Below are 144179 nucleotides of genomic sequence, written 5' to 3' on the forward strand. Positions count from 1 at the left end.
GGGAGTGTCCGGGAAGAGGCAGCAGCTGTTTGCAATCTTCACGCTGCAAGCGCCTCGCAGTCCCTCACACCCAGTACAAGCGCCCAGCGATGACCTGGTATACGATGAGTTCACAAATCCTGGCACGAGCGGCTCCCGCGGAGCGGGGGCCGCGAGTCAGCTTTTGAAGACAGGTAGGCGGGCAAACAAGCGAGGGGGGAGTGTCCGGGAAGAGGCAGCAGCTGTTTGCAATCTTCACGCTGCAAGCGCCTCGCAGTCCCTCACACCCAGTACAAGCGCCCAGCGATGACCTGGTATACGATGAGTTCACAAATCCTGGCACGAGCGGCTCCCGCGGAGCGGGGGCCGCGAGTCAGCTTTTGAAGACAGGAAGGCGGGCAAACAAGTGAGGGGGGAGTGTCCGGGAAGAGGCAGCAGCTGTTTGCAATCTTCACGCTGCAAGCGCCTCGCAGTCCCTCACACCCAGTACAAGCGCCCAGCGATGACCTGGTATACGATGAGTTCACAAATCCTGGCACGAGCGGCACCCAGTTGTTGGTCACCTGTGGGACAGAGGGAAATTGGTCATTGACGTACACCCCTAAAACTTTGTGGTCCATGTATCTTATTTACTGGTTATGCAACACCCAGTTAACTATTTCACACATTGTATCGCTGCACAGTGATGTGCATCATGACATGATTTGGAGGTACATACATTAAATTTCCATGGTGTGACATGTCGAGGGATACCATGCCCCACGTGTAGATTCTGTGATTACGAGGACATGTTGTCATCTGACAACTGGCTGCAATACAACTTGATGTGAGGCATCTTTGCTGATTACTCTGCCTGGCAGGCGTTACATTTGCGCATGTACTAAGCATTGTCATCTCATGCATACCTTTGTCATGTCCTGGGCTTAGATTTATTGGTTCGACAGACCATGCTTGGTTTGTTTTCATATGATCCTTCAAGCTCAGCCCCCATGCAACTTACAGATAGCATTTAGTGCTGTGCATGTTTGTGCCCTGATTTGCTTTGAGATGGGATTTGGTGAGTCACACTTCGGTTTCTGTGACAGCTACAAAGGCTTAGCTGTCTGCACACTGTAAGTGGCAATTGTATGTGTGTAAATTTTGGTGGGATGTGAGCGCTGGTTTTGTCATTTGGCGCCATGCTTTTTGAGAGGAATAGCTGGGTGCATGCACTGTCTACTTGCCTGTTCTGTTGACACATTTGGGTGGAATTTGTGACACATCTCGCTGGGTGTGTGGTTGAGTGTTCCATCCTGCTCAGGGGTGGGACAAGGGTGCATAAGTCGGCTACCTACCTGTTAGTTTGAAGTGAACATGCAATGGCTGCCACATGCCTCTGGGTGGGAGGGAGTGCTCCATCCTGCTCAGGGGTAGGACAAGGGGGATAGTTGGGAGTTGTAGTGCTGACCTCCCACATACACACAACCCTCCCTGGGAAGATGGCTACCTACCTGTTAGGTGAAGGCGAACAGTACAATGGCTACCACATGCTTCTGGGTGGGTGGGGAGTTCTCCATCTTGCTAAGCTGAGGAACAAGGGGGCATGGTGGGATAGTATTGCAGGCCCACCACCCCCAAACAGCACAACCTGGGAAGAAGGCTACCTTTCGTTAGATGAGTGTAAACAATGCAATGGCTGCCACATGCTTCTGGGTGGGAGCGACTGCTCCATCCTGCTCAGGGGTGGGACAAGGGGGACTGTTGGGAATTATAGTGCTGGCCTCTCACACACACACCCCCCTCCCTGGGGAGATGACTACCTACCTGTTAGGTGAAGGTGAACAGTACATTTGCTGCCACATGCTTCTGGGTAGGTGGGGAGTGCTCCATCTTGCTGAGCTGGGGAATAAGGGTGCCTGGTGGAAGTAGTAGTACAGGCCTCCCACCCCTAGACAGCCCTCCCTGTGAAGATGGCTACCAACCTGTAAATGTGGTTGGTGTACTACAATCGCTGCCACATGCTTCTTGGGTGGGGGGAGTGCCACATCCTGTTCAGGGGTGGGACAGGGGTGCCTGGTGGTAGTAGTAGTGCAGGTCTCCCACCCCCAGACAGCCCTCCCTGTGAAGATGGCTACCTACCTGTAAGTTTGGTTGGTGTACTACAATGGCTGCCACATGCTTCTGGGTGGGGGGGAGGGCCACATCCTGTTCAAGGATGGGACAGGGGTGCCTGGTGGGGGTAGTAGTGCAGGCCTCCCAACCCCAGACAGCCCTCCCTGTGAAGTTGGCTACCTACCTGTAAGTTTGGTTGGTGTACTACAATGGCTGCCACATGCTTCTGGCTGGGGGAGATTGTTCCATGTTGCTGAACTGTGGGACATGTGGGCCTGTTGGGAGTTGTAGGTCTGGCCTCCCACCCACAGACACCCCTCCCTGTATAGATGACTAACTACCTGTTAGTTTGATGAGGGCAATGTAATGACTGCCAATATGCTTCTGGGTGGGAGGGAGTGCTCCCTCCTGTTTAGGGGTGGGACAGGGGTCCTGGTGGGAGTTGCAGTGCTGGCTGCCTGTACACATACAACCTTGGAAATGTAGCTGGCTACCGTTGGGGTGAATCAGATGTGGTGAATGTTACATCTGTGAGACCTGTGTTGAGTATGGTGGTGCAGATGAATTGGATTGGGCCTAGGAGGTGTAGCTTTGGAGTTGTGTAAGACAGTACATGGCAGTGTAATGGTATACATTTGTTTGTCCTTACCAGCCTGCACTCCCCCAGCTATTCCTATGAGACTCTCTGGATGCAGTATGGCAAAGCACCTTCTCCTCCCATGCAGTGAATGTTTTTGGTGGGATGGGAGGGCCACCGCCAGTCCTCTGAGCCAGCTCACGGTTCTTGTTCCTCTTTTGTTTCACAACCATGCCATGCTTCATGATTTAATTTCTGGAGCGCGGGGTGTTCCCTACTGCATTGACCTTGTCGACTACACTTGCCCACATTTGGCATCTTGTGGCTAATGGTGTCTGTTGGACCAGGTGACCAAACACTTTTGGTTCTACTCCGATTATCTCATCTTCTATGACTGACAACTCAGTCTCTGTGAATTTGGGCATTTTTTGTGGTGCTATGGTGTGTGATGTGCTAATGTGTTGAGGTGCAGTTGTGGGGGTGGTGGGGGTGGTGTAGGTGGGGGGTGTGTGTGTGTTGTTGTGCAGGTGAGATGTGTGGTGTTTTGCCTATCCAATGTGCTGCAGGGTTTGGTTCCTTCAGTGCTGGAGTAGTGCAAAGGATTCTAGTCAGGGAAGGGGCTGGTTTTATACTGAGCTATGTGGGTGCGTCAAAATGGAGTATTGCTGTCAGCTGTGTTGTGTGGGTTGTCCTGGGATTTGTATTTTTGAAGTTGCCTTGAGGGTGTGTCATTGGGATGTGTTAGGTGTTTTGGGGGGCAGGGCTAGTTTGCTGTGTGCACTTGGTGGCCTTGTGTTTTTTTTTGGACGACCGCCATATTTCTCACGGAGCGTCCGCGGCGGTTGCTATGCAACAGCACTTTCCACCGGCTCTCCCATTCATCACTGTTTGCGACCGCGGTGGTCGGAAAAAGCGTAACGTCACGCTGTTACAGCGGGGGAATCCTAATTTTCCGTGCGGTCTCTCCGCTGGCCTGGCGGCGGTTGGGTGTGTTTCTGCCGTGAATCCGAATGCCACGGATGGATTTCCACCTGCTCTGCCCGCTACAGGCAGTCTTTGGTGGCCTAGTTGTGCCGCGGTCTGAGTTTTTGGGCGATTAATCATAATCGGACTGCCGGTTTTGCCACAGGACCTGCAGGGCGGTTGATTCCCGCTACCATGGCTGTTGGGGTGGTTTTCCGACTGCCATCCTAATAGACCCCTTAGTTCCCAAAAATAAATAATCTAGAAAGGAATACCACAAAAATGTAAAAGTACATATTTTTAAAAGTTTGAAAAAATCCACATAGATATGGTTCCTTTTTAATCCAACATTTCTTTTTGAAACTTATTAAATGTAATAAAAATGCAGATTCATTTAAAAAAATGCAAAAAGGAAAAGGGACACAGATTTCAAAAAAGAAGGTCTTTAAGGATGCTTTTTTCAAAACTGTAAAGGCAAAGAATAAACAGTCTCACACCGACCCTAGAAAATAGCAAGTCTGCTAATACATTTAATATTACGTAGATAAATGCCACACTACATACTACATATTAACAACTAGCAGCCAAACACTATACCCAAACTATAAGACATTAACATACATGTATTTAAATAAGTTACAATGACATAACCAAAACAATCAACAGTGAAGTAAAACAACACTAAACTCTAAAAATACAATCAACCCAACCTATTGGCTAGATATGAGCTAAAATGAATATTACTCTTACCTATGAGAGTAATGGGATCCTGGAGTGATTGTCCTCAACGTCACCACAAAAAGAAATGGAAGAAAGAGCTTACAATTCTGGTACTGGAAAACAATGGTCGCCAGATTAAAACTAAAAAAAGACTACAGTTTAATTAGAGTCAAAGAAAATATAGTTATTGTTTTTTTAATGTTAATTATAAAGTGAATGTAAAACATCTAAAACAGTATGGTTATAAAAAGGTTTATCAACTAAAACTTAAAAGATTATTTAAATTACACATTCATCAATTTGATATTTTCTAGTTTGCATGAATGCATAAAGATATATAATATACATACATATTTGTGTATATTCTTATCTATACATTATGTGAAGAAACAATATATATTTAATAAATTACATACACACCTATATATATCTTTGTTTTCTTACTAAAAGTTGAAAATGCTAAATATTGTTTATTGATGAAAAAAATTGCTTACAGGTTACTAGAATATGTTTTTTGTAGAAATATGTTATAGTTTTAAAATACCTTATTAAATTATGAGTGTATTCATGTTGCTAACAAATATCATTTCATAATATCTACATTTATTCAGTATTTCTAAAATATATGTATTATGATGTTATAATGATGCAATATTTAAGATATTACTTTAAAATGTTTGAAACATATTATTTCATTTTATTAAACTGAATCCAGAATATGGAATTTATTGTATTTTTTAAATTAATGTTGAAACTCAAACCCTACACAATTAACCCCTTCAGCGCTGCGCGGATTCCCCCGCGGTGCTGAAGGGTTCGAGCGCGGGCGGGGCCATGACGGAACGGTTCCGTCATGAGCACAGCTCAACCGATGCTCATGACGGAACCGTTCCGTCATGAGCATGGAAGGGGTTAAGTGGAAAAAGCATATACCTTGGATGGTCAGACTTATGTTTGTTATGTCAGTCTCACAAACATTGGGAAAAGGGTATTAATAGGGGTTAATAATCAGTATTGTGACTCAAGTTCCACAAACATTATTGAAAGTATACATATATGGGGGGGGGGTCAAGTGTACTGTTCTAACTCCATTCCCAATTTCATTTGGGAAAGTGCTTATACTGGTGTGGGTTATTGGGTGGTTAGATTTACTATTCTAACTCCAGTCCAACTGACATTGTGAAAGCAGCATATATTGTAGGGGATTAGATGTGTTATTCTAACTCAAGCCCAACTTACAGTGGGAAAAGTGCATAGTTTGAGATGGGGGGGTCGAAGTTAGATTTACTCTACTAACTCTAGCTCACCAAACACTGAAGGAATTGCATATATTGGGAGGTCAGATTTACTATTCTAATTCCAGTGCCACATGCAGGGGAAAACTGTATATATGGGGGGGGGGGGGGGGGGAATTTACTGAAAAATCAAATATTGGGGAAATCGCTCATATTTGGGGAGTGTAAATTGACAATTTTATAATAGCAAAAAATAATAAAATATATGACCACTAATTATCTTTTTCATTACTAAATACACTGAACCCCAATCCTTTACTTAATACACAAATCTTCACAATTCCAATATTAAAATGAACATGAATTATGATCACATAAACCAAAATGTATTTACATTATTGCTTCTAAAATAATTTATCACACGATCAGCGACCCCAGAAATTAGGAAGCCCATTTGTGGATTTTCAGTTACTTAAATATAAATTAATGAAGCCCAATATTTTGTTGATGAATCTTATTTTTTTGTAATTTATTTAAAAAGGAAAATATCAATTTAACTAAACAAATTATTTTACATTATCCATATAATGTTAATTACATATGAATACAATAAAACACTACCGACCCAACGCTCAATAAACCCCAAAACCCACAAAATATAAATTGGGAAATAAAGTAATAACAATGAAAGTAAGTAATGCAACAAAATACAAACTAAATGCACATTTTTAAATACACAGTTTGTATAATGTAAACACTTGTCATCCAAAACTCCTTGGATCCACATTAAAAGGAAAGAAATATAAATTAAATAACAATACTTGATCAAATATTTATCAATAGAATTTAAACAATACACACGTAACAAAATACATACAAAATATTATATACCAAAATAATTTTAGTATAGTATATTCTAAACATTGATATTATTAATAAAAATAATGAAAATCTCTACACCTACCTTCAATACTATGTCCCACAATATTATGGCACCAATAATATTTTGACCATGATAATATGGTCAAACTAAGGGGCTGATTAAGATGGCGGACGGATTTCAGTCAGTCTGCCATCGATTCGTATTTGAGACTGCCCGCCTACAAAGCGGCAGTCCCACAGTACGAATTATGATGTAACCACACCCGAGGCAGTCGCATTGCCTATGTTTTGCATAGTGGCAGGTGCTGCTGGCAATGCAAAAAAGGGACAATTTACACGGTGCAGGGATATTTTGGGGGCACCATAGGTTCCCCCTGGGTCCCGTGTCTGGGGGCCATGGGGTTAGGGGGGGCCGCTATGGGCCCCAAAAGTCAATTTCTGCCTGCCTGTTCATCGCGGGTTAACCGCCATGAACAGGCAGGCAGAAAGGGACTTCGTAATCCCTACAGCGGTGCCTGGTAGGCACCTCCACCATTGTAGGGACTACAAGCCCCTCCGCCGCACCGGGGAGCCCAAGGGGCCTGTCAGATGCGTGGCATTCGGTCTTTACGACTGCCACCCATTCTGCCTGTCATTATAATATGGTGGGCGGTAAAGTTGGTTATGAAGGAGGTGTAGAATCTGGAGTAGGTGCTTTCCCGCTTTCCCACGGTTTGCAGTTTGTGGTTTGCAGCTGAGCGGAGTGGTGCGGAACTGTGGAGCTGCGGTTTGGACCGGGGACCAGACCAGACTGGACCTGGACCCGAACAAGTGCTAGCGGCCCTGACAAATGCTAGCGGCCAGAGGAGCTGGGGCAGAGCGAAGATAAGTCTGATCAAGCGGGAGTGACGGATGTTAAATCTCCTGTCCCCGCTCCCCGCTCCCGCGGATTTCTTTAAGTCGGGTTGAGCAGACTAGTAGTGGTGGCCGATAATTCCCTTGTCCTTGCTCCCCGCACCCGCGGCTTCCTACGGTTCCGACTCCGGTTCCGGTTCGCGGTTTGTGAGCTGTTGGAGCAGTTTGGAGCCGAAAGGCCGAGCCGCGTTGAATCGCATTGAGAGTCAGAGCTGCGTTGGAGTTCCTAGTCGCCTGCTTGCCTGCCTGCCCCCAACCGCCAACCACCTATTGCTGCATTGCTGCTGTGCGGTTTGAACGGGGGATCTCGGGGGGCTGAAGCCGTAGCAGGTAGCGGGGAGTAGGTGGCGGCAGTCTCAGCAATCTTGGGCCAGTCTTGGGCCGTGGTGAAGGGAGAGGTGAAATGTGGAGGTGTGGAGATGTGTGGAGATGTGAGGTGCAGTGAGGAGGGGAAACGAGCCAGGCGGCCCCCGCACCTGGCGCTTTGAAGTCCTGTGACCGAGTAGGTGAGAAGCGGGCATGCCGAGCGGGTGAGTAACAGCCTTGAAGTGTACTTGAAGCCCAGCCTAGCTCTGCCTGCCGTGAACTTGTGCCTCTGTGCCCTAGTGCCTCTGTGCCTCTGTGACTTTGTGCCTCTGTGCCTCTGTGACTTTGTGCCTCTGTGACTTTGTGCCTAAAAGCAGCCTCTAAGCAGTGTCACTTTGAGTGAGTGGGTAAGAAATGGGAGCCCCTCACGGTCTGAGCAATTGAGCAATCAGGGCATGAACTCAGGTCTGGAGGACAGAGAAGGATTGGAGCGTGTGGAGGAAGCGCTTGCCTGCACCAGTGCCTGTACCAGTGCCACTGCACCTGTACCTGTGCTTGTACCTGTACGAGACCTCCGCCTCAGGAATTGCTCCGGGTCCCATGCCCTGGGCTGGTGGCATAGAACGTACATTTTAAAGGACCCTTAAGTAAAGATTGGTGAAGGCATTAAAGGACAGAAAAGTCAACGGAGAACCAAGAGCATTTAATTCTTCACCTCCAATCCCTCAAGCTGCCCCATTCCTTAAAGCATTACCTAAAACAGCCTAGTAAGCAGTAAGAGAATTTAACTCCGAGGTATATACAGTATATTGACACAGATAAACAATATATAAGTCAGAAATTGGTCTTTTCTTCTTGTCAGTAGTTCTTTAATTGTATATACTTCTCCTTAGTCTGTCTGTCACCAGCCAACACGTGTTTCGTTGCATGAGGGAATAGTTGTCCCGCAACTTTGTCAAGGCTGTTTTGTGAGAAACAAAGTAATATACACTTGTAATGTTCAGCGTTAAATAATTAAAATAAATTAAAGTAAATTGGTTCACATTAGCCCAAATGATGCAAGTGCAACCTTCAAACCAGATGCAAAAGTAAGTCTTAAAACTTCTAGTTACACAAAGTGTTCATAGAAAGGATTAGTGAAGTCAACACATCTTAAGGGTCATGTACATAACATAACGGTCTATGATCCTAATAAAGATGGAGAGAAATGGTGGTAACGGCTGTGCAGTGAGATATAAGTCCTAAGCGTCAGAGTCAAGTGGTAGATAGTGAAATACTAGCGGTAACGCTTACGGGTGAGGTGCCACCCCTCGTGAATGTGTATATCCCAAAGTGATATATCCCATATATAAGTAGTCCAATAAGACTATCTTTATCCTTATTTGTGCAAAATGACAATGAAGAAATATCTACCTATATTCAGACTGAATACAAAATCTGAAAGTCTAAGAGGAGAACATGGACATATTGTAAACAAGCGATTCCTGTGAATATCCACTGTTTTAGTGTTTAACCATAAGGGATATATAAAAAAATGTCATACTTAGTCGGCGGTGATATTTCCAAACCGCAGATGGTTTCAGTGTTCTAGGCGTTTCTTATGTAAATTATTCGTCGTCTTCCATTTGTGCTGAAATAGTCATAAAGAACCGCCCATATGTAAAAACTGTAATAATGTTAATATTATGCATTTCAATTCGAGCCTCTATGTATAATTCAAAGAAACGGAAAAAACTTCGCTGTCATTATTGATGGTACGGTTGGTATTCCAACAATGGTAGATTGCTAAGCAGTGTACCATTCTGTATATAAATTGTATTTGTCGGCTTGTAATTGTATGATACCGATAGTGAAACGTCCAAATCTCCCTTTGAAGTCTATTGTGTAAGCTCTTGTAGTTAGTAGAGCTAATTGTGAATCTACCAGGTAAACTCTATCCGTATCGGCTAAGTCAATCTCAAACTACGTAAAGTTAAAAGAGTGGAGTCGGGAGGAAGCTTAATCACGGGTTCAAATGCGTGATCACGGTTATAACTCACAAACTCGGATACGGCCGAACTCACACCAGCGTACTCGACTGGGGCGACCACCGCGGACACTAGATTCACCGTCACACTACGGAGAAATAGGTAAGCTTCCTCCCGACTCCACTCTTTTAACTTTACGTAGTTTGAGATTGACTTAGCCGATACGGATAGAGTTTACCTGGTAGATTCACAATTAGCTCTACTAACTACAAGAGCTTACACGTTAGACTTCAAAGGGAGATTTGGACGTTTCACTATCGGTATCATACAATTACAAGCCGACAAATACAATTTATATACAGAATGGTACACTGCTTAGCAATCTACCATTGTTGGAATACCAACCGTACCATCAATAATGACAGCGAAGTTTTTTCCGTTTCTTTGAATTATACATAGAGGCTCGAATTGAAATGCATAATATTAACATTATTACAGTTTTTACATATGGGCGGTTCTTTATGACTATTTCAGCACAAATGGAAGACGACAAATAATTTACATAAGAAACGCCTAGAACACTGAAACCATCTGCGGTTTGGAAATATCACCGCCGACTAAGTATGACATTTTTTTATATATCCCTTATGGTTAAACACTAAAACAGTGGATATTCACAGGAATCGCTTGTTTACAATATGTCCATGTTCTCCTCTTATACTTTCAGATTTTGTATTCAGTCTGAATATAGGTAGATATTTCTTCATTGTCATTTTGCACAAATAACGATAAAGATAGTCTTATTGGACTACTTATATATGGGATATATCACTTTGGGATATACACATTCACGAGGGGTGGCACCTCACCCGTAAGCGTTACCGCTAGTATTTCACTATCTACCACTTGACTCTGACGCTTAGGACTTATATCTCACTGCACAGCCGTTACCACCATTTCTCTCCATCTTTATTAGGATCATAGACCGTTATGTTATGTACATGACCCTTAAGATGTGTTGACTTCACTAATCCTTTCTATGAACACTTTGTGTAACTAGAAGTTTTAAGACTTACTTTTGCATCTGGTTTGAAGGTTGCACTTGCATCATTTGGGCTAATGTGAACCAATTTACTTTAATTTATTTTAATTATTTAACGCTGAACATTACAAGTGTATATTACTTTGTTTCTCACAAAACAGCCTTGACAAAGTTGCGGGACAACTATTCCCTCATGCAACGAAACACGTGTTGTCTGGTGACAGACAGACTAAGGAGAAGTATATACAATTAAAGAACTACTGACAAGAAGAAAAGACCAATTTCTGACTTATATATTGTTTATCTGTGTCAATATACTGTATATACCTGTTGTTTATAATCAAAAACGTGTGCTAAGGATTGATCTTACTGGTTAGGGTTTTACCCACAATTCTAGGAAGTCTAGGTGGTTCTTCCTACCTTGTAGCACCGTTCGGATAAAATACACCAATTACTACAAATGTGAACTTTCTCTTGGCGCCAGATACCTAAACTTAATCCACCGAACAGGTTTTGAATTTAACTCCGAGAGTTGTTTCCCGAGCCAGCGGAGTCCCCTTAAGCTTCAGAAAACCATTCGGCGCAGGAGAAATAGGGATCACCTTTCTCATCTGAAAACGTACCCATCGGTGATGTCAATGTTTACAAAAGGTGTAAGGAGCTCCAAGCAGGGGAAGGGGCTAAAGGGGGAAAGAAAGGAGGTCCAGGAAGACGAGGTGATGGACACGTATGTAACATCAGAGAATGAGTAGGGTATCCAGCTTACTAATTCAGAAGTTAAGGCAGCTCTTTACCCTGCTGTAATCATCCAACAGAACAATAATGGTGGAAAATCTGTACAGCCATCAGGTGAAATTGCTTCTTTACAATTAGGAGCGGTGGGTAGTAAAATGGAAATGGAAATGGATTTGACGGTGGGCAAAGTAGAAGGCCCCCCGAATAAGAATGTGACAAGAAAGGGACTCACCCCATTATCACCATTGGCAGGATTGGTATCCCTCTTTGACAATTCTCAAGTTTGTTCAAGAAGTATGAACAAATTTGAGCCTGGTTTTTTGCTGACCAAACTGAGAGATCTGTCATTAAAAATGCCACAACATATAGAACGTAGCGTTGGCTCTGGGCAGGTGAAAATGGAGGATTACACTCTACTGGATATTGCTAAGCAAATGGAAAAGAATAAAGAACTAATGGCACAGCTGAAAAAGACAGGCGCCTTGGAGATGGATCCAGAACTGTCTCCGGTTTTAATAGCCGGTCAACCACATATGCCTGCTCTGTATAGTAGTACACCTACTAGTTCATCCCATGCTGCTGCTTTATTAGAACTTTCTGTTGAAAGGATATCAGGATTATCAATGGATAAGGGGGTAGATAACATCATGAATTCATTTGAGAATGTGTGGATGGGGGGAACCTTGGAGATTTTTTACGCTTTAGAGAGAATTCTCTCTGCAATTTTATCTTTGCTAGAAAAAAGCACAGTAAATACTGATCATATATTGGAAGTCCTCTCGCCCATACTAACAGGGGTTCAAGAACTTAATCAGATCAAGCAAGCCATAAAGAATTTGGAAAAGGTTCCTGAAGTACCCAGTCATTTATGTCAAATATGTAACAGGATGCCAAAAAGTGGTACTAAATTTGTGGACGGGGAAACAAAATAAATGAATGTGGGATCTAAAAGTGTCTCACTTAGAGGTAGTCCAATTGTAAGCTTACGCTCAGTTAAACCCCATGAGAGTGCACAGTATCCCCAGTAACACCCCATTACGAGTTTACTCTATTTTTAAAAAAAGTAATCCAAATAACCCAAGCCTACAGTTAACTGAAGAATTAGCAAATACCCTAGATAGTGTACCCTTAGGGGAGGTCCCAGTATTGAGTGAAGGCAACGTCAGAATTGGTCGAAGGGGTAAGAAGAAGACTAGGAATCGATGTATCCCTAAACAAAAACAGAAAAAATTACAGTTCCTTCCAGTCAGTGAGGAAGTAAATATGACAAAATCTCCTCCAAGTAGAAAGGACACAGGGACTTGGGGGAATTTCATATTGAATACGGGTCAAAAGACTGGGCAAGAAAATGATAATCAGGCGATCTGTTCGAACCGGGTGCTGATTGCCCCACAGTCTCAAGAGGGCCAGGAAGAAAGTGGGATTAACTATGAGATAAGTAGAGACCCCATATTAGGAAATGTAACAGAACATTTTTGTGAGCCGCTAACAGACTAATATGTAGCTTTATGAGCTGACTTACTCCATCCAAGTGGGCAGGATACTTTCCCAGCAAGGTTTGATTCCAGCCAGGGGACAGTTGGGGTGGGGGACCGGTTCACAGTTCTTAACAGCAAAGGGGGTAAGTTAGAGAGAGGCTCACTGTTAGGGCAGCCTGGTATTAGACCAATAAGGAATACTGGACCAGGAGTCGGGCAAGTGAGCAGGACCTTAATTTTTGTCTCTCTGTTTGAAACAGAACCAATGTTACTGAATAGAAGTGCCCTCCTACAGATGTTAACATAAATAAAGGATTTGGGATTAATAACCAGTAAAGATATTGAGAAGGTCTACTTAGACTGGAGGAGCACTCCCCCAAGCTCTAGAGCTACATTCTCATCAGGGATAGTGTCAGCACTGGTTATAGCTAATGCGGACTGCGAAGAGGTATAGATGTGATCCCTACTGTATCACCTTGCCGAGTTCCATCAGAAGCTTAGGGACGATTCATCAGATGCAAGGGTATGGGTTCTCTAATAACAGGGGTGTAAATATCCCCATGAACCTAAAAGATACCGAAATAACAGTAGGGAGAAACCTAGCAGATAGAGAAATTAACACTTTAGCACCTGAAGTCCGATGGCCCACTAGTCCCAATGGGGAGGATGAGGTAGCAAAGTGGAGTTGGGTTGCAGGTACCCTGAACAGGTCAAAAACATCTACCATAAAGCCCATAGTGCGGGAGTAGCCAATTGGGAAATATCCTATCCTGGAATGTGGCTGGGGTAGGAAAATCGAGTTATAAGCTTAAACCACTATTAGAATTAGACCCCAAAATAATTTGCCTCCAGGAAACGTGGATGGGGGAGGAGTTTCAGTTTGAGAATTTTTATGTGTTCTGTAGTAGAGCAAAAAAATCTGTAAAAGGGCATGCAAGTGGAGGTTTAGCTATTTTTCTTAGCTGTGACATAGTATGGGATCCTTTGATTTATAAGAGTCCATCAAAATGTTGTATTGTAGCAAAGCTGAGGATAGGTGAAGATAACCTGGGGCAAGCAATTTTTCTTTTACTGGTGAATGTGTATATTCCCCCAGGGAGAGCGTCAAACGTATTGGTCAATTCTGTCTGTACTTTTTTGCAAGGGTTAAGTAACAAAGAAGAATAGTGGGTGATTTTAATGCCAAATTATCCAATAGTGCAGTTATGTCTTTTTCTAACCCGGAACTGGAGGATGTATGGGCTATCCCAGATTCTGTACTGCCGGTCCATCTAAGGTCAGATAAACGAGGCCTGTTACTTTTGCAAAATTTTAGAAGCTTTGATCTTGTAACATGAAACGGTAAATTCCCGGAGAACACACCCGCAGCCTATACCTTCCGGGGGTCACATGGTCACTTTTTAATTGATTATATGGCAGTTTCTCTTCAACTATTTAATGTATGTACATAATTTAAGGTATCTGCCACAAATATGAGTGACCATAATATTTTAGCTGTAAAAATGGACATAGAAATCGAGAAGCCCGAACTTTGGAATCAAAGGGAGGAAAAGGTCTCTTATAATTGTAACAATGGGCGTACTTGCTGGTCAAATAATTTGCTTCCAAATTTTAAGAGGGTCTTTGAAAATATTGCCTTTATTCTCAGCCAAGAAACACTGGTTCAGAGGTTCGAGAGAGTCTTGGCTGCAATTAGAACTTTCGGAAAAAAGAAGCACGTTTTTAGTTCCACTCCATTAGTAATAATACCATGGGAAATTAAAAAACTGAATCTGGAAATTAATGGTTTAATTAGAGACCAATTTAAGGTTCCCACGACACAAAGGCAGAGAGAAATAAGTAGGCTGAAACAGGTACGGAAAAGGAAAATAACTTCTGCCCGAAGGAGGGCTGAAGACGAAAAATGGGTTAGACTCCAAAAGGTGGCTCTTTCTGGGGACACTAGGAAGTATTGGGCACTGATAGCAACATTTTGTGATGGGAGAGAGAAGTCAAAACCTATTTTAATCCCAGAAGCAGAATGGCCTATGTATATTTCCCAGGTCTATGCTTTAAATCTCATTGTTGGACAGAACCAAGAGGTTAGTACCACTCTAACTACGGGGGTCGACTATGGTGCACCATCATGCATGGAGTTTGAGGGTTACATTAAAGGGGCAAGATATTCCAGCGCAATGGGCCCAGATGATGTACCAGTAGCCATAATAAAACAGGATTGTGAAGCATGGGCAACATTTTTACATCCGTTGTTTGTCAATTGTTATACCTATGGTGATATTCCACAATCCTGGAAGGAAAGTATACTAGTTCCGCTATATAAAAAGGGTCCAAATAATTCCCCGGCCAGTTTTAGACAGATTTCACTCCTGGATGCAACCGGCAAACTATTTGCAAAGAGTATTCTCACTCATCTTCAAGAGTGGGCATTAGGAAATAATTTTATCCCTTTGGAACAAACAGGATTTCGTAAGAATAGTGGCACAATGGATAATATCTCCATTCTGCAAACTTTAACTGAAAAATATCCAATAACTCAGGGTTTGCCGTTATATTCGGCTTTTATAGATTTCTCCAGAGCATTCGTTAGGGTAGACCGGGGGAAGCTGTGGAGGAAATTGGTCACGATGGGGATACCAGGGAATAATTGCTCTCCACTCTTCTACCTGGACTCAAGTATTATTGGGGGGAACACAAGGTCTTTCAAAGATAATAGTAACCAAATAGTAACCAACAATGGATTGAAGCAGGGGTGCCTTCTGGCCCCTTTACTCTTTTCCATCTATACTAATGATTTGCCAAGAAGAGTGAGGCTTAGTATAGGGGATCCCCCTAAATTAGGAAACTTAGAGTTGAGCTGTCTGCTATATGCTGATGGATTTAAACCCAATTGGACAGCAAAGACGACTTGCTGAGCTTATTAGGTACACAGAGGAGTATAATCTAAAAATAAATATTTTAAAAGCAAAGTCATGATTTTTAGTTATTTGAATTGGTTCCTGGGAAAAGAGAAATTGGAAGTAGTAAAATGTTATCCATATTTAGGAAAAATATTTACAAATAGGTGCTCAGCTAATAGACATATGGACCATTGCAAAGGCAAAGCAATTTCACAAGCCTTTGCAATTAATCATCTGTACACACACTGTGGGAAAAGACATTTCCCACACATTATTTCGGTTTATAAAATAAAGATCCTATCAAACCTGAGCTACGCCAGTGAAACAATAGATGCACAAGAGTGGGCCAGATTCGAGAAAGTGGAAGGACAAATCTGGCACCAAATACGTAATCTGAATTGTGCTGCACCGATTGCAGCGCTTAGGCTCGAATTTGGTCTTCTCTCTACATATGTGCTATCAATGGCGGCGTGCTTAAGATGGTGTAATGCACTGATAAATAGCTCTGAGAATTTGCTACGGGTTGCACTGTACAGAGAAATATTTGTAAATATGAAGGAAAAAAGTGCTATTTTTAGAAATAATTCAAAAGCATTATCAATGTTTGGTTTAGATATGGATGGGGTAGTGGTTCTTCCTAAAAGGGCTTTGAAAATTATAATTAAGAAAACAATCTACGGGGTTTCTCGTGAAAGAGATATTAAAATGTGTTCAAAGAATAGAAACATTGATTGTATTGTGGGGAGCAGTATTGTCAAAAATCTTCAACCATACGTTTTATGGAATCTTAAACATTGAGTGCGCAGGGTGATTTTGCTACTGAGATTGAATGTACTCCCCCCTAAGAATTGTAACAGGAACTTGGGAGGGTATTCCTAGACATGAAAGGTATTGTCATTTATGTAATTCCTGTATACAAGACTTGAATTATGTTTTATTTGTTTGTCCTGCATTACAGTCAATACATCGTAGATATTTAAGGAATTGTTTTTTAAAGTATAACATCGTAACAGCAGAAGAGGCCCGAAATTGTCTGATGTCCCCCCCATCTGAACGGGTGTGTTTTAAAATTTTTAGCTTTTTTAAACAATTTTTAAACATATATTAAGGGAGTAAAGATCTTCTTAATACTAAGGGTGGGCGTAGTGGGCGTAGTGGGGCTACGTGAAGCAGCACGTAGTGTGCCCAAATCTACGCACACTACGCGCTTCGCGTAGCCCCACTACGTGCCACCCACCTCCCGCCCGCCCTTCTTTTAAATAATATAAGCATTGAAAAATAAATTAAAATAAGTCGACTTACCCGTAAGCGCGGCGTCTCCGGGGCTCCCTCTTTCTGTTTCTAATTTCTTCTGGCAAATGCGCATGCGCGGACGCCCGCGCATGCGCATTTCTCGCGAGAAATGCGCATGCGCGGGTGTCCGCGCATGCGCATTTGCCAGAAGAAATTAGAAACAGAAAGAAGGAGCCCCGGAGACGCCGCGCTTACGGGTAAGTCGACTTATTTTAATTTATTTTTCAATGCTTATATTATTTAAAAGAAGGGCGGGCGGGAGGTGGGTGGCGGGTGGCAAGCAGCTACGCTTCGCCCTCGGCGTGTGCGTAGCGCTGCCCTGCTTCGCCTACTTCGGAAAGTGCGAAGCAGGCAGCGCTACGTACACTACGTGGGCGAAGCGTAGTGCTACGCCCGGGGTTACTTAATACGTATGTACAGAGCACTTGCACTTTTCCTTGACCTTCCGGTCTTTTTGGCCGATTTATTATGTTTACAATTAAGCATGTGCACTTTTACAAACCCTTTTTGCTGCTAGTTACTCATCTTTGGATCTCAAGCACTTTACTAAATTTGTTCTGCTGCTAAATTATAATGCATTAGATGATTTTTGCCCGATTTACTAGGTTTGGAATTAAGCATGAGCACTATTATAAACTATTTCCTCTTCTAATTTCCTATCCTCTAGGATCCCAAGCACCTTACTAAATCCTTGTTTTGCTGCTAAACTATTGTATATTTCATACTTATGGTATTGAACTACTTTGCACTGTTATTATACTGCTGGTTATACAGTACATTTTAGTGAATAGATAAATTATCTTTTTACATGGTTATTGCGTCCATGATCTAGTACTGTATAGCGAATTTTAAATCTTTGTATTTTACAATAAGTTTTAATACTGAATGTTTTAGGATATTTTTTGATTATAAATCTGTATAAATCCGTAAGAATTCATGTATGATAATATGATTACTCAAGGTTCACCCCCTGTTGCACTGGAAAACCACAAGACCGACTGCTACTGTTATGTTTATCCGGGTTTTTAGATGTAAGGACAATATGAATTTACATTGGTAATTTTTGTGGAATGAAATGTGTTTTTAAGATGTATTTTCATGTGGAATTCTGCGGAATTCCAAATCATAATGAATAAAAATTGAAATTGAAATTGGTTATGATGGCGGGGAGACCGCCACCAACAGCCTGTCGGTGGCAATTTCCCCACCATCATAATCGGGGCCTTCGTTTTTATATTTGATATTAGGATAGCACATCATTAAATTATGCCCAGCTATCCTCTAGGACTCATACTGTGCAGAGTCACTGCTCTTGATATGCTGCTGTTGATATAACCAGGCTCATGATTTTCCTGATACTGTCTAGATTTGCTCTGCTATTGCTATTGATTTTGCTCAAGCTTAGCCAACCCATAATAAAGTCTTGAACCAGGGAACACTTGACACACCCCAGAATATCTATGCACTTGATAATGTATGGTTTCACCAAGCTCCTAGTAAATCCCTCCAACAGCAGATATGATCATGAGGTGTAGCAATGGACAACGGTGGCAGAGTAAGCAATAAAACAAGACATAGAGCCATAATGAATATTAATATAATATGAGGATTCTCTTTTGGAGGAATTGTACCTACAAGTGACCTCGTGATAAAGGATGCACAGCTATCAGGTAACTCAGACTAAAGTCCTGGTGCATAATTTGTATTTGTGGCGATGTCCAGTGTACTGAAATGTTTTTGATTAGCTGGAAGATGAGAGTAGATCTCAACTACTGATTTGTTAAATATGGTGTACATTACAGAAATAGTGTTCAGTTTGATATAATGAGAAAAAGGTGCTCTTGGTTATATCACATCAGAGTTAACAAATGCATATTTATTACATTTATTATTTAAACTTCAAAAATGGTTATTTCGTAAAACAGTGCATTATTAGACATTCATTACCAACCAGTGTGAACAAATAGATGTACTTAAAATGCAATGTCCAATGGTTAATAAAATGGGTGCTCCCTCACGTTATAGCAATAGGCAAAACTAGATGGAAATATGTAAGATGGTATGTAAAATACTATTTTGTTATTTTATGGAGTGCAGCAATATTCCTGAGTAGTTATCAGTTTATTAATCTGTGGGTACTTTAGTCTTAGGTACTGATTACGAGTTTGGCGCTGAGACTGCCAGACTGCTGCCAAGCAGTCAGCCTCACTGTCTGCAGTATTAGGAACTTTCCTTAGGGCTGGCGTTTTCATGGCAACAGTGACATGACGGCAGTACATTTCGCCACTGTGTTGGTTCACTGAAAGGACATGCACGCCCCAGAACGTGAATGGAGCTAGTTGGGCGTATTTTTTTTCTTCGATATGTAGTTATTTGATATAGCGTCAACCCAACCCGAAGGCAACATGATCAACAGTGACTGTATACAAGGGCAAAATCCCCATTAGCTCAATATTTGACCTCATTGCTGGTATTCCGCCGGCTCATGCATGATAGTGTCCCTGCCTGGAAAAGGTCGGCAGAAAGGCAGGTCATGATTAGCCTGCGAGAAGCTTGCCGGGAATAACCCAGGGCGTAGTTCGCGAAGTAGCACTACGCGAAGCTACGCAAAGTGCACTTCGCACTACGCGAGCTACGCGTAGCACTTCGCGAACTGCGTAGTACCCTGTTCGCACTGTGCAAGATGCCGTTTTCAATGATTGCACAGTACGGACAAGCATCCGGCACTGTGCAATCATTGAAAATGGCATCTTGCACAGTGCGAGCTGTAGTTTTCTGCTGCTCGAGTAGATTTTTACTCGAGCAGCAGCTTTCTCAACGCGGACTGGTAGTTTCTCATCGCGAGCGGTCACGAGCATACGCGACCACTCACAATGAGAAACTTGACCTCCTCGCATTGAGAATCTCGCCGGGATGTTTATTTTCCACGCTCGCGATCGGCAACTTGATGTTGCGGATCGCGAACAAGGAAAAAGTCTCGCCGGGATGTCATTTTGCTTGCTCTCGGTCGCCAACTTGATGTTGAGGACCGCGAGCAAACAAAAAATGACCGCTGCACTACGCAACGCTACGCTACGCATGTTTGCACTGTGCTACGTGCAATTCGCGTAGTGTGAAGTAGCGCAAACTTCCCAAACTACGTGAGCGTAGCGTAGTGCTTTGCCCAGGCGTAGCCGGGAAGCCCTCCATGAGCAGACTCTGCAGCCGCGGGAGCAGAAGTATCGGCAGTGGCAGCGGTCTAATGACCGTGTCTCTCCACAGATTGTAATCGGGTGATAGGACTGCTGAGGAGGCAGTGGTCGGACTACTCAAAACTCGATGGCGTGATGTCATCGTAATCAGGCCTTTAGAAACGTTTATGGGAACTGTCTATATTCTGACCACAACATAAGTAGTTGATACTTCGACACCAAGATTGCATTAGGTGTAAAAGAAGGATCCTAATAATGAGAAAGCCTTTTGCAATCATTAAGTTTTAGATTTGTTTTAAACAACCTTTCGCAAATTGCCTTTGGTGCATCAGACATGCAAAATAACACCGTAAGTTTAAGACAAACCTTTTACAAAACAGGAAGACAAAGAAACAGTATATGCTCTTGAAGAAAATATTGGAGGTTGAGAGCTAGGAATAGGGTTATGTTGTGTATAACAAGAATGATACACAAATTGAGGGTTTTGCTTCATATTAGTGGCACATTTAATACATTGACTGAATTGTCTCATTTGCACCTGTTACGTCATAAATTCAGTTACCATTTGATATGACACAGTCACCAGTTGTGTCACATTCCTCGATCTCCTCAACACATTCAGTTACTTTTGAAGTTTGCACCAATAGCCATCATCTTCTTGAGTTGAAATTAAATCCTGTTTTGCAGCGCTACTCATGGTTCATGGTGCCAGTTTTTGTAATGTTTCTGCACTCGATTACTAATCACCATAATCATTTTGTACGTAAGCCATTGTTATGACTTGTGAGTGCTTGGAGAGTTGGAAGACTAGATGCAGATGAACATGTATCGGAAATAAGAAAGACCTGTACCATTGGGAGTCCAGTAAAAGAGTGACATTCTTTGGAGCCTTGGTGAAGGGGAATCTGTGAATTTCAAGGATCTCCTCTTTGATGAGGATTGTATCAATACTGTATTGGTTGTGGCGTTACCTTGGCACCTCTCTGTGGATAATGGTTTGACATATAAGCTTTTCTAAAAAAAAGCCTTGTCCATTCCCCCTGAACAGACTTTATTGCTCTTTTGGAGAATCTTTTGCACGTGTCCTCCCTGCAAGTTTTGATTTTATCTCTTGAGGAAGAGTTTTGTCTAGATCCTATGAGACGAATTTGATAGCCAGTGAAAAAAAGGGTTTCTTTTGATGAATGTATGGATTGGCCTGAGCTTAACTGTGCTGTTTGAAGTAATATCAATCCAGAACCCATAGTGTCAGAAGCAGTGTGACTCTAGAGGGCATTATTCTTAAAACAAGCCTTTCTTCCAGCTCCCTAAAACTTTGATACAGAAGGAACTGAATGTTGTGTTTGCTCTTTAAAAAAAAAAAATCGAGAAAGAAGCCCCTTGTTCTTTGGAAACAAATTCCTTTCTCACTGGAAAACCTGCTATCACTCTTGACGCTAGCAATTGCCCTTTTCAAGCTTGAGGCAATGGGCCTGTGCAATACAGTTTCGCTTCCGTCCCAAAACCAGGGTATCTGAGAGCGAGTTTCAATGCAGACATCCCCAAGTTTGCAGCGCAACCCGTTTGCAACTTTTAGTTATCAAATTGGTGACGGGAATTTTTGAGAACTGGTATCCATTGTTGTCCAATGAAGTAGGTATAATTGTGTTTCTTTCCTGGCTAGCATCTCTCTAATATTCCTTAGTACTGGATCAGGTCAGCAGATATTGTACACTAGCAAACAGATATGTGGACAGGGTTGTGGCACTGCCCAACATTTTGAGACATTGTATATTTCAGCCTTGAATCACTGGAATGCTTGCACCTGATCTGGGCCCTACAATCAGTTCCAACATCATAGGTGCTTACCCATTGCGTCAATATTAGTGTATATCACATCTAAGGGAATACAAATATGGGACTTGCTGACTGATAATCAGTAGTAGCAGGTAGTTAGCATTATTTTAGACCACTGATTTAGTCCAACAGCCTCCAGTGGCTACTCACTTTCCATCACCCTCCCATATACACTCTCAGTAGAACGACAAAGAAGGAAAATACCAGGAGGCGCATAGAAGAGATCCGTACTGGGCAAAACGTGAGTGACAGGTGAAAACTCAATCACAAGACTGTCAATGTTACAGCATTCAATGCCCTCCAGATCTTCATATTACCTCCCTAGAAGCACTCACAGAGGCTTTAGACTCTGACTAAGTTGCTGAAGTAAGCTGCTTGATAGATGCTAAGCTCCCACACAGTGCCAGACTGGGAACCCAAAGGAGCCCTGGCAAATTTCATCAGACCAGCCTCTGAATGTTAGGGAGCGGAATGAGCGAGGCTTGCCCACTATAAAGGGGGTTTGTTGCTACTCCCTCCAAGAAAATGTGGAGACAAATGGCAAAAATGGTGCATTCTACAACACAGTATTCTTTATGCATGAAATTGTATTAGCTTTTAAAGCATAATAAAATATGACCTTAGAGTGTGCCAGGATATGACAATCTTTGTTGGGGCCATTCAATGATTCCCCTACTATCACCCTCCAACAGTGCCCCTCATCTCTCCATAGACCCTCTCTCACAAGTATTTCAGTGGTTTTATAGCGCCTCTTATGCCAGTGTAGGTTGTTGGAGCACTTTACATCTCACACACATACAGAGACAATGAATCATACTAGTGTAAATCAGTGTACAGAAAATGTTACATAAGACAAGGGGACTGCAAGGTGTAGGGTTCACGTCATTCATACTGGTAGGCATTTTTAAGAGTGCTTGATCTGGAGAAGCACAAACTCAGGAGCAAAAACATAACATAGTGGTTAGGGTTGGCTTTACGACTAGGAATTTATTTCTACTCAAAGAAACCCATTTAAAGCAACATTAGGATAATATAAGATAAGCTAAAAGTTTCTAACCTGTACTGTACAGTTTGCATGCAGCTATTTCATATCACACTGAGCTAGATTACAATTGCAATTTATAAACTGCACAATGCAAAAGGATCTCGGGGACAAAAGCAGTAACCCTCTGAGCTTTGCACATAAAATACAGTTCTGTGATCTGCGTGATATGCGTGTTTTGCAGTAGGCATGTTAACCCTATAGGCTACCTTAGAGGAGTCAAAACTGCCACTAGACAGAACTCGATCCCTCTCCAGCAGGAATATTATTCACCAGAGATATCTTGATGGAAATTGCTGGATATACAGGAACTCTGCGGTTTTAAAACCATAACTTATTTCAGAACACAGGGTAGCGGGAACCGAAAGTGAATGCTGAGTAGATTATGCTGACCTGCTTATTTTGTTAGTGGGGGGGTCGAAATTGCAGCACTGCTGCAAAACTGGCCGCCCAACCTACCTACCTACCTACCTACCTACCTACCTACCTACCTACCTACCTACCTTTCTTTCTTCCTTCCTTCCTTCCGTCCTTCCTTCCTTCCTTTCTTCCTTCCTTCTCCTCCCTCCCTCCACAGCTGATATTCTTAAAATAAATTAAAATTGAAATTAAATTAGTATCATCCAACACTTAAATCTTTAGACGAATGATGTCAGCAGAACCTAAATTCATACACGAATATAACCAGCTCACAGTAGAATAGGCCATGTGGTGTTCTAGTGTTACAAATAACTGTTGGCACTCATGAAGTGATTCCCGTTTGATGCACATAAACACCTATCAGGTCAATTGCAAAGCCTTTGGAGAACGTTGCACATTATAATTGCAACTATTGTAAGTGAGATTTGCGGGAGACTTTAGAAACGAACTATCAACAACTAAACAAATGATGGTGGATGCCGTCGGAAGCAATAATGTAGGGAAACAAACATATTCACATTTGCAAAATATAAAATGAATACATTGTCCAGTCAGAACAACTCACGGTCTTTTAGGGGTAAATCCTGTTTGGGAATGTTAAGCTACTTACACCCAGTTAGTGTGACCAGAGGTGGTCACTCACCACGGATTAAAGGTTTAGAACAATTATTTTTCTTGTTACAGGAAAAAGCACAAAGGGCTATTCTCATGGGAGCACAAAATCTCCCTTTTTACGTTTTCTCCTGACATGCTCACTGTCACACTGTGGTGAGAGCACAAAGGGCCGATTGCTGCGAATTGTTTGTCTATGTAAATGAAGGAGGAATGTTGGGTCTGATTATTATGCAATTTAAAAGCTTAAGCCACCAGAGCGGGCTGATTGGCTCGCTTAGGGGAGCGCGTGCAAGAGTTCTGACAAATCGTCGACAATGCCTTCCACTTTCTGTCTGTTGGTCTGTTCTGTCCTCCTTTGCAAACCTTTGGCTGAACACTACTGACGTCTGGAAGTTTAAGGGCAGGAATTCGGGCTGGACATCCTTAGCTGTACTTCTCACTAACATATCGCACGGTTTCCGTGGACATTTTAGTTGCAGCAATCCTGACAGACCAATTAAAATCATGACAGAGGAAGCCAGCCTTGCACCCAGTACCCTTGAGTGCAACGGTACGACACCACCCGAAAACGTCCCCACACAGGTCGTGGATGTTATTGCTGGTCTCTCAAAACCTGCAGGGGAGGTTCCAGTGGAAGAAGTAACATGTGCCCTCCCGGAAGAAACAAGTAAGTGATTGACAGATACATTACAAATGAGACATGTCAACTTATCACCGTGATAAGGAGATCAAAACCAGATTGCATGATGGAAGGTTCTGGAGAAAGGAATCTAAATATGTTTCTACGCTCTGAGGGGCTAATTCACAAGAATGGCTTTGTGAATAGGCCCCGAAGTGTCCCAAACCCTATCTGCATCCCTATCATTTTGTACTCATTGCATATGGGTATTATCTGCATATTACCAAGTCATTCCCATTTTGGAAGTTTTGTGTCCAATTCACATAGTCATGTAACAGTATATAAAAATAGTACTGCTGGAGTACCCCAAACTACTTTTGTGAATAGACCCCCTAATATTTATCAGACAACAAACGTTTAGTTCTTTTACTCTTACCAAATTTAGTATTGCTTTTTACAAACAAAGGCTTTGACAGCTTACGGAAGAGGATATTTAGAAAGGGGAACTAAAAACATGCTGGAACCTAGTAGGCAGACAGACAAACGGTGCCCCGTCTACTCCCGACCTTAAACAGCCAGAAGATGTCATGGGTATGGTACTTTTCTTGTTTATAGGGCATGGATAGTGATGTTAATGCTAATCCACTAGACTATACGACTTACAGTGCCTTGATACATCAAATCACGTGGGGAAAATAATTTACAAAGTAAAAGTAATGAATAAAAGAAGTGTGCGTGAGTCTGATGATCTGCACATGGCAATTATGAACTCTAATGGGGATAGAAAGTGCTTGCATGTCTTTTTAGGAAGGTAATTGAGACTGGAATAGGGCCTGCTACTCAGCAGGGCTCAATAATAAAGTCTGTTTATAGGAGATGTTGTTTAGAAGGCTCTGATCACCTTTGACCAGCTGGACAAATAGATCCTGTGGGACAAACTCTAAGGAATAAACATTTCCCCTTGTCTGCTGTACATTTTGAAAATGTTGTATATAACTACTGAACAGAGATTCAGATAAGGGTGATTGTCAGTGTTCATTTCAGTGCCAAATGGGCTAAAGCAAAGTAGGTGCTTCCTGGTTCCCTACTTTTTCCTGATCTCCTTTATGCTTATGGAAGTGGTCGCTGTTTTCCACCGATATTCAAGAATAGACACATAAGCACACTAATGTATGCAGATTACTTTTTTTTTATCAGAACCTCGATAGGCCCTCAAAGGCATGTATGCTTGACTCTTTGTTCAAAGGATAAACAAATACTTAAGAAACATAAAACTTAGGTCCTGGTCTTTTTGTCAAATAAAATCTGTGGGGCATGGGAGTCGAATATAGTTATTAATACTTATACCTGGGTCTAGTACCAACTCAAAACACTTTCTTTGATCAAATACATCGACCTCAGTGTACACCAAGCATGGTGTGCTATAAAAGGACTTTAGCACATCAACCAAACCTATGGTGGCCTGCACGAGGTCTCACTCAAAAGGTAAATGAGGGGAAATGTAGTTCCATAGTTCTTATGGATGCCCTTAATTTCTCTTCTTCCAAGGTCATCTTTCCAGTCAACAGCCGCGGTCCGTGCAGGTAACAGCGGTGGGACGGTGGGGCCGGGTAAGGGAGGATTTCGAGGGATGATGCAGAGGGAAATCCTCCCTTACCACGCCCCACTGCTGTTACCTGCACGGACCGCGGCTGCCAGACAAAACACTTTGGCTACTTGGTCTGTGGTCTCCAGAGATTCAAGTTGATTCCATAACACCACTTTTTTTTATGTTAGACTTAAATCTAACAGTGCTAGTTATATAGAAAGCCAGAAAGTCATTTTCAAATATATTCTCAATGGAACAAATGTGGCATTGCCTCCATAGGTGTAAAGTGGATGCCCTTTCAACTAAATTCACATGATGATTTTGCTGGGAAAAACTTGAGTCTGTTGGTGGGCCTCAAACCTTTTTGAAAATGTCCATTTAGATGGTTTCCTTTAATTCTGATCAAGGTTACATAGCAGTCAAAAATGTTGCAACTTCAGCTCAAAGATGGCCACAGCAAGATCACTTTTATAGGCATTTTTTCTGTTAGTTCCTTACTAAGAGACTTAATCCAGATACATTTGGGTCATCATCATGCTAAATATTTATGAGTCCTGTTTTTAGAACAGCACATTCTTAGATTGAGTGTGAAATTTCCGCTTTTGCATAGAATAGAATCACTGGAGATGTCCGTTCCACTTTTTCATTCTCTGAGAGCTATACATACGATTATGGGGAGTCTTTATGAACGAGCAAGGAGACATTGAAGGGATTATAAACTACCAATCTGCCATGATTTTGGATTGCAGTTGAAAAGAAACTATAGTGTACACGGAGAGTATCATGTAAAGTATATTTTTATTTTTGTATGTGATATTTTTAGTAATGAGAATGTTTCACCTTGCTAAATATTTGGTTTAAAAATGATTAATTGTAATTTCAATTTGTTGGAACATCTTGGCTGCGGAGGGTTTTCCCACCCCAGTGCTAAGCCTTTTTTGATGTTTGGAGTATTTTGCTCTTAAGCCTTAGTAACTAGGGGGGGCGCTAGAGGGCGCACAGCAAGATGGCCACTCTGTAGAGCAGCTCCGCCGGCCGAGCCCATAATCCGCCCATTATCCTTGCCATCCTGCCCTGATTATTGCCCTTCCTGCAGGCGCTGCACTGTGGAGTGTTGCGGAGCACTCTGGCCGGGAATTGCAGACCACAGAGGCGTCTTCTGAGCAGATAAGAGGCGGGTGAAGCTCTGGGCCTGCGACGGCAGCATGGCGAACCGGGACATGCTTTGAGTGCATGGCCGAGGTAAGCGGCGGGTGGCGACGGCTGCAGTCTGTGGGCACTGTGGGGACGCTGTGCTGCTCTGCCTGTGTCTAGTGGGCTGTACGATTTAGGCTGGGGTGCGGGCTCCCTGCTGCTCAATTGGTAGTGGCTGGGGAGCAGGCCTTCCTTGAGTCTTTACCTCTGAGGTCTGCCGGCTGCGGGCTTACGGGAGGCGGGGTGGATAACCCTCTGCTCGGGGCTGACGGTCGGGCCTGCTGTGGAGCTGGTTTGGGCCATTTCTGGGGTCTGGGCCGCGGTCCTGGGTGTATGCTCCGTGCGCCTACCTTCCCGCTGTGACACTCCTTAAGTGGCATGCTGCTGCCCTGTTCTCACTTGCCCTGTGGGCCCCCCCCCCCCGCTGCCATATTCATCGCGGCCTGGTTGGAGGTCGTCCAGCGGAGCACTGGTTGCGGATGGCGGTGGACTGGGGACGTCTCTGCTCTTGCGTAGGTGATTTCTGTTTGATGGTGGCTGACAGACAGGCAGTGGGCTCTCTTCCTCGGCAGCTTATGGAGCTCCTCATGGCTGATGCAGTGTGGCTCCTCTAGTGATTGCGCCCGGCGGTTCCCGTCAGCATTGATCGGCTTTGCCTCGTGGAGAGGTGCGGCGGAGTGTGGCCTTGGTATGGGCCTGCTCTGTTATCTCCCCCTCAACTCTGGGGTGCTGTTAATGTGCCAGCTCATTGACTCCAAGTCATACTATCCCGGTGCCAGAAACATAGTTGCCTTGCCTTACTCTGTGGCCCCCCAACTGACTGAGGCTGTGCTTGCTGTCATCCCTGCCTCGGTTCTTCATTGAGGGGGACGCGGCGGATTGTGACTCTGCTGGAACCCATTCTGCATTACTCTCTCCCCTTTGCGGCGGAGCCGCTGTACCGGAGACACAGGGTGTACACGTCCTCTTCCTCTAGCCCGGATCCTGTTTGGGACTTGCTGAGCAACCACTCCTTTATCTGGGCTCACACGGAATTGGTGACACTGGTGGTGGGCTTCGGCTATGCTGGGGATTGGGGGGCATTGCTGGTTATTCTACAACCCCTGCCCTCGGCTGCGCTGCTCCTTACCTGCATGGCCACAGTTTCATTCCGCTCTACATTACATCCTTGTGTTCCTGTGCGGTGCTGCCAAGTGGGGCTCTCTGTTTTTTCTCTGGGCTGAGATCCGCTATCTACAGTTTGTGCCAGCATCATGGGAAAATCCGAGCGCGGCCAGCCGCGTCTCACATTTGAACCACGTAAGACCAGCAGGGCCTCGCAGCATGCTGCCTCTGACTCCAAGGCTGACACTCCCACTGATCACCTAACCAACATCGACAAAACCCTTCTCGCGGTTCAGGCCAGTTTGCAATCCATAGATGGAAAGATTGACCACCTGAACTTGCGCGTGGATCATATGTCCACAAAATGGGACGAGCACGCGCTGCGCCTAGGGGAAGCGGAGACATGTATTTCTGATGCTGAAGACGGCCTGCAATAGGTGACCGCCAAGGCGACGTCCATGGAAAAGGTACTAGCAGTCATACAGGCCCGTAATGAAGATTTGGAAGCCAGATCACGTCGCAACAACGTTCGCATTACGGGACTGCCAGAGTCCACGAACACGGGCTGACTTGAGACATATGTGGAAAATCTCGTTCCTGCGTTTTTTGGGGCGGAACAGTTGTCTCAGTTCCTGATTGTAGAACATGCACATCGCTCTCTGGCTGCCCATCCTCCCCCGGGCACCCCGCCGCATCCCATCATTGCCCGTCTTTTGAATTATAGAGACTGGTACGCTGTTCTTCGTATGGCTAGCGAGAAGAGTACCATCACCCATGAGGGAAAAACCCTTGCCTTCTATCCCGACTTTAACATGGCGGTTCAGGAGGCTCGGAGAGAGTATCAGATGTCAAGAAACTTCTCATTGCGGCACAGGTAGCTTACGCCATGCTGTATCCTGCGAGGTTGCGCATAGAGGACAATGGAAAGTAGAAGATCTTCACCTGCCCGAAGTCAGCGATGGATTTTGCCAAAACTCACTCGTCGTAGCCTGTCCCGAAAAATTGTGACGGGGTGATGGCGGGGGTACTGGCGAACTGGAAGATGAGCAGTGACACCTGCGGGATACATGTGATGAAGCTGGGATATGCCTTTGCTTTGTTCCATAGCTAGGATGGCGTCAATCAATCAGGTTGCCGCACTGAACTCTGGCGTGGGTGCTGTCGACATTCGTCATGCTCTGGTCTAATGATGACAATATTTTCTTCACTATTTAAATTTGCAAAGTTTATCACTGGGGAAGCCCTTATGGTGTTCTGTGATGTAACATTAAAATGGTTGGGAAGGGAACTCATGCTGGCTCGGCCACCTCCTATCTCATCGGTAGGGATACTGTGCTCTAACACCCCTCTTATGGGTATTCCTCACAACTGGTTACTCCCTCGGCATTGCACTTGGGAATTGTTCCTGGGGGTTCGGGATGGCTTTAGCAAGTTGGGGCCGCTGAAGTGGTAGGGGGGTGATGGTGGGTGGGAGGGTGGTACAGGGGTTATTCATGTGCTGGTTACTTTATCAATCTCTTGGGCAATGCACGTGCACTATATAAGGCTGACTTGTTTTTCACACGCTTCAATGTTGAAGTGAGACTGTTTGGGGCTCAGGATAAATTCTGTCTCAGGTATATTTTGCTAGATCTGTGCATAATAATGTAATGTCAATCTCTTTTTTAACATGGAATGTGCGGGGGCTCAACATGCCAAAAAAGATTCGGCAGGTAACAGCGCATTTGGATTGCCATGGGATCAGCATTGCCTTTCTACAAGAAATGCATCTGACGCAGGCTACCGATAAACTGGTGGTGATTCACTGGGCTGGCTACCGTCTGGCCTCTTCCTATTCCTCCTATCGCTGTGGGGTTCTCACACTTGTCAAAAAAGGCCCTCCCTTCACAGCAATCCAGACCTGTGCTGACACTGTTGGTCATTATGCCGTGGTACACGGGAAACTGGCGAGCAAACTAGTTACCATTGTCAATACCTATGGTCCCAACATAGACGACCCTGCTCTGTATGAGCGTCTTCTCGCTGTTCTGCGAAGTCTGCCAGACACTGTGGTCCTCTGGGGGGGAGACCTCAACACACATCTGAACCCCAGCAAGGATAAATCCAGTGGCAGGGAGAGACATTCTCCCGGGGCGTCACGTGTAATCTATGATGGAATGGCTGAATTAGGACTATTGGACATATGGTGACATAGACATGAGGAGACACTCAAGGGCACACATATCTCCACGGCGCATGGCAACCGGTCTCACGTCGATTACTGGCTGATGAGTGAGGGGGCGGCTGGGTGTCAGATGTGGAGGGATTGCCACGCACACTTTCCGATCACTGTCCTGTCCGTCTCACCCTCTGTATACAGCAAACTGTTCCCAGGTCCTTTACCTGGCATTTCCGGACCGAAGCACTGCTGGACCCTCTCTATCTGGAGACAATTCATGAGGCCATCACACAATATTTTGTGTACAATAAAGGCTTTGTAGATAGTGCTGGGGTACTCTGGGAAGGGTTCAAATCTACTATTCGGGGCACCTGCATAGGTACCTCAGCTGGCATTTTAAAAAATCTGTGAGGCCAATTGACTAAGGTGGAGGCTACTCTGACAAAGCTGGAGCAGCACTACAAGATTGCGCCCTGTGAGTCAACACTTGCATCCATTAAGGACGCTATACTCGAGCACGAGAATCTGGCAGAGAAGGAGATGCGATACATCTCTAAAAGTCATGTAGCTGGCGCCTATGGGGAGGGTGAGAGGCCAGGACATCATCTGGCCTCTAAGATAAAAAAATGTATATGCCAGGACACCATCACTAAGATTACAGATGACATAGGTCAAGACCATTATAGTGCCCCAGACATTACAGACCAATTCCGGCAATCATATGCGAAGTTGTATATCTCGCAAGGCGAGACAGACACTGTTGAACTTGATACTTACCTGTCCCAGGTGACCATTGCAAGGTTGTCAGATGTCCAGAGAGAATATCTCGGCCAGCCGATTACAGCGGAAGATATTCGAACAGCAATAAACGCCCTTCCCAACAAGAAAGCGCTGGGTCCTGACAGGTTCTCCTGCAAATTTACAAGACCTATGCAGAGGAACTCACCCCCCACTTGTTAGAAATGTATGCTGAGGCTTATGATCTGGGTGTGCTACCACCATCGCTTCGCAAGACGCTAATCATCACACTACTTAAGAAGGATAAACCGCCCACTAGTTGTGATTCATACTGGCCGCTGTCGCTCATTAACACGGACGCAAAAACCCTGGCGAAGATTTTGGCCACTCGTCTCCAGCCGCTCATGCAGAATCTTGTGCTGCCAGATCAGTCTGGCTTCATTCGCACGCGGTCCACCTCCCATACCTTGCGCGCACTGTTTGCTATGTTTCACACCCTAGATCCCGAACTACCCGCGGCGGCTGTCATGCTTGACGCCGCCAAGGCGTTTGACTCAATAGAGTGGGGTTATCTTTTTTATGTGTCACAGCGGATGAGTTTTTTCCCTCTCTTTGTTAATTGGGTGCGGCTCCTGTATGCAGAACCCAAGGCGCGAGTTTGGGTGGAGGGCTACACTTCAGACCCTACACAAATCACCAGAGGGACCTGACAGGGGTGCCCCCCTTTTGAAGCTTTTGTTTGCCCTGACGCTGGAATTGCTGGCTTGCCTTATTAGGCAATGTCACAATTATGCGGCTCTCAATTTTGTACATCGGCCAGTTATCATCTCTCTATATGCGGATGATATGCTGATTTTCATCCGCGAGCCCCACAACTACCTGGCGCCTGTTCTGCGTGAATATATTGGCTTTGCTCGGTTCTCTGGGCTACATTTAATTGGACTAAATCTGTGGTGATGCCACTGATGGTGTGTACGCTTCCGCAAGAACCTGAATTCCCTCTTGTATGGGCAGCAGAGTTGGTTAAATAATTAGGGGTCTGGGTCCACCGGGATCCAGATATAGTTATCCAAGAGAACTATGGAGCTGCTACTACGGTGTTGGAACAGCAGGTGGACAGATGGGTGAAACTCACGCTCTTGCAGACCGCATTGCACTGATAAAAATGGTAGTACTTCCTAAGTTTTAATATCTCTTCAGTAACATATCGATTCCACTCACCCAACATTTTTTTTAAATTGTACGCTCCCTACTTCTATGGCTGATCTGGGGTGGACGGCAGGCTCGGTGGGCTGGAGAACTCTTACTCTTGACTGCAAGCACGGGGGCTTCAGTGTGCCCAATATTTATCTATAATATCTTTGTGAGCACACACAATATGCACACTTTTGGTTCACGTCTCACAATTTTATCCCGAATGTAGTGGTAGAACACTGGGACACACATCCCATCCCGTTGAGCTCCATATTAACACACTAACATAGGACTACGCTCAGAGATGCAATCAACACTACTAACTTGACCATTGCAGCCTGGCAGACGTTGGGCCATGAGGCCGCAAAGTTACCACTATACTCCCCGCTGGTGCCGTTTGCTTACCACTCGGACATATCGTTAACACACGAGGAGGGAGCTATGCACACAATGGCACTGGTGGGAATTGATAAGTTACAAGACCTCTATCCCAATGGCACATTTTTGGCCGCTGACAACACTGATTATATACAAAACAAGGCACCACTCTTCATTTTTTTATTTCACAGGCTAAAAAAAGCGCTGCAAGCCTGTTACCCACATTTCCTGCGGAACCGCCAATGACGCTGGAATTACACACACTACTTGTAAGCCCTACCTGACACAAGCTTGTCACTAAACTCCACCATGCCGCTAGAGAGTATAGGATCCCCCCATGCAATAGGAGTCTGGACAAATAGTATGAATATCTGGACCCACAGCCCTCACCTCTAATTGGAATCTGTGTATCATACATTTTAAATACCTTCATCAGGTTTATTATATGCCGCACAAACTTTTTAAATATGGGCTCCGGGACACTGACGCTTGTAAACGGTGTGGGGCCTTGGGGGCAGATTTTTGGCATCTAGCTTGGGCCTGCAAGCGAGTGTTGGGATACTGGGTGGATGTGGTTGCGAAATTGTCTAAGATAATTGGGATTGACTTGCAGTGTTCCCCGCAGATATGCTAATTATGCGTAGTCCCTTTCCTGAAGGGTGTCACAGGCAGACTGGCGAGGGTGGCACTACTTATTGGAAAAAGACGAGTGGCGATGGTGTGAGTTAGCACGCAGAGTCCTTCAGCAGAGCAGTGGCTCAGGGACTTGGTGTACTGCAGAGAAAATCTAGTGTTGTATACGGAGGAGCTGCCGTCGTCCTCCAGGCCCAATGACATCTGGGAGCCCCTATTGATATATTTGCGTTCTGTTGCACAGCCAGATGCCCCCGACAATGCTTTCCTGTGAACATAACTTTTTGTAATTGCAGGCACTGAATGCTATATGTAACTTTACCAATGTGATTAGAATCTATCCCGTCTATGAATGCATTGCAGCCACGAGATGTTGATGGTTGTTTTTTTTCATATAGTTGTACTCTTTGATACTTTTCTTGTACACTGTATGAGACTTTATGAAAATCAATTTAAAAAAAAAAAGTCGTAGTGACTATTTTAAGCAGGAAAGCTACCCAGGACAAATTTTGCATCCTTTTTTCCCACATCATGAAGGTACCTGGATATTGCATATTCTCTTGGTGGGAATGGAAAAAAAAAGCAAGATTTAACATTTTTTTTAAAAAGAAAGAGAAAAAAATCAGGTGTAAGAAAGAGTATGTTTTTCTTTTACTAACAATGCTAGGATCACCATCTTTCCAGGTTTCAGGAACAAGCAGAGTTGTAAAAAAACCCAACAATTGTTTTACTACAGTTTTAGCATTTTTTTAAGTGTAAGTCCATTTTGCTTGATTTTTATGTGGTTTCAACCTACTTGCAGTTTATGTTGGAAACAGATGTGAAACCCATGGGTGAACCCGGAAGGCTACACATTTCTGAAACAAAACTAGAAATTGAGCAAGGGATCATTTATGTAGATTGCTCATGGTTTATCAATTGGTGACAACGTTTTCATCTTGAATATTTTGCTTTGATGGCAAATTTAGAAAAGTGATATACAGTTACCTCAGTCATACAGTTCTGGTCACAAGGATATGTAGTGTTTGTTGATTGTCTAAAAACATTTAATACCCAGAGCCCACAACTGAGCTGCAGCTTATAATGATTGTTTTCTGACCATGCACCATTTTATGTTGTACCATCTAATTAATGAAAATGGTTATGTAGGATTCCTATAGATTTTTGTTATGTGCAAAAGATACTGAGTTTGGGAATAGTGTTTATTCGTACAATTTTTAAATTTGGGTAACCCACACTATTATGTGATTCAGAGGGCATTTTGCAAAATATGTTCTTTATTGCATGGTGGCTTATATATGAAAGCCACAAATGCAGAAAAATCTAATATCTATTAATGTTAGCACAGTTCTCCTGATAAAAATGGTACCCTGCTTGTGTGGCAGGACTAGCACTCAGTACAGGAAAAGCACCAAAAAGTGGCACAGGGACATCCCATTTTTGATAATGTGGGTAGAAGCGGAATGTGGCCAGGGCTCAACTGCTATCTAGATGTACCTACCAAACCAAGATATTTCTGAAAACTAGACACCAAGGAAAGTCCAGGGTGGTGTCACTTGCATGGGTTACATTATGCTTTCTTACATTCAATGCTCTGCAAATCTCAAACTTTGAGTAAACATTTTCTCACTTTTCTGTCAGAGAACGTCCTGGAATCTGTTAGCATCCACAACATTTCTACCACACAGCATTCCCCCACTTCACTCCATAAAAATGGTACCCCACTTCTGTGTCTGGGCCTTGTGCCCACAAGAGAAACAAATCAAACAAGGGACCATGTGAAGACCATATTCGCTTTCCATGGCCCCAGGTTTGATACCACACGAGTGGGATACCGGTTTTATTGGTAGGAGTGTGGGGATGCTAGGTGTAAGTTATTTTGGGGAGCCCCAGAGATTCCATAAGTTTACCTAATTGAAAAGTGTAGAAAATACATAATTTTATCCAGAAATGTCGTGGTTTTGTAGGTTTTCCCGTGTTGTGGCCAAGCATGGGCCGAAATACTGCATCTAGCCAAATGGTAATAGTGGTTTGCTTTTGATGGCAAGAATTTTATATCTTTATGTAATATTTGGGTCCTTTCCTGTCATGGGTGCTCTGCCCAGCCACACAAGAGAGAGACCATATTTATCAGTGGAAGTGTGAGATTGCTAGGTGGTAGGCCTTTCGTGGATCCTTTCAGCTACCAAACGTTTCCCTCACAGAAAAGTGAGATCAATTTGTGATTTGTGTCAATGTTTGAGGTTAGCAGGGCATTGTGTGCAAATAAACATAGTGAGACCCATTCAAGACATGCTGCCTTGGACTCCCCTGGGTGTGTAAGATTCAGAAATATTTGGGTTTAGTAGGGTTTCCTGGTTGCAGGCTGATCTAGAACATAAATAATGTGTTCAGCATGGCAAGTGAGAGAAAATTGAAATTTCCTTCACGGTCACCCCACCTGTCAACACAAAACAATCCAAATTTCCTCTTACTTTTTATGGGGATGTGGATGCTCAAGTCATAGGACAGAAAACATGTTGTGGCTTTTGGAGTGGAGAACAGACTGCCCCATCCCCTAATACCCATCCCCTACTACTTTTCTGAAATAATTAAATATTGTCTTGGTGTCTTGGTGCCTTGGTGTCTGGTAGGCCTTCTGTCCCAAAGAGCAAATTGCTGATAAACTCTCAATCTGCCACCCTGGGAGGCTTAAAAACTGTGGGATCTCACCGGTGGGCCGCCATCATCCCATTTTTTACCTCGGTTTCTGCTGCATCTAGTGAATGTTTTAAAGCATCCCCTTTGGGGGGAAGGAAGTCTGTTGTACCCGTTCAGTGGTAGGAGCCCGGCTATGTGCTTGGTTGGGCCACGTCCATATCTTCTTTTTTGTTAGCCCATTTTTCATTGTGTCTGCTAGGCTTTCTGTCCTCTGAGGGAAGTAAGGCTTGTGACCTGGGGGATCCCTGGGCCATACCCAGGGGCAGTGCTCTTCCCAAAAGAGTTTTCCCTGATGTAAAGTGGGTGGATCTATCTTTGGGGCTACACATTCCAAGGGAGATCTCCTAGCAGGGAACCACTATAGAGTGAGAGATCAAGTGCTTGAGATGCAGAGTCATGCCCTAGGGAACCAATAAAAGTGAAATCAGGCCGCTTTTGGTGTGATATCACTGCACTGTGCGTGCTCCACATCACATCAAAACAAAAATAAGTAAACGTGGGAAGTGAGGGAAGTGAGGGAAGATCCTTCACATCCTGACTTTATGTTTAAAAAGTAAATGCTTCAGGTGCTTGCAGCGCTAGCATATTCTTTTGTAATGCAGTGGGCGACCTGTTGATGTTCATTGCATTATGATGTAAAGCACTGAGGGCCCGGTTCAAAAAGGGCCTCCATACTTGTGGCGGAGGCCTCACAGTTATGATAGGGGGCCTGAATTTGTGGTGGGACATCCGCTATAAGAAACTGCAGTGCAGAGGTCCCATGACAATTGCAGGCCCCCTGCCCCAACTGCGTGGTCTCAGCCACGAGTGCGGAGGCCCTTTGTGAATTAGGCCCTGTGTGTCAGTGGGTCATCCACTGTATTCAACCGGTTAAAGGGTGACTTTTGTGACCTTTGTTTGTATGTACATATGCATGGTTAAGTCTTGGCCTACTTTTGTTAAGGACCTATTGTCTACAACGCAATAAAAAGAGATGGCTTTGGAGCAACCCCCTGCTCATGATTGGAAGTTTTTCCTATTTGCTTGAATCCTTACTCCTTATTTGATGGCTTACCTCCCTATTATTTTGTTTGTGCCTCCATGGAGCATAGCTTCTTTACATTAATTCCGATTAGAAGACTTTTATCCCTTAACCGCTGATTTGAAGGGGTCTACTTTTTAAATTGTGTTTCACCACTCCATATGAATGCATTCTTTCTCTCTCCCCTTCTCTCTCTTTCGCACTCTCTCTCCTTACAAAACCAGCCAACCTCCACGTCAATCCATTGCAACCCCTCTCTCTCTCAGCTTCATTATTTTTTTAGAATTTATTTATGTTATTTGTGTGAGGTCCTGGACCCTGCACACTGCTGCCAGGCAGCTTGTTTCCCTGTTCATTGATCCCTACGTTTTTCCCTTGACTGGTAGTTGTGCACAGGGTCCTTCCTCTCTTTGAAAACATGCCTATTGAGTCCCACTGCTACACGCTGCTGTGTGTTTCATTACTTTTGCTAAAGTCCTGACTGCTGCATAATGCGATTGAACCATTTGCTCTCCCCCAATGTGTGCATACTTAATTCCATCCATCATGTTGAAATGATAAGTTAAAAATAAAGTAAAGAGATGGCACCTGCAAATTCATGTGCATTGCAGCCATCTTTGAATGATTTATGCTATCTTTAGAAAGAAATCGTTCAAAGATGGCAATCTTGTACCAAATTCAGCCTATAGAATTCAAGGATTTTTGAAACAGCTGCTTGCCAGGTATATATATATATATATATATATATATATATATATATATATATATATATATATATATATTACCTACTGGCGGTCGCCAGTAGGTAGTTATAGTTAGGACCACGTTTCCATAGGAAAACCTCAACATTCTATTTTGAATAACTTTGGCGCCGGTCGACGAATCCTCGCGAATTTCTCAAAATAGGTGGGGCGCTACGCTCCGCTCCTACCCTGAAAGTCTCGGGGGGATTCGTCAAGCGGGGGCTGAGATAAAAGGGGGGTCCCAAAACGCGTTTTTCCCATGCATTTTTCCATAGGACCTTTAGAACGAGCTACAGCCCGAACGGCTGAACAGAATTACTAGAAATTTGGCAGAGAGGTAGTCCCTAGGTCAAGGAAGTGCCTTTTGTAGGTTTGGTGTAAATCTGTTCAGTAGATTCTGAGAAAATAGCCTTTAAATCAATATATATATCTGAGCCCGCTTACGGTACGCTTACCGTACGCTTACCGTACGCTTACCGTAAGCTTACGGTGGCGTGCGCGAGCGCGATTCTGATTGGCTCTTAGATCTTAGTAAACATTCGAATCGGCCGAAACCAGGAAGCGGCGTCCGCCATTTTGTCTCTCGCACTGAGTGTTGTTTATCAAACATGATGGCCAAAAACATGTTACGGGGCTGTTTTGACAACTCCCTCCCACATAGTCATGTTGAGGGAGTCCCCAAACATCCCCCAAGAGCAAAAGCGTTTTTTTTTTTTTTTCGGCAATTTCGCGGGGTACGCTTACCGTACGCTTACCGTACGCTTACCGTAAGCTTACCGTACGCTTACGGTAAAAAAATAAAAATAAAAAAAACACTATCCACACTTACCCCACCCCCTGTGCTTTTGGTGGCCGCAGGCCACCAAATGTGCAGGGCTTATTAATAGAGAAAAAAAACGTAATTTTGGCAACATGAAATTATAAAATCGAAATAAAAAAAACACTATCCACATTGACCTCACCCCCTGTGCTTTTGGTGGCCGAAGGCCACCAAATGTACAGGGCTTATTAAAGTTGATAAAAACCGTGCACGGAACGAACTGCTTTAAGTGGGCGCGCACGCCACAAATGGCGTAAAGTAACTTAGCATTTAAAAAACCGTACAAATTCACTGAAAAAACCATAGGTTTCACACACGTTATAGTTAGCTGGACATTTTACTGATAAAAAACCAATGAAATTCCCCCGTTATAGTTACTGTAGGCAACTATAACTCACGCGACCGTAATCCTCTGCTGATGACATATGTGTCTTTATGAAAAAAAAATATTTGTAATATATGTATAGCTAAAATTTAATGGAAGAAGACATGGGCAAATAAGTGTCTAAATACAGTATTAGCATCAGCAGAGGATTGCGGTCGCGTGAGTTATAGTTGCCTACAGTAACTATAACGGGGGAATTTCATTGGTTTTTTATCAGTAAAATGTCCAGCTAACTATAACATGTGTGAAACCTATGGTTTTTTCAGTGAATATATACATATACATATATATATATATATATATATATATATATATATATATATATATATATATATATAAAGAGCCACATCCTTGGAAATCGCCGGGACACTAGCATCTCGGTGCAATCACAGGGTCCAAGACTCCCTGTTACTTTAATGTCGTTCCACAGCGCACCATCGCACTCCATGCACTCCTTCCAAAAAGGCACAAATCCGCGGTTCAAATTTCAAATTGATTTATTCAGCATCGACAGCCAAATTACCCTAATAAATTTGAAATTTGAACCGCGGATTTGTGCCTTTTTGGAAGGAGTGCATGGAGTGCGATGGTGCGCTGTGGAACGACATATATATATATATATATATATATATATATATATATATATCAACGATTGCTCGCTCTATAACTCCATGCCGCTCCGCTGGAACAAAGCGAGATAGGACCCAGATAGGTGCTTGATAGATTTTATTTACAAGCCACTCTCCACCATGACGCGTTTCGGCAGCTTCTCTGCCTTGATCACATGACAACAGCGCTTACACGGGAGACATTCATTTTTAAAGTGCTAGTGCAAGGTCACATGGTACAATCAATACAATCAACATAGAAAACATACTATAAGATTACAAGTGTGTAATTTAAAAGAAAGGCATCAGGCATTGCTATTTTATTGCTGAATGCCTCTCATTGTAACAAGACCTGATTGTCATGACTGCTGTTGATATGATATTTCAATATTTTATACCCAACATGTCACTTCAAAGGTTAGAATAATGGCCTAAATGCCAAAAGCCTTTGTGTTTTTCCGTTTGTTGACTGATTGTTTTGCATAGAACCGATGTGATAAAAAATGATTATACCCGTGTATCCATTAAATATTTAAAAAAGAAATTTTATAAAAATTAGCAAGAGAACCGGTGTTGAAATTTCCATAAAGTGTAAGTGCTTAAAAAATAATAAAACAGTGTGCGAGGGGATTGGTTGCTGATATATAACCTCCCCGTATGTGCAAATATAATAACTACAAGGATGCTATCTAGTGTCACAGACTGTAATGTCTGAGCTATAAGTTCTAAAGAAATATATATCGCCGACCGAAGTCACCTATATGCCATATGCTCAATTATAATGTCAACTTTTACCTCATATATATTTCCAAACAGCCTCAGAGCAAAGGAGCATTACACCCTACAGGGCGGCCTCAGAACACCGGGCACGGAGCAGCCCAACCATTTAACACACCACATGAGGCCCAATACCGGATTGAAGGCATTTATTCACAGGCTCAGCAACGCAAAATATCTCCTGTTCTTTACGCGTTTCGGCATCTGCCTTGGTCACAGGGGGAGAAAGTAATTTGCACAATGCTTCATGCACGCTTTTTAAACTTCAAAAGTCACGTGACAGGCATACAAAATACAAGCCCCATGATGCATTGCACTGGTAGTTAAAGTTCACACAACATCGTAATAGATTATATTTATTATTATATTATATATATACATATATATATGTATATATACATATATATATTCACTTAAAAAACCATAGGTTTCACACATGTTATAGTTAGCTGGACATTTCACTCGTAAAAAACCAATGAAATTCCCCCGTTATAGTTACTGCAGGCAACTATAACTCACGCGACCGCAATCCTCTGCTGATGACGTCAGATATTACATCACTGTATTTAGACACTTATTTACCCATGTCTTCTTCCATTAATCTTTAGCTATACATATATTACAAATATTTATTTTTCAGAAAGACACATATGTCATCAGTGATGTAATATCTGACGTCATCAGCAGAGGATTGCGGTCGCGTGAGTTATAGTTGCCTGCAGTAACTATAACGGGGGAATTTCATTGGTTTTTTACGAGTGAAATGTCCAGCTAACTATAACATGTGTGAAACCTATGGTTTTTTAAGTGAATATATATATATATATATTCACTTAAAAAACCATAGGTTTCACACACATTATAGTTAGGAATTAGCATTTAAAAAACCTTGCAAATGTATCTTAAACCGCATGGACATACCACACTGATGGGATTCAAGTTGAAAATTTACTAAAGAGGTATTGAGGAATATCCAATTATGACTCTGATGATAAATGCTCTATAATTTCTCTGAAGAGTGCTTAATTAATTAATTATTCAATTAATTGATTAATTTTTAATTTAATTCTTATGAGGTTTCATTTTTTTGTCATTTTTTTGTCATTTTCTTGTCATTTCTGTCATCATGAAAGAGATTATGATTTAAGTGATGGTGTTGATTATCCTAAAATCTAGGAGGACTACATGTAATTATAGCGCTTGGGCCCATTCAGGGCTGAAGGGGTACGAAACATATTGCTTTGATAATCCCATGTATGTATATGTAGGTACAATGGCCCATCGAGGGCGTGATACAGTGTATGTATGTTTGGAAATATGAATTATATGAGTACAAACATTTATGCTATTATCGGGGAATTTACCTGAAGCATTTAACTACAATCGATAAAACGATGTATATACCATTCCAATATGGCGCTGATGAACAACATGTATGAATTAGTCCTTTGTTGATGTTGTTAAACAGGAAATGTGGAAATGTGGTCAGATGCAAATATATAAAAAATGGCAGTTTCTGGCGCGCCCTTATACCACCGAGGAAGGCGTTGCCGAAACGCGTCTGGTTGGAGCGTTGTGAGTCAAAATAAATCTATTGACTCTCCCCCGTGAGTGCTGTGTCTTTTCTGGAGTGAGAGGAGGCGTGCAGCGTTAATATTGGCGGGAGCACCCCCCGCCGAACAGCACCCGTTCGTGAGTGCGAGAAATTGGTGCAAGTGGAGCGGTTATATATATATATATATTCACTTAAAAAACCATAGGTTTCACACATGTTATAGTTAGCTGGACATTTCCCTCGTAAAAAACCAATGAAATTCCCCCGTTATAGTTAGTGCAGGCAACTATAACTCACGCGACCGCAATCCTCTGATTATGACGTCAGATATTACATCACTGTATTTAGACACCTATTTACCCATGTCTTCTTCCATTAATCTTTAGCTATACATATATTACAAATATTTATTTTTCAGAAAGACACATATGTAATCAGTGATGTAATATCTCACGTCATCAGCAGAGGATTGCGGTCGCGTGAGTTATAGTTGCCTGCACTAACTATAACGGGGGAATTTCATTGGTTTTTTACGAGGGAAATGTCCAGCTAACTATAACATGTGTGAAACCTATGGTTTTTTAAGTGAATTTGCAAGGTTTTTTAAATGCTAATTCCTAACTATAACGTGTGTGAAACCTATGGTTTTTTAAGTGAAGTTGTACGGTTTTTTAAATGCTAAATTATGTATTTATTAATATTTATTTTTTTCAGGTTTTTCACCGAGCGCCCACGAAGCGTTGTGCGTGCCGTGCGCGCACCGTGCGCACTCCGTGCACGCACCCTGCGCATTTTTGACAAAAATATAAATGTTTTTTTCACCCTTGGGGATCCTTCAGTGACCCCCTGACAAAGGCTAGGGGGTCAGGAACTGTCCACCCTGCCCCCTTTTCACGTTCTCCACCTTTGTTTTTCACTGCCTCAGACTGCGAGAGACAAAATGGTGGCCGCCACTTCCTGATTTTGACCGATTCGAATGTTTACTGACATCTAACAAACAATCAGAATTGCGCTCGCGCACGGCAGGGTGCGCGCACAGTGCGCACACGGTGCGCGCGTATAGATATTGATATGGTTTTAAATGCTATTTTCTCAGGAAATACTGAACAGATTTACACGAGACCTTCAAAAGGCACTTCCTTGACCTTATGGCTATCTCTCTGCCAAATTTCACGTAATTCTGTTCAGCCGTTCGGGCTGTACCTTCGACTAAAGGTCCTATGGAAAAATGCATGGGGAAAATGCGTTTTGGGACCCCCCTTTTTTCTCGGCCCCCGCTTGACTAATCACCCCGAGACTTTCAGGGTAGGAGCGGAGCGGAGCGCCCCACCTATTTTGAAAAATTCACAAGGATTCGTCAACCGGCGCTAAAGTTATTCAAAATAGAATTTTCAGATTTCCTATGGAAACACGGTCCTAACTATAACTATCTACTGGCGACCGCCAGTAGATAATATATATATATATCTATATATATCTATCTATATATATATTCACTGAAAAAACCATAGGTTTCAGGGGTGTTATAGTTAGCTGGACTTTTCACTTGTACAAAACCATTGAAATTCCCCCGTTATAGTTAGTTCAGCTAACTATAACTCGCGCGCCCGCAATGCACTGCTGATGACGTCACATATTACATCACTCATGACATGGTCAGTGACATCACTCATGACATCAATGATGACATCTCAAATGACATCACTGATGACATCACTGATGACATCATCCAGTGAATGTGTGTTTTTCTGAAAATTAAATATGTTTTATAGATGTATATCTCAAGGTCGATGGAAGAATAAATGGGTATATAAGTGTCTAAATGGATGATTTGTTTTTGAAAAATTGATTGTGTAACTGACTGATTAAGTGTATCATAGTGAATACATGGCTTAGTGAGTAATGTTTAAATATGTAAATATCTGTATCAGTCTCTCACTTTGTGTATAAGTGGCTGCATGGGTTGGTGAGTAGCTACATGGGTGTCTATATAGGTTATTAGTTGGTTTTTTGAGTATCAGTCTGAGTGTCTGCATGGTTCGGTGGGGGGTATTACGTAGTGCATAGGTGCATGAATGAGTGACTCACTGTTTGTATGTGTTGAACACAGCATGTGTGCAGGACTGTATGGGTGGATGAGTGTGTGTATGGGTGTGTTAGTGAGTGAATGACTGTCTCAATAGTGTCTTTATGAGTAACTACATATGTTTTAAACTAGTATATGTGACTATTGGTGTATATATGTGAGTATATGTGAGAGTGAGAGATTGAAAGAGTTCCTGTATGAATAAGTATGTGTTTCTATAAGTGATTGTTTAAAAGACTAAGTATGTGTAAGTTTCCGTAGAAGTAAGTATGGTGGTGTGTGTATAACTGTATATGCAAGTAAATGTATGTTTGATTCTTTATTAGCATGAGTGACTATGTGTGTGAGTAACTCTATGGATGAGTGGCATTGTGTAACAGGATGTATAGGTGTATGAGTACATATGATGAGTGAGTACATGTATGAGTGACTGTATAGGACTGTTGGTGAATGAGTGGATGTGTATGTGGATCTTAGAATTACTGAAGAGGTTGTTGTAACTGGTATTGGTATGTCCATTGTTTTGAAAATTTTAGTCTCTATTTTTGAATGTGTGTATCAAAGGTTATATTAGGGTGAGAGGAGGTCTGCCACTCTATCACAAGGATGATGTCATCAGTGATGTCATCAGTGATGTCATTTGAGATGTCATCAGTGATGTCATGAGTGATGTCACTGACCATGTCATGAGTGATGTAATATGTGACGTCATCAGCAGTGCATTGCGGGCGCGCGAGTTATAGTTAGCTGAACTAACTATAACGGGGGAATTTCAATGGTTTTGTACAAGTGAAAAGTCCAGCTAACTATAACACCCCTGAAACCTATGGTTTTTTCAGTGAATTTCTGAGGTTTTTTAAATGCTAATTCCTAACTATAACGTGCCTGAAACCTATGGTTTTTTCTGTGAATTTCAAAGGTTTTTTAAATGCTAATTTCTAACTATGCCTACAGAGATAGGACATGTGAAGAAAGAAGAAAAAATGCACAGAAAGAAACAAAAGAAGTGCAGAAAGAAGCAACAGAAGTCCTCAAATACGAAGATAAGTGCAGGAAGAAGGATAACGTGCAGAAAGAACAAAAAGAAGAGCAGAAAGAAGCCTTGTTGCAAAATCATCCTGTACCCTCAACTTTTTCAGACGGATACTGGTGGTAACTGAGTCTGACTAACCAGTCCTAGAGCCAGTGCTATGTTAAAAGACACTTAGAATACAGTGAAAACACCTACATACACTAGGGAACATTATGCGTTGGGGTCCCCCTGTGATTAGCATGACCTCCTCTGTAAGCCCGTAGTGTATAATAGGGCATGGGGATTAAAACTACCTCTTAAAACAGGCCACAGGGCGTTTTTGCACACATTAACTCAGGCCCCGTCCCCTCCCTTCACCACTGTGTAAACACGCCCTGTGTCCATTTTTAGTTGGGAGATTAAGTTCATTTGAATCCTGAGGGTCCCTAGGGTCCAACTAGCCCACTAGGTACCTCCAGTAAGTGCCACAGAGCTGCGTTGCAGAGAGGTGTAAAAAGTGGCACGGCCTGGACCACCTCTCTGCAATGCAGCTCAGTGGCGCTTACTGGAAGCACTTGGTGGGCTAGTTAGCCCCCAGGGGCCCTCAGTATTGAAGGGAAATTATATCCCCAATTTAAAACATGCCATAGTGCGTGTTTGCACACGTCACCTCAGGCCCCGTCCCCTCCCTTCACCACTGTGTAAACGCGCCCTGTGGCTGTTCTAAGTTGAGAGATTAAGTCCCCCTGAATCCTAAGGGTCCCTAGGGTCAAACTAGACCACTAGGTACCTCCAGTAAGCGCCACAGAGCTGCGTTGCAGAGAGGTGTAAAAAGGGGCTTGGCCTCAGAACACCTGGCTGCAGCGCAGCTCCCTGGCGCATACTGGAGATGCCTGTTGGGGGCGCGTTTGCAGAGTGCTGCACGGAGGGGGCATGGCCTCCGGCACGATGCCAGTCTTTTATTTATTTTAGTTTTTTAGGAAGGGGGGCTGTTTGGTTCCCCTTCTTATTTTAATTTATTGGCCCTGATGACCCCATCCCCCAGGGCCAGTCTCCTAATTATATTTTTTTGACCCCAATCCCCAGGGCCGGCCACTGTTTTTTATTATTTTTAAAAAATATATATTTATAGACACACCTAGGACATGCTGGACAAACCGTACGTACCTATCACCATGACGATTTGCGTGATATTCATTAAAAGGCGACTATGCATGCAATGAATCCACGTGGAATGTATTTACACCACTAGTGAAGCTCTGACATGTCTGATGCCCTACCGTGCCTAATCCTGGTAGACACCCTTGTCGTTTATTTATACAAACATGGGTAGCTATTGACGGGCACATTTAATACACATGCACACCAAGCCATTCAAAGGGGATTCGACAAAAATTCGACCAAAACTATGCAAGAAACCCCCCTCACGGTTAATAAAACACACATCCACTGCCGGATGTGTAATACTTTTTATTTTACTCTCTGGAAAGGGGACGAACATCACTTGAGAGTCACAGCGTGCTCCTGACAGAGCCCAATGCTGTGTTACACCCACCATTGCCTGCCGAGTGCCACACACCTCTGTGTTGTATTCCACTAGCTAGTGCATATGCTATGACACTCTCTAGCCCATGTGCACTGTAACACCACCCCGTGAATATGTCATGCCACACTTGTCTTCGCACGGGTTATATTGCCCCATCTAACGTGCCTTTCTCGATGCCTATGTTATAACGCACAGTGCTATGCCATACATATTACAATCTGGGATCCATATATTTGTCACAGTGCATATGCAACGTTACACTCCCCAGCACATATTTTATATTACAACTTTAGAGACTAGTTAGGTTACACAACACTGCCCTGTGCATATTACACTCCAAGGCGCATATCGCATAGCACGCGCTAGTGCCTGTGCTATCTCGCGCTCTCCAATGAATCTGTCATTGCGCACAATGTATTGCAAATTATATTTCACGCCCGGTTCATCTTATATCACACTTTTTGGTGCATAGTTTATACCATACACTATATCTAGTTTTCATTTTCAATCGTGCTCTCAGGACTATGTTCTATATAACACTGTGTTCACCTACCCTTTTCACGGGCATTACATTTTGCGATAGGGGCTGGAGGGTCAGGGGGTGTTTCTGCCAAGTGAGCCCGGAGTCACAGTCACAAACGTCCTCTTCTTCCTGAATAAAAGTGAGATTATGCTGCATACTTGTTCATATTTTAAGTAGTTCGCACAGACACAATGTTTTAAAAACAATAAAGTTCCTAATACCCACCTTCTCTGAACAGTTAGCTTGCTGCCCCATCCCCTTCCTCCCTATCCTCTGTTGTGTGAATCCATGGACTAGCCTCCTCCCTCCTGCCATGCATGGTCTGATGTGCTGCCACTGCCCTCAATTTAGTATGATGTACCAGTCCAGTCCTCCTGCCCTCCATTGCCCAATTCTATGCCCCATCATTGACCTCCTGCTTAAACTCTGTGCTTAGCTTGCTGCCCCTATTCTCCTTCCCCCTGCCCTCCGATGTCTTTGTGCATGCCCCTGCTCCATCCGTTTTGCCCACCATGTCCCATGGACCTGCCACTCCTATCTACTCTGAGTGTTCTGTTGAGCTGCCACTCCCCTCCCACCTGCCTAGCATTGTCAGATGACTGTAACCTGTCCCTGCCACCTCCACCCTGCCTGTCCACATGCCATGCCCCTATCCTCTTCCTCCTGTCCTACATGGTCCATTGTACTGCCACACCCTTCTGCCCTCCCTGGTCTGTTGTGCTGCAACTGCTCCTCCTGCCTGCCCCGTGTGGTCTGTTGTGAGGTCCCTTCCCCTGAACTTTCTTGTCTGTGCACAGGTCCTGACCCTCCCTTCTATCCTCCATTGTCCTTTGTGCATGCCCCTCCACCCTCCTTCTTGCCCATCATAGCCATTGTGCTGCCACTAACCCTCCCACTTGCTATGCATGGTCTTCTGTGCTGCCATGGCCCCTCCCACCTTCCCTGTGTGGTCAGTTAGCTGCCCCTGACCCCCTCCCACCTTCCCTCCATGGTCTGTGTGTATGCCATCACAGTCTCACTGTTGCTCTTCATGGTGTGTCTTGCTTCTAGTGCCCATCCTGCCTGACCTCCATGGCTATCTTGCTGCTCCTGCCCTGCCCCCTTGCCCCCAGCCCTACTCCCTCCCTCCTGGCTTGTCTGTTCCATTGTAATGCCCCTGATCCGTCCCTCCTGCCCTTTATGGTCTGTTATGCTGCAGCTTTCTCTCCTGTCTGTCCATTATGGTCAGCTAGCTACCATTGCCTCTTGCCCCTCTGTTCTCTGTTGTCCATGTGCATGGTCCTGTCCCCTCCCTCTTGCTTTCTATGGATTGTTGTGCTGCACTCCCGTCCTGCATGCCCTGTGTGGTGTATTGTGCTGCTGCAAACCCTGATGCCTGCCCTGCAGGGTCAGTTTGGTGCACCTCTCCATGTCCCTCCTGTCCTCTGTTATCCAAGTCCATGTCCCTATCCCATTTCCTTCCATGATCCAATGTACCATACTTGCGAACATTTTGAACTTGGTAAGAGGGAGATTTTGAAAAAAAACTGGGGTATTGATTTTCCCCTTTGAGTTACATTGAAAAAGAGGATATTGTAGACAGGAGACAGATCAAATAAAGCCCATTTGAGCTTAAAAACATTGGACGTTTCCTGGCTGAATCGGGTCTGTTGGCATGTATGGTTGTACTACCATTGCCTCTTCCTTCTGCCCACAATGGTCTATTACATTGCCACAGCCTTGAAGGAGGGTAGATTTTGTATCACAGGGGGCCCCTGGCCCGTTCTGTCCACACCTGAAGTATGAGACCCTTGTCCTTGCCCTGCCAGCTGCATTTGTAGGCCGTATTAAATTGACCAGCGGGTCCTGTATTGCTATATAATTATCCTGAGACATCCTTACCACTCAGCCAGCATAAAACCCCTGTGTAGGCCCTTCTGTTCAATATGTAGGCCTCTTTGTTAAATTGACCATAGCTCTGCAATTTTAGTGTATAGCAGTCTGAAGGCAGGTCTGCGAGGCCTTCTGATCCAAACTAGTAGCCCCCACCCTACCCGAGTGCTCCGTGCTCGGTATCAAAGTTCAACATCCCCCTGAAGCTGTCGACATACAGTAGGCTGCATCCTGGACTGGTACTTGCTTCCTGGGCAGGTTTCCCGCTTTTAAGGAAGTGGCAACCGCAGAGCGTCAAGTTAGGAGAACTGAGGAGATTTTTACATGAATATATTGAATTCCCGTACAATACCCATTATTTTCTGCTTGCTCTATGGAACTTACGATAAGCGATTGGCCTGAGAGACTGACCTTTTCACCCAGTCCATTGTCAGCATTAAGTGGGTAAATGACGAAATGTCTGGTAAAATCTGCAGTCGAAGCTTTTGGGTAGCATACGTAGGTAGATGTAGCGTGCAAAGGAGCCCACAAAATGATATAAAAAGGGAGCACCCACAGATATCGACGGACTACCTCGCCGTCTGTATGTAGGTTAACAGGCAGTGCAGGTTTTCCCCAAGAGCTGGGAGCTCTTGTCTTCCTTTGCTTAAAATGTCTTGCTCTGCTTTGCTTGAAGTATCTTATTCTATTTTACCTATATGAAATGTCATGTTATGTTTAACCATTGTTCTCTTTACTTTTGCATTTAAAAGATTTTGTATTGTAATTGCAGGAATGCTTGCTCTAAGAGTAAACGTGAGTGTTCCTAGGTAACATTTTCCTTGGTGTAACTTGTTTCTCATGATGCATTTATAGATGTGTTTTCTCTCTCTCGCTGTCAGTACATTAATTGAGATACAGAGAATATTATGACAGCTGTATGATTATCTGGATTCTGTTTTTTGTACTTTATGTCTCTATTCTGCGGTTTCTTTGAAGTTGCATCTTCTCATTAAACTGCCATTGTATTCTGCCTCCAATTCCATGTCTCATATGTCTGTTTTCTTCATTTTTTGGAGCAAGCGTTCCTAGGCACCCCGGCTCAAATTAAGGTGCCCCTTTTGTCCCTGACTCACTCCCCTGCTCAGTTCTGTGGTGGCTCCCGGGGATCTGGGGACCGCTCCTAGCTTCCTTGACCCGTAATAGATCTTCCCTCCAACAGCCTCTCTTGCAAGTCCTGTATTGTTGGTTTGTTGCCCCTGCCCCCCTTTCCACTGCCTCCATAGTCTGTTGTGCTTCCACGGCCCTTCCTGCCTGCTCAGTGTGGTTAAATTGTTGCCTTTGCACCCTCCTACCTGCCTTCAATTTTCAGAGTCCGTGCCCCTGGCCTCTGCCTCTCAACAGTATCCTAATGAACAACTAGATTGCTAACATTCTATATTTATTACAAAAGTGTGGAACGCCTGACATCATCTTGATGTAATCAAAACTGTAATACCTAGAGCATTTCCTTTAGAAATTACATATATGAGAGGGTCTTATTGGCATCAAAATTATGGTTAGTGCTCTAAAAGACTAAAATAAGGACATATTTTCTGAGTTTTCAAATAGCGACAAAGCACTTTTAAATTATTTGTTATCTTTATGTTTTTTTATCCAGTTGACCACTTGATTAAATGTTGCACTTAGGGGAGAGGATGTGGTGTTACTTCCAGAACTGCAGACTTTGCAACTGGGGAACCAGGTTGAAGTTTCTGCTTCAGCTCGACATTCTGTGATTCTGGTCAAATCACTTAGTCTCCCCATGTCTACAACCAAAATGAATTTGTTCTTGTGTGATGTAACCAATGCTCATGTAAAGCACTCCAATACCTGACAAGTCTGCACTATATAACACTGCAAAAACACAAAATAATAAGTGTTTTGCACACTTCTGTCATTGGGCTATATTTGGGCTACATCTGGTTGATTTTGGGCTACATTTGGGCTCTTTTGTCTCCGGTGGCCATCTTGGGAGATTTATTTGTTATGAAGTTTCCTAATTTCCTCATGTACTGCAGTCTCCTCAGTAGGAAATGCTTTCAGTTTTTTACTTTGATTCCATCATGAAGGTATTCAGATATGTCACACATTTGCCATAAATTCTGAATGTTAGCACTCTAGTTGCTCATTAGATCACTGTAGTAAAACTACTCCACCATGGAAGTCTGCTCCTGGTATTAAAAGTGCATGTTTCAGTCTGCATGTCAGAATTTTTAATGAAATAGAAGAGCATTTGAGAAGTCACTCAAAATGTGCCCTCATTTTCTTTCTTCAGTATTAATCATAATTTCTATGGCAAAATGAACCTCCTCATTGTGTTCCTTTTTAAATTAAATGTTTTAAGTGTTACCAGTTTATTCCAATCAAGATGGCTTCAGGTGTGCCATACTTTTGTCATAATGAAGACAGTAAGCGCTCTAGTTGTTTTTAAGAACATTCTGGGGCATTCTGTCATTGGGCTATACTTGGGCTACATCTGGGTGATATTTGGGCTACATTTGGGCTCTTTTGTCTCTGGTGGCCATCTTGGGAGACTTATTTGTTATGAAGTTTCCTAATTTCCTCATTTACTGCAGTCTCCTCAGTAGGAAATACTTTCAGTTTTTTACTTTGATTCCATCAAGAAGGCATTCAGATGTGTCACACATTTGCCATAAATTCAGAATGTTAGCACTCTTTTTGCTTATTAGATCACTGTAGTAAAGCTACTGCTCACCAGGGAAAACTGCTGCTGGTATTGAAAGTGCATGTTTCAGTCTGCATGTCAGAATTTTTTAATGAAATAGAAGAGGATTTGAGAAGTCACTCAAAATGTGCCCTAATTTTTCTTTCTGCAGCACTAATCATACTTTTTATGGAAAAATGAACCCCCTCATTTTGTTCCTTTTTAAATTAAATGTTTTAAGAGTTACCACTTTAATCCAAGCAAGATGGCTTCAGGTGTGCCATACGTTTATCATAAGTAGGACTGTTAGCGCTCTAGTAGTTCTTTGGAACACTCTGGGAAGCTGCAGTAGAACACAAAGGAATCAACTGACAGTCTCTGCCCTTGTTGGATGTACATGTTTTACTGAGAATATCAGACTTCATTCTCACATGACTGAGAAAGATAATGTGAATTTACAGAAAATAAGCTCTCAGTTTAGCCTATAGATCACCTTCCAAACCTCTGTGGTAAAAGCATGAGAAAATATTTTTCTCTCAATCATGATATCCCAGCAGAAGGCTTTTTCACATGGTGAAATCACCTTAGAACATACCACAATTCCTAAAATGAGTATGGTACCATCAACAAATGATTTATAATGTAACTAAAGTCTTAAAACCTTCTATTAACTGCAATGCTTTTTAATGAGGTGCTATCATGTATATTTGTCCCAAGATGGCTGCCAACACTTCTTGGATGAAGTGCTGACAGCCAATCAGATCTCAGGATGAGATGTGTGGTTAGGCTCCGCCCACATATATATATGCTTTTAAATGCTATTTACTCAGGAAATACTGAACAGATTTACACCAGACCTGCAAAAGGCACTTCCTTGACCTTATGGCTACCTCTCTGCCAAATTTCAAGTAATTCTGTTCAGCCGTTCGGGCTGTAGCTGTGTCTAAAGGTCCTATGGAAAAATGCATGGGGAAAACGTGTTTTGGGACCCCCCTTTTTTCTCGGCCCCTGCTTGACGAATCCCCCCGAGACTTTCAGGGTAGGAGCGGAGCGTAGCGCCCCACCTATTTTGAAAATTTCGTGAGGATTCGTCAACCGGCGCCAAAGTTATTCCAAATAGAATGTTGCGGATTTCCTATGGAAACAGGGTCCTAACTATAACTACCTACTGGCGACCGCCAGTAGGTAATATATATATATATATATATATATATATATATATATATATATATGTATTTATTTTTATTCCAGTATTGATATCTAACATGGGATAAACATTGTAGACAACAATTGTATAACTCACTGACATAAATGTACAGATTTTCAAAGGAAAGCTGCATCAATTTGTTTCAATCAAATATATACAATGTCTGATACAATAATGTGTACTTTCTGTATTTTCTAAAGCAGCATGTACAGAGATCTGCTCAACACATGAGGAAGAAACAGATGAGATATCACAGGGAACCAAAAATGGTGAAGTTTCATCAGGTACAGGTCAAAATATATTGTTCCTTTTCGTGTTAAATATTGAGAATTGAGCAGCATCAAGACAAACCCACTTATATATTTCAAGAGAATCTAGTAAACCTAATCAGTGCTACTAATATTTCTAGCAAAAATCCAAATACCAAAATAATGATTAATTTATATAATTATTGAATTACCAAGAAATGCTCAATGACACTTCATGATAATTTATATAGAGTGTAATAAGCAACAAACATTGGCAAATCGAATAGGCCTCACTTTTACAAGACAACGGCTGACTTATTGGCTTTGTCAATGGTTTGTCATTGGTGCTCCAGCACGCAAAACATAGGTGATAATGTGACGTACAAGTGGGCATCTTCATCATAACACCAATTTAGAGTCGTCTTAATCAGTGGTTAAAGCCCACTGAGCCACATTAGCCAATGGCTGAAAGGGACGGTGCAAAAGACCCTCTATCTGTGTATATATATGTATGCATTTGTATGTTGTCTGATGCGTAGTGTTGTGCAAGATGGCAATAGACTGAGAGACCTATGACGGCCAAAATGGCACCACTTACACCAATAGTTTTCAAAATGTATGCTTTGTGTGGTAAGGGGATAGACTTTGTATGAGAATGAGCGAATGTTGGACCAGGGGTGTTTCCTTAGCTATGGGGAGCCTTTGCTGCACTCTTTGGGATGCAAGAATATCCTTGTGTGGTGATGAGGTACTCATATGCATGGAAGACTATGCCAACATCATTGGTAGGCTCTTAGAATTATTTTACTTTGTGTTAAATTCACAAAATCAATAATGATCCTACCAAATGCCTGTACTCTGGTGCTTGTCTGTTGAAGCCATTGAAAGAAATTAGGTTTTTGATTGAGGGTACTGAAAACCCTACGCAGGCAAAACAACCACAATCCTTGTCAGGGTGAACCGCTAAAGTCACTAAATTTACCTGTACTTAACCTTCTGGTAGCTTGTCTTGGATTTTAGTCAAGTCTAGCACTTAAAAGATCAATGTGCCAACAGCGGGTATGTGGTCATGTAAGAGCGGGCCAAAAATAAAGGCCAACCGTGCTGGAGAAGGGGTCAGATACAAGGGATGGATTGGGTATGGTCTCTGGTTACCATTCAGACTTAGAAAATGTATTGAAAAAAAGTCAATGATAAGGAAGAGTTTAGCAGGGCAAGTCCACATGCTTGTCCAAGGAGGCGTTGTTTCATCGGAGAGTTTCTGGATTAAGTCTTGATGAAGCCATTGATGATAGTGGGACAAAGCTCAGAGCAGGGAAATCTGGATTTCCAGGTCAAGGAAGTCATTGATCGGGAGCCAGTCGAGGTTGAGCCCAATGAAGATTTTTATCTTTAGACTTAGACAATGTTTTGAAAGTTGAAAACCTCCAGGTGGACGAAGCTGCACGGTGTAGTAGAGGAGGGCTCCACAAGGCCGGATATCTTCGCTGAGAGGTCCTGCAGAACAGGACTGCCTACTAAACACGATATTCCTACATGTTCCCACTCAAAAAGTAGCAATTAAGGAATGTAACAAGGTAACCCAATATTATTTAATGGGAGTGATAGGCCTTACAATAGTAAAAAACTAATTCAAGAGTTTCATTACCAGGACGTGTAAAAATTAAGAACACGTCCTACTTTTTTAATACAATGCACCCTGCTCCATGGACCTTTTGGGCTTACCTCAGCCCAGGTGACATATGTATTAAAAAGGAAGGTTAAAGCCTGGCAAAAGTTTTTTTTAGCAAAAACTAGAAAATCGATTGTTGAGTCGAGCCAGAGCACACAACAATAAGCCCATGCGCAAACAATATTTATCAAATTTTCATCAAATTATGCTGAATTTATGCAAGAATTATACTTAGGATTGAAAGAACAAATTCACTCAAGATTTATCAATATTGAATAAGTGCTGCCATACATTGTTTATTGGAAACAAAACATATTGTTGTGATTAAGTTGACATCCAAATGTTTCTCCACATTCAGAGTACGAACATACTGTAAAAATATACAAGAGATGTTGGACAGCACAATCTTGTTTGTAAAACCCAATGCATTTTGGATGAACTCACCCTTTATCAGGGGTAACTGTGGATAAATTGAAAGAACATAATATAGTACGTAAAGTATATTATGCAAATAAAACATCTCATGAAATTCAGAAGAGATAAAGGAAGCAGTTGACATTGATACATCTGGTATTCCAGAAGAGCAACCACTACAAATGTTAGAAAAGAATCTCCAACCAATGGACCTGTACCGGAATTCTCCTCTATAGATCCCCTGGACCCATCGGGTCCTTTTTCGAGGACCTACAGTCGGCCTTATCAGTACCTTGCATGCGTTCTGCGCACTGCTTGTTATTAGGCGACTTAAATTTGCACATGGACTGTCTAACCGATGCTGAAGCTACCAAACTCCGTGATATCACGGCGATGTTAGGGCTAGCCCCTTTTATCCACAGCCCCACTCACGTGAAAGGCCACACATTAGATGTGATCTTTTCCTCCAAGCCTATTGAGGTGTCCCTTCCACTCCCGGTCCTCTGGTCAGATCATTATCTGATAAACTTTGCCTTAGTGTTTGTATCTAAGCTTAGCCAAAGGGCTCTGAAGGAAGGGTCCCGGCAATCTAGAGCCTTCCACCTAGTGACAGCAGATATGCTCTCCGATGCTCTCTGCCAATACCCGTGTCAACTGACAGGGGTTCTGGAAGCCGACCTAATCCTGGTCCAGAACTGGATGCAGGCAAGATTCGAGGAGCTGGCCCCATTGAAGCCTGCTAGAACAGCACCTCATCTTAATTCTGCTCCTTGGTTCTCTTCCACTTTACGTACAATGCGACAAGACTGCAAAAAGTTGGAAAGGCGGTGGCGGCGCAAGTACGATCTTGTGGAGCTAACGAAATACCGCGACGCGATAAAGTCTTACTATAAACAGATTGCCGCAGCCAAAAAGAACTATCTTGAGCAGAGAATTGACAAAGCCGATAATACGAGCCGGGAACTCTTTAGGATTGTGAAGGAGTTTGTCAACCCTGTAGTAGGGACCCCGGTCCATTCACACACGGAAGAATGGATCAAACAGCTCACCGACTTTTTTGTGACTAAAATCTTAAAGATTCAGGACACTTTTCCATCTGTGGATTCCCGAACGGCTGACGCTGTGTTAGGGGATAAGTCGACCTATTTAGCTCCCTCACAGGCTGAATCTGGGCCTTTACTATCTGTCTTTCCCCAGCTGTCCTGTGAGACATCGCTTGAGCTGTTATCCCGGCTGCAATCTGGCTCGCCTCTGGATGCTTGCCCGGCGAAATGCTTGGGCAAGGTGGCCTCAGCGCTGAACAGCTTGCTGAACCCCCTGCTTAATCTATCATTGAGTTCAGGGGTGGTTCCACGACAATGGAAACACGCACTCATTCTGCCGCTGATTAAGAAGCCTCTGCTCGACCCCCTGCAATGCGCTAACTATAGACCAATCTCCCTCCTCCCTGCTCTGGCGAAGGTGTTGGAGAAACATGTTCAGCATACTCTGACCACCTTTATTGAGAACAACAAACTGCTGCATGACTCCCAGTCCGGCTTTCGTGCGAATTACAGCACGGAGACGGCTCTGGTAGAGGTTACCGACGCCATCAGGGAGTCGCTCGATCATGGGGGAAAGGCTATGCTAGTCATGTTGGACCTATCGGCGGCGTTCGACACCGTCCCACACGCAGGTCTCCTCTCAAGACTCAGGGAGATTGGTCTGCGAGGGACGGTGCTGGACTGGTTTCAATCCTTTCTTGCCGACCGCCGACAGGTGATCTGGGCTCCGCCGTTCTCGGCCGAAATGCTTCCGCTGGAGGTGGGGGTGCCTCAAGGTTCCATCCTGAGCCCCACCGTCTTCAACATATACATGGCCCCTCTAGCGGAGGTAGCGGAGGCGTTTGGGGCCCGGGTCATCTCATACGCTGATGACACCCAGCTCTTGTTCACGTGCAGGAAGGGAGAGGCCTTCAACGGCGGCAGAATCAAGGACTGTCTGAGCGCAGTCTTTGCGTGGTTTCAGCGGCACAGCCTGAAATGCAACTCAGACAAATCTGAGCTGCTCTTTTTCGGCTGTGCCCCTGATCCGGGCTGGAAGACATGGTGGCCCCAGGACATGTTCCCTCCAGAGAAACCATCTTCTCAGGTAAAAAATCTCGGAGTGGTGTTTGACGATGATTTATCCTTCCGCCCACACATCCTGGGATTAGCAGGGAAATGTTTCAGCATCCTCAAGATGCTTAGGAAATTTCTTCCTCTGCTCTCACTGCAGTATCGTAGGAATGTAAGCCAGGCGCTTGTGGGCTCCCGCCTGGACTATGCTAATGCACTCTTTGCAGGCCTACCTAAGTATCTGTTATCCAGACTGCAGATTGCCCAGAATTGGGCGGCCAGAGCCATCTATGGGCTGCCCAGGAGAGCTAGCGCCTCTGCGCTCCTGGCTAGGCTGCACTGGCTGCCAATTTCAGGGAGAATCAGATTTAAGCTCCTCACTCTGGCATTTAAAGCCCTCCATGCGATTGGCCCTAACTATCTGAGGAAGCGTATTGCTTTCTATGTGCCGCGGAGGTTGCTGAGGTCGGCGGACCTGGCTAAAATGGAGGTGCCTGTGGTCAAACGTGTTCGGATGGGAGGTCGTTCCTTCCAATACGTGACAGCCTGCTTGTGGAACGAGCTCCCACTTTCCCTTCGGAAAGCGAACAACCTCCTGGCTTTCAGGAAGGAGTTGAAGACTCTGCTCTTTACCAAGTAATCCGCTGTGAATGTAGTAGGTTTGCCTTTGGTTTCCTGTTTCTCTGGGCCTCTTTGCTAAAGCGCCGGGACACCCTTTTGGGGTAGCCGTGCGCTCAAAAAGTTCGGCTTAACATAACAACATAACATAACAATGTTATGCATAATGTTAAACAGGAAAAAGTATTAGTCATGATATGTGATGACGGAAATGCGAATCAAGACAACCACATTGATTACTAAGTGCCTTGACCAAACACGTGAAGCTGACATGTGGTAAATGGATTAATAAAGTGAATGTGAACGTGACTGACAAGAAACATAACCAGTATCAAAGTGTTAACGCTCATCAAAACCACCCATTTTCATGCTTTAACTAGTATTAGGTTATGTGCATGCTCAACCCTCTACAGGTCCCTGCATGTGAACAAAATGGTGCTAAAATACGATGTGTGTCCAGGAATTGCAGCACTCACTGAGCTTGTGACTGCAACAATGTATCAGGTATGGTCACATGAAGGTAACAGGGAAGAAAAGAAACAGTGTGTCCCAAGCTAAAAACACAGAATTACAAAAATGCTCATGTTACAACCATAACTAAAACCAAAGTTATAAATAAAAGTGGTCACTTGTAAGGACATACCTTCACTCTGAATAGAGCACCATAAACATAGTGAATAGAGCACTTCTATGACTTCTCAATAACCATGGAAACCCCCGAAAAGCCGCATAATCAACCCGAAGGTTAAAAGTAAGGGTGTAACATTGATAAATAGGTAATAATACATGTTACCACTAACGCTGTTCAACATAACTGTCCTTGTCCAAAACACACTGTGAGAAAGATGCTGCTGTGCTGAGGTGAAATGTGAACCGGATGTCAGTGCTGACCATGTTTTTAACGTGATTGGCAGAAATGGTGGTCTGTAGTTGACAAGGGTTTGTACATTTGTCCAAGTAGGGACCCTTCCTTCTAGTCAGGATAAGGGAGTTAAACTCCTAAAATAACCCCTTGGTAGCTTGGCACGAGCAGTCAGGCTTACCTTAGAGGCAGTGTGTAAAACATTAGTGAACACATACATTAATACAGTGAAAACACTACAAATGTACACCACACCAGTTTAGAAAAATAGTAAATCTTTATCTAAACCAACAAGACTAAATATGAGAAACATCCAACATACAATACTCTTGAAAAATAGTACTTGTGCAAAAAAAACTTTAAACTGCAGGAAAATCAATAAAACACAGTTCTTCCAACTCGTTAGCTCCTCCTGGGGCTACCACTGTACTGAATACGACAGAGTCTAACAATTCCAGCTGACCGTGTCAATATGGGCCACCTAAATCATCGACAACTCGGACAGAGTACCTTTCTTGTTGCGACCAACACGTCGGTGCCAGTGGGTCAGGGGCAGGCAAACGTCGTGGTTGCGGTGTGAGGCGGAGCATTGTGGCGGGTGGTGTCCTCACGATGCGGTGTGGCAGTGGCTCGTTGACTGAGTTGGTGAGACCAGGGATTGAGTTGAAGTGTGAGACAGTGCTCGCTGCGGTGCTGACAGGTCACGGTGTGGCCATGGAGCCAGTCGATCTTTGGGTCGGGCAGCGACAGAGTAAGTGACGTCCTTGCAGCGTGTTGCGAAGCGTTGCGGAGTGAAGTGCCCTCAGGATGCGGTGCAAGCAGCGGCTCATTGACGGAGTTGGTGAGACGAGGGTTGCGTTGCGAAGTGTGTCATTGCTCTTCGCAGTGCTTTCAGGACATGGAATCCTGTGACGCACTCAATGACAGAGTCGGTTGCCCTTTTTCTTCTGCTGTGACGATCAGAGATGGGGTCCACAGGCACGGTGAGGTCTTCGCTGTTCCTGAGACCTCTATAGCCACTGCAGGCCAACCCCAGACAGCAAACAGCATAGGGCAGTATTCCTCCTCAGCTTCACTGGATCGATTTCCCAGAAGTGATCTCAAAGTCTGGGGTCAGGGTCCCTCTTTTTATAAACACAAATCCTTTTTTCTCTGAAGACAGAGAGTGTCTTTACCCAGCCAAAACCAGTTCAGTCTTCACTGGTGCAGCTTCCTGGCAGGAGGTAGAGACAGCATTGTTCAATCAATCAATCAAAGTACTTGTAAAGCGCACTACTTACCCATGAGGGTCTCAAGGCGCTGAGGGTGGTTGCTGCTACTGCTCGAAGAGCCAGGTCTTGATGAGTCTTCTGAAGGTGAGTAGGTCTTGGGTCTGCCGTAGGTGGGTCGGGAGGGTGTTCCAGGTCTTGGCGGCGAGGTAGGAGAAAGATCTGCCACCAAAGGTCGTTCGTTGGATGTGGGGGACAGTGGCGAGGGCGAGGCTGGCGGAGCGGATCTTTCGGGTGGGGGTGTAGAAGCTGAGTCTGTTGTTCAGGTAGGCTGGTCCAGCATTGTGGAGTGCTTTGTGTGCGTGGGTGAGGAGCTTGAAGGTGATCCTCTTGTCGACGGGGAGTCAGTGTAGGTCTCTCAGGTGGGGGGTAATGTGGCTGCAGCGGGGGACATTGAGGGTCAGTCGGGCGGAGGCGTTTTGGATGCGTTGTAGTCGACGTAGGTGTTTGGCTAGGATTCCTGCATAGAGTGCATTGCTGTAGTCCAGCCTGCTGCTGATGAGGGCCTGTGTCACTGTTCTTCTTGTTTTGGTCGTGATCCACTTGTAGATCCTGCAGAGCATGCGGAGGGTGTTGTAGCAGGAGGAGGAGACGGCGCTGACCTGCTTCGACATGGAGAGGGAGGTGTGAAGGACGAATCCTAGGTTGTGTGCGTGGTCGGTGGGTGTCGGTGCTGTTCACAGCGTGGTCGGCCACCAGGAGTTGTTCCAGGCTAAAGGGTTGGGTCCGAGGATGTAGACCTCCGTCTTGTCCGAGTTCAGCTTCAGACGGCTGCTCCTCATCCAGTCGGCGTTGGCCTTCATCGCCTCGTGGAGGTTGGTTTTGGAGGTGTGCGGGTCCTTGGTGATGGAGAGAATGAGCTGGGTGTCGTCGGCATAGGAGATGATGTTGAGGTCGTGTTGGCGGGCCATCGCTGCGAGGGGGCCATGTAGACATTGAACAGCGTCGGGCTGAGGGATGAGCCTGGGGGACGCCGCAGATGATGTCAGTGGCTTCGGATCGGAAGGGTGGGAGGCGGACGCTCTGGGTTCTGCCGGAGACGAAGGACGTGGTCCAGTCGAGGGCCATCTCTTGGATTCCGGCTTCTTGGAGGCGTGTCTTTAGAGTGCGGTGGCAGACCGTGTTGATGGCGGCTGACAGGTCCAGGAGGATGAGGGCTGATGTTTTGCCGTTGTCTAGTTGGTGCCTGATATCATCTGTGGCGGCGATGAGGGCTGTCTCGGTGCTGTGGTTTCGTCTGAATCCAGACTGGGAGAGGTCTAAGATGTTTTTGTCTTCGAGGTGGCGGGCCAGTTGTATGTTGACTATTTTTTCGATGACCTTTGCCGGGAACGGGAGTAGGGAGATGGGTTGGAAGTTCTTGAGGTCCTTGGGGTCAGCCTTGGGCTTCTTGAGGAGGGCGCTGATTTCGGCGTGCTTCCAGCTTTCCGGGAATCTCGCTGTTTCGAAGGAGGTGTTGATGACCTTTCGTAGCTGGGGTGCGATGGCTGCGTCTGCTTTGTTGAATACGTGGTGTAGGCAAGGGTCTGACGGAGATCCTGAATGGATGGAGTTCATGACCTTGCGTGTCTTGTCGTCATTGATGTTGGTCCAGGAGGTCAGGCGGATGGTGTGGGTGGTGTTCGCAGGGTGGGTGGGTTCTGGAGTAGTCGTGGCGGTCGTGGTGTTGAAGCTGTGGTGGATGTCAGCGATCTTGCGGTGGAAGAAGGTGGCCAGTGAGTCACACAGTTCTTGTGAGGGCGGATGTCATTGGTGTTGGCGCTGGGGTTGGAGAGTTCCTTCACGATGCTGAGAGCTTTTTGCTGTTGTGTGCGTTGTTCTCCAGGAGGTCTTTGAAGGAAGATCTCTTGGCTAATCTGATGAGGTGGTGATGTCTGCAGGTGGCGTCCTTGTGGGCTGCGTGGCTGTCCGGTGTGTGGTCGTGGAGCTATTTCTTCTCCAAGTTCCGGCATGCGCGTTTGGAGGTCTGGAGCTCGTTGGTGAACCAGGTGGCTTTCTTGCTGGTGTGACTGTTGGAGGGTTTCTTGAGCGGTGCGAGAGTGTTGGTGCAGTCGTTGATCCACTGTCTGAGGTTGTGGGTGGCGGCGTCTGGGTCGGAGGGGTCGTGGGTGGGTTCTGGGCGAGGGTGGTGGTCAACTGGTCTTCAGTGACTTTGCTCCAGCAGCGGCGGGGCAGCAGCTGGGTGCAGTGGTGCGTTGTTGGTTTCTTGAAGGTGAAATGGATGCAGCGGTGGTCGGTCCAGTGGAGCTCGGTGGTGTGGTGGTAGGCGACTTGGGTGCTAGTGGAGAAGATGGGGTCCAGTGTGTGTCCAGTGGCGTGGGTGGGTGCAGTGACGAGTTGTCTGAGGCCGAGGTTGGCGAGGTTGTCGATCAGGGTGGCAGAGTTGGTGTCGTTGTTGTTCTCGAGGTGGAAGTTCATGTCCCCGAGGAGGATGTAGTCCATGGAGGCCAGTGCGTGGGTGCTGGCGAGGTCGGCGATGGAGTTGCGGAACTGTGCCCGGGGTCCGGGGGGTCTGTAGATGAGTGTTCCTCTGAGGGTGGTGTTGGGGTCGGTGTGGATCTGGAAGCGCAGGTGTTCGGCGGTGTTGAGGGTGTCATCCGCATGGGTGGAGACCTTGAGGGTGGACGTGTGGACGATGGCTATTCCTCCTCCGATTCTGTTGGCGCGATCCCTGCGGGTGATCCTGTAGCCATCCGGGATGGCTATATCGATGTCGGGCGCCGAGGAGTCGTTCCACCGGGTCTCGGTCAGGAAGGCGACATCTGGGGTGGAGGTGTCGAGCAGGTCTCAGAGCTCAACGGTGTGTTTGCGTGCTTAGCGGGTGTTGAGGAGTATGCAGCGAAGGTGGTTGGGCTCGGTCCTGGGAGGATTGGTGGCTCTGTCGCAGGTGAAGCTGCAGGTGTGGCAGGAGAAAGGTCCATGGGTGCGTTTCGGGCGGCCTGGAAGCAGCGGTGGTCTCGGCCGGCGTTGGGAGCGTGGAGGGTGCTGGCATCGTAGCGGAGTCTTGTGGTGTGGCGGTTGCGGTGTCCAGGGGTTCTGGCGCTGGGCACGGTCCAGGCACGGACGGGCGCAGACGGCTTGCCTCCGGCACACCTCCGGCGCGCCTGCTGCACGGCCCACGCAGCGGCCACTATTTAAGGCGAGGTGGGAGGGAGGAGCAGCTGGGAGGCAGAAGTGGGGTGGCGAGTGGGATAAAGAAGGCAAAATGGGGGCGGGGTAGGGCCGCAGGGGAGCAGTGGCGGGTGCGGGGACAACGGCGAGGGGTACAGAAGGCAATGGGGGATACTGGAAAAACAGGGGGCACAAAAGGAACAGTCTAAGGGCAATTATACAGTTACAGTACAAATACAAATACCACAAAAACCACAAGTATGGCAGAGACAATGAACCAGCAGAGCTGCTCAGCACAGCAGCGGCGGACTCACGAGCAGGAGGCAGCAGGGGGAAGGCATGGGCACAACTGGTGGAGCTGTGCGGCATGGGGAGCGACCTGGCCTGCAGGCAGGGTCAGGGGTCTAATAAAGTTATTGTTGAAGGCAGACCAGTCCCATTCACGTGAAAAGAAATCTCCTCCCCTACTCTAAATGCAGCCCAGGTCTATTCAGCCCAGCCCTGTCTCATCAGACTTCTGGAGCCACTGCCCCTCTCCAGTCCCTGTCATCCTAAAGCCAGACATGCAATACACAAACCTAGCAGAAGCACACTTAATGGTTAGGCAAGAAAATACCTACTTTCTAAAAGTGGTATTTTCAAACACAGAATGTAAAAATCACCCTCACTAAAAGATGCAGTTTAACATTCTGTGTTCAGGCATACTAAACTTTATTTTTCTACCTTGTTACTAGGCCAGTTATGTTTATAAGAGGTTATAAACAAACTCCCCATTCTGTCCTAAAGGAAATTGGCAGTATTTCACTATCAGGACATGCCACACACATCAGGGCATGTCCTACCTTTCACATACACTGCGCCCTGCCCACATGGGTACCTTGGGCCTACCTTCGGGGTGACTAATATGTCAAAAAGGTAAGGTTTAGGGACTGGCAATTATGTGCACTTTCCAAGTCGACATGGCAGTCGCAGACCGCTCACAGGCTCTGCAATGGCAGACCAGAGTTATATTTTACAGGCTGCTTTTGTGAGTGGCACAATCAGTACTGCAGCCCACTAGCAGCAATTGATTTACAGGCCCTGGGCACACACAGTGCACTATACTAAGAGATAACAAGTAAATCAAATCTGCCAATCATGGATCACTAATCTATAACAACAATTTACAAAAGGAGCACTTGCACTTTGACACTGAACACCAGTGGCAAAGTGCCCAAAGCATCTAGACCAGCAAAATGGAGTCCAACACACAGCAAAAACACAGGAGGCAAAGGCAAAAAATGCAGGGGATACCCACGCCAACGGTGGCAGGTCTAACAGTGATGACATAATAAATAAGATAATCTACATGATTAATCGTGGCAACGAAAAGCACATGGTAAAATTACACGAACATAAAAACTGGTGGGACTATAACGGATGAAATTGAACACATTAACAATTAAACAATTTCAAGAAAATTACAAGAAATTTCAACCATGAAATGTGCTATCCTTCAAAATCATTAAGTTATATTGTATGTACAAAAAAGCATCCCATAAAAAAAGACATCCACAGATCACAGGCACAAATATGGTGACAATCACAAAGATGCAGCAACATGCACCTCCAGACAACAAATGGCATCAGATTGCACGCGAAACATACAGGTCAGCCTTGGAGTGGAACAGCCACAACCATCACACGCCTTTTGGCTTCTACGAAAGGTTCAGTAAAGTTACATAGGGTGAACACCGGATGAGATTTGACACATTGAACATATATCCTCTCATTTGCAAAAGCAATCTTAGATGTGGTTAGGTTTAGCAGTAAACATCTGGATACATTGTGCTCCTTCACCACTTGGGGACCAGACAATAGGTACTAAAGGGGCCCAGGGCTCAACTGGCTCCATCACCCACATTATCTGGCCAGGCAGAACGTCTAACAAAGTGGCCTTCTGCTCATGCACGAGATTCATAAACTTCTGGCTGGCTTTTAGTTTCTCATTAGCCTTTGTCCAGAAGTGTTTCATCTGAATCTTGAGAATCCAACTGGTAGCTGATTAAATCCTGAGGGGGTTTCTTGGGAACTTGCTCTCACCCCTCCTTCAAAAGTCTGATGGGGCCTTTGACAGGATGGCCATACAGGATATCAAAGCACTAAACCCAACTCTTTTCTGTGGCAATGCCCTGTAAGCAAACAACAGGCATGGCAAAAAAAGTCCCACTTCCAAATTAAATTCTCTGACAGGCCCATGATCAAGCTTGAGGGTCTTTATTCTTTCATTAAGTCCATTGTTCTGGGGATGATAGGAACTTGCAGGTTATGCCATATTCGTCCCACTAACTTCATGTACGCTGACATGAAGTTGGTGCTCCGGTCAGACACTACCTCTTTGGGAAAAGATCCCCATCAATATCCTGGCCACTGTGGGGGCCGTCACCATCCTCAGAGATCTGACCTCTGAGTACCGCATGACATGGTCCAGCAAGACAAGGATGAAGCTGTTGCATAGGACAGTATTGGAATCCAGGGGTATAACAATGTCAACGTCCTCCCTCTCAAAGGGGGTGACTGCAACATGAAGTGGAACCAGGTGTGCCTTCCACTTTCCCCCTGACTTTCCACTAGCCTGGCAGGTAAGCCAAGATATGCAGAATACACCTAAAGTCATTCTCATTCTGGTCCTGTGCCAGTAGAAGTGGGTGATTAACCTGGCAAAGGCGTTGTTTTACCATAGATGTCCTTTCAAGGGTACATCATGAGCCAAACTCAGGAGGAAGTCTCTGTAGCACTGGGGACCAATGACATACAGATTGTACCAGGCTAACTTCTCCAAGTGGGACACGGGCTCCACCTCCTTCCAGATGGTTTGATCTATGTTGTTTCCAAGCATTCAATCCATAGGAATGGCTAAACTAACAACTACCTTTAAGTACCTGGAGAACCCCCCCATTCAAAAGGAACTAGAGCCACAGGCAAGTGACTCTCTGAGTTGTCTGCTACTACAAGCTGGTGGAATACATTAGGAATTACCTGCTCAGAGGACGCCGGATAACACCTGACAGTAGTTAAACTGGCTCATGTATCTCTCAGACCCTCCACCTGATGGCCATTGATGGTAACCCACTGCCTATACTTTGTAATAGTGTAAGCATGTGTAACCTCTGCACTTCTGGCTCATACGAACTGGGTCAACCTCCCCCCAATTGTTATGCTAGCCTTCCCCAGTGTCTGCCCACCAATGGGGGGCTGTGGCCACTTAGGACATTGGCAAAGTCTTCCTTGATTTCTTAATACATGTAGTACTCATAGCATTTAGCGGAAATCTGTCCTGAGGATTTGTTTGGAAAAAGATCCCCATCAATCAATATCCTGGACACTGTGGGTGCAGTCACGTCCTCAGGCTTCTGGTTACCAAGTGATATGGTCCACCAAGCCAAGGATGAACCTGTTGCCTAGGACAGTCTTGGAATCCCGGGGCCTAACAATGTTGATGCCCACCCTCTCAAAGGGGGTGAGAACAACAGGAAGTGGCGCCAGGTGAGCTTTCCACTTCCCCCCTGACTTTCCACTAGCCTGGCAGGTAGGCCAAGACATGCAGAATGCATCTAAAGTCATTCTCATCCTGGTCCTGGGCCAGTAGAAGTGAGTGATGAGCCTGGCAACAGCATTATCTTACTTTAGATGTCTTTTCAGGGGTAAATCATGAGCCAAACTCAGTAGGTAGTCTCTGTAGCACTGGGGAATCACTACCATGCAGATTGTATCAGGCTCAGAAACATTAGGTTCACTATGAAGATCATTGTCCCGTTAGGTCAGGTGATCACCAGAGGAGTCACCAGCTGCCTGGGTCTCGGTCTGCTACCTTAGGCCCTCCAGAGTAGGGCACTCTTTCTGGGTTTTGCAGAACTCTGCTTGGGATGGCCTTCCTTCAGCTTGTTGGTCGGCTAGCTCAAGTAGGCCCCCCAGGGCAGCAGTGTCCTCCCCAGTAGGTTCTGTGGGGTCACCCCCAGGTTTTACTTCATCCAAGATCATGGGGATCTCAGGAGTGGGTTTCTTATGCCTCCTGCCCTTCCTCTTGTTGGCAGGTACCTGGGACTTTCCTACAGGCTCCATGTCCTCTTGACCTCCTAGTTGGGCTGTCATTGACCGTGTGGTCAGGCACCTCCCCTCAGGCAACCCTTTTTCAAGTGAGACCAGAGCTCCACCTCCTTCCAGATAGCGTGATCCATGTTGTTTCCAAGCAGTCAATCCTTAGAGATTACTAGAGTAATAGCTACCTTTAAGTACCCTGAGAATCCCCCCATTCAAAAGGAACCAGACCCATGTCAAGTGACTCTCGTAGTTGTCTGCTACTACAAGCTGGTTGAATACATTAGGAATTACCTGCTCAGAAGACACTAGATGAGATCTGACAGTAGTCATACTGGCTCCTGTATCTCAGAGACTCCACCTGATGGCCATTGATGGTAACCCACTGCCTATACTTTGTAATATTGTACGCATGTGAGCCTTTGGCACCATCTCTCTGTCACCCAGGGACACTAGGGTAACCTCTGCACTTCCCGCTCATACTAACTGGGGCAACCTCCCCCCCAAGTACTATGCTTGCCATCTCCAGTGTCTGTCCACCAATGGGAGGCTGTGGCCACATAGGGCAGTGGGACAGTCTCCCTTGATTTGGCCATTAATGTAGTACTCCTAGCAGTTAGCGGAAAGCTGTCCTGTGGATTTCTTAGGATAATTACCTGATCAATTAGGCCTGGGAATGCTTCCTCTGAGAACTGTACTGAGTGCCTTTTGAGAACTCTTAATTTTTTTTGTGCCCAGTCCTCTTTCTTCAGGTGATGACCCTGTCTGCCCTTTTGGGGATTACCACCGCATACATTCTTGGGGAACCTGGAGCTGAGCCAATGTTTTACCTCCTTGGCAAGCTCCCCGGGGGTCACTGAGCTTGCTTTCTGTCAGGTGTTGGCACAGCTCTGGAAAACAACTACTGAACATGGGCTCTCTTGCAATCAAAATATACAGCCTATTGGCTGCCGTTCACCCGACCATTCAGTGCCTTGCAAAAGTAATCCACATAATCTACCCAAGACTTGTGGGAATGTGTCTGGCTGTCCCTGAACTCCAACCTATACTTCTCAGGGATGGGGCCAAACTTACTGACAAGGGCTTCCTTCATGAGTGGGTACTTCATCCTATCACCCTTAACTAGGGCTAGTAGTGAATCTGTGCCCTCATTAAGTATATGCCTCCAGAGACTGGCTCCCCAATCCTCCCCAGGGACACTATGCATCTCCAGAGCAACTTTGTACGCCTCAAACCACTTATCTAAGTCTTACCTCACATCAAAGTACGGCACTGGATCTTTGGGAATGTGGACCTACCTGCCTCCACTGCACACTGGATTTTCACTGACACCATTATGCTGGAACCTGAGTGTTCTTTGGCTTCCAGGTCTAGCTCCTTCACACTCAGTTCATGAGTCATGTTTGCAGAAACCTCTTCCTTGGCTGCCTCTAATTTCAACTTGGTCAGCCGCAGCTGAAACTCCTTCTCAGCCTTCCCGTCTTCCAGCTCCTTGGGTGAAAGGTTGGGGGAGGACACACTGCTCACTGCTCTGGCAGTGGACCTTACACCTGTGAGAAGGTGTCCTGGTATATGCTGTCTACTGATTAAAGTGGGCACCGTGTACCAGTCCACACGACTCTTATGAAGTATGAGGTCAAAAATAACCTTTAGAAATCTATCTTAGTGGTAGCTGTGGAGAGCAGCCTTCAGGCCTAATCTTGAAGGAATGTAAAGCAGCTTGTTTTTCCAGAATATCACCTCCTGAATGACTAAATGAAAGGAGAACCACACAGCAGTTATATAAAAATGTGTATTTATTAATATAACTCTCTCTACTAATCTCTACACGAGATTAGAACAGAAGGCACACAATACTGAATCAATAGAACATTTGTAAGTAGCACTATACACAGCAGGCTCCAGGGGGAGACCGAAACATATGCTAAAAAAATGGTATAACAATCACGACTTGACTAGACACAGTGCCTAGAACACGTAGAATCGCTGGGACCCCAAGGACCCACCCAAGGCAGTGACACAGGGAGCCCACGGAGGACGGGTACAGTGAGGAAACACGACCGCGTGCTCTATACAGCACTATGAGAAAGTCGCGTTGCAAAGTTACAGTTTAAGGACACGTCTACGAGGGCTTCAAGCAACTCCTTTGGAACATAGGAGGTTCTAGAGCCAACCCACCAGTGAGTAGCAAAGTACCTGTGTTACCTATCCCAGAGGAGCCGGGTGCATAGGGGTTAAGTGGTGTCGGAAACCTTTGTTGTTTTCTATGGAGAGCTGCAAAGAAGTACTGCTGCCAGGAAGACGAAGAGTGTCCGGTGGAATACAAGCCTCGATTCTAGGTGAGAGGAACCAGAAAGCAGAGGGGACAGAGTCTGGGTCACTTCAGGTGACCAGGGGCTTGGTAGTCGAATGCCCACCGATGTCGGGTGCTTCAGGTGTGAAGAAGGGATGCTTGACTCTGCAGCCACGGGGACCAGGAGACGTCGAGGATGACCATGATCTGGAGGTGAGTTGTCCCACGAAGGATGTCAAGTGCTGAGGGATCAATGTCCGGCCGGAGCACCAACACGTCTTGGCAAATGCAACCCACGCAGGAAGTACAAACTGGTTACGGTGTGGACCAGCAAGGTCCAGGGACTCTCCAAGCAATGGGGAGTCAGGGCACATCTGGCGCAACTAGGAAAGCCCAAGAACACACAAGGTGACCCTCGCCAGGACCCACATGCCAACGGACCAGGAGTCACGTGGAGACCTCAAGCGAATTTACAAAGCACCAGCCCACGGAGCACTCAGTGCGAGGAGGCCGGATTTCTTCGGTGCATGTACTGCTCGGGGTCAGGACTACACGGAGTCCAGTGCAAAAAGCTTGGGAATCGCCAACAAGCATATGCACTTACGAATGTACGCGATGCACAGGGGTTCAGGTCACACAGAACCCACGAGGGATACTGATCTCAGAATCGCTGAGAGGTCAGATCAACCTCAGGGACCTTTGGAAACTCACCTCCTGTGTTGCTGAAATCTTCAGAGTCCTCAAGAGCTCTTGAGAAGCAAGCCAGTCAGATGCGCTTAGGTGCCTGCTACTGCAGGGGAGTAACTCCTTTACTCCAAGAGAGAATGTGCCCTCAGTGCAGACTTTCTGGCACTATCAGAGTGCGCCCTCCCAGCCTCAATACACTAAACCCTGTCTGGGATGTGGTTACACCTCCCTATGAAAGCATGCCTATTGTCATGCCTTCCTCCGCTCAAGCCTTGCTCAGCAGCAGGATATCAGAATCATGTCTGTGGCTGGCAGCGTCCATTTTATGCTACCCGGGTCGAAAAAGCTGGTAACGGGTAGAATGGTGACCCATAGTAGTGGTTTCAGAAGGGTGGAAACATACCTCCCACATCAGTTATTGGGGTGGAGGTATCATTTCAAGGTGTTTGACAGCAAACATGACATGTTTCTAAGCAGCCGTTTTAAAGTTAGCATTTAATGCGAGGTTATAATGCAACTTAACTTATATGTCTGGCTGCATCACAGACAACCCCGGAGAATGGTCTCCGAAGGCTGCAGAGGGGCCCTACTCATGCAGGGGCACCCTCTCACGTAAAACCCAGCACCCTTCCTTCAGGATTGATAAGTCCTGCCATAGAGGTGCAAGCACCAGATTACACAGGCTACTGTAGCAGTCCTGTTGGGTCATTTTGAATGGCCTCTCATGGGTGGCATAATACATGCTTCAGCCCATGGGAGGCCTCTGTGGTACCTACGCCCTAGTACATGGGGTACCATATACTAGGGACTGATAAGGGTACCAGAGTATCCAATCTGGAGTGTACCTAAAGTACATAAATAGCAATTTAAGGGAGAAAGCAGATAAACTGGCGTCCTGGATAGCAGGATCCCAGTCAGACTAGTCCAAAAACAGTGAGACATCATCAAAAGTTGGGGGTAACCATAAGAAGCAGATCCTACTTTCCTACAACTCCTGTGGGCATGTTGTCCCCAGAGGGCATGGCCAGAGGATTTCCATTCTCCTCCCCCATTACTTCTCGCTCCTGTCCGTCCACATTCTCATCCACTTCCTTCTCCTGTACTGTAGTAAGCAGCTGGTGTGCCCCTTCCCAGTCCCTGGGACTTGCTGGAGCTCCAGCTTACTTAAGTTCCTGGTTGTTAGTAGCTCACTCTGCTTTTAAAATCCTTTCAGATCAGTCGCAGTGTAGCTCTCCAGGCTGCTGAAATCCATCTTCATCTTTGCACAGGTGCACAAATGAGGGAGGAATTAAATTTAGATGATGATGGAAAATTAGCCGATGAAGGAGAATTTTAATAGAAGTTGAATCTGATGTCAGATTATTTATATGGGATTTTTAGTTTTGCACAAAATCACTGAGTGACACCAAACAAACACAGGTACTGGATCCCACCACTGAACACCAATGTAAGAAATCGGGTTATTGTTTGAGGGGGTGAAGGCCATTGAATTAACCAGTGTTTACCCATCTGGTAGGTTGGCACAAAGCAGCCAGGCCTAACTTAGATGCAAAATGTAAATTATTTATGCAGCACACAAAGAGTAATAGAGTGAAAGAAACATCCTAAACCAATTTAAAAAAATAGAGTAAAGTTTAACAAATAAAATGAAAAAAATCCAATCAGTGGAACCGGAGATATTCAGTTTAAAAAAGGTTATGGTGAAAATAGCACCTAAAAGCATACTCATGGTCATCTGGTTGTACTACACTCGTGAAAAGTCAAAACTTAACGCTGACCACGATGGAGGTCAGGCCATATACAGGGACCAGGATAGTCCTGCTGAAATATTTACCTATTCAAAATATGCCGTGAAGAGATCCATTCACGGTGGAGGAGGCCGTGAGGAGCAGGGAGAGCATCAGAGATAGATGCCACTGTAGCATGAAGTGCAGGCTGGTCATCATGGGCTGTCCTCTCTGTATCACAGAGAACCAGTCCGGTGTCACTTGTGGTTGCTGTTGGAGCTTCAAGTTGGCTGTCACAGTGGGCTGTCATTGCTGTAGGTGGAGTGTAGATCTTGCTTTGCCGGTCATTTTTGGTGGTTGCTGTAGCATGAAGAGCAGGTCTCCCCAGAGCTTAGCGTTGGCATCATCGTGGATGGCAGGGGCAGGTTCCCAATTGTGAATAGTCCGAACTTCAGGATTTTAACGCTTCTTCTTTTGAGGAGCTCAGACAGATGCCAGCCAAGGATCCAGGACCTGGTTGGGCACATCTTGGGGATCAGGAACTTACTCCAGAAGAGGCCAGAAGGGCTCAGGAGGTCCAGTTTCAGATCCAGTGCAGGAAGTCAGCTCGGCAGTTGTAGGGAGATCTCTGGAGCTCATTTCCCTGCAATTCTCACAAAAGGTTAGTCGACTGACCCTTTGAGTCACTCAGGTTAGCCTGGGGTGAAGGTAATCAGGTCTAGTCTTCCTTCTCAGACAGCAAGACAGTGCTCAGCAGCAGGGCAAACAGTCTGTTCTGAAGGGTGGCTCTGGAGGTCCAATATGTATACCTGGTGCCAGCCTTTGTGTGGTAGTATTCTCTACACTACTCCTACATCTGGTTACAGAAAAGTCTTCCACTTACACTGTCAAAGCCCCAAACTGTCTGGGGTGACCAAATACAGGGCAGGTCTGGTGTCAGATTCCTTTATAATGTAAGTGTGGCTGGTACAGCCCCTCCCAGTCATCCTGCAACAATCACTCGTCCTGTCCAAACTAACGCCGGGCGTAGTTCGCGTAGTAACGCTACGCGTAGCTACGCGAAGTGCAAGTCGCACTACGCGATATACGTGTAGCACTATGCATACTGTGTAGTATGCTGTTCTCGATGATTGCACAGTGCCGGATGCTTGTCCGCACTGTCCAATCATTGCAAACGGCATCTTGCACAGTGCAAGCGGTCGTTTTCTGCCGCTCGAGTAGGAGCTCCAGGATTATTTTTATTTTTAATCTTTGCTACACGGGGCCGTGAATAAAAACTTAGGTTCTGGGCTCCACATAGCATTTTTTAACGCACCTACTCACCTCCCTTTTTATAGGCCCACACACCCCCATGCACAACTGCGGCATCTCCATAAAAGATCTCCGATAAAGAGCCCTCTTGCGGGGCCCGTGAGGGACTGCAGCGCCACCCCCACGAGGAGCAACGCCCGATGATGAAGCATGACACTCGAAAGGGTGTGTGAGGGCACTGTATTCTAAAGGAGAAATTCCCCACATCCACTTTCACCCGACCCTATTTATTAGACACACATACCAATTCTTTAGCATTTTTCTAATTTTCTTAGGAACAGTTACCCTCGTAGTATATACACAGCTTATAAGCTGTGCCAGTCAGCAGCAAGCACAGAGTTTAGTGGCATGATTGGGCTGCTAGTCACAGCTATGAGCAATTTCTCTCTCACAAGTCCTGGAAGAAAGAATCCAATGCTTAGGAACAGCAGGTCTACTCATATTGAAAGGACTGCACAGTGGATGCCGGGTCTCTCTGAATATGCAAATGGTGCCTGTAGTGCATGGAAGCAAGTATAGGATTTTTGGTGTGTCCAGATTGAAATAGGAGGCAGGCAGAAATAATTTAGGGACTCTGGATGAGTTTTAATGGTGGTTTCCAAGCTACAGTTGTTCCAAGTATAACATCCTCCAGAGGCGGAACGATGGAATCGTAATAGTATGAGTCACTGCAGTCAATCAATCAATCAATCAATCAATCAAATAATTTCTAAAGTGTACTACATACCCGCAAGGGTTTCAAGGCGCTGAGGGTGGAGAGAGGAGGGGGTGCTGTTGCTACTGGTCGAAGAGCCAGGTCTTGAGTTGTCTCCTGAAGGTTAGAAGGTCTTCGGTTTGTCGTAAGATGAAGGGGGAGGGTGTTCCAGGTCTTGGCGGCGTGGTGGGAGAAGGATCTGCCTCTGGCTGTGGTTCTACGGAGGCGTGGGACGGTAGCCACGGAGAGGTCTATGGAGCGGAGTTTCCTGTTGGGTACGTAGAAGGAGAGTCGACTGTTGAGATAGGCTGGGCGGTCTTGTGGAGTGCCTTGTGTGCGTGGATCAGGAGTTTGAAGGAGATTCTTTTGTCGACAGGGAGCCAGTGCAGGTTCCTCAGGTGGGGGGGGTGATGTGGTCGCGGCACGGGATGTCGAGGATCAGGCATGAAGAGGCATTCTGTATTCTTTGCAGTCTGTTGATGAGCTTGGTTGGGGCTCCGGCGTAGAGGGCGTTTCCGTAGTCGAGTCTGCTGCTGACTTGGGCCTGAGTGACTGTTTTCAATGTGTCTGTCGGGATCCATCTGTAGATCTTGTGGAGCATATGGAGGGTGTTGAGGCAGGTGGAGGAGACAGCGTTGACTTGTTTGGTCATGGTGATTTTTGAGTCGAGGATGAATCCCAGGTTGCGTGCGTGGTTGGTGGGTGCGGGGGGTGTCCCCAGCGATGCAGGCCACCAGGAGTCGTCCTATGCTGAGGGGTTGGGCCCGAGGATGAGGATCTCCTTCTTGTCTGTGTTCAGCTTAAGGCGGCTATCCTCCATCCAGTCGGCGATGGCCTTCATTCCCTGGTGGAGGTTGGATTTGGCGGTGAGGGGGTCCTTGGTGAGGGAGAGGATCAGTTGCATGTCGTCGGCGAAGGAGATTATGTTGAGGTCGTGATGTCGGGCGATGCGTGCGAGAGGCGCCATGTAGACATTGAACAGCGTCGGGCTGAGGGAGGATGCCTGTGGGACGCCGCAGATGATCTCGGAGGCTTCGGATCGGAACTGGGGGAGGCGGACTCTCTGGGTTCTGCCGGAGAGGAAGGAGGAGGTCCAGTCCAGGGCCCTGTATCGGATCCCTGCGTCATGGAGTTGTGTGCGTAGTGTGCGGTGGCGGACGGTGTCGAAGGCAGCGGAGAGGTCCAGAAGGATGAGTGCCGCCGTCTCGCTGTTGTCCAGTAGGATTCTGATGTCGTCTGTGGCGGTGATGAGGGCGGTCTCGGTGCTGTGGTTGCTGCGGAATCCTGACTGGGAGGGGTCCAGGATGTTGTTGTCTTTGAGGTAGCGGGTGAGCTGGATGTTGACTATCTTCTCGATGACCTTAGCTGGGAACGGAAGCAGGGAGATGGGCTGGAAGTTTTTGAGTTTGCTCGGGTCCGCCTTGGGTTTCTTCAGTAGGGCGTCGATCTCTGCGTGTTTCCAGCTCTCAGGGAAGGTCGTGGTCTCGAAGGAAAGCTGCCAGCTTTGTTGAAGATGTAGTGTGGAAAAGGGTCAGACGGTGAGCCGGAGTGGATTGTGCCCATGGTCTTGATTGTGTCTTCCATGCTCACTTTGGCCCAGGTTGTCAGGGGGTCGCGGTCGGTGGAGAGTGGTGGGTCCAGCATGTTGGGGCCTGTTAGGGTCATCCGGGGCTTGAAGCTGTCATGGATGTCGGCGATCTTGTAGTGGAAGAAGGTGGTGAGGGAGTCGCACAGGGCTTGCGACGGCGGGATGTCGTTGGAGCTGGGTTTGGAGAATTCATTCACGACGTTGAAGAGCTCCTTGCTGTTGTGTGCATTGTTGTTGAGGCGGTCTTTGAAGAAGGTCCTCTTGGCGGTCCTGATGAGGCGATTTCTCCTCCGACTCCGTTGGTGCGGTCTCTGCGGGTGATCTTGTTTCCCTCGGGGATGGCTATGGCGATGTCTGGAGAGGAGGCTTCGTTCATCCAGGTCTCGGTTAGGAAGGTGACGTCTGGTGATGCGGTGTCGAGTATGTCCCAGAGCTCAGCGGCGTATTTGCGTGCGAAGCGAGTGTTGATCAGGATGCAGTGGAGCTGGTTGTGTTTTGTCGCGGTGGGTGTCTCTGCATCTTCGATGAAGGAGAAGCTGCAGTTCTCTGGCAGACAAAGGGACCATGTGTTCGCTTCGGGGTGGCCATTCAGCAGGTGAGGGTCCATCCTGGGTTGAGAGAGATGAGGGTGCTGGCTTTGTATCGGAGGCGGTCTTCATGGCTGGTGTGGGGGCCAGGGGTTCTGGCGCTGGGCGCGGTCTGGGCGCGGTCCAGGCGCGGACAGGCGCTGACAGGCTTGCCTTAGGCGTGCTTTTGGCGCGGCCTACCTGGCAAGGTCAAGGGTCACTCTTCTCACCGCGCAGCAGCCGCCATTTTAAGGGGAGGTGGGAGGGAGGAGCAGCTGGGAGGCGGGAGGCGGGTGGCAGGGGGCAGCGAATGAGCATGGGGGTGGGGCCGCAGGGGAAGCAGCGGCGGGAACGGGAGCAGCGAGGGGGGCGAGCAGGCACAACAGGGGGCACAGAAGGCAAAAATGGGCAGAGGGGCACAGGGGGGACACAGGCACACAGAGAACGGGGGACAAAAGGCAAAATGGGCAGCGGGGCACAGAGGGGACATGGACACACAAAGAACGGGGGACAAAAGGCAAAATGGGCAGCGGGGCACAGAGGAGACACGGGCACACAGAGAACGGGGACAAAAGGCAAAAGGGGCAGCGGGGCACAGAGGCGACACGGGCACACAGAGAACGGGGGACAAAAGGCAAAATGGGCAGCAGGGCACAGAGGGGGCACGGGCACACAGAGAATGGGGGACAAAAGGCAAAATGGGCAGCGGGGCACCGAGGGAGCAAAAGGAGCAAAGGGCACACAAGGCACTCAAATAGCGCAAGTGGAGCTGCAGCGGGGGGGGAGTGACCAACCTGGCAAGGTCAAGGGTCGCTCTCCTCACCGTGCAGCAGCCGCCATTTTAAGGGTAGGTGGGAGGGAGGAGCAGCTGGGAGGCAGGAGGCAGGTGGCAGGGGCCAGCGAATGGGCACGGGGGCGGGGCTGCAGGGGAAGAAGCGGCAGGAACAGAAGCAACGAAGGGGGCGAGCAGGCACAACAGGGGGCACAGAAGGCAAAAATGGGCAGCGGGGCACAGGGGGGACACGGCACACAGACAACAGGGGACAAAAGGCAAAATGGGCAGCGGTGCACAGAGGGGACACGGGCACACAAAGAACAGGGGACAAAAGACAAAATGGGCAGCGGGGCACAGAGGGGACACGGGCACACAGAGAACAGGGGACAAAAGGCAAAATGGACAGCGGGGCACAGAGGGGACACGGGCACACAGAGAATGGGGGACATAAGGCAAAATGGGCAGCGGGGCACAGAGGGGGCACGGGCACACAGAGAACGGGGGACAAAAGGCAAAATGGGCAGCGTGGCACAGAGGTGGGAGGGAGGAGCAGCTGGGAGGTGGGTGGCAGGGGGCAGCGAATGGGCACGTGGCCGCAGGGGAAGCAGCGGCGGGAACGGGAGCGGCAAGGGTGGCGAACAGGCACAACAGGGGGCACAGGAGGCAAAAATGGGCAGCGGGGCACAGGGGGCACACGGGCACACAGAGAACGGGTGACAAAAGGCAAAATGGGCAGCGGGGAACAGAGGTGATACGGGCACACAGAGAACGGGGGACAAAAGGCAAAATGGGCAGCGGGGCACAGAGGGGACATGGGCACATAGAGAACGGGGGACAAAAGGCAAAATGGGCAGCGGGGCACAGAGGGGGCACGGGCACACAGAGAATGGGGGACAAAAGGCAAAATTGATAGCGGGGCACAGAGGGAGGGAAAGGAGCAAAGGGAACACGAGGCACTCAAATAGCGCAGGTGGAGCTGCAGGGGGGGGAGCGACCTACCTGGCAAGGTCAAGGGTCGCTCCATATATATATATAGTACATATTGGAACAGAATGATTTACTCAAAGAACATATTTCTTTAATCTATATGACATCTTATAAACTCAACTGACTTTTCTGGTGGAGGTTTGAGAGCTACATGGAGCCAAGATGGAACAAGTATAGACTGCCCATATTAATCAACAAAAGAACTTGTGAAATTAATACAGATATAAACCTAAGCGAAACTTTCAAGAATCTTACTGCTGTTTGAGCTTTAACATTTTACAATATCAATGAATGAAGAAGTGATTGACTGTTATAAAAAATGAATGTTTTAATAACAGCCGGTGGTCACTTCCGTATACAGTTTTATCATTATCCTGAAACATATTTTCCTGTTAATTAATTTTCTCTAATAGAGAATTTATAGATCAATGGTGTACGGATAAATATGCGAGAAGAGGTTAGTGATGATGCAACAAGTACTACTTCCAAAGCTTTTTATATACGTTCAATATTTTATTTTGTATTATTTTCACCTGACACCAAACGAACAGCTATGTTTAGTATAAAAATGCCTTTTTATTGGGAATTAGCAATTTTTTTTATATATGGCAATCTAGCCATCTAAAATTGGAGAGAAGTGCTGCAATATATTAATACAATTGTGGAAAACAAAATACCTCTATTCTTCCACTGCTTTCACATGATACTTTAATTTATTTTTCATCCTATAGCTTTACCAATTTCAGATGGAATTTAAATTATAGCTTTAACTACTCATAACGAGAGGGAAGTTCAAGTAATGCAGGGTTACATAAAAAACACAATGTTGGGAAGAAATGTATGCACAAAATTTCCAACACAGCAAAACAAGTATTATTTGGAAAATATATTTTTAATTAATTAGAATATTTAATGTGTTTTCAATATCACAATCAATGTGATAATAGTTGTCACAATTGTATTACTTGCATTTTTCTTTTAAAGTGTACACAGTGGAGGGATGTTAGAATAATTCTTTATTTTCTGAAAAATATATAATTATTGATAGTTTAACTGCTGGTATAAATATGATTGTTGAATAAAGGAAAAAATAATATAATGTAACTTTTCAGGCACCATCGGCAGTGGACATTTGCTGCTTCCTCCACTCAGTCTGAACAGTGCCCTCTTATGCTATTTGTTGCTGGAACAGAAAATGGTCCTTGTAAATGGACTCTATGATCAAGGGAGTAGCCAGAAAATTAAACTATCCCCCACTTTGAACCAAGGGGCTTATTTTCAAGCCCCTTGCACCGCCGGTATGTCACTTTTTCCCATATTAAAAGTAACACACCGGTGGCACAAGGAGCTTGTAAATCAGTCCCCAAATCTTTAATGACAGTGAGTCTGTAAACCAAGTAAGCCCAACACTTCCTGGATTATATCTCTTCACCTGTTCGTCATCGTATCTATCCATTCATTGTCCCACCCATCCATCATCCAATCTTTGATCTTCACCCCATCCTTTAATTATTCTGACAATCCATTGGTATTTCATCCATTCATCAGACCAGTGACTCATTCATCCATTCTTTCACTCATTTGCCCACCCTTTCCCCTTTTCATCCATCCTTCATCATTCCATCCATCCATCCATCCATCCGATGACCATTTCCTTTATCGATTCATCCTTTCAAAGTCCGATCCATTTTTCCTTACACTCTTTTCTACACATTCCACTTGCTCTTCCTTATAACCTTTAATTGATTATTTGAGGAATGTATAACATCATAAATTAACGAGTCTTTCCTATAATTTCCTTTGCATTCGTTTGCAGTGAAATTGGCATTTACATTTTTTGTTTTAAAATAGTGTGACTCAGCATCACATTCTATGTGCAAATATAAAAATTTAGAAGCAATGCTAAATAAATGTATTGATTGATGATTGTATCTCCCTTTATTCTTCAAGGCAGGTAGTGAACTCACAAGATACTTTGGGAAATAGCATGAAGCACATTGCCCCACCAGGTCAGCAGAGGTCATGACCGCGATCCCCATGTCAAATTCAGAAAGATGTCTTTAGAGTTTCACACTACGCACTCAGGGAACTCTGTGCAATCAGTTAAACAGCTGGTGAGCCAGCTCCACTGAAGGTACTGAATTTAGCAGAGTAGACCCCATGTTTGTTACTCCTGCTTAGCATATTGTTTTTGTTTTCAAGAAACAAACGTTCAAAAGGGGTATTTGTTTCTTGAAAACAAAAGCATCAGTGGTCCTGAAGAGCAGAGTCTTTTTCCCTGCATGTTGAGGTGTTTTTTTGTATTCCCTAAATGGGATGGCCACACATTGCAGTGCAGTCCTGGGCAGAGAAATCTTGTGATGGTTACTCTGCCCTAAATAGGGTGGGACAACCATCACCTGCTCTTCCTTATAATCTTTAATTGATTCTTTCACCCTTCAATCCAACTTTCCATACTTCTACTCATTTGTTGTTTAGAAATGTCCTTCCTTTCCCTTTTCTTTTCCAGTTTCTATCTACCATCATTTTTTATTTTTTATTTTCTTCTCTCATTCACTCTATTTACAGCTTTATTTGTTCTTTTTAGATGTTTTCATCATTTCTTTTTCTCGTTTCTTCCCTGAACTGGGCTCACTTAACATCTCTTGATCCCCCTTCCGGCACCCCCAGTCCTGATTTCCCCTTAAAATGTTTTATGAGACATCGGGGCTTATGTGCAAGAGCCCTGAATCAATTCTGCATCACGTAAAGTGGTGCATGCGTGACACAGAACTCTCATAAAGATTTATGAAGCCACACAAAGCCACCCTGTGTGGCTTTGGGTGGCCTCATAAAGCATGAGTAAGGTGGCGCATCACATATTGCTGCGCCGCATAACTCTATGCCCGGGAAGCATTCTATGGGCGTTGCAGTTGGTTTTCCAATGCAAAACCCATGGAATTTGATGCTGCCTCAGATTTAGAAAGTGATGGGGGAAGCATCAAATCCATACTCCTTCTTTGGGTATGCATTCAATAGCATAAATACAATATAGGCATGGTAGGGCACTGGATATACTTATACAGTGGCTTACCAGGGTCTTGCTCCTTTAAACCTCAGAGATGCCACTTAATTTCTTGTAGCTATCAATACAAATCATTAGTTGTGAAATGCACTGTAATTTAAGAAAATGTCACTGAAATTATAAAGCATTTTAGTTGAGAACTCTTTCTTCTTTTAGAAACTGCCCCTGAGAAGACATCTGAAAATGCCAATGATTGTGAAGTTTCTACTAAGGAAGAAACACAGCTAGAAAAACACATAGAAAAAACTGATAATACAATTAATGACTTGAAAGCAATGGAATTGAAGGAACCAGGAACTGACAATGACATTCATCCTGCAAAAACTGAGGAAGAGCAAGAAGTAGATGAAGTCAGTGAAAACACACCGACTGTCGGAAGTGACAACGGAAACGAGGAAGAGTCGTGCTTCTATGACCAGGAAAGTGATGCAGAGGAAACTCCTCCCAACAGTCCCACTTCTGGTTCCCTCTCTGGTTCACCCAGGGGGCAGCCAAGTCTGGGATTGAAGCTTGAAAATTCGAAACACAATTACTCTAAATATGATACAGTATCATACCGAAAAATCAGGAAAGGAAACACCAAACAAAGAATAGATGAATTTGAGTCCATGATGACTTTATAAACTGAAGTGGAATTTTCAATTGTATAGCTTCAATTTGTCATTCTAGAAATATTACTTTACCATATGCAATAGTCCTTTGTACATTGGTTACTGTTATTGATTGTACAATGGAATATCAATCTTGGGAATATTGTGGTAGTCTAATATTGTAAGTATAATATTGACAGATGAAATATCAAAAGGTAAGTGCATATACAGGAAATATAGATTTACTATTCTTAACTTCATATAAAAGTATATATACACATATAGGAATCAAAATTCTATACCTACTTACCTTTCAGTATTTTGCCCTTTAATATTCTGTCTACGATATTAAGGTCCCACGATATTCCCTACTCAATATTTAGGAACCACAACCTATCACTGGTCAAACATTTTGGTAAGCTGGCCTCACCTTCTTTTCAATATCTGTTTTACCTGTCTCTTTAATTCCATACATAAGTAACAACCAAGCAATTTTTGGTATGCTTGATCATTATGGCTGCTTCACATGTAGCTTTGGAATTAGCGTTGCATTGCATCGCTATGTCTTCATTTCAGAATTGTAATGACATAACACTGTGATAGCAGCAGGCTCATATAACGCAGATTTGTCAAAACTGTTCAGCTGTATCATCAACTTGTAGCAAAAATGAAACATAAAAAAATGCAACACGTTTATAACCAAATACTGTAATATGATTTAATAGCGGGATTGTAATTGTTACTACAGATTATAGTAGCAGTGGTAATAATGTAATGCAATAAAGCATTATAAATTGAATCATTTTTTGTTGAATGTCTCATGCATTCTTCTTTTTTGATATGTAGTTAATGAAATATGATAGAAATGCTCATGGTGATTTGCCATTTCAATATATGACCATACAAGGAGGGAAAGTCTGATTTGTGTAGCATTTCTATTGAGACTGAACTATTAAATGAACTGCCAAGCAAACTATGGTGCCATTTCAAATTAATTTTTCACTTCCTTACCACAGTCCTGTGGAGGCCTGTTATGGACCCCCATAATCCTGCTATCAAATTTTATTTGAATTTTGACAGCGCCTTATCTTCCTCCAGTGAGTAAACAAAGGCTAACACTCATGGTTAAATCATACTGTCTGCTCCAATAAATATGCATATTCTAAATTAAACATTATTTGTTATTGGAAATTGTGTCTCTAGTTGGCAGAGGTTAGCACCCTGTCCAAGTAAGGACCACAATCCTATTCAAGGTAAGCTAGATACACACTAAAAGATAACCTGTGTCACCCTCTGGTACCTGGGCACAGAGCAACCAGGCGTATCTAAAGAGACAATGTGTAAAGTATTTGTTCAACAAACACAGTAGTACAATGAAATACCACAAACGTACTTCACAGAGGTTTAGAAGTTTGTGGTAAGCAGATGGTTTGTATTAAGCAGATGGTTTAGATGGTTTAAATGTCTTTTCATTATGTCTTTTTCAATGCCCCTGACGAAGGGCTAAAAGACCAAAATGCATTGGGTTGAAATACACGAGGCCATTCAGAATGAATTGCTTAATTTTACGTGTCACTGTTGAAGCCCAGATGGACACACAGAAGGCATTTGAAAAACATGAAATAAAGAGCAACTGTGGAATCATGCTGTCTTCGTCGTGACTGTGAATTCATGGATTATTTCTGGTACAAGCCAATGATAAAATTGGTATAGAGATTGGTTCACACTTTGGATTGAACGTGGAGCTTAATATGTACATTTGTTCATTGCGAGGAGTAACTCCTGCATCACGCAGTGCGACTGTTGGGCGCGTAAGGCACGTGTCTTTTGGGCTGCTAATCACATAACCTCGGGATAGAGCACGGAACCAGTTTGCACGCAATCATTCAATTCGAAGAAAAATGATAAATGAGAAAAGTATAAGGAAAGGAGTGCATTTTTGTTTTTGTCTTTCTTACATTCTAAAGTGACATTTCTAAAATAGTAATGTTATATCCAACTTTACCAGTAAAAAGGATTTATCATTAATCATTTGAAAGATATGAAACATGATGCAGCTACTCTTTTCTAATCAGGAATTATAGCTTTAAAGTGTTGTAGGAATTCATAATGCTAGTCTGTGAGAGTAGGCCTCACAGTAGTGGAAAAAAAGAAAAAGAATGTAGCTGTTTGTCACTACCAGGACATGCAAAACTTAAAAGTACATGTCTTACCTTTTAGCTACACAGTACCCTGCCCTTAGGGCTACCTAGGGCCTAACTTAGGGGTGCATTATGTGTAATAAAATGGGAGTTTAAGGCTTGGCAAGTAGTTTTAAATGGCAAGTCGGAGTGTCTGTAAACTTTACACACAGGCCTGGCAATGACAGGCCTGAGACAGGTGTGAAAGGCTACTTGTGTGAGTGGCACAACCAGTGCTGCAGGCCCTCTAGTAAAATTGTTTGTCGCAGGCCCTTGGTATATGGTATACCACTTTACAAGGGACTAATTAGTAAGCCTGGGCAAAGCACTACGCTACGTTGGCGTAGTTTGCGAAGTTTGCGCTACTTCGCACTACGCGAACTGCACGTAGCACAGTGCAAACATGCGTAGAGTAGCGGTCATTTTTTGCTTGCTCACGGTCCTCAATGTCAAGTTGGCGACCGCGAGCAAGCAAAATGACATCCCAGCGAGACTTTTTCCTTGTTCGCGATCAGCAACATCAAATTGGCGATTGCGAGCGTGGAAAATAAACCTCCCGGCGAGATTCTCAACGCGGGGAGGTCAGGTTTCTCATTGCGAGTGGTCGCGTATGCTCGCGACCACTCGTGATGAGAAACTAACAGTCCGCGTTCAGAAAGCTGCTGCTCGAGTAAAAATCTACTCGAGCGGCAGAAAACTATAGGTCGCACTGTGCAAGATGCCGTTTTCAATGATTGCACAGTGGCGGATGCTTGTCCGCACTGTGCAATCATTGAAAACGGCATCTTGCACAGTGCAAACAGGGTACTACGCAGTTCGTGAAGTGCTACGCGTAGCTCGCATAGTGCGAAGTGCACTTTGCGTAGCTACGCATAGCGCTACTTTGCGAACTACGCCCAGGGTCATTAATTACTTAACTAAATATGCCAATCATGCTCAGAGGCCTAAGGCCAACAAAAAGATACAGCTAAGACAGGAGATAAGCAGGGAAAAGGTTTGGGGAAGACCACCCGAAGGATGACAGGTCTAACACATGTCCCCACAGCTGAAAGTGGGGAGATCTACCCCACTCTATGGAGTTCTAATCATTAAGATGAAAGAACCTAGATAGACCATCAGCATTGGTGTGGTCTATCCCAGGTCTGTGTTGCACCCTGAAGTCCATACCCTGCACGGAAATGGAACACCTCAACTATTTTAGATGGCCTACCTCCCAGAACCTACTTAACGGATGTTGCAGAACAACCCCATTGAGCAGGTCCCCGTGTTCTGTTCCCTTTGCTGACTCTGTCTGCTTTGTTTTGAAGTTGTTCCCGGGTGATTTTGTTATTTGGTCTACCATTTAGCTCTCTAGTTGTCATAGTTTGTTTTTACAGTGCCTCAGTATTGTTTATTTCCTTGTTTGTTTACCTCCGGTGCCCGCTTGATTCCTGCAATTTTTTCTCCCTCCTGCCTCCCACGGGCCCCTTCACCTTCTCCCAATGATACTCCCACCTCTCAGGACCTACATAATGGAGGTCACATCATGACAGCGCAGTGAACTCATGCAGCGGCTACGTCACTGGCGCACCAAATATATATCAAAGGCAAACCTGTCTGCAAACATCTGCCCCTAGACCCCGCCCAGCACCAGGAACCTTGGCCTTCCGGACCCCCACTGATATCCTGCTGATAAGCTCCAAGCCCTGGACTCTGGATGCAGCAACACCTGCTACATCGCATCTTCTCGATCAACGGTAGGACATTTTACCCGCCACGGCTACCTTTTTGACTGCAACTCAGGACTTCACACCATAACAGAAACCCTCACCACACCCACCTCACTGACCACGACCACCCCAAAACTTCTTCACTGCCTCCTGCTCAACACCTGATCACTCTTCTAACATGCCATCAAAAACTGGGACATCATCACCACCCTCACCCCCGAAGTTATCTAAATCAAAGAGACCTGGCTCATACCCCTCCTCGAACCCTGACATTGCCACTGTGATGTCCAATGGCTTCAAAATGATCCACTGGGACTGCACCAACAAACACAGAGGGGGCATCACCATCATCCATAAAGAAACCACCCAGAGCACCACCACAGAAAACAACACCACACCGATCATGGAACACCTCAACTTTCAACTCCAAACTGACAGCAAAACTACTATCAGAGGCACACTCACTTACAGACCCCCAGGACCATGCCCTGCCTTCTGTCATGCCATCCCCAAATTCATCAACCCACTCTCCATTGACTCCAAGCACTACATCTTTCTCAGCGACTTCAAATTCCACCTCGAGAACCCCAAAGCCTCAAACTCTGCCACCCTAGCTGGAAAGAATGAGCAACATTGGCCTTACCCAACTGGTCACCAGCCCCAAACACAGCGCAGGACACATGATTGACCCAATCTTCACTGCCAGCAACGGAGTCAAGTACAATCACATTATGTACGGCATCGCCTTTTATATGGAAGGATTTTGGCGTGTGTCGCGCATATACTTCGGTCGGGAAGTACGGGATAGAGCAGAAAACGGCATCTAATTGTGGTAAGTGTCTCGGCAAAATAATAGGAACGGTAGCACTAACACTCAACCTGTTTTTATGCGGTTAGTTGTATTGGATTAACTAAGAGTAGCAACTTTTATTCTAGGTTTGGAATGTATCAGGGTTCCTTATACCATTTCTTTGGAAGGCGTATTGAGCCTAACATACACGTTTTTAAGGTGAGACCAACTAGCACCAATAAAAATTAAAAAATTGAAGTCATTATTGGTTAGTTGTTCGAAAAGAAGCATATATATTCTTATTTTGTTTGCAGGTCACTGCTAAGAGATTTTCTTGTTATGTGAATAACGCGGTACACGGACCACCTCTCTACAATTAGGTGGTGCCATATAAAGGAAGTACGTTTACTTCACTATGAAATAATGTAGGTGGAGATACCTCAGTTCGATTACATTGTGGCATTTCCTATGGATATGCTATACTTATTACACTTTGATCGCCTTTTTCCCCTTTTCTTGAATATAATGCTTGTTTGTAAGAAACAGAACTATGTATGCTCTTGTTTTGTTCACAGAACAGAACTGAGAAAAATAGATTTTGGACACATTTTGTGCCAACTCCTTTATTTAGAAGCAGGTGGTGCAGATTATAGGAAGTAAGTGTTAATCTGGTAATGCAATACTCGCGAATGAGACAAATTGGATGTTTTTTCACATTGCAGTATCTTAAGTGGATATACCATGCTCTCCTTATTGATACATGCTGTTTTTGTCTACTGAATCGAGTTCTCTGATTGAGGTCTAAATGTTACTGAAATTTTGAACCTTGACCTATATATATGTTTAGCATTGGAAATATGATCAATCAAGGAACTGTATATCCTCTGATCACATGAAGTTTTGTGGGCCATTTCAAAATATGATGGCTTTAGGGCAATTAGAAAAAGTGAATTGTATATGGCTTATAACTACAGCTGATAAGTGTGATAACACTGCCCAGCCAATCTCTGTCTTAAGAGGCAAATTATTATCTGGGATATTACTAGACAAACCTTGTACTAACATCTCTTCTTTTATCATATAGAATTGCGATTATCTCTATGATAGTGACATGAGAACAATTTTTGCTGCTCTACGGATACAATACTTGGTCAGAAAACAGTTAGCCATTTGGTGGGTGTACTGTTATTTAATTGTTCTAAAATCTTTGGGTGCTAAGTGGTAACCAGTGGTAAAACGCTTAGGTTATTTAGGGTGCTTTTCACTAAACTTTCCTTTCAAACAAATTTTGGGTGTTCTTTACTTCATTCTTAGTGCTATTCATCTGGTGATTTTTTGGGGCTTTAGGGTATTGCGCATATAATTACATTCACTCTATTGACTATCTTTTTGGATCTATACGATCAAGCATTAAGACCTTTTCTATAGATTTTAATAATGTAAGAAATGTCTCCTTATTTTCGAAATTCAAGCAACTAGTCTAACTTGACATTGTGAATAATTTGGACATAATGTCTGAAATATAGCTAATTGAATGATCGTTGCGTAATAAGATCTTATTAATCTTTATAATAACTTATGTCAGAATGTAAATTTGATTCAATTGTTGAATCTTCTTCTTTCACTCTAAAACTAGAATAGCATTGTATATCTTGCATTACAGCCTTGACAAAGTCTAAGGGAAGACGAAACATGGGTTGGCAGTTTTTGTTTTGTAAATCTTCCACCACAGGAAAATAAAATCACATCTTTGAAGAATTCCAGTGCGGTGGACTCTGCTTTTCTATAGACCTGGAAATTTGGACTTTCAATTCTTGCCTAATAAGTATTGTAATTATTGTCACCTCTATAGATTTGAAATAAGGCTAGTACATAGGCCTGAGATTGGAATGCTTTTACAAATATAAGGGTGTGCTGAACATTTCTTTCTAACCTCTATAATCAAGTACAATCATGTCACCGAACTCACTTGGACCAACCACGCCAGCATCCATTTCACTACTGCAGGTTCACCACCATCATGCCCCCCAGCTCCTTCCTCGACAGCTGGAGCAAAATGACAAAGACTTAATGGATGGACGCCCTCAACACCACCCAGCTCAACCCTGCAACCAACCTTGAATAGGCCATCCAGAATTTTTCCACCTCGATCATCAACTGCGCTGACAGGGTTGCCCCAATCAAGCCAGCCAAGACCAGCAGATTGACCAAACAACAAGCCAGTTGTATTCACCAGAACTCAGCACTATGAAACATAACTGCAAACGGCTAGAAAGAAGATGGTGCACCAGCAGAGGCCGAGCCACCTCCAAGTCAGCCCTCAGCAAATACCACCAACTCCTGATAGAACACGAAAGGAGATGCCATAGCAGACCACATTGAAGCAAGTTCCAACCATAGCAAGGAACTCCGCAGCATTGGTAGAGAGTTCTCAAGCCCATCAGCCACCAAGAACACAATCTCCACTTCCCAGGAACTCTGCAACAGCCTGGCGGACTACTTCCACAATAAGATATCTGCCATATACAGTAGCTTCCAACCCCAACCTTCACAACCTCATCATATCGATTGACAGCACCCACAACCACCCGCTCACCGCAAGGGAACAGCTCAACACTCACAGCACCACAGCCACCATGAACTCCATCTACTCTTGAGTGCCCACGGACCCCTGCCCCCACCACTTCTTCAACCTCGGGAGCAAGGAAATCAGTGGCAAACTCACCTCCATTCTCAATGCATCCATCAACACAGCCTTCGGCCTGATGCATGGAAACACACAGAGATAAGACCCCTCCTCAAGAAACCCTTCACCAACCCCAGCGAACTGAAGATGTACCACGCCCATCTCTCTGCTGCTTCCCTTCCCCACCAAAGTTGTTGAGAAGGCCATCAACCTCAATCTCACTGAACACCTGGAGAGAAACAACCTGTTGGACACCTCCCAATCCAGTGACCGTACCAACCACAGCACGAGATCGCCCTGATCGTTGCCATTGATTACATCAGAACTCTCCTTGATCGGGTGATACAGCAACCTTGAACATCATCGACCACTCAAAAAGCATTCAACACCGTATCTTACCACATTGGTATCCAAGGAAATGTTTGCATCCTTCCTAACAGGACGAACCAGAGAATACACCTACCACCATTCACTTTGGAACCCAGTAACACCATCTGTGGCAGCCCTTCAAGGTTGATCCCCACCCTGTTCAACACTTACATGTCACCCCTGTCCAACATCATCAGAATAGCATATCCTACATGGAGGACACCCAGCTCATTCTCTCACTCTTAGAAGACCCCTCCACCACTAGGAACAACTTCCACAACTGTATGATGAATGCCGCCAACTGGATGAAGACCAACTGCCTGAAGCTCAACACAGACAAAACAGAAATGCAGATTTTTGGGAAAAACACCTTCCTGCGGAATGACACCTGGTGGCCCTCCAAACTCTGACCCAAATCTATACCAATAGATCCCACCCACGCCCTTGGCATCATCTTGGACAGCAAACACACCATGAAACGCCAGGTCAATGCAGTATCCTCCGCCTGCTTTCACCCAAGTGCTAGTCACCAGCCGGCTTGAACGGCAAAATGCTCTACGCAAGTATCACCACCCAACCCCTGAAGAGACTCCAGACCAGGGCACTGCAACCAGGAGCTTGTGAGCTATTGCAGCTCTCCAGCTACCTCTGAGTAGCTCACCTGTGTGCAGCTCGTCTTATTAAATTAGAAATATTTTGCTTGGTTGATTATACATATAGTAAAATTTAAATTATACAACACTTATAATATTAGTAGCACTCAATACGTTTCATTTAACAAAAGTAGCTTCAAGTACAGAAAAGGTTGGAGACCCCTTCTCCAGACGATACTGAACTCTGCTGCCAGACTCATCCTTAACCTCCCCAAAGGGACCCACTTCACCCCCACCTCAGGAACCCCCACTGGCTACCTATCCAGAAAAGATGTCCTTTCAAGATGCTGCCACAGGCCTACAAGGCCCTCCATGACCAAGGACCAGCATACATCAACCACCGCCTAAACTTTCTCCAACCCTCCAGACAGCTGTGCTCTGCATCCCTCGCACATACTACCCGCATCTGCCAAAGCCACAGTGGAGGATGTTCCTTCTCCTGCCTCGCTGCCAAGTCCTGGAATGACGTCCCCCTTCACTTTCGAACATCATCCTCCCTCCTGAAATTCAGAAAGAGACTCAAGACCTGGCTATTCGACTGATTCCAGCAAGAACCTAGCACCTGGATACCCTCAAGGATGAATCGTGATTGATTGATAGTTTTGGCCTTCATTTGCATGAGCTACCTGAGTGGCATGTGGTCAGTCTGAATCAAGTAGTGAATGCCAAACAGGTATGGCCTCAACTTCTTCAGTGCCCAGACCACAGGAAAAGCTTATCTCTCCATGGCACTCCACCTCTGTTCCCTTGGGTGTAACCTCCTGGAGATGAAAGCTACAGGTTCGTCGAAGCTCTCTTCATTTAGCTGTGATAAAACTACCCCTATGCCATGTTCTGAAGCATCTGTTTGAATGATAAACTCCTTGGAGAACTCAGGGGCCCTGATCACAGGTGCCGTGCATATGGTCTGCTTCATGGAATCAAATGCAGTTTGGCATGCCTCTGTCCAAATCACATTACTGGGCTGCTTCTTAGAAGTCAGCTCTGAAAAGTGGGCAACAATGGTGTCATATCCCTTGACACACCTCTTGCAGTACCCAGTGAGGCCCAACATTTTTCTGACCTCAACCTGGATGTTGGGGGAGCTCCAAGGTCATGATAGTCTATATCTTGGCCTTGGAAGGACTGCATCTTACCTCTACACACCAGGTGTCCCGAGTACACCACAGACTCCTGCCTTATCTGGCATTTACAGGCAGTGAGAGTTAGACCTTCCTGCTGCAGAGTACTTCCTGGAGGTGAAAAAAATGGTCCTTCCAACATCTACTGAAGACAGCTATGTCATCCAGATAGTCAGCTGAGAATCAATCAATCAATCAGCATTTGTATAGCACAGCGCTGTCACCCCTAGAGGTATCTGGGCACTGTGGGTACAACGTCTCTCTCGAAAAGCAAATTCTTGAGTTTCTTTCTGAAGTTTTCCAGAGAGGGTGTTGTGTGACGATGGTGGGGAAGGTTGTTCCAGGTCTTGGCAGTGATGTAGGAGAAGAAGCTGCCTCCTTTATGTTGCAACGGATCCATGGGGTATGCGCAAGGGCTAGTGAGGTTGAGCACAGGTGTCTTGCAGGTAGGTGGATGTTCAGTCAGTTGTTGATGTAGGCCGGTCCGTGATCATGTAGAGCTTTGTAGGTGGGATTGTGGATCTTGAACTGGCATCACTTCTAAATAGGGAGCCAGTGGAGGTTTCTGAGGTGGGTGGTGATGTGCATCAGTTTGGGGAGGTCCAGGATAAGTCTGGTTGCAGCATTCTGTATGGTCTGGAGTCTTCTGAGGAGCTAGGTGGAGTTGCTGTCATAGAGATCATTGCCATAGTTGAAGGCTGCTGGTGACGAGGGCCTGGTCTTTCTGGTGTTGACTGGGATCCATCTGAAGAATGGTGTGGAAGCAGGAGGAGGCAACTGTGTTGACTTGTCGTTTCATGGTCAGGTTGCTGTTGAGGATGATGCCTAGGTTGTGCTCATAGTCTGCTGTTGTGGGTATTGGTCCGAGTTCTGCTGGCAACCAGCTGTGGTCCCATAAGGAGGTGTTCTTCTCGAAGAACAGTATGTCTGTTATGCTTAGGCAGTGGGATCTGACAATGTCTGCTAGGCGCGTCATGTAGGTGTTGAACAAACTAGGGCTGAGGGATGATTCTTGAGGTACATCACATATGTCTTCTTTGGGTTTGGAGGTGAATGGGGGCAGTCAGATGCTTTGTGTGCATCCTGTATGTAATGAGGCGACCCTCTGTCTGGCATTTAGATGTATGCTGATGTAGTAGAGTCTTTTGACGAGGGTGTGGTTGGGATATGGTGTTGAAAACAACAAAGAGGCCAAGGAGGATCAGGGCCACAGTCTCTCCATGGTCGAGGAGTGTTCTGATGTCGTCTAAGGCAGCGATAAGCATGGTCTCAGTGCTATGGTTGACACGTAATCCTGATTGGGATGTGTCAAGTAGGAGGTTGTGTTCTAGGTAGTCAGTGAACTGTAGGCTGATGGTCTTCTCAAGTACTTTGGCAGGGTAAGGGAGAAGGTAGAATTGGTCGATAATTTTTGAGTTTGCTGGGGTCGGAGGAAGGCTTCTGTAGGAGGGGTCTGCCTTCTGCATGTTTCCATCTGTCTGGGAAGGCTCCTGTAGTGATGGAGGTGTTGATGCTGGTGGGTTCTGTGCTGATTGGGTTGAATCCAAGGTTGAAAAGATGGGGACAGGGGTCGGTGGGTGTCCTGGAGTGATTGGATGGCATGATGGCCTGGGGTGGTCTGAGTAGTGAGCGAAGATCAGGTGGTGATCATTCGACTGGTGTGCACAGGGTGGTCAAGGCTATCAAGGTTGAGATCAGTGGGTTGGGGGTCAAAGTTGATGTAGATAGTGGCAGGCAATCTTACTGTGGAAATAGTCCGAATGGGTGTCACAGCGTTCTTGTGAGGGCTGGATTGTGTTCTCTGTGGCTGCCTGGTTGGAGAATTCCTTGACTATTTTGAAGAGTTTTTTTCATGTGGTTGGCAGCTGTATTGATGCAGGCTGTAATGGCTGCTCTCTTGGCATCATTGATGCGCAGGTGGTAGTCACTGAGGGCTGCTTTGCGGGCGGCTCTGTCAGAAGGGTTCCTTGTTGCACGCATCATTTCTCAAGTCAGTAGCAGTTGCGCTCGGTGGTTCTGAGCTCTGGAGTGCACCAGCTCGCTTGTTTTGAGGTTTGTGCTGGTTTCATCAGGGCAACTCTGTCAGTGGTTTTGGTGATCCATGCGGTGAAGTTCTAGATGGCCTGGTCAATGTCTGATGAAGTTTTGGGTTGAGTGGACACCCTTGTGTCTCAGTTACCTAGCCCCAGCTGCGTTGGGATGAGTGGTGATGTTTGGAGATGGTGTGCTAATCAACAAAGATGGTGAAGTGTATGATGGCATGGTCTGTTCAGGTGAGCTCTGTGATGTGGCTGAACTTTATTCTGTCACTTGAGGTAAAAATTGGGGTTGAGTGTGTCCAGCTTTGTGAGTGAGTTCGGTGGCCATTTGGGTGAGACCGATATTGTTCAGGTTCTCCAGGAGAGTGGTGGAGTTGGAGTCACTGCAGTTGTTGATGTAGAAATTGAGGTAGCCAAGTAAGACGTAGTGGTAGGAGTCAATGGCTGCGAGGGTGATGAGGTTGGAGATAGTCTCGGAGAACGCTGGTCAAGGTCCCGGAAGTCTGAATACAAGGATGCCTCTTATTGTGGTCTTGGTGTTGGTCTGTAGTTGGAACTAGAGGTGTTCCATGAGAGGTGTGGGGTCATTGTTGGTGGTGATGATTTGATTTGAGGATTTATAAAGCGCAGCAGTCGCCCAAGGGCATCAAGGCACTAGAGATCAGCCGTCCATTCCCAGGAACTTAGAATGGTCCAGAAGCTCCAGCTAGATGCTTGACCGGGAAAAGTCATGTTTTAGGAGCCTTTCTAAAGGGAAGCAGAAGGGGGATAGATCTGAGAGCAAGGGGCAGGGAGTTCCACAGTTTGCTAGCTGCCACCGAGAATGCTCTATCCCCCCACTTCTTCTTCTTAGTTCTTGGTACAACCAGTTGCATTTGGAGCGAAGAGCGCAATGGTCTACTAGAAGCATACCACTTGAACATAGTCTTCAACCTAGACTGATAGGAAGCATTGATCATTGCCCTAAAGATGATTGTGATGCCCCCCCTTGTTTGTTGTATGGTCTTGGAGTGTCATCTTGTAGCCTTCAGGAGTAGGGGTGTCGATGTCAGGGTTCAAGGAGGGGCTGAGCCATGTTTTGGTGATGAGGGTGGTGATGGTGTCCCAGATTTCCGTGGCATGTTTGCAGAGGGATCTGGCATTGCGCAGGATGCAGTGGAGTGGTTCCAGAGTGTTCGAGGTCTTCTGGGCAGAAGTGGCATGGGTTCCAGTGTGGACTGTCAGTCCTGTGTTGCAGGGTAAGCGGCAATGGAAACAGGCGAACGGTGCTTAGGCTGATCACTTGGAGGAAGTGCAGCAGATGTTTCAGTGGCCAGGAGTTGCTCTGCAGTGTAGTGATGGGTGACGGGAGGGCAAGGGGTCCTGTTTCTGAGTGCGGTCCGGGCCTGGATGGGCCAGACATGCTTGCACGGGCGCGCTGTGGCCTCCATTAAGTAGAACCTGGGAGAGTAGCTAGGGAGGCGAGCAGCGGGTGATGGCAAAAAATGGGAGGCAAAACTGTACTGTTTTGCCAAGAGCTGTGGAAGCCGCTACTGGAGGAATGCAGGCAAAGAGTGAGCAGAGCTCACTGACTGCTAGCTGCCTTGGGCTGTCCTGCACTGGGCAGGCACAGCCTTTGCAGCAGTTTGGGAGAAGGTGGCACCTGCTGTGGCAAGGGGAGCTGGTGAGGGCCTGCTCAATGAGGCTGCAGTGAGTATGTCCTGTGAGGAGTGCTGGGGAGGCAGGCGGCGGGAAGCTGGTGGAGGGAAAAAAATGGGAGGCAAAATGGCACTTTAGTACCAAGGTCTGTGGAAGCCCCAAATGGAGGAATGCAGGCAAAGAGTGAGCTGAGCTCACTGACTGGAGGCTGCCTGGGCCTGACCTGTATTGGGAAAGAATAGCCTTAGCAGCAGTGGGATTCCCTTGTAGTGTCCATACTCGTAGCACTCATAACACTTGATGGGCTTGGGCTGCTGACCTTTTTCAGGGTGTTTTTTATTTTGGTGGCCAGATTGGGAATGAGAACTAGACCCTTTCCACTGTGAGTTGTTTTGTGGCCCTTTAGAGAGCTCTGTATTTTTATCTCCCCACCTTCTTCTGGTGGGAAACCTGACCACCCTTTTTTGGAGTCCCCTCCAGATGCCTTTGTGGACACGATGGTGCTGACCAGGATGTCTACCTCCACAGCAAGCTTCCTGGGGTCAGCAAGCTTGCTATCAACTTGGTGTTGGCGCAGCTCTGGAAAACAAATACCAAGCATGTGTGAAGGAAGCAGCCCGATTAGGGTCACCCGGGTCACTAATGACCACCACTCAGCCTTCCATACCAAATGAAGAGTCGGTTAGACAGTTGAGAATATAAACCAATATCTGGTTATTGAGGTACACTCGGAGTGGAGCCCAGTCTGCCCAGTTGCTATGAGTGCTTCAGAGGGACTGAAATCAGCAAGCATAGAGATACATTATATACATTTCAGAGCCAATGAAGGCACACTCACAAAGGAATTTTCCAAGCAAATTCAGCTGAATAATGAAATACAGAGAATTAGTTTTGATTCTGAGGCCGGGCACACACTATCTACTACTCAAGGTTGCTCTGCCCCTGCCCGCCACTAGACTAGTGGGAGAAGGCCTCTATCTAGTGGGAAAGGTATGCGCTAATAAGGACAGTGTATTCATTAGTGAATCAAAACTCAAACATGGAGAAACTAAACTCAGCAGAGACATTCTCTCAGAAATAGCAAAGGATTAGTTTTGATCATGAGACAAATTGGCACCCAAATAGAAAATGGTGGCGCAAATGCTAACTTACATATGATAATACATAAAATAAATAATTTCTATTCTAAAAGACCCTCCTTTTAGCATGAGCTAAAACATTTTCTAACAAGAACAAGGAAAACATAAGAACAGGACTTTTATGATGATTCCATACCCTCAGCATCAGGAAGGGAGACGGTAAGGAGGGAAGAAGTCTCGAAAATGCCCTCATCCATGTGCATTATGTCATCTATCGCTTTCTGGATCATGGTTGCAGCATTGGTGTCATGAAAATATATTTTCCTCGTAGGAGTGAGAAGAGTGGTGCAATAAGATCAACAGAAAGGAAGGCATTGAATAAGGGCACAACAAGACACCAATGTCACTATTAACTAAATCACCTTTTCAAGAATCCAGCCCCAGCTGCCAAAAAGAGTCCAACTCCAGTTTCCACTTTCCATTCCCTTGACATTATCCAGATTGTCCAAAATATGTTGGGTAATATTCTTTTCCATATTTGTTATCCCGATAACACACTGATCTCCCACTACCGTGCATACACCACCACCCTTGGCTAAAATGAAATCAACGGCATATCTGGTTTGTTCCGAATTTATTCACATACTCTACAAATGAGTAGTGATGTAGCGTAAAACTGCTACGGTAGTATTAGATAACATTTTAAGTTTGCACCAAAAATATTCTCTGGCTTTCTCACCTCAGGCCACAGAAGTAACACCCAAAGTGAAAACAGAGGAAAGGATGCATCCAAAGGTGATGCCATTACTATAATTATTAACCTCTATATCAGTCACTCCCTCACAGAATTCTATGGTCAGAGTTATTTTGATCCCTCTTACTTTAGGCTTCCCACTTTTACAAGGTACACCCAAAGGCAGTACCATCCCAAGTGCCACATCATTCATACCATTATGGACATTAGAATAAGTCCCATTAGACAAAAAGAAAAATCCTGGGTGTGCATAAATTGGTCTATCATAATCCACTGCAGAATATTGGGAGTTCTACCCAAAGGTACTGGGGTCTTCTGATTTCACCAAAAGGAGCGTGGTCTTATGCAACACAATTCCTGAACAATTTATGTACAACAAACTATTAGTACTATTGATAATTGGACAACAAGCAGGATAATAACCAGCTTCTCAGTTAAAAGTTATATTCTCTTTCTACATATAAAAATTAACACAGTACGTACTATCATCACAACCGCAATAACCCTCCCCCAATGGTTTTCTAAAAAAGGCATGGCCCTGAGTAACCAAACCCAAATACTCCTTTCCCTTCCTCAAAATCAGGTGGCTGAGTATATGTATAATTCACAAGTGATAAAGGGTATGCGGTCCATAGACTAGTGATAGATTGAGTGGGGTAACAAGCTGTTTCTCCTGCAAAAATCCTCTCATGTGTCTCCAAGAATACATTGCTCAGGGCTGCTCTTCTGTTTCTTGTTGGGGACATAACCAGACCCTTACTACGTAAAGGTACACTCTGATCAGTTTCCACAACCCATGATACACCACATAATGTTATTAACATCAAAATCGCAAGGGCAACACATGTTAACTTTTGTTTATGGGTCCTCACCATATTATACTGGGCAACAAGAAGCCCTGGCTGCTCTTCCTCAGCAACCATTTTACCAAAGGTTATGCATAACGAATGATGAGATGGGGGCAAAATGCAAGAGAAATATACAAGTTCCCAGTGTCCGTCAGAGGCTCACTGGTACAGGCTCCTATTGTCCATCAATACGTTGGCACTCTTGAGCACCGGCGGTGGATCTTGATTTGTCCTAAACTCGTATTCCACTTCGATCAGGACTCTATACCTCCAAGGTATACTTCAATCTATCCTGTCCAATGTAACTTACACAGTCCATCCCTAAATAATCTTTCTTCTCCTTTGGTGCACCGTCTCTCAGCCGAGGGTGCAAGTTGTACCTGGTGGCCCGGGCACAGAATAATCAACAAATAAGGGCTCCTGAATAGCTCGTATTCCCGGAGGAACTGCTGCATTCAACACGTCATCATTTTCCTTATCTCATTGCGTCCATGTCAGCAGGGCATCGGAGTCCCTGAAGCCGACTTTTACCTACTGGTCATAGAGCAGGGGCAGAGGGACAATGGGTCGCATGCATCCAGTTCTTACGGCTAGCAACTTTCACTGCTGTGTGCATTACTAAAAGGACTTGCTCCGGCCGCTTCCACCTTGTCTTCAAGCTCGTCTTCCGCCGAAAATTCCTTATCAATATAAAATCTCCAGGCCGAATGTCATTGCCGGGTCCCTCTGGCGTAGTTGGCAGGGAATCCCGGACCTGTTGGTGAATAGAACCTAAACTTTCTGTTAACTGGCCAAGATAGTCAAGTAACATAGGGTACTCAATATCAGAAAAGCGCAGAGGGAGCGGGATGACCCAGAGATTCTCTGGGCGTCCAAATACAACCTCATACGGTGACAATCCTGTTCTAGAATGTGCTGTCATTCTTATTGACAAAAGTGCTAATGGCAAAGCATCTAGCCACTTCAACCATGTCGTCTCCTGCATTTCTGCTAATTTGAGTTTGAGAGTACTATTGTACTTCTAAACCACACCTGCTGACTGTGGACGATTGGCAGCATGCAATATTTGTTTTATGTGCAGATCTTCACAAATCAATTGAATCACTTTTGCATTAAAATGACTTCTGTTATCACTCCAGATCACTCGGAGCAAGCAGAAATGAGGAAATAACTCTTTCAGGAGTACCTTTGCAGTCGTAATGGCCGTATTGTCTTTAGTGGGATAAGCCTTGACCCATTTACTGAATGCACATACAACCACCAAAACATAATTTAAATTATTGCACCTCTCCGACTCTATATAGTCCATTTGAAGGACCTCCAAAGGAAAAATGGGTGGTGCAAAATTACCAGGGGTTGTAAGCACTGTTCCCTAGAATGTGCGCGGGGGCGCGCGCGCGCACTGAAGTCCCCCGGAGCGCGCAGTGTCCCAATTGTAGCGCACACACACACACAACACAGCCTGAAAGTCCGTTCTCGCCGCCGCTTTTAAAACGGGAGCGGCGCGAAAACGGTAATTTCCTTGTTGCCGGAGGCAGAGCTGGAGACGATGGTGGAGAGGACACAGCTGAGCGTCAGGAAAGTGTCCTCTCCCTTGTGCCCTGTATGGTTAGGGAGGGCTCGGGTTTACGAGCAAGTGGCGCCTGCACTTGCTGCATTTTTTTCTTAATTGTGCACGCCAGCGGGGCAGTTTGTGGGCCTTTGTGAAAGTATTCATGTTAATTGCAGCGCCGTCATGCACTGCAATTAACATGAATACTTTTACAAAGGCCCACAAACTGCCCCGCTGGCGTGCACTATTAGGAAAAGGAATGTGGTAATCTAAAGCGCGACATGTTCTTTCAGATGATTCTGAAAGAACACGTCGTGTTGAACTCTGCATTCCTTTGCTAGTAGTAGGCATCTGCGTGGCTGAACGTGTTCATTTGAGATAGTTTTCTTGTTAATTGCAGTGCACACCAGCGCTACAATTAACATGATTACTATCTCAAAGGCCCACATTCAGCCCCGCAGCTGCCCACTATTACCAAAAGGAATATAGCAAACAGTGGTGGCTGGTAAAGTTTAAGAGTGGTGAGGCTGGGCCTGGCGAAGGGGGATGGAAATTGTCAGAGGGGGCACGTTAGGTGAGCATCACTCAAATAAAGGTTGCTACCATAGTCCTGACGTGATACAGTAAGCGCCTAGATGAAGGATTTCTAGCAGTTATACGAAGCAAATACAGAGTTTTATGAAGTCTAAAATAAAAGCAGAAACAAGAGGTCTCTTTGGATTTAAAAAAATGAAAGAGGGCAGTGTAAGCCAGGCAAAACGATCTGGCCCGATAAAGAAATGACTTAACATTTTCTTTTGTTGCAACAGTTGTCCTGGAATCAAATGTTCTTGTTCCAGTCTCAACATAGCTGCATTCAGACTCAGCAGCTGCACAGTGTGTGCTCTGGACTCCAGCGGCCGCCACAGGTCCGTGGGATTGGGTCTCAGCGGAGGCAGGGATCATTCATGATTATGCTTAAATTACCATGCTGTGGTGTAAGTACTGCCCTGGCATTGCCACGTCTTGCGTACTGCCGCACGTAGCCATGAGGATTACTTCCTATTTTAACTAATACATTGTAGCCAGCAGCCCGCAAAGCCTACCAGGAGCAGTGCTCTCGCACAGGCCTGCGTAGCGGCATTATGACTTGACAGCCAAGGCAGGTGCTATGCCTATTGTGCGTGAATTTGCATTTCAGTGCGGACCACCACACTGAAATGAGTTAGTCTGACACCTGATGCGTGGTCCTTGGCAGGGCTGCGAGTAACACTTTCTCGCCAGCAAAATCAAGCCATAAGAGGAGGGAAACGTATGTAGAAATTACAGGGCAGATTTACAAGCCCCTTGCGCCTCATTTACGCCGCCGTTGCGTCACTTTTGTGACGCAGCGGCAGCGCAAATCCTGCGCCATGGTGCGGGGTACTTACAACGTGACGCATCTGGGAGATGCGTCACGTTGTAAAGGCCTGCGCCACATGTAGGCGTTCCTGCGCAGGGGGGGCGTTCCGGCACAGGAACGCCTCCTAAAAGTGGCTGAGTGAAATCTACAAGATTTCACGGAGTCACTTTTAGGCCCATGCTGCGTCAAAACCCGGCGCCTGCCTGAAGCAGGCGTAAGGATTGACGCAGCATTAACAAGATAGGGCCCCCCAGAGCATTGCTGGAGCTGCGTCTTGCTTGCGACGCAACTCCAGCAATGCGCTACTTTTACGGCACAGATGCGTCACACATCTGTGCCGTTTTTGCCCCATGGTGCGCCGCATTGTAAATGGTGGCGGAGCTGTGACGCACAATAACTGGCGGATCCCTGCTGATATGGAGGGATGCGCCAGTTATTGTAAATATGCCCCTACATGCATAGCTGTCAAGGTTTCAAATTGCTCTGTGTGACCTTTTCATGATTTCAGTGTAATTATTAGTGACATTTCAACAACTATGAGTGACGCTTTCTTTCCAGCAAAAGATAGCTGGCAAGTTTAATTTTCCTTATGTGACATTTTCATATTTTTCTTGTGTTTGTGTGACATTTCTATTCTTATGTCTGATGCATCTCAATATTTTGCTTTCCAACAACATTTTGATCCATAACCAATATAACAGTGAATTAATTAACATAGACTTTAATCCCTATTAGAACTGCACCTTAAACTGTAGAACTTGTGATTTCATATCTGATTTTAGTGTGTGTTGCCTTTGCATACTTTACAAAGCTTGTTTTGCATTTCATAATGTTTCCTTTTTACATATAAAATTGTTCTGAAATAAAAAAGGCATCTACATAACACTTCAAGCATATCAAATAGTGACCAATTCCTTTGCAATACAAGGTGTTGCAGGATTTTCTTTGAAAAAGACGTCTTCACATCTACCTTTAATAACCACTGTTCAACTACTAACACTTGAACATGAGTGATCACTGGTACTAGGCAGCAATTAAAAGGTGTGAACCTTTTATCGCTCACAAATGTACAGACTCAAGAAGAATCAAAATTAAGCAAAACAAACTAATATGAGCCGAGAACTACATTAAATCACAATAGACTCTTTCCTTTCCTAACACTTGAACATGAGTGATCACTGGTACTAGGCAGCAATTAAAAGGTGTGAACCTTTTATCGCTCACAAATGTACAGACTCAAGAAGAATCAAAATTAAGCAAAACAAACTAATATGAGCAGAGAACTACATTAAATCACAATAGACTCTTTCCTTTCTGAAATCCGCCACTCTTTCAACCTTTTCCATTTTAATGGGATCCAGCACAACAAATACACTTTCCTGATAGTGACTCGGGACAGAATTGTGTGAAAGGTAATTTACTGTATTATTGCTTGAAAGGGTGTTCTAAATTTAACCAAACACTGTGTAAGGCACCTCAATGACAAGCTGGGTGATGCTGGATCAGTCTCCATGTAATTACTACACACTCCTTTGGCATTGCAAGCCAATGAGCGGGGCATTATTGGAACATGATTTTATGCAACTCTGTGTTTAAGCTCCGTAGTTTCAGGACCCGGAAAATAAGATAAGGCGCCGGGGTCATTGTGAAGCTAGACCCAGTGCTTGCACTTTGTGTATTTAAAGGCTTCTCCAAGCCACCCACAGCCAGATTCATCTAGTGCCATATCCATGTATATTGTATATATGTGATCTTGCATAGGCTCCCAACATTTTCCCACCCTATGAACAGTGCTCGAGTTGAGGATCTTTAGTAAAATCTTAAGGTACCATCGTTGGAGTCCTATGCTTTTTTAAACCTGAAGTGTACTTGCCTGTGTAACCAACTCATGTCATGGCGTGTGTATCTAAATTTATTTATTTATGGGTTTGTATCGCGCTGGACTAGACTCCCGAAGGAGTATCTCCGCGCCATTAGACTACCATATTGCAACAGAAGAGGAGAATCGGACAATATATCTTATTAGTTCTGAAATAGGAAGGTTTTTAACTGTCTCCTGAAGGGAAAATGATCGTCGCATAGTCGCAAAGATGTAGGGAGGCTATTCCATAAAGTAGGACCAGCAATTGATAGGGCTCTGTCTCCCTGTCTTGCCTTTTTTGCCCTTGGTACACATAACAGAGCCTGCTCACTGGATCTCAGAGAGCGGCTGGGTACATAGGGGCAGAATTTCTTAGATAGATATACAGGGCCTCTCCCATGTAGGAATTTATGTATAATACAGCAGATTTTAAACTTCACCCTCTGTTTGATAGATAACCAATGTAGCTTATTGAGTAAGGGTTTAGAGGGAGTGCGGGGAGGCCGGTTTAGGACAAGGCGGGCAGCAGTGTTCTGGACCACTTGTAATCTGGAAGTAACTCCTTCATTTGCCGCCAGCAGTAGTCCATTACAATAATCCAGCCTACTTAGTACCAAAGCCTGTATCAGAGTTTTTCTAGTTGAGTCTGGCAGCAGAGGAAAGACTCTCCGTAACAAACCAATAATGTGGAAACAAGAGCCCACCACTTGATTGCCGTGGTGTTTTAGGGAAAGCTCCTGGTCCAATCGGACCCCTAGATTTTTTACAACCTGTCTAGGTTCAGGGACTGGGCCAAGGTCTTGAGGCCACCAGTCAGGAGTCCACAGGAGTTTGGCCTCCCCGAACAGCATCACTTCCGTCTTTGCCACATTACGTTGCAGGAAGTTAGATGCCATCCAGTGAGCCACTGCTTTCATCCCCTGGGCGAAGTCATTTCTAACTTTGGCCGTGAGGGTTTTAAAAGGGAAGAGGAGTTGGGTGTCATCCGCGTATGACACTGGGGTAAAACCATAAGATCTCATGATGTCTGCTAGGGGTGCCACATAGATGTTAAAAAGAGTAGGGCTCAAACAAGAGCCCTGTGGCACCCCCTTGGAGATCTCCCTCTCCTCAGATCGATATGTACCCAAAATGACCCTTTGTGTGCGGTCTGTCAGGAACTCCTCAGCCAGGCTAAAGCCTTATCTTTCAAGCCGATGTTAGCTAGCCTGGTGGTCATGATGTTATGTGACACTGTGTCAAACGCCGCAGACAGATCCAACAGGACCAGGATAACAGAATAGCCTTTATCCTGGAACATATGGAGATCGTCCGCGACAGACAGCAAGGTGGTCTCTGTGCTGTGTCTAGGTCTAAAACCTGACTGGGAGGGGTCCAACCCGTCTGTTGTTTCAATATAATTTGACAGATGTCGGTTTACAAATTTTTCTATTATTTTACCCAAAAAGGGGAGAAGTGAAATGGGTCTTAGATTAGACAGTTCCGTCCAGGGGATTGCAGTGTTTTTCCTCAATGGTCTTACCAAAGCCCTTTTCCAATCTAAAGGAACCTTCCCTGTACTCAGAGAGATATTAATCAAGTTCTGAATTTGGGGTCCCAGAACGTCTGCAAGCATAGGCATAATTCGTGCTGGGATGGAGTCTAAAGGGCTGCCACTCTTAATTTGAGCAATCAGAGAGATTACCTCTTCTAAGGAGATTGGGGGAAAACTTATGAGGCACTGAGTAGATTGTAACTGTCGTGTAATCTCGTGAGGGATAATGTTGTTTCCTCCTACAGCACTCATATTTGAGGCCATAATCCTGTCATAGATCCCGTCTATTTTCTTCATAAAAAATATAGAGATCTCATCGCAGAGATCCTGGGACGTGACCTCTGCGGTCTCACAGGCCACTGGCTTGGAAAAAGACTGCAAAATATTATATAATACCCTAGAGTCTTTCCCAGCCGCTGATAATTGCGCTGCAATATGGTTTTTTCGGGCCATTCTAATGGCCTTATGGTATATCTTGAGAGAGGTTCTATGCTGTTCTTTGTCCTGTGGTTTTTGGGACTGTCTCCATATTTTTTCCTTTTTTCTGGTTTTTTGTTTCAAAGATCTGAGTTCTTCAGAAAACCAAACTTCTTGTTTATGTGCCATGCGTGGTTTATATATTTTTTCCGGGATAATGGCGTTAATTACTGCTCTAACCGTCTCCTCAAATCTGCCAAGGGCAGTTATTACATCTCCTGTAGAGTTCTCAGACGGGAAGGTTTTAAATTTCTCTCTAAAAGCTTCCATAGTAAGTTTATGCCAAGGTCTCCTCTTACTAGCTAAGGAAGTCTGTACTCGTGGCTTATACCTAAAAGCAGTATAGAATTTTAAAATAAAGTGATCTGTCCACTCTACTTGTGTAGGTGTCATGCATTTAATGAAGGATGAGTTTGACAGAACTAAATCCAAAGTGTGGCCTGCCTCATGAGTGGGCCCATGGTTTATCTTTTTAAGTCCCAGGGAATCTAAATCCAATAGGAGAGTTTTAGCCTCTGTACATGTCTCGGACTCACTATGTACGTTAAAATCCTCCACCAATAGGAAGTCCTGGTTTTCTTGTATATAAGGTGCTAAGGCCTCTAGAAGTGTGACAGAGAAATTCCCACTTGCGCCTGGTGGACGAATTTGAACACCTGTCTTTAGACCCTTCATGTGGAAATCACCGTCCTTTCACTTTTTTAAGCAAAAATTTGGAGTGATATTTGGAGATGCACCCACACGCGCGGTCTGGTTGTCAGCGCACATAGCCAGGGCTGCAGTGCACAGAGACCTTACACTGCCGCACACAGAGGAAAAAAATTAGAGGGAACATTGGTTGTAAGTGGTGCCTTTCTCAGGATTATGCATCATGCATTCCATTCAGTACTTCACTAAATGTGCGGCTGTCTTAGAGATATTATCATTTTGCCATACGAGATCGAATAATTTACAAATGCCTTTAGCACTAATATGAGCTGGACCGTGGGCCATAGTAACCACAGGAAGAACATATGCATCTGGCAACATCCATCTCTGTTTCCCTCATATATCAATCAACCATCCTTAGTCATTCAATTGTGCTGTAATTTCCTGCCACACTGCTAATTCCTCTATCATGGCTTTACTTTGTACCTTCTTTACACTTTCAAGAGTGTCTTCATTGACAGTGTTAAATGTAGGGAAAGAAGGAGAGGGAGAGAGAAAAAGTAAATGAGCCAAAGAGAGAGGGAAGATTATTATTCTTTGGGATAAGACATAAATGTAAAAAGAGATATTCAAAGAAGGAAAAATGTTTTCCAACATTTATCAGAGAAAGCACTTTTAACTATAATCTTACTTCAGAAACCACAACCATTGAAACATCAGGATGTGAACTCATAACCTTTAGAGCAAGAGTCAGAGACCTTAACTACTAGGCCACAGTGACTCGTAAGTATTCGCTAATGATGTTGTGCTGCTTAAAAGTCAAAGTACTTCCCAGGGTGATCGCATGACGGACGTCATGTGGAAGTAGGAAGAACAGGAAAAAAGAAAGCACCGAATTAACCTCCGCCTTCTTGGGATTCCCTAGGGAGCGGAGGGGGAAGATCCTCAGTGCTATATAATAAAACTCCTAAGGCGGGCCTTCCCAAAACAGACTGAGTGGTGCTGGGAACACGAAGTCCAACGAGCTCACTGCTTCCCCCTTCACGCTAAAGAAGCAGTCTAGCAGTTCTAATGAATCCACAAAGCCTCGAGCTCTCCTGGTTTTCTTCGGGAACTTTTTATTAAGACAGCTAATTTTTGACTAAGCTTGACAGTACTCTCAGAAATGCTTTGAGGGGGTATCCTTCTTTGCCAAACCTGACTTTTGCCATATCACCGTGGATTGAAGATGGCACCTTCGCCAACTAATTTCCCCATTTTAACAGCTGGGAGCACAGGTCTTTCTCATGAACCATGCTAAGCTGAAGGTCATCGTGAATGGCTCTTCACAAATTTTTACCTCAGAAATCAAAGCTCAAGAGTTTCTCACCTGACTCAAGGCCAGAAACATGCCAAATTAATGCTAATTTTTGCTTAATATGGTCATAGTATGGTTATAGTTGATCCTTTCTGGTTAGATATTTGTTATTTCTGAAAACTTACTTTAATACTAAGACAGACCCTAGGTAAACGTCTGGGCTACTCTTAGGAAAGAGTTATTCGATCAAGAGACTCAGGATAAGGGCTACAGCAAATTTGTTATTCTTCTTTTCTTTCTTTTTTTCCTTTTTCTTTTTTGTTCTTCATTCTTCCTCTTTCTTTCTTGCTAGTATATGCCACATGCCAAACATGTGTTTACTCTACATGGTAAGGGACGGGTGGCGGGGTGTTGTAATAGGCTCCATCATTCAGGGTTCTCCTGATTGCTCATTTTTGGGGGGGTGTGGGGGGTTTGGGGGTTAGGTTGGGTGGGGCGGGGTGTTCAGGGGGGTAAGGCTGAGTTTAAAACAGTTGTTTTTGTTTTTTTGATGTGCTTAGCTTTCAATTTTCATGAGCATTACTATGCCAAAAGTATATTTAAAATGTCTTAAAGTCTGCCATGGGCTATCCAATCGCACACTCTGGGAGGCCTCAGTGTGTCTTGTTGTGTTTCATTTATATTGGCTATATGACATATGGGCATAATAGGGACCTTTAAAGTATATTGTATCGATATTGCACACATTCATTCACAGTGTTCTTTCATGGGGGGTTCTTTTCTTTAAAATTTTAATGAGTTCAACAAATCTTAAAATTGTTTCTTTGAATATCTGTGGGTTGAATAATAATCGGAGACGGCAGAAGGTAGCTCAGAGCTTACGGTTGCTGGGGGCCAACATTGTCAGTCTCCAAGAAACACACATAGAAGGCTCTCAGCTGCATCTTCCAAACACTCTGGGATATAATGTTATTGGGGGAACATCACAAGGGACTCGCACGCTATAATTGCTTACCCCAGTCAACTCGAGTCAAATCAGATCCCCAAGGAAGATGGGTGTTTGCAGAATGCCGTATAACCCCTGTCTCTTCTTTTACCCTTTGCTCTATATACGGGAGCGTTTTGGATGACCGGGTTTCGGCAGAATTGGTACATTGGCCCCTTCCCGTCATCATATGCGGGGACCTTAATATCAATCTACCCTGCAACTGGGGGTCAAATTCCCGATTCCGGCTGCCTACTCGCAAACCCAAAGTGATTCAAGCTCTTAAAAATCTTTTACATATCCATGGGCTCGTAGATGCCTGGTCTCATTTAAATCCAACTCTGACAGGCTACACATTTTTCTTGGTTTCCTCTTCTTTAATCCACAATAGTGAAATTGATCTGCTTCCCCGCATTCTTTCTGATCATAACCCCTCATGCCTCAATATTCGGGGTCTGATTACCCGCAAGGAAATCTCATCCTGGAGTTTTGAGCACTCCTGTTGGACGAGGGATACCAGATTCATGTGAAGCATTGGATACAGACCTTCCTTGTTAATAACTTAGACTCAACCCCCATAATGGTAGTTTGGGACACGTTAAAAGCTTGCGTTTGGGGTGAAACCTTACAATTCTCATTGAGGAAAAATAGGCAGGAGAAGGCACAGCTGAAGGAGTTACATGCAAAATTGGCTAAAACAGAGGAAATCCTTATTGCGGTAGTTCATTCCAAGGGAGAGGTAGATCCGGCTCAATTGGCAGTGGCTGCTCCCAGGGCCGAGATCTGCTTAATTTTGGCAGAGAAAGCCTCTTCTAAGTGGGCTGTTGCACGAGAAAAAGCATATGAGTGTAGCAAAAAGATTGGCCACCAGTTGGCAATGAGAACCAGACAACAGACCACTGTTAATGAAATTCAAAAAATTAGGACCTCCTCAGGAGTGATTACCAGCAACCCGGAAGAAATCTGTACAGCCTTCTGCAAATTCTTTCAGGGCTTATACTCGTAGGAAGAGGCGGCATCCCAATTGGATGGACAATCTGACCTTAAGAATTACTTGGACCCAATTGTGCTGTCATCTCTTAGTAGAGAGGAGCGGGAGCAACTTGAGGCTCCTCCCACATGGGACAAAACACCAAGGCTTTGATTAATCTACCCGACGGGAAAGCTGATCGGCCCGACTGTATTCCAGTTGAATTTTATAAGGTTTTCCTTTGCCAAATTAAGGACATTTTTAATGCTGTAGTGACACAAATCTTCCATGGTGCCACTCCTCCTCAATCTTGGTCCATAGCTAATATTATTGTCTTCCTTAAAAAGACAAATCGCCAACAGAAATGGGTTCATATCGCCCAATCACCCGTATAAACAGTGATTCAAAGGTATATTCTAAATATTTTGCCACACGACTCTCAGCCAAAATTAAAGGTCTCGTTTCCAGGTGGCAGTATGGGTTTATACCTGACAAATGTACCACCGAGCATATTCGGAGGGTCATTACTCTGCTTGACGCTGCACAGGTTTCAGGAGACCCGATGGCTGGAATACTCCTTGATGCCGAAAAAGCATTCGATCGGGTCTCCTGGAACTTCCTTTGGGGCGTCATGCAGAGAATGAATTTTGGGCCTAAAGCCATTTAGGCTGTTAAGGCATTATACCTCACACCTATGGCTAGGGTGTCTATTAACGGGTCTTTGACTGAGCAAATAAAAATCTCTCGGGGGACGCGACAAGGTTGTCCCTGCTCCCCACTACTTTTTGCCATGTACATCGACCCACTTATTAAAAAACATGAAGGAAACCAGGCTATACTGGCAATAAGTAGATTTGGCCTAGCAACTAAAATCATGGCCTATGCCAATGATCTGACTCTGGTCACACCGGATCTGGAGAAAGCCATTCCAGAAATTGAGGCTGAGGTACATTTATTTGGTTCCATATCAGGATATAAACCGAATAAAGGGAAAATCCAAATTATAATGAATACAAATGTAACCTGGAACGATGGAAGAGTTGTGGCTAAAGCTAAATACCTAGGTATTGACATCTCGGCTGATACTGGCCTGATAGTTGGCCAAAATATGGATCCTCTTATCTCAGAGACAAGGAAAGCCTTGAGCCGTATTAACAATCTACACCTTTCCATCATTGGTCGCTGCAATATATTAAAAATGATTTATTTTCCAAAAATTCTGTATTTGTTTAGAGCCATACCTCTGGAGTTCAACAAGTCAACACTTTTAAGATTTGACAGGTTATTTTCTCAATTTGTGTGGACATTTTCTCAACCTAGGAAGGCATATACATTTTGGCCCTTTCCCGGGAAAGAGGGGGGTGTGCCATACCCAACTTAAAAAAATATTATTGGGCTACCGTCTTGCAATCATGTTCTATACTGCTGCAAGACTCACCCCCAGCCCCTGCTGCAGGTCTACCCTCACCCTTCTAACTTTTGCCCCGTCCCGAGGCTTGGGGTTGTTTGTGGCGACAGTTGGAAGTTGGATATTATAAAAGGGTCAAAGTTAAGACACTTTTAGGTGCATATAAGGTTTTCTCTGCCTTACGCAAGAATCTAGGTATCGGTAGACTGAACTTCTATACTCCTATCAAGAATAATCCCAATCTACCGGATATCTTTGGACCATCGTACTTTCAAACCTGGATAAACAAGGGGGTAAAAAAATTAGGCGACCCTTGCTCACCCGAAGAGGTCTTGTCTTTTGCAAAAACTTCAATCCCTCTATAATCTAGATAATAGGGACTCCTTTACATATCTTGCTATTAAGTCCTTCTTTTTGCAGAAGACAGGGGGGCCCTCAGGTTTTGCTAGCTGCGAATTAATCGGGAAACTTTGCATAACTACACCTCCATGCATTGGCATCATCTACAATTTTCTCAATAGCTTAATGTCTGACGATCTGACTATAGTTTCAACTAAGTGGCAGCAAAAACTGAACATTTCTAATAATGTTTTCTGCCTGGCGCTTAATTCTGCCCAAATGATTTGCTGTCTGCTAGTCTTCAAGCGCAGTTTTATAAAACTTGTTTCTTCTTATATTTTACTCCCTCCAGGATAGCAAAATGGGGGACCGGTAAAGGTACACATTGTCCGCACTGCGATGAATTTAGCGCCGACTCAATTCACATGTTTGCCACATGTGTAAAACTGGAGCCGTTACTAAATAAAATTCAGTCCTTCTTAGGTCATGTGCTACTTCAAAATGTACCTTTAATACCCTCCACCATATTACTTGGTATACAGGACTTGATAGACAGAAAGAACAGGGGGGCCCTAATATTCGTTGCCATGGCTACCTACAGGCTGAGCATTGCCTGTGCCTGGTTGGACCCTAATCCCCCATTGTTTACGCAATGGTTAGCTCGGTTTTATTCAATTTTTTCCCATGAAAAGGCAATCTATTCCAAAAAGGGTCATCGAGCAAAAAAAAAGGATTAGTCATATGGGAGCCTCTTTCCCGCTGGCTTTATTTACCAAATCCTGAAGTAAGCGAGGATAGGGCTCAAGGATTGCACATTATCTAATTCAGGCAACCATTCTCAATTAAATGTGAGTGATTTATTCTGCTGAGGTACTTTTTTGCTTAATGATGTACTGTTGCGCTGGTCACTTTATCTCATGTTCCTCAACCACATTGATTAATATTTATTCTGCCGTGGTGTTTTTTTCTATTTTTAATGATGTACAGTCGCACTGGTCACTTTACCTCATGTCTTTCAGTCACATTGATTAATATTTATTCTGCTGTGGTGCTGGTCACTTTATCTCATATGTTTAGTTATAATGATAATATTTTTTTTTTTTCACCCAATCGTTCGCTGTAGCATTTTGCATCGTATTTGGATATCCTGCACTATGATATTTGTGCTCTAATATGATACATCATTGTAGGTTTTTAAAGATTTGTCCCTCGTTGGATACTCTCAGCCCTGGGGAGTCGGGAAGGGAGGTTGCTACTAACCCTGGGTGTAGTTCGCGAAGTAGCACTACGCGAAGCTACGCAAAGTGCACGTCGCACTACGCGAGCTACGCGTAGCACTTCGCGAACTGCGTAGTACCCTGTTCGCACTGTGCAAGATGCCGTTTTCAATGATTGCACAGTGTGGACAAGCATCCGGCACTGTGCAATCATTGAAAACGGCATCTTGCACAGTGCGAGCTGTAGTTTTCTGTCGCTCGAGTAGAATTTTACTCGAGCGGCAGCTTTCTCAACGCAGACTGGTAGTTTCTCATCGCGAGCGGTCGCGAGCATACGCGACCACTCGCAATGAGAACCCTGACCTCCCCGCGTTGAGAATCTCGCCGGGATGTTTATTTTCCATGCTCGCTATCGGCAACTTGATGTTGCTGATCGCGAACAAAGGAAAAAGTCTCGCCGGGATGTCATTTTGCTTGCTCGCGGTCGCCAACTTGATGCAAAAAATGACTGCTGCACTACGCAACGCTATGCTAAGCATGTGTGCTACGTGCAATTCGCGTAGTGCGAAGTAGCGCAAACTTCACATACTACGCGAGCGTAGCGTAGTGCTTTGCTCAGGCTTAGTTGCTACACATTGTATTTTTGTCTTCTATGTTATGTATTCTGTGTTCACTGCAAAGAAAAATGAAATTTAAAAAAAAAGGGATAAGACATAATTGTAAACAGAGATATTCAAAAAAAGAGAAAGGCAAAATATTTTCCAACATTTGGTAGAGAAAGCAGCATTGCCTATAATCTAACTTCAGAAATCACAACCATGAGGATTTCAATTCTTAACCTTTAGAGCAAGAGTAAGAGCCCTTAACCACTAGGCCACAGAGACTAGGGAGTATGTTGTACAAAAACATATATATGATATTCAGATCAAACACTGCAGTGTATGCAGATGCACTGCCGAGGGTTAGAGTTCACTTATATTGAAATCATTGACAGTGGTAAATGGAAGGAAAGAAGGAGAGGAAGAGAGAACAAGTAAGACAGCCAGAGGGAGAGGGAAGATTAATATCTTTGGGATGAGACATAATTATAAGGAGAAATATTCAAACAAGGAGAAAGAACCTTTGCCTATAATTTTACTTCAGCAAACACAACCATTAAAACACCAGGATTTGACCTCATAACCTCATAACCTTTAGAGAAAGCATCAGAGGCCTTAATCTCTAGGCAACAGAGACTCATGCACATTTGCTACAAAAACATATATATGACATTCGGATCAAAAACTCCCGTGTATGGAGATGCAGAGCCGAGGGTTAGATTTCACCTGTATTGAAATCATTGACAGTGTTGAATGGGAGGAACGACAGAGAGAGAGAAAAAAAAAGTATGCGAGCCAGAGGGAGAGGGAAGCTTATTATTCTTGGGGCAAAGACATACTTTTTTTTTTATAACTTAGTTTTTTATTGAGCTTTGCATAAATGTACATTTTAGGTTTTTCTGAAATACGGATGTGGGAGTACATATGTTATTTGCGATGTTCCAAATACAACATTACATGACAATATAGAGCCTAGATATTCAGCATTAGCATTACCAATACTAATACGATTACATATCCGACACAGTACCTTTTTCCAAACAGAATACACTGATTGAATAACTTTGAATTTAGTTTTCTTACTTTTCTGGCTTAACAATTACGTGCATCCTCTCCAAGTAACATTTCAAAAATTGTAGGTCTGGCAAATTCAGGCACCACTGCCTTACCCCCAGATAATAATGGTCCCATTTACTGTAAAAGTGCGGCTCAGTGGTATAGCATTAGAGAAGGTAAGCCCCACCCACCCATTAATCTAGGGAGTATTAACCATTTAGAAGCCCTTCTGGCTTTGTGATAGCCCCAGAAAAATCTTAAGCAAGCCCTTTCTGCACTAGAGATGAATTGCACTGGGAATTCGATAGGGATGGTCCTAAATAAGTATAAAAATTTCGGGAATATAGACATTTTTAAAACATTGGAGCGACCATGGAGTGAGAGGTGCAAGTGATCTCAAGAGTCTGATTCACTTCTTTAATGATAGGTAATACGTTGATTTCTGGTATCTTCTCTACTAAAGGGGTGATCTTCACCCCCAGACAGGTTGCAACTGAAGCTATTGAGAGTCCTACAGGTTTTGCAACATCTGAGTGTATGACTTGGGTTTTGTCGACTTTAAGACGATAGCCCGAGACTGCACCAAATTGCTTAGCTACATCATAGACTGTTGGAAGAGCCAGACAGACGTCCTTTCTGAAGATGGCAACATCGTCGGCATAAGCTAAAGTTTTGTAAGCCACACCATTAACAATGACCGCCTGTATCAGTATATTGTTATCCAATTTACTCAAGTGGGGCTCAATATAAATTGAGAATCGAAGAGGAGAGCAGGGACACCCTTGACGGGTTCCTCTGCTAATCGCAAAAGGAGCGCGACTCTTGTCCTGAGATACGTGCAGAGGCCTCTGGGGAGATGTATAAAGCTTGTATAGCTGTAATAAACTCCTGCGGGAATCCCTTAATTTTTAGCAGTTGCCATAAGAAGCCCCAGGAGACCCTGTTGAATGCCTTTTCGGCGTCCAGCAGGATCATTGCCAAAGGTTGTTTACAAACCTGAGCCCAATCGAATAATGCAATTGCCCGTCTGATATGATCTGATGTATCACGGGCAGGTACAAAACCGCGCTGACGAATAGAGACTTGGGGGGCAATGACCTTTCCTAATCTAAGTGCGATGATTTTAGCATAGATTTTACTATCAGCACAAATTAGGGAGATTGGTCGATAAGAGGAGGGACTGACCTCTGGCTTGTCTTTCTTTCTAAAAACTACGATGGTGGTATTACGCCATGAGTCAGGAGTCCTTCCATTCTGGGCAAGTGCAAACAGGGATTCCAGCTCCCCTAATAGAGTATGCCTAAATGTTCGATAGAATTCGAGGGGTAATAAGTCAGGACCGGCGGCCTTCCCCGCTGCCAATGAGGCGATTGCTAGTTCCAGCTCTTCCCTAGTTATCGGGGAGGAAAGTGCATCCGACTGTTCCCATATAACCTTAGATGTTATGTAGTCACACAAAATTCCTGACCCGGTTGAGCTGCATCATCCTCTTCCGTGTCTGAAGCGTAGAGCGTCCTATAAATCTCTTGAAACACCTCCGGCACCTTGCCCGGTTGATCCTGAATCTGGTCTTTTTTTATCTCTAATGCAGGTTATTCGATTCGAGACTCCCTTATATTGTAGTCTTTTAGCCAAGAGTCTGCCTGTATTTTCGCCAAACTCATAAATGTCCGATTTATACTGAGTAAACTTAGCAGGAAGTTCCTCCCCGAAATGTTGGTGTATTCTGTTTCTAACAATAGCTAGCTGATGTTGACATTTCTCTTTTTGAAGCTGATCTCCAATAGCTCGAATAAGTTCTTCCTCTGCTTCACAAAGTTGGTTGATCCACCGATTGATCCTTTCCTTAATCACCTTCTGGCGATGTAAAGAGAAGCTGAGAGTCTCCCCCCCTCACAGCTGCCTTAAAAGTATCCCAAACTATTAACACAGAGGCTGTGCCCTTGTTTCTCTGAAAAAAATCTATTATCCAATTTGACATATATCTACAATACTCTTGGTCAAGTAATAGTTTTCGCTCAAATGTCCATGTTGACATAACTGGTTTTGGACCACTGAGCGGTGATTGTAGAATTAACAGATTATGATCCGAAATTACTCGGGGATATAACTCACAACTAGTCCCTTCAAGGATCGGGTTAGTAACAAAAAAATTATCTAGACGTATGAATTTGCTATGGGGAGCGGAGAAGAAAGTAAAGCCCGGTTCAGTCGGACGCAATCTCTGCCGGATGTCTATCAAGGCATGTTCGTGGCAGAGCCCATGAACAGCTTTAAATGTCCTGCCCTTCCTTCCAGAATATGGGGTATTACTATATAAATGTTAGAATTCAGGTGAATAATAAAATCCCCGCATAGAACTTTGGGAGAGGGCCACAAAGCAAGTTCAATGCTCAAGAAATTTAAAATAGAAGGGTCATCAATATTGGAACCATATAGAGAGCATATAGTGTATGATGATCCCTTAATTAAAATATCAGCTATTGCCCAGCGTCCAACATTATCCATCATTACTTGCTTAGTAATACAGATGCCTTGCCTGGCCATTATAGCTACTCCCCTGATAGTTGTAGTTTGACGAGAGCAGGCAATCAGATCAAGACCAACTTCCTTCAGCCAGGCACGATTGTTCCAGGAAACATGGGTCTCTTGCAAACAAAGTAAATCTATATCCCAGTGCCTGATAAGTTTGGCTAGGATACCCCGCTTCCTTCTGTCATTTGAACCACAACAGTTCAGAGAACAAATTCGAATAAAATTGTGTCTAGTTGTCATCTGATAAAACTGTCAAGACCAGCCCTGTAGACAGCAGACATGTCGGACGAGTGTCTCTAATCAAAATAGCATCTAGGATACGATTAGTCAAATATTGTTTTAAGAGGTTTTTATATTGTCTGCCACTTTTGTTTTTACAGAGAGCAATTTGTGCCCACCACCAACCACCACCCCTAAAACTACCCCCCTAACCCTCCCTCCACCCTGAAAACCTTCCCACCCCAGAACCCACCCCTTATCTTCCTCAACATCAAAGGCATGGGAACCAATGGTCCCTTGTGATGCTGAGATGGAAGCCTCACTCTCTCACTGCTGCACACTAGAAGTACTCAGAGATAATTTATATAAAAAAAGTTAAAACATCTGAAAAGAAAAACAACCATTTGAAGACAATGGGAAAAGGGTGAAAAGTGGAAAAAAAGAAAAAGATGAAATATTAACCCTGAAGAGACCGGACAGTGCCAGGTCTAACAAATTCAATCAGATCACAAGTATGAGTACTGTACTTGTCTGACAATTAAGTCAAGGATTTTGTCCTGTATTCATAGATGATAGATACTCCTTGGCCTGAGCCTCTGATTGAAAAAAAATGAGTTTGTTCAACTGTTTTCTGGCAGAAATCGGGGCGCACGAAGAAATTGCAGCCTTTCCCAGTTCTTTTGCGATCGGGCCTAGCCAGGTCATATAGGGATTCTCGGGCCAGAATGTTATTCAAGGAAATCTGAATGGCCCGAGGGCGGTTGTCAGAGCGACCACCTGAGCTACGTTGGTTAAAAGGAAAACGGTGTTCCCTTTGAATTTGGGTCTTCCAATCCCATTGAGGGAGATCCGGGAATGCTTCCTCAAAAAGTTCAACCACAAATTGACGGATATTGGAGCCCTCTTGGCCTTCAGGAATACCCAAAATTCTTAAGTTATTGCGCCTGGCCCGGTTTTCCAAGTCAGATAGTTTGTACACAGTGTCATCCCTAATCGATTGTATTGTTTCAACCTTAGATTTCTGCTGGGCCAAATCATCTTCAAGACGGGAAATCCTAGTTTCTGCTTCTACTATTCTTGAGGAAAAATCACAACAGGTCTTGGCCATCCTACAGATGGAGTTTTGAAGTTTCCTGCTAGCACCTTGCCCTTGACTCCTCTCTGTGTGCCCTCATTACCTGATAGATAGTAGATAGCGTAATTTCTTCAGAGCAAGTGATAGCTGAGGCTGTGTCTACAGTTGTTAATCCATCTGTTATTTTGTTTGTATCTCCCAAGCCAGGTGAAAATGAATAATCCCAAGACATAGTTCCTGTGGTTGCATCAGACAAACCTGGCTCAACTGATAGGTTTCGAACGCTCAATGTTCCACATACAACACCCGCGACCAGCGTCGGTTACTCACGCACTCACACATTCGCTCCCCCTACCTTGGTCTGGGTAATCGATGACATCTCACAATTCCCTTTCAATGGTCAACAATATCTACCTTAGGCGTCTTCTACACCACAACTTCTCAGACTACTTGTCGAGTCTAAGAATCCCCAGCTGCACGCGCTCACAGCCGAATCTCACAATCACTCAACTCTCATACTAACTCCGCAAGACATGACACAATCAAATCAACACCGCAATCTACAAAACACATGACCCTATTCATACTCACTCCACCGCGAACTGCTGATTTCCGCCGCACCGCTACTTTCCATCAATCTCCATCAACTGCCGTCGTCTGCCGCTCAGCAACCGATGAGTCACCATCACACAAATTCTATGGGCCTCTAGAATCTCTTATCTTGATCTAGATCTTCTCTCACTATCAGAGATAACCATCCTACTCTGCTACCAACTGATGACGCCTGATTCTTATCTACCTTACCATCACCAAGAATCCTCATGTCACCGGGATCTTTTTATCTGCTTTTTATCTGCTTTTTATCTGCTAAATAGTGTAGAGGGGAGGAAATTAATTTCTTAGTACATAATCAACAGAATCAAATCTTAAATCCAAAGGACCACTGACTCCAAAACTCAAATTTTAAGAATTTATTACAACCAAGAATATATGCACATACAAGCACCTCAGTACAAGGTGAAGAAAATAATTGGGCACTAATACAAAAGAGATTCTACGCAGATGCCACATGACAATTTTTAGATGACCTCTGACACCATTATATGACCTTGCTGGATTAGAATCTACCAATACTCTTCTTTGCAATCTAAGCATTGTTTTAATGCACAGTGTACTTCTAGTATCACGAATCATGGGCATTCACTTCTTTTATAAAAGTATTCACCATAACAAACCTTCTCCTTCCAGATATGAACATATTTTTATATTGCATTCCTTAAACATTTCTTGAATATACATTTTGATTATTTATTGTCTGCAAATTTCAAACTCCCGAGCAGAAAAATGGGCAGTGGTGTATCAAGGGTGACTTGGGCCCTAATGCAAGCTAGGAAAATAAGCCCAGTGTTTGGGTAGGAAAAGATAAGACTAATTAATGGAGACTATTTGGGCTTATCGCTCCACCCCCAACAGTGTAACAGGAGTTTCCCCGTTCACCTCTCTAAAAGGAAGGGTCCCTAAAACAAGGCTGTTGGGTAAGAAAGAAATAATTCAGGTGCATGTGCCCTTCAGACCTTGCATTTCAGTGCCACTGTTCCATCTGCTGTAATAATGGCTAAACCCCTGGTAATGATCTACTTGCACAAGAGGTGTAGATAGTCAGTGAAGCCCCAGCTCTGAATGAGACTGTGATATCCAGCTGCTGCCAGAAATCTCTGCAGGCTTGAATATGTGAGATATACAGGGTGCACTATTCCTGTTTGTACCACAGAATAACTTTAAATGAGAGTGCCAGGCTCAGAATGGAACAGAGCCCCCTATAACAGTAAATGCTGTGTCTCCAGAGCAGCCACAAACTCACATCTTCCTTGGGTACCCCTTAGTGAAAGGCTGGTCAACTGTGTGAATACTGACTGCAAGTTGATGCAGTGAGTGACTGCAACTGCATGTAAGCAGGGCCGGACTGGGAAAGCAAACCAGCCATGGCAATTGAGTCGCTTCGGCTGCCCAGGAAGTGGGGGGGTTGCGCGTGGAAAACACTGCTACTGCTTTCGGTACAGGGGCGCCGATATTTGAAAAACCGGCGCCCTGTATCAAAACCGGCCCCCACCGGTCCAAAACCGGCCCCTACCCTTGCGGTCCACTGGGGAAACACCTGGCCCTGCATGTAAGAAGCTTCGGGGGACCCATGGGGCTCCTTTTCCCCTGCCTACAAGGTGTACTGACTATACACCACATCAATGTGGCACTCAATCAGTGTCCCCCCATGACAGCTCCTTTGCTTCTGAGCCCATATCTATAATGTGACATGGATGAGACAGAAAAGTGTTTCCTCATTTGCTTGGAGCCACACTACCACTGAAATGAGGTCAGGCCCCCTTGGTATTACAGCAGCACACATTTAGCACCAGTGCATTGTGTTTTACAGATGGTGCCGCACAAGTGTCTGTGGTCTCTTATTTAGTACCAAATTGTCCCCAAACACAAAATATGGGTGCACACACCTGCTGCCTCCTCAAGATGATTAATTTAATACAGCCACTGAAGAGACTTAAAAGCATAGCACCCCCATAGAGCTACAGAGCTTAGTCTCATCACACAGCCAGTCATGAGGCAGCCGCATGGTCCCACAGGTGTCATTCCTTTACAAACCTGGAGGAGACAGCCTTGTTTTAGGGACCCTTCCTTTTAGAGAGGTGAACGGGGAAACTCCTGTTACACTGTTGGGGGTGGAGCGATAAGCCCAAATAGTCTCCATTAAGGCAAAGTTGGCTGGTGTCCCCATAACTTCTGCCCTCTGAAGGCATTCTTTGAACATGCAGTTGATCTGCTCCACAACTCCATGAGGACTTTTGTTTCGATTTGATGTACACATTTATAAACCACCCAACGAGTGTGGTAGTCCACTAATATTAAGATGAATTGTTCTTTCAAACTCTTTAGGTTGAGGGGACCTATAATGTCCAGAGCGAACTTGGACCAAGGCCTGTCCGGAACCTCCACTGTAGACAGTGGGGGTTTGCAGGTTTGGTGAATCTTGTCGCTGCAGCTACATTCCATGCAAATTTTCACAACGTTCTCAGTCATAGCATCCATGCCTGGCCACCAGTAGTCCAAGCGAATTTTGTTTTTGGTTAGACTACGCTCTAAATGACCCATGTGAGCCAGCTCAACAATTTTTTCCCCTCGGCAAACAATACCTTCTTGTATATTCAATTCTAGTCTTATATCCCAGTAATTACACAGGTTTGCCGGAATGTCACTTTTAGTAGCAGGTCATCCATTTCTGATAAATTCTTTGATAGTACACATATCAGCATCAGCTTGCACAGAACTATCCCATTCCTCCTTGTTCTAACAAGTAAGTTGTAGTATGACATCATCACAATCATTAGAAACAGTTTGACATTCATCTACCAATGGAGAACGGGATAGGAAATCTGCCACAATGTTTTGGGAACCTGGCACATACTTAACACTGAAATTGTACCCTTTAAGCCCCAGGATCCATCTGGCATTCCTGGAGGTGGTTCTAGTTGACCCTTTTATGGTAAATGCAAACATGAGGGGTTTGTGGTCAGTCTTTACAGTAAATGGAATGCCCCACAGAAAGAATCGGAAATGTTTGATTGTCCAGTAGCAGGCAAGTGCCTCTTTTTCCATTACAGAGTAGTTACATTCTGTGCGACGATCTGTTCTTTACCGTCAACAGTTTGGGTGAGACTAGCTCCCAGGCCTTTGTTGCTGTCATCAGTGCAAAGGGTCATGGGTTTGGTGGGGTCACACCTTCCCAGGGATGGAGCAGAAATGATACACTCTTTTACAGTTACAAAGGCATCCTGACAGTTGTCAGACCATACTTAGGGAGTTCTGGATTTGAGTAAACACCGTAGAGGTTCAACTATGGAGTAGTATTCAGATAGGCCCAAGAATTATTTAAGATCTTGAACGCAAGTGGGGGCAGCAGTGTTATGAATAGCCTCCACCAGGTCCAATTTCGGTCTGATACCATCCTGAGAAATGGTGTGCCCAAGGTACTCAACTGATCCCACGCCAATGCAAAATTTTTCCTTTTTGATAGTGAGACCAGCTTTTCCCAGGTTGGATAACACCACTCTGAGGGAGGAATTGTGTTCCTCCAGATTCTTCCCATAGATGAGGATGTCATCCTGGAAGCAAAGGGTTCTGGGAAGATCTTTTAAAACGTGTTGCATGGTCCTCTGGAAGGCGGCAGCAGCAGAGGCCAACCCAAATGGTATCCATAGGAATTGGAAGGCACCCAGAGGAGTGACAAAGGAGGTGAGGTGGCGTGAGTTTGGGTGCAGCTTTACCTGGTGGTAGGCTGAGGACAAATCCAGGACACTGAAACAGATGGCACCTTTGATAAGGGTGAGGACTTCGTGTATGTGGGGAAGGGGGTGCCTATCCACCCAGATTTTCTCATTAAGGTCCCTGAGGTCCACCCACAACTTGATGTCTTTACTGGTAGCTTTGGTGGTGAGAACAATGGGGGCGAGCCACTGTGAGCATTCAATGGGTTCAATTACGCCTAAGGATAATAGTCTGTCGAGTTCAGTACGAAGGGGGGCTTGCATCATGTGTGGTATGGGTCTGACCTTATGTGCCACAGGCTTGGCGTTAGATTTTAACTTCATAGAGTGTTGGTAATACTTAAGTAGACCCAGCTCATCTGAAAAAACTTTGGGGAAATCGTTGCATACCTCCATCCCACCAACTGAGGGATCCACTAATAAAACTTGATCAGGACTCTTGGGATCTAGTTTGATACCGAGTTCCCTTTGGTGTTTCCACCCTAATAAGTTAGATCCCTTCTGGGTGACATAAATTCTGCCACCGTATTCCTGCCCTTAAACCCAATCTCCATGGTGGTCATGCCCAACAAGGATATGGGATCCCCATTGTAACCCCCCGGTTGGATGCCAGGGGGCATTATAACCTCTTGCCAGGAGGGAAAAAGTTGGAAGAATACCTTAGCATCTACTAGGGTGTATGGGGAACAGGAATCTGCAAAAACAGGTACAGGTTTATTGTCCAAGGTGATATTGCAAGAAGGAAATTTAGCATTTTCATCAGTATCTTTAAGTTGAAAGATTAAATTAGTCTCAGGGGACGATTCACGGTCAATAGGCAACCCAGATTTGGAGCGCTGATCTCTTCAAACCCTGGTCAAATGTCCCCTTTTTCCACATTTGTGGCAAAAGACAGAACGGGCTTGGCATATAGGATTGTTTGCAAGATGGGTCAGTCTCCCGCACCTAAACACTTGAGTTTGGTTCCAGGAGGGAAAGTGTTGGCAGACATACTTTTGGTATCTTTACCTGTATCATGTTTGCTTATAACATTAACATTTGTGGATTTATCCCCTTCTCCTTTCATAGCAACCATGCAATCAGCTGTATGCTCAATCCCCACAGCTATGTCAATGGCCTCCTTCAAGTCTGGGTTAGCAGCAAGAAGTCTTTCCTGAATCTTAGGATTGATTGTGCACCTAACCAGATGATCCCTAATGAGAGACTCTTGAAGAGATTCAAACTTGCATGTGTTCGCTAAGCCCTTCAAAGCAGCTATGAACGGTTTAACTTTTTCACTTTTCCCTTGTGTCCTTAAAAAGAACTTGTGCCTCTCTAATACTACATTTATTTTCTTGCTGTAGTGGTTTTCTAATTTGTTGACTGCTACTAGGTACACATTTTCATCATCATCACTATCACTTTCCCCATCAGCTGAAACAGAGATATCATCATAAACCTTGCGGCCCTCAATTCCTAAGTTATGCAATAGGCTGTGCAGTTTGCGTAAAGGAGAAAACTTGGCCCCCCCCAATGGCAATTAGGTAAGAGTCTAATAATCCAAACCATTGCTTCCATGGCAGCAAAGGTTCTCCCCCCTCGTTAAGGAACGGTGGAGGTTGTGACATGTTGGCAGCCGCAATTCTTGTACCAGATGAAACAAATGTAGAGGAGGCAGTATTTAACAAATGCTAAATAAAGTACTTCCAAAATTACAGCAGTAATACAGTGAAATCTAACTAAGTTCTTGAAGTAATTGACAATCAGGAAGCTGTGCCCATCAGTGAAAGGTAACAGGTAAAAATACATGTAAAATACCTTCATAAAACACATAGGAAATCCCACACAGGGTAAAACAACAACTGTGCCTACTGCGTGAGGCAGGCAATTAGAGTAAAACAGTTCGGAAATGTCAGTGAAGATGTGTTGAGCTGTGCCCGTCAGCGTGAACTGACAGGCAGGACAATTAGTGAGCAATCAGCTGTGCCCATCAGCGAGGCGGTAATGATGTAATCATAGTGTAGACTCCCCCCCCTAAGAATCAAGCTCTAATATAGTGTGGAACAAGCACAAACTACTATGCTCGTCAGGGAGAGGCAATGAGCCGTGAATATGCACAGACCCAAGCACAGGTTGAATCAAATTCAGCACCAAGGACAAGTGGCTGAAGGCAGGAATCAAAACCTTCACGCAATGAGGAAAACCCAGCCCATGGAGGAGTGTCCTGAAGCGTGAGGAGAAGACGTCTCTCTCCGTTGCGCTTGATGAGATCCGCTGACAGGGAAGCTGTTGAGGGGAGAGGACGCTCCGCAGACGTCGACTGAAGCAATTGCCACTATGAGGAACAGCCGGTGAGCTTTTAATCAGCCAAATTCAAGAGGCACCTTAATTAGCTCACGATCCCACAGGCAGTTACAGGGAACGAAGGATTAAACGAAGGTTATCAAGGCATTCACGCAATCACTTTCACCCTCTCACACTCCGCCCGTAATTCTTTGCTTGCAGCACACGAGGTGTTTTAGCTGACAACACTCCCGTAACAGTCTAAGAGTTAGTCAAGTATATATAAGGCAGGAGTACACCACACACAACCGATGCAGGTCATGAGGAAAAACCTCTTAACCCCATGATGCTCCTTACACTCCGCAAGGAAGGCAGAAGGGTACTGGAATGTAGGCTTGTAAATAAACAACTCACTTGAAGTAAAAGAATAAGTTCAGCCGACCTGGAGTAAGCATTGGTGGGGGTGGTGAACCGTCCCCACCCGGTAATTCGTCGCCAGTATTATAATGAAGACAAAGCGTAGGTAAGTAAAGAACACTTCTTTATTCATCTTCACACCACCACAGGTTCCAGTCAGCCGGAGGGCACCGTGGAATGTTGGCAAACAGTGACAGGGAGGAACCAACTGGGACAGGTATGAGGGGGGTCTCGAATGTACCATGAAATGGAGATTACAACAGTTAGAAATAACCTTTAGAGGGATAACAGTTGATTTCCAGTTTGACCACAGTCCGATACCAACAAACGATGGACACCATAATGAATAGTTGTATACTTTATCCTAAGCTGCTGATTAGGTAAAACGATTAGAATACAAAATGAGGAGGGAGATAAGAGGGTGATCAGTTTTCATTCTATGCAAATGTAGGCGGTACTTCTCAGTTAATCTACATGATAGAAATGTAGCGCCTATTGCGGGGTCAAGGATGTTGTTGTCCTCAAGATAAGATTCGAAAAAGCATTTCAAAACAGACTATAAATAAGGACTGATTCTAAAAGCCTCCAGATCAGAGTATTAGAAAAACCATGAAGGTTTATTAAAGCATTAAAGTGCAATAAAGAAGGCAAAAATATAGTAAATCTTAATTTAACAGTCGGAAGCTTTAGAATCAATTCCCATGAAAGGTCTTTAGCATTTAAGTAGACACAACAATAAGCAAAGTCTGAAAAATAGTCTAAGTCCAATGTGTGCAGTAATTCAAAAGAAACTCGGGAGGCATTCCTGAAGGCTCTGAAAAGTTTCATACCGAGGCCCAAAATCAGGGCATTTTATAGAAAATGTTACCATAGCAAGAAACAGAAATTACACGGTTAGCAAATTGTGAGCAAATGTATCAATGCAACAGCTACTCACAGTGCAACATTATTAAAACACCCTAGCACCATCCCACTAGATGAATAATAATTTTGAACCCCTAACCTAATGTCATCCGAAACAGCAGCACAAATCTGGTTACATTCATAAACAATACCTCATAATAAATAGAGCACAGTGAACAGACAAGTATTGCCTTGAAAAGTAACTAAAGGCTTTCCTCCTGAGCTCCTTGAGAACAGCATGCCAACACAAATAATTGTGTGTATTTTGCTGTGTGCAGTGTCAATGAGAAATATAAACACATGAAGATTATTATGAAGCAGCCATATTAATACAAAATAGAGTCAGACCTATTTATGGCCTAGTTTGCATTGGTCAAGACCAGTGGTGCTGGTAACTTTTGAAAGTGGTGAGCGTAAAGCTGTTGAGTAATGAGATGAAGTGTGAGAAGAGAGCAAGTCAAACTGCCAATGAAGGTCTAGCAGGGGGCTCTTCCCCTGCAGAAATGTTTTAAAAGTAGAGGACAAAATGGTGCATTTTGCAGCAACTTTTTATGTGGAATTTGGTTAAAAAACAATATATTAAAAAGACAGTTTTGAAAGGGCACTCCTGAAATATTTACAAACCTGAGAGAGTATTGGTACAGCAGTTGTAATCAGAAAACATCATCACCATTTAAAGGATAGTACAAGTACTTCATCAAGCAAAACGAAGGATGCAGTGTGCACTGTTTTTAAAACCAATAATGAAAGCTCGCACCTCTGCTCTAAGGAACGTAAACTGAAGCAAACACCAGAGACATCACTCTTTAGGTAAGAAGGGCGACCCAGCTCAGATGGCTCCCCGTTTTGTAAAATACATGTCTGAGATTAATTCCGTGTTACCAGTAGACTATCACCAAGAATCTTTGCCCTGCCAGCTATGAACCCCTTTGCTACCAAGAATTCCTATTTTTAATGAATTTGGAAAGTGCTTTAAACTTGTTTTTGTAGAAATTGCAATGATTATAATTAATTGTGCAAATAAAATATTCTATTCTATTCTAGGTCTGGCATTAGCCAAAACTGAATTTTACAAAAATGATATGCATTATATACTTACTTATATGGGATTTCTGCCATCCCTCTTCCTTCATTGGTCTGTTATTGTTTTAGTCACGTTTTTCTTCTGACCACTACAGCAAAGGACAGTGGGTTCAACCATTGGCTAACTTCAGTGTTAGTTACAGCATTCTGCCCTTTCACAAAGTTGTTTCTTTCAGTGCCACGGACCACTATGGTAACGGGACCTTTTGAGACCAAAATATTATTTTTGTGGTAAGCTACTTTTTTACAGCAGCTTGTCCAACAATAAAGGTTTGCAAAACTCATGGCAAACCATAAAACACTGACAAAGGGAAATGGCTGGCAGAAACCACCAGACCTATTGTCTTTGCCAATTATTGTTAATATTTGATAGCAAGCAATGCTGGCAAAAAATAAAAAAGGCAATTAGCTTGGCAGGGCTGCTTGTTGCTACAGTCACGGTACAGTTGTTTATTTTCCTTGAAAACTCCCTTTGTACTATGAGGCAGCATATCTTAAGAAGCGCCTCTGCAGGCCTTACCCCTGTTTCTTCATCGGAGTGAAAGGTGGAATACACTCCTATCTTGAACACCATGTGAATCCACCACTTAATCTAGTAAGTATGTCTACAGAAATATACAATTGTGCAAGTTCATTTAACAAAAAATCTTTTTTTAGATTTTTATGTAGCGCAAACTCAACTCAAAGGTATCAGACTGCTTTACATGAGCGGTACAAAAGGGGGTGGTGATGGAAGGAGCATCAGAACCAATCAAACACTCACACCCAGTCAACAGATCTGGGTTTGATCCATCACCGTTCTTTAGCCCACTCTGCCACCCCAGTTCAGACATGGCCATATGCAAATCAGTCTGACCCTGTGCCTCATGGGAACAGTCCAGCCCGAACTGCCTTCTGCATTCTGTCCACCAATTGTTGTTTTTGCTTTACATGAGCACCAGTTGGACATATTGCAAGAAAGCACGACAGTAGGGCTGCAATCTCATTGTAAGGCCTTGGAAAACACAGTCACACAGAGCAAGAGAGAAATGCTATTTGTCAGATTCACTACACCTTACATTAGAATCTGTCAAACTTCGATAGTGTGCCATATTTATTATAATGTGTGCATTGTGTGTGCATTTTCATGCCTCCAATAGCTACAGTTTAGTTTTTTTAAGCATGCTTCCTACCTTTAGTACGGCCTGGGAGTGTTACAAGTGCTGCTAATTGGACTTTCATCACTACTCCACAAACCAACACGCTCATTGTGTTCCCACGCTATTAAAGACTCACCAAAGCTACAGGCAAACTCTTCAGTTTAGTAAACAGTGATAACAGTGAGATTGTTTCACCTTAATAAATCCATATCTATTTTTGAACATATTTTCACAAACTCAAATAAAACTTAGGGAAATGTCTAAACATTGTTTAAATATGGCAGTTTAATGGGTCTATTAATCAACGTTTAGCGACCTACAAAATAACCTGTGGAGAGTTGTAGAAAAAAAGTTACTGAAAGCTATTGATAGGTAATTAGATATAAATGGGTACTGGAACTGCTGCCCGCGACTAGCATAACAGAATTAAACAAACCGGGGCTAGCTCTATTTTAAAATATTGCAGCCTCGAAAGCTCTTTCAATACATTGGATGAAAAAGACAGATCTGACCCGAAAATCATATTATATGAAGTGACAAGCAGGAATATGTTACTGTCTGGAGGTTTTCAGGACTCTGTAAATAAACACATCCAGCTATGCTCATAAAGTGAATCCTAGCTACGCCACTTTGACTCAATGGCCCCGATTATGATGTTGATCGGATGCGCATACAACCGAAATTATTTCACAATGGAAACCGACCGACTAGTATTAGGTGGTTCCATCCGAACAATAAGGATGCGACTGCCAATGGGGCAGTCGTAAACATCAATTTTTCCATCGCGGCTTGTGCTGCGCCCGGAAAAGGGTCGCCGCACAAACTGTATTGGAAAAATTGATGTTTGCAAACATCCATGCCCCGTTTGCCAGGCACCATATGGTGTCTGGCACATGGGGCACAGATGGCCCCCAGGTATCATAGCGGAGGCAGCGGAGGGACAGGGGCCTTGATCGGGCCCCCAAAGTCCATTTCCAACAGCCTTTCAATGGTGGTCGGACTGGATTGTTTTTGTGCAGGAAGGATTCCCTTCCTGCACAAAAACAATTTTGCCAACAACATAGACAACCTTGCACCAAATTGTGCGCCGGCACTGGCTGACAGGACAAGAATGCACGTATCTCGTAAATATGCTGCATTTCTGCCCTTTCAAATTGGCATAGGGCAGCGCTGCAGTTTTTTGTAAACTAGGCCCTGAACTTTTAGGGTGGGTCTGCTCATCTAAGACTATAAGCAAAACACACAAGATGATGGAGGGAATGTTGCACATTTGCAAAACATTCACCCCCAGTCACAGATCTGGGTTTAATCCATCGTTATTTTGCTCACCACGCCACCCCAGTTCAGACATGGCCATATGCAAATCAGTCTTGACCTTGTTCTCATGGGAACAGTCCAGCCCAAACGGACAAGCCATGTCTTCCCTGGACCAGAATCAGGCATCCTAGGACCAGTTTCGGGGTTTCACCCCTCTTCAGCCAGGATAGCTTGACTCCAGTGGCGTCATGAGCACGGGACCCACATCTGGGCATACCCTTCCCACATGATGGATTTAGGCCTAGATCTCTGTACTGGGGTGAATGTATGACATTGATCTGCATTCTGTCCATCAATTGTTGTTTTTGCAATTGTCGCCCGAGTGGGAAGGGTATGACCAGAGGTGGGTCCCGTGCTCTCCATGCCACTGGAATCAAGCTATCCTGGCTGAAGAGGAGTGAAACCCCGAAACCGGTCCTATGATGCTTGTTTCCAGTCCAGGGAGGACCTGGCTTGGCAGTTCGGGCTGGACTGTTCTCATGAGGCACAAGGTCAAGACTGATTTGCATATGGCTGGGTTCAAACTGGAAAGGCATGGTGAGCAAAAAAACGATGGATTTAGGCCCAGATCTCTGTAATGGGGTGAATGTATGACATTGATCTGCATTCTGTCCATCAACTGTTGTTTTTGCATCTAGGACTATAAAGCAGTTAGGGCAGAGAGAGAATGGCAAATGAATCTTGATTTAACCCCTTCATTTCATATTTTTTTACCATTCAGGCTCCTGGTTTTTTATATGTGAGAGACAGAGTGGGAAAAAGTTGCCTACTCTTGGTAGTTCAGAAATGAGTATGGTATCCATAGTTCAAGTGACATATATTGGAGGGTCCGCCATTATTTACATTCATTTGACTGTAAAAAATATGTTTCTAACAGTTACAGTAACCCGTGTTATGTTATGGTATGGTATGTTTATTCCTAAAGTGCAATATGACCCACAAGGGTATCTTGGTGTTGAGCAGCTGTTTGTGCCTAGCCCTGTCTACGGGCGGCTTGTTAGTTGAAAAGCCAAGTCTTTAGCTTCTTGCGTAATTCAAGAAGAGAGGAGAAGGTTCTGATGTGAAGCGGAAGTCCGCACCACACTTTAGGAATGATATAGGAGAATGGCTGACCTCCTGATCTGATTCTGTGAATGTGTGAGAAATGTGCAGGTAGGAGTCCTGCAGAGTAGAGCTGTCTGGATGGTTGGAAGAAGGAGATGTGACTGTTGAGGTAGGTGGGGCATAAGTAGTCTAATGTCTTGAATGTGTCAGCGCGGAGTTTGACATGAGCACGCTTGTGTATCGGGAGCCAGAGAGGCTCCCTGGGATGTAGTCATTGCTTAATTTGAGCCAGTGGTTGCAGGTGGGGTCCACCAACACTTATTTTTGAGGGCTGGCACTTGTTCCTCATTAGACTTTCACTGAAAGCAAGAGAGAGAAATACACATGGGGAAAGAAGAAGGAAGAGAAAAATGGAAATCAGTGATAAATGAGAAAGAATGGATGAAATGAACCATGAATGAGTGGGATAAAGAGTAAGGGAGTAACTGGTGATGGATTAAAGAGACATGTGCTGGAATCAAGGTTATGCAGCCTTGGTATTTGGCACCTGACCTTCGATAGCTTGGGCTGCAGACTTATAAACAAAAGCTTGGGCGCCAGCACTTATTGTAGAACAAATGTAGCACTGAATATAGTGTGATGTGAATTCCACAGCAGAGTTTGGGGATCATAAGTTCTGAATGGTTTGTAGCCTTCTAGTGTGTTGCTTGGTGATCCTGGTGCAGAGAGTGTTCTCAAAGTCCAACTTGCTGATGACTAGGGCATGAGTGACAATTTTTCTATTGCTGCTTGGGAGCTATGTGAAGAATGTCCTCACCATTTTGAGGGTCTAGAAGCAGGATGCAGTGATGGCATTGACATGTGCGGTCATGTCTAGTTTCCTGTTGATGATTATTCTGAGGTTCCTGGCCTCAGTATTGGGTGTGAGTCCAAGTTCAGATGGACACAAGTTAAGAGTCCCATGGTGAGATTTTCTTTCCGAAGATCACTACTTCTATCTTGTTGGAGTTGAGCTTGAGACAGTTGACTTTAATACAGTTAGTGATTCTGGTCATTCAGACGGTGATCTTGTTTATTTTGTTGGGAGTCTTTTTTTTTTGTCCTCATACAGCCAAGCCTCTAGATGGGATTCCTCTAACCTCTCCAATCCAGTTGTTGGGAGTCTTGATCGAGAGAGAGAGTCTGAGTTACATGTCATCGGAGCAGGAGAGAATGCTGATGAAATGTGCATGGCGGCCAGATGGATCATGTACGTTGAAGAGGGTGGAATTGAGCAGTGAATCTTGAGGCACTCTGCAGATGAGATTGCGGGCTTCTGAGGAGTGGGGTGCTAGGCTGACAGCTTGTTTTCTATTCGTTATGAAAGAACAAATCTGGTGGAGAGCAGGTCATTGGAAGCCAATCTCATGCAGGCATCTAATGAGGATGGGGTGTGATACAATATAATTGAAGTAATCACTGGCTCAAAACTGGTGACATGCCAAGAAGATATTTCGGGCATACGTTTATAGACAGATATATTCCCAATGTAATTTTACAATGGCAAAATCATCTCTCATTTGTTATTGGAAGCAAAGCAAGTCTTCTTGCCCCTATAGGGCTACTGGACCCTGTTGTCAATCATTGCTTGGCTGCAGAGAGTCTGGTGGGTCTTGAGGATGGACAAATTGAGCTCAGTTTTGAAGGGAAAAAACTGACTTTTCTAAAGCAATTGCACATACTTATGTAAACCCTGTGGGGACCACAGGGCACGGCAGAACAGTTGACAACTCCAGATGCTCAATGTCCTACAACCTTCCAAGATAATATGACTTCCTCATAGAGTCTCTACGTATGGTCCGGAATGAGGAGACATGTATCAGGCAATGGACAGGACAGGGTACTTTGTGTCACTGAAAAAGTAGATGTGATGCTAAGGTTATAGCTTTGGGTGGGATGGTTAAGAGACAGGTGGATGTGGATAACTGTTTATATGCTGTTAAACCTAGTAAAAGAAATGAAACTTAATATTATGTTTCTTTCCGTGACACTTAAAGTATTCCTTTATTTTATTGCATTTCATTTTAAGCTGCTTAAGAATTTAAATGCTTATGAACATTCATCTAAACAGTATTGTCTTTTGGTAGAAATAGTTTTGGTTGTAGGTTTATTGTCTAGTTCATAATACCACAGATTTTCAGATTCAGATTCATAATACCATTAGTTTACAAATGTTCAAGGTTCACTGGCCCTGATCTATTACAGTAAACTGTGCAAGTCAATGTTCTTCTAATATCACAAATTAATAATTAAAAAACATTGAAAGGTATGGATGGACAAGTCCTATTGTTTCATAAAAAATAGAGTCTTTTTGCCTGATTAACCCCAAAGAAAAAGTAAAAATTTTCCCTACTGAATAATACAAATGAATAGGAAGTTCTTACTAATAAGCAGTAGTTAATTTGTGCCAGTGGTTGATGGTGGGCCCGACCGAAACCTATTTTTGAAGTTGTTAATCTTTCAGTTCCTCAGTTAAACAGTAGTGGAGCAGTGTGATTTTGACTCCACCCATTCATATTTACCTATGCCACATATGTGTTTAGGTATGGCCTTATGTACACGTGTGATGTAACCTTAATAATGGAATATAATGCATTTGAACAGTTACAAAAAGCGCATCTGGCGTGTATTCTCAACATTTACATGAGTATGTATTTTAACGTTTTCTTTACAGTAACAGTGAGTTGCAATTCTCGCATATATCTTCATTTGTGTGGTTTAATTAATATTGTCGATTCCTATATATCTGTGTATTCATTTAAATAATACTCTCCAGGTATTTTTATAACTCAAAATGTATACATTTGAATAGTTCTTTACATCAACCAATCAATCGATCAGGGATTTATAGAGCGCGCTACTCACCCGTGAGGGTCTCAAGGTGCTGGGTGGGGGGTTTGGGCGGCTCTGGGGGCACTCGAAAAGCCAGGACTTGAGGTCTTTACTGAAGGCTTTTAGTGTAGGACTTCATCTGATGCTGAGGGGGAGTTCGTTCCAGGTCTTAGCAGCGATTCAGGAGAAGGATCTGCCCCCTGTTCTGGCTGTGTGGATGCCGGGGGATTTTGATGAGGGCAAGGTCGGCGGAGCACAGGTTTCTCTTGGGGGCGTGGAAGGAGATTCTTTCATTGCGGTATTTGGGTCTGGTGTTGTGGAGTGCTTTGTAGGCATGTGTGAGCAGCTTGAAAGTAACTCTCTTTTCGACAGGAGCCAGTGGAGGTCGCGGAGGTGCTGGGTGATATGGTTGTGTCGTGGGATGCTGAGGACGAGTCTGGCTGCGGTGTTCTGGACGGTCTGGAGTTTGCGAGGAGTGATTTGTTGATTCCAACATAGAGAGTGTTTCCGTAGTCCAGCCTGCTGGTGATGAGTGCGTGGGTGATGGTCTTCCTGTAGTCGGGGGGATCCACTCGAAGGTCTTGCAGAGTATGCGGAGGTTGTTGAAGCATGTGGAGAACACAGCATTGATCTGTCGGTTCATGGTGAGTGAGGTGTCGAGTATAATGCTGAGGTTGCGGGCGTGGTCCGTGGGCATGGGATGGTAGATCTGTTGCAGCTTGAAGCAGTAAATACATTTCAATTGTATGCTTTCTCTCCTTACTAATCTAACAGTACTGGCCCCTCTATGATTAGCCAGTCTGAAGTGTTTCCATTAACACAGAAGCAATGATCCTCTGATGAATCTTTCTCCGCTGATAGAAGGGATGGAAATTAGGGTGACCATACTCCATGTTAGCTGTCGAAAGAGGACCATAAATTGACTGCTAACTCACAAGTTAGAAATCAAGTTTAGGTTCACCACTTTTAAAACCATGCTGTAGAAATAAAGAATAGCAACTGGAAAACCCAACCTTCTGAAGAAGTTAAGTCGAGTGAGAATTATATAAATCAAAAGTTGTGCGACTGCAACACAGAACAAAATAATGATGTTCTGATAGGGCGTGGTCTGTGGGCATGGCATGGTAGATCTGTTGCAGCTTGAAGCAGTACATACATTTCAATTGTATGCTTACTCTCCTTACTACTCTAACAGTACTGGCCCCTCTACGATTAGCCAGTCTGAAGTGTTTGCATTACCACAGAGGCAATGATCCTCTGATGAATTTTTCACCGCCGATAGGAGGGATGGAAATTAGGGTGACCAAACTCCATCTTAGCTGTCAAATGAGGACCATAAATTGACTGCTAACTCACAAGTTAAAAATCAAGTTTAGGTTCACCACTTTTAAAACCATGCTGTAGAAATAAAGAATAGCAACTGGAAGACCCAATCTCCTGAAGAAGTTAAGTAGAGTGAGAATTATATAAATCAAAATTCTGCAACTCCAACAGAGAACAAAAGAATGATGTTCTAATAGGGCTTGCTGATTCTCTCTGCAACACATTAAAAACATTAGAAACAGTCAAAATGGATGAATCAACAGGAATCAATAATGGACTCAGATAGATATTTGAGTAAATTTGTTTTTTGCATTAAAAAATCTAAATTCATTAGAATGAGCAATTTATTATACTTCGACAAAGAATATCACAGCTTTCATTAAAGCACCAAGCATTTAGGCAAATGTTTATCAAGCAGTTATAAAATTCAAAGTTTTACAAAGTCCCCCTACCTTTTTAGGCAGAAGGATGGTTCAACGTTTAACAACTCAACAGCTCAGGTCCTCTAGGAAAAAGGGGAAAGTTCAGACAAAGTCCATTAAGGGCTAATCCATTGGCTTAGATCTAAAGATATAATGGAAAATTTGGAAATAAAAAATTGCTCCACAAAGAAGATCTCAGTCCTTCAGCTACAGATTGTAGTATTAACAAACAGTCCAAAGTGAAACAACGATCAGCATAGCATCCGGATCCCAATTAGGAAAAATCCGAATGGCTGTTGTTGCCCCTTCGATGGGGTTTCTTCTTTTATAAAATGTTAGCAATGTTCAGTCATTCGAATGGCAGGAGGAATATCTCCATATATTATAGCTACATACAGAAGGGGACCTTCTCTAGAGCCGTGATGGCGGAGAGGATATTCCTGGTGGGGATACGTCTTCCTGTATTAAATCTTATACCACAAAAAGTACCCCACAGGCTTACAAAGACAGTCTATAAGCTCCAAGCAATAAAATGGGAAAAAGTGAAGGAAGCCTTTCAGTTGTTACCCATTAGACTGTGGGAAAGGAAGCACTTCCTTTTGTTAATATAACCCTAACACACTCTAGAAGTGTCATGCTTCATTATCGGGTTCAACCTGACTCCTAATGGTCAAGGTGGGCTCCCCCATGTTTCAGGGAGCACTTAGGAAGAAATGGCCAGGGGGTATAAAGATTAAAAATCATCCTGCAGGTCCAGGTATCCCTTTATTAGTGGAAATGCAGGGGATATTAAAATATAAAGGTTTATGGTCCTACGACCCTAGTAGTTGGGCCGTTGTGCGCCGGTGAGACCACGATATCTGCATTTCTATCTGCATTTCTGACATCCAACAGGACAAAAAACTGAGCATCACAGGATAAAATGTTCTTGATTTATTTATCAATATCAGCAAACATGCCTTGAACATTTCAGCAATGCTTTTAAATCCGCCAGTTGTACTCCCATTGCACTCATGTTGCCATTAGATAATAAGTAAAGTGAGACACATAGTAATGGCTGCCATGGACATCTGTTATCAAAAAGGATGGCGGCAGTCCCCTTTCTCCTATGATTTTCAAGCAACCAATGGTAGTACAACTGGTGAATTTAAAAGCATTGCTGAGATGTTCAAGGCATGTTTGCTGGTACTGAGAAAGGCGAAAGCCAAAACTAGGGGTGGGTGGAATTTGCGAAATCCACTTCCGCAAATTATCGCAAAAATGTTTAAAATTATCGCAAACAAGCGGAAATATCGCGAAGATGCGGAAGTTTTTTCCAGCATGTTCGCGAGATTTTCTGCATGGTTGCGGGACGCCAACTTACCCATGTGGTTGCTCGCGGGCGCGGCCTTCTTGTTTTGAGTTGTCTCGCGGTGCATGATCGCGAGAAGAAAGACGTGATCGCGCGACGCATGACGTCACTGCGGGCGCGAACTGTCGCGAGACAGCGCAAATGGCTAAAAACAATACAACATCTCATGGAGAACGCGACCGGATCAAGAAAACTTGTCGGCCAACGCAGGGATTCAGGTAAGGCGATCGCGCGCGCGAGAGAATGTATTATTTTACAGCGCGAGCAAGAAACAAATTATCGCCAAGCTGTGGACAGCGTAAATTTTGACATTTTCGCGCTCTCCGCGGAATGCGAAAATGTCAAATTCTCGCAATTTCCGCGAATGGAACGAAATTTTCGCCCAGGCCTAGCCAAAACACGTTTACTGGGAAAATGTTATCCTGTGAGTGCTCCGTGTTTTGTGTATATATATATCTATATATATCTATATCTATATATATATATTATCTACTGGCAGTCGCCAGTAGATAGTTATAGTTAGGACCGTGTTTCCATAGGAAATCTGAAAATTCTATTTTGAATAACTTTTGCGCCGGTTGACGAATCCTCGCGAAATTTTCAAAACAAATGGGGCGCTCCGCTCAGCTCCTACCCTGAAAGTCTCGGGGTGATTCGTCAAGCGGGGGCCGAGACAAAAGGGGGGTCCCAATACGCGTTTTCCCCATGCATTTTTCCATAGAACCTTTAGTCGAAGGTACAGCCCGAACGGCTGAACAGAATTACTTGAAATTTGGCAGAGAGGTCGTCCTCAGGTCAGGGAAGTGCCTTTTGCAGGTCTGGTGTCAATCTGTTCATTATTTCCTGAGAAAATAGCATTTAAAAGCATATAAATATCTAAACGCGCGCACCGTGCACGCACGGTACCGTGCGCGAGCGAAATTCTGATTGCTTGTTAGATGTCGGTAAATATTTGAATCGGTCGAAATCAGGAAGTGTCGGCCGCCATTTTGTCTCTCGCACTGAAAAGGAAAGGGGGAAAAAAGGTGGAAAACATGAAAAGGGGGCACGGAAGAGAGGTCCTGACCCCCTAGCCTTTGTCAGGGGGTCACAGAAGGACCCCCAAGGGGGAAAAAAACATTTTTTTTTTTTTTTAAATCGTGGCACGGTGCGCGCAGCGCACCGTGCGCTCTAAGAACACGCACGGTGCGCACACGGTGAAAAACCTTGAAAAAAAAAAAAAAATAATAAATACATCATTTAGCATTTAAAAAACCGTACAAATTCACTTTAAAAACCATAGGTTTCACACACGTTATAGTTAGGAATTAGCATTTAAAAAACCTTGCAAATTCACTTAAAAAACCATAGGTTTCACACAGGTTATAGTTAGGTGGATATTTCACTCGTAAAAAACCAATGAAATTCCCCCGTTATAGTTAGTTCAGATAACTATAACTCGCGCGACCGCCACTCTATCACAAGGATGATGTCATCAGTGATGTCATGAGTGATGCCACTGACCATGTAATGAGTGATGTAATATGTGACGTCATGAGCAGTGCATTGCAGGCGCGCGAGTTATAGTTATCTGAACTAACTATAACGGGGCAATTTCATTGGTTTTTTACCAGTGAAATATCCACCTAACTATAACCTGTGTGAAACCTATGGTTTTTTAAGTGAATCTATATATATATATTTATATATATTTTTATCAAACAAATGCCCAAGCATTAAGAGGTCACTCGACAACATACCGCCCTCCGGCTTGATAATGCTCTCTGCCTTTCACTGCATCAATGAATTCATGTTGCCGACGCGTTTCGAGGCGAAAAGCCCCTTCTTCTTGGGCTGCCATAAACCACACGACTGACACCTGTATTGAGTTCGTTACTGACTTTATTCAATCGTAACCCTGCCCCAACTGGGCGTGTTCTAAGTGCAAGTTCGACCATGAAGCATTTTGGGGCATGGAGTCTTCAATGCAGGAAGTATCCTTTAAGTAAGTTCAAACGTGCGGTTGATTTTAGGCTTTTTATCCTTTAGTAGGTGATGACTAGGAAAGCAGAGTTGGTTCGCATGTGGTATGTTGTGCTGTACCAGTCCCGAACAGTGCAGAACTGCAGCCTCTCTCAGCCAACGATATCCTTCCTCACTGGCTGACGATGGTGCTCCTCTTCGCGGCTGGGCAGCCGCGCAGTAATTTTATCAAACAAATGCCCAAGCATTAAGAGGTCACTCGACAACATACCGCCCTCCGGCTTGATAATGCTCTCTGCCTTTCACTGCATCAATGAATTCATGTTGCCGACGCGTTTCGAGGCGAAAAGCCCCTTCTTCTTGGGCTGCCATAAACCACACGACTGACACCTGTATTGAGTTCGTTACTGACTTTATTCAATCGTAACCCTGCCCCAACTGGGCGTGTTCTAAGTGCAAGTTCGACCATGAAGCATTCTGGGGCATGGAGTCTTCAATGCAGGAAGTATCCTTTAAGTAAGTTCAAACGTGCGGTTGATTTCAGGCTTTTTATCCTTTAGTAGGTGATGACTAGGAAAGCAGAGTTGGTTCGCATGTGGTATGTTGTGCTGTACCAGTCCCGAACAGTGCAGAACTGCAGCCTCTCTCAGCCAACGATATCCTTCCTCACTGGCTGACGATGGTGCTCCTCTTCGCGGCTGGGCAGCCGCGCAGTAATTTTATCAAACAAATGCCCAAGCATTAAGAGGTCACTCGACAACATACCACCCTCCGGCTTGATAATGCTCTCTGCCTTTCACTGCATCAATGAATTCATGTTGCCGACGCGTTTCGAGGCGAAAAGCCCCTTCTTCTTGGGCTGCCATAAACCACGCGACTGACACCTGTATTGAGTTCGTTACTGACTTTATTCAATCGTAACCCTGCCCCAACTGGGCGTGTTCTAAGTTAAAGTTCGACCATGAAGCATTCTGGGGCATGGAGTCTTCAATGCAGGAAGTATCCTTTAAGTAAGTTCAAACGTGCGGTTGATTTCAGGCTTTTTATCCTTTAGTAGGTGATGACTAGGAAAGCAGAGTTGGTTCGCATGTGGTATGTTGTGCTGTACCAGTCCCGAACAGTGCAGAACTGCAGCCTCTCTCAGCCAACGATATCCTTCCTCACTGGCTGACGATGGTGCTCATCTTCGCGGCTGGGCAGCCGCGCAGTAATTTTATCAAACAAATGCCCAAGCATTAAGAGGTCACTCGACAACATACCGCCCTCCGGCTTGATAATGCTCTCTGCCTTTCACTGCATCAATGAATTCATGTTGCCGACGCGTTTCGAGGCGAAAAGCCCCTTCTTCTTGGGCTGCCATAAACCACACGACTGACACCTGTATTGAGTTCGTTACTGACTTTATTCAATCGTAACCCTGCCCCAACTGGGCGTGTTCTAAGTGCAAGTTTGACCATGAAGCATTCTGGGGCATGGAGTCTTCAATGCAGGAAGTATCCTTTAAGTAAGTTCAAACGTGCGGTTGATTTCAGGCTTTTTATCCTTTAGTAGGTGATGACTAGGAAAGCAGAGTTGGTTCGCATGTGGTATGTTGTGCTGTACCAGTCCCGAACAGTGCAGAACTGCAGCCTCTCTCAGCCAACGATATCCTTCCTCACTGGCTGACGATGGTGCTCCTCTTCGCGGCTGGGCAGCAGCGCAGTAATTTTATCAAACAAATGCCCAAGCATTAAGAGGTCACTCGACAACATACTGCCCTCCGGCTTGATAATGCTCTCTGCCTTTCACTGCATCAATGAATTCATGTTGCCGACTCGTTTCGAGGCGAAAAGCCCCTTCTTCTTGGGCTGCCATAAACCACACGACTGACACCTGTATTGAGTTCGTTACTGACTTTATTCAATCGTAACCCTGCCCCTACTGGGCGTGTTCTAAGTGCAAGTTCGACCATGAAGCATTCTGGGGCATGGAGTCTTCAATGCAGGAAGTATCCTTTAAGTAAGTTCAAACATGCGGTTGATTTCAGGCTTTTTATCCTTTAGTAGGTGATGACTAGGAAAGCAGAGTTGGTTCGCATGTGGTATGTTGTGCTGTACCAGTCCCGAACAGTGCAGAACTGCAGCCTCTCTCAGCCAACGATATCCTTCCTCACTGGCTGACGATGGTGCTCCTCTTCGCGGCTGGGCAGCCGCGCAGTAATTTTATCAAACAAATGCCCAAGCATTAAGAGGTCACTCGACAACATACCGCCCTCCGGCTTGATAATGCTCTCTGCCTTTCACTGCATCAATGAATTCATGTTGCCGACGCGTTTCGAGGCGAAAAGCCCCTTCTTCTTGGGCTGCCATAAACCACGCGACTGACACCTGTATTGAGTTCGTTACTGACTTTATTCAATCGTAACCCTGCCCCAACTGGGCGTGTTCTAAGTGCAAGTTAGACCATGAAGCATTCTGGGGCATGGAGTCTTCAATGCAGGAAGTATCCTTTAAGTAAGTTCAAACGTGCGGTTGATTTCAGGCTTTTTATCCTTTAGTAGGTGATGACTAGGAAAGCAGAGTTGGTTCGCATGTGGTATGTTGTGCTGTACCAGTCCCGAACAGTGCAGAACTGCAGCCTCTCTCAGCCAACGATATCCTTCCTCACTGGCTGACGATGGTGCTCCTCTTCGCGGCTGGGCAGCCGCGCAGTAATTTTATCAAACAAATGCCCAAGCATTAAGAGGTCACTCGACAACATACCGCCCTCTGGCTTGATAATGCTCTCTGCCTTTCACTGCATCAATGAATTCATGTTGCCGACGCATTTCGAGGCGAAAAGCCCCTTCTTCTTGGGCTGCCATAAACCACACGACTGACACCTGTATTGAGTTCGTTACTGACTTTATTCAATCGTAACCCTGCCCCAACTGGGCGTGTTCTAAGTGCAAGTTCGACCATGAAGCATTCGGGGGCATGGAGTCTTCAATGCAGGAAGTATCCTTTAAGTAAGTTCAAACGTGCGGTTGATTTCAGGCTTTTTATCCTTTAGTAGGTGATGACTAGGAAAGCAGAGTTGGTTCGCATGTGGTATGTTGTGCTGTACCAGTCCCGAACAGTGCAGAACTGCAGCCTCTCTCAGCCAACGATATTCTTCCTCACTGGCTGACGATGGTGCTCATCTTCGCGGCTGGGCAGCCGCGCAGTAATTTTATCAAACAAATGCCCAAGCATTAAGAGGTCACTCGACAACATACCGCCCTCCGGCTTGATAATGCTCTCTGCCTTTCACTGCATCAATGAATTCATGTTGCCGACGCGTTTCGAGGCGAAAAGCCCCTTCTTCTTGGGCTGCCATAAACCACACGACTGACACCTGTATTGAGTTCGTTACTGACTTTATTCAATCGTAACCCTGCCCCAACTGGGCGTGTTCTAAGTGCAAGTTTGACCATGAAGCATTCTGGGGCATGGAGTCTTCAATGCAGGAAGTATCCTTTAAGTAAGTTCAAACGTGCGGTTGATTTCAGGCTTTTTATCCTTTAGTAGGTGATGACTAGGAAAGCAGAGATGGTTCGCATGTGGTATGTTGTGCTGTACCAGTCCCGAACAGTGCAGAACTGCAGCCTCTCTCAGCCAACGATATCCTTCCTCACTGGCTGACGATGGTGCTCCTCTTCGCGGCTGGGCAGCAGCGCAGTAATTTTATCAAACAAATGCCCAAGCATTAAGAGGTCACTCGACAACATACCGCCCTCCGGCTTGATAATGCTCTCTGCCTTTCACTGCATCAATGAATTCATGTTGCCGACTCGTTTCGAGGCGAAAAGCCCCTTCTTCTTGGGCTGCCATAAACCACACGACTGACACCTGTATTGAGTTCGTTACTGACTTTATTCAATCGTAACCCTGCCCCAACTGGGAGTGTTCTAAGTGCAAGTTCGACCATGAAGCATTCTGGGGCATGGAGTCTTCAATGCAGGAAGTATCCTTTAAGTAATGGCAGCCCAAGAAGAAGGGGCTTTTCGCCTCGAAACGCGTCGGCAACATAAATTCATTGATGCAGTGAAAGGCAGAGAGCATTATCAAGCCGGAGGGCGGTATGTTGTCGAGTGACCTCTTAATGCTTGGGCATTTGTTTGATAAAATTACTGCGCGGCTGCCCAGCCGCGAAGAGGAGCACCATCGTCAGCCAGTGAGGAAGGATATTGTTGGCTGAGAGAGGCTGCAGTTCTGCACTGTTCGGGACTGGTACAGCACAACATACCACATGCGAACCAACTCTGCTTTCCTAGTCATCACCTACTAAAGGATAAAAAGCCTGAAATCAACCGCACGTTTGAACTTACTTAAAGGATACTTCCTGCATTGAAGACTCCATGCCCCAGAATGCTTCATGGTCGAACTTGCACTTAGAACACGCCCAGTTGGGGCAGGGTTACGATTGAATAAAGTCAGTAACGAACTCAATACAGGTGTCAGTCGTGTGGTTTATGGGAGCCCAAGAAGAAGGGGCTTTTCGACTCGAAACGCGTCGGCAACATGAATTCATTGATGCAGTGAAAGGCAGAGAGCATTATCAAGCCGGAGGGCGGTATGTTGTCGAGTGACCTCTTAATGCTTGGGCATTTGTTTGATAAAATTACTGCGCGGCTGCCCAGCCGCGAAGAGGAGCACCATCGTCAGCCAGTGAGGAAGGATATCGTTGGCAGAGAGAGGCTGCAATTCTGCACTGTTCGGGACTGGTACAGCACAACATACCACATGCGAACCAACTCTGCTTTCCTAGTCATCACCTACTAAAGGATAAAAAGCCTGAAATCAACCGCACGTTTGAACTTACTTAAAGGATACTTCCTGCATTGAAGACTCCATGCCCCAGAATGCTTCATGGTCGAACTTGCACTTAGAACACGCCCAGTTGGGGCAGGGTTACGATTGAATAAAGTCAGTAACGAACTCAATACAGGTGTCAGTCGTGTGGTTTATGGCAGCCCAAGAAGAAGGGGCTTTTCGCCTCGAAATGCGTCGGCAACATGAATTCATTGATGCAGTGAAAGGCAGAGAGCATTATCAAGCCGGAGGGCGGTATGTTGTCGAGTGACCTCTTAATGCTTGGGCATTTGTTTGATAAAATTACTGCGCGGCTGCCCAGCCGCGAAGAGGAGCACCATCGTCAGCCAGTGAGGAAGGATATCGTTGGCTGAGAGAGGCTGCAGTTCTGCACTGTTCGGGACTGGTACAGCACAACATACCACATGCGAACCAACTCTGCTTTCCCAGTCATCACCTACTAAAGGATAAAAAGCCTGAAATCAACCGCACGTTTGAACTTACTTAAAGGATACTTCCTGCATTGAAGACTCCATGCCCCAGAATGCTTCATGGTCGAACTTGCACTTAGAACACGCCCACTTGGGGCAGGGTTACGATTGAATAAAGTCAGTAACGAACTCAATACAGGTGTCAGTCGTGTGGTTTATGGCAGCCCAAGAAGAAGGGGCTTTTCGCCTCGAAACGCTTCGGCAACATGAATTCATTGATGCAGTGAAAGGCAGAGAGCATTATCAAGCCGGAGGGCGGTATGTTGTCGAGTGACCTCTTAATGCTTGGGCATTTGTTTGATAAAATTACTGCGCGGCTGCCCAGCCGCGAAGAGGAGCACCATCGTCAGCCAGTGAGGAAGGATATCGTTGGCTGAGAGAGGCTGCAGTTCTGCACTGTTCGGGACTGGTACAGCACAACATACCACATGCAAACCAACTCTGCTTTCCTAGTCATCACCTACTAAAGGATAAAAAGCCTGAAATCAACCGCACGTTTGAACTTACTTAAAGGATACTTCCTGCATTGAAGACTCCATGCCCCAGAATGCTTCATGGTCGAACTTGCACTTAGAACACGCCCAGTTGGGGCAGGGTTACGATTGAATAAAGTCAGTAACGAACTCAATACAGGTGTCAGTCGTGTGGTTTATGGCAGCCCAAGAAGAAGGGGCTTTTCGCCTCGAAACGCGTCGGCAACATGAATTCATTGATGCAGTGAAAGGCAGAGAGCATTATCAAGCCGGAGGGCGGTATGTTGTCGAGTGACCTCTTAATGCTTGGGCATTTGTTTGATAAAATTACTGCGCGGCTGCCCAGCCGCGAAGAGGAGCACCATCGTCAGCCAGTGAGGAAGGATATAATTGGCTGAGAGAGGCTGCAGTTCTGCACTGTTCGGGACTGGTACAGCACAACATACCACATGCGAACCAACTCTGCTTTCCTAGTCATCACCTACTAAAGGATAAAAAGCCTGAAATCAACCACACGTTTGAACTTACTTAAAGGATACTTCCTGCATTGAAGACTCCATGCCCCAGAATGCTTCATGGTCGAACTTGCACTTAGAACACGCCCAGTTGGGGCAGGGTTACGATTGAATAAAGTCAGTAACGAACTCAATACAGGTGTCAGTTGTGTGGTTTATGGCAGCCCAAGAAGAAGGGTCTTTTCGCCTCGAAACGCGTCGGCAACATGAATTCATTGATGCAGTGAAAGGCAGAGAGCATTATCAAGCCGGAGGGCGGTATGTTGTCGAGTGACCTCTTAATGCTTGGGCATTTGTTTGATAAAATTACTGCGCGGCTGCCCAGCCACGAAGAGGAGCACCATCGTCAGCCAGTGAGGAAGGATATCGTTGGCTGAGAGAGGCTGCAGTTCTGCACTGTTCGGGACTGGTACAGCACAACATACCACATGCGAACCAACTCTGCTTTCCTAGTCATCGCCTACTAAAGGATAAAAAGCCTGAAATC

At 44.7% G+C, this 144179-nt stretch overlaps 1 protein-coding gene across 3 annotated transcripts; it reads left to right on the forward strand.

Annotated features, from left to right (window-relative positions):
• Positions 1 to 24442: 24442 nt before the first annotated feature.
• ERMN (ermin) lies at positions 24443 to 82757 on the forward strand. Of its 3 annotated transcripts, none has more exons than XM_085646415.1 (3): positions 24444 to 24830; positions 53511 to 53594; positions 81525 to 82757. In XM_085646415.1, the coding sequence occupies exons 1-3, from the start codon at positions 24668 to 24670 to the stop codon at positions 81989 to 81991; spliced, it is 714 nt and encodes a 237-aa protein (XP_085502541.1). In that variant the 5' UTR covers positions 24444 to 24667; the 3' UTR covers positions 81992 to 82757. The 3 variants fall into 3 exon arrangements, with proteins under 3 accessions (XP_085502543.1, XP_085502541.1, XP_085502542.1); XM_085646416.1 differs by having other exon boundaries at positions 24445 to 24830; positions 53514 to 53594; XM_085646417.1 differs by lacking the exon at positions 53511 to 53594 and having other exon boundaries at positions 24443 to 24830.
• Positions 82758 to 144179: the final 61422 nt, after the last annotated feature.

The sequence above is a fragment of the Triturus cristatus genome, chromosome 3_1, assembly GCF_964204655.1.
Source record: "Triturus cristatus chromosome 3_1, aTriCri1.1, whole genome shotgun sequence".
Taxonomy (NCBI): Eukaryota; Metazoa; Chordata; class Amphibia; order Caudata; family Salamandridae; genus Triturus; species Triturus cristatus.

Excerpts from the sequence above, each read along its gene's own strand:
- ERMN (XM_085646415.1), top strand. The coding sequence starts at position 24,668 with ATGACAGAGGAAGCCAGCCTTGCACCCAGTACCCTTGAGTGCAACGGT. Across the intron at positions 24,831-53,510 it reads TGCCCTCCCGGAAGAAACAA|CAGCATGTACAGAGATCTGC; the intron begins GTAAGTGATTGA and ends TATTTTCTAAAG. Across the intron at positions 53,595-81,524 it reads AAATGGTGAAGTTTCATCAG|AAACTGCCCCTGAGAAGACA; the intron begins GTACAGGTCAAA and ends TTCTTCTTTTAG.